The 144,179-nt window shown below is 43.5% G+C and overlaps 3 protein-coding genes across 4 annotated transcripts; all 3 read left to right on the top strand.

The window, feature by feature from the left end:
* The first annotated feature begins 27,760 nt into the window (after positions 1–27,760).
* LOC139458594 (bile salt-activated lipase-like) lies at positions 27,761–28,797 on the top strand. The gene is made up of 3 exons (XM_071240021.1): positions 27,761–27,952; positions 28,100–28,294; positions 28,327–28,797. Exons 1-3 carry the CDS (start codon positions 27,761–27,763, stop codon positions 28,795–28,797), a joined length of 858 nt encoding a protein of 285 aa, XP_071096122.1.
* Positions 28,797–30,198, top strand: LOC139458593 (uncharacterized). The gene is made up of 2 exons (XM_071240020.1): positions 28,797–29,973; positions 30,071–30,198. Exons 1-2 carry the CDS (start codon positions 28,797–28,799, stop codon positions 30,196–30,198), a joined length of 1,305 nt encoding a protein of 434 aa, XP_071096121.1.
* Positions 30,199–56,682: 26,484 nt separating this feature from the next.
* On the top strand, positions 56,683–135,584 carry LOC139459823 (uncharacterized). 2 transcript variants are annotated; one of them, XM_071241520.1, is made up of 9 exons: positions 56,683–56,877; positions 103,500–103,719; positions 114,559–114,691; positions 125,172–125,270; positions 125,621–125,800; positions 127,824–127,990; positions 128,865–129,117; positions 130,007–130,103; positions 132,112–135,584. In XM_071241520.1, exons 1-9 carry the CDS (start codon positions 56,870–56,872, stop codon positions 132,797–132,799), a joined length of 1,845 nt encoding a protein of 614 aa, XP_071097621.1. In that variant the 5' UTR covers positions 56,683–56,869; the 3' UTR covers positions 132,800–135,584. The 2 variants fall into 2 exon arrangements, with proteins under 2 accessions (XP_071097621.1, XP_071097620.1); XM_071241519.1 differs by having other exon boundaries at positions 103,497–103,719.
* The last annotated feature ends 8,595 nt before the right edge of the window (positions 135,585–144,179 follow it).

Genomic DNA, 144,179 nt, shown 5'->3' with positions numbered 1-144,179 from the left:
TATCTTCCATTTTTCTGATCCATGTTACCATAGTAACAGCCAAAACAACAACCATTGTCACAGTAACAGCCATGGGAACAGCAATACTCATAGTCACTGCAAAAGCCAAACCAATAACCAAAGCCATAGTCAACCATATACAAAACTCCATGAGTCAAGATTTAAAGAGGTCCTTTTTTACTGCTCAAAGTTTACTTGGGATCCCCACTTTAAAAGGTAATATGTCATATTGTGTGCATCTTTTGAAAAGACAAAGACAATATTGTGTGAAGACATGTTTAATGATAAAGTCCATTAACCAGCCAGATCACCCGTCAAAATGAGAGTTACTTACCAAAACTGAACAAACAAACAAATTTAAAATGTAAAAAATTCATTGTCCCCCCCCAAAAAATAACTCTCAGTAATATTAAGCTATATGACAGCGGCCTGTAAATAATCGAGTCTGGACAAGACAATCCAGTGGTTGATATCATGAACATCGTTGTACGCTAATGGGATACGATGACATGCATCAACCAAGTCAGCCAGCCTGACCACCCGATCCCGTTAGTCGCCTCTTACGACAAGCATTATCGCCTTATTAATGATGTACACAGATCTATCGGGTACTCTAAGTGTACACGCTATCGGAAGGTGGTGTGGAAGTAGCACAATGTGAATGCAATTATGTAATTTTTACTTTTGTATCATAATTATTATCAGTTTTCCGTTATTAATGTATTGATATGAATAAAGCATCTTTTGTGACAAAATATACTCTGATCGCATCAGAAGATCTGTCTCAAGTTGTTTTCGTGTTTGCAAAATCGCATGAACTTGATACATCAGTCTAGTGTATTTCACACCTTAACGTTTCACACACGTAAAGTTGACGCACGTCTTGTTGACATCGTATATCGCCATTGAGACAAGTTTGAACATGTTATTCTAAGGAGATTGTGTCCTTCAAGTTGAGGTACACAAGACTTCAATCATGTGGCAATATTTATTTATTTATTTATTTGGAAGTGGATACACTGCTCACAAAACATAAATCCTTTTCATTGTTTGTTTGTTATGTCTAATGTATTATTTTATAGTGGCACCAGAATTCCATAACAATACGTAATAATGGATCATTTTCGTTTTTCCTTACAGTCGAAGTTGAAAACATGCAACTGTTGTGCTGACCAGTCGCGTTTTCAAGCGTTGCCTAGGACCAAAACATAACCACAGTATTACATTGTTCAATTGCTTTGACCTAAACTATTTTGTTATTAATATTTAGATAATTTACATGGTATGTAGAGTTGTTATTGGCTGAAACCCGAATCCAACAGGCAGTATTTAAGTTTGACCTTCTTGCAATAACTTCTTCTGTCCCTTTACAGTAAACTACGTGTTTTTTGTCCCAGCCGGTTGCTGTTTATATGCTCATGACGAGCTACAGTTACAACGAACAAAAATGAGTGGTCCCTTTTAGTTCGTTATAACCGTAGCTTACTGTATTTCGATCAATATCCCATCAGTTTCAGGGGGGGGGGGGGGGGGGGGGGGGGGGCAAGGGTGGACCAGTCGTCTAAGGCGCCGCGATTCGCTGTGCAGAGTTGCGTCCCTTGGGCACGCCAGAAACCTATGATTGTAGGTTCGAATCCCGGTTCGCCCCGATTATGTTTATAGGTTTGTCAGCACAATACCCGTGCTCGTGGGTTTCACCAAAGTGGTAAAAGTCTGAGACCTTCATCACTTCGGGCTTTCCTCCCACATTAAGCTGACACGCCGCGATATGACTAGAATAGTGTTTAAATCGGCGTTAAACCCAACTCACTCACTCACGCACTCACAGTAACAGCCATGGGCACAGCAATACTCATAGTCACTGCAAAAGCCAAACCCAAAACAAAAGCCATAGTCAACCATAATCAAAACTCCATGAGTCAAGATTTAAAGAGGTCCTTTTTTACTGCTCAAAGTTTACTGGGGATCCCCACTTTAAAAGGTAATATGTCATATTGTGTGCATCTTTTGAAAAGACAAAGACAATATTGTGTGAAGACATGTTTAATGATAAAGTCCATTAACCAGCCAGATCACCCGTCAAAATGAGAGTTACTTACCAAAACTGAACAAACAAACAAACAAACAAACAAACAATATAAAAAATTCATTGTCCCCCCAAAAAACAGTCTCAGTAGCGCGCATTTGATCCACGTGATGAGATCAGTCTTGCACCGTTGTCTGTCTGGGTTGTTGGCAAGGGAAGATAGTTCCTCTCTCCAGTAAGAGCATTGCCGTGCAGCCTGTTCCACGTGTGTTTGATAGGAATAGGTCTGCGGACAATGGTCTCCTGCTCTTAGTGTTTGGAAGGCGTCGGGTCTTGCGTACACATCCAGAATGTCATCCTTGTTGCGCACACCTGCAACCCTGCCCCTCTGCCGGAAGTGGGGATCGGTTCTTCGTCTCATCCCACCACAAATCAGAATGAGCCTCCTTCCATAGTGGTCAGGAGCGGTCGGATAGCCTAGTGATTAAAGCGTTAGCTCGTCACGCCGAAGACCCGGGTTCGGTTCCCGACATGGGTACAATGTGTGAAGTTTATTTCTGGTCTCCCCCGCCGTGATAGACAGCGTGATATAGCAACTACAGACAGCGATGAGTTCTGGGGCTTTGGTCCTGTCACGTACTGAACCACATGTTATGCACTTTATTATGTCTCCGAAGACAAGTGAATCAGTTCTCTTCTGCAGCGAGTGGGTACCCGGTAGGATGAGATGGTAATGTGAAATCAGCTTCGGTTGTACACTCCACAGGGAACTGAGAATGAACTATAATATTAAATATGTTTGTTTGTTTAACACCGCACTCAGCAATAGTCAGCTATATGACAGCGGCCTGTAAATAATCGAGTCTGGACAAGACAATCCAGTGGTTGATATCATGAACATCGTTGTACGCAAATGGGATACGATGACATGCATCAACCAAGTCAGCCAGCCTGACCACCCAATCCCGTTAGTCGCCTCTTACGACAAGCATTTTCGCCTTATTAATGATGTACACAGATCTATCGGATACTCTAAGTGTACACGCTATCGGAAGGTGGTGTGGAAGTAGCACAATGTGAATGCAATTATGTAATTTTTACTTTGGTATCATAATTATTATCAGTTTTCCCTTATCAATATATTGATATGAATAAAGCATCTTTTGTGACAGAATATACTCTGATCGCATCAGAAGATCTGTCTCAAGTTGTTTTCGTGTTTGCAAAATCGCGTGAGCATCAGTCTAGCGTATTTCTCACCTTAACGTTTCACACATATAAAGTTGACGCACGTCTTGTTGACATCGTATATCGCCATTGAGACAAGTTTAAACACGTTATTCTAAGGAGATTGTGTCCTCCAAGTTGCGGTACACAAGACTTCAATCATGTGGCAAAATTTATTTATTTATTTATTTGGAAGTGGATACACTGCTCACAAAACATAAATCCTTTTCATTGTTTGTATTGTTATATCTAATGTATTATTTTATAGTGGCACCAGAATTCCATAACAATACGTAATAATAGATCATTTTCGTTTTTCCTTACAGTCGAAATAAAAAACATGCAACTGTTGTGCTGACCAGTCGCGTTTTCAAGCGTTGCCTAGGACCAAAACATAACCACAGTATTACATTGTTCAATTGCTTTGACCTTAAATATTGTGTTATTAATATTTAGATAATTTACATGGTATGTAGAGTTGTTATTAGCTGAAACCCGAATCCAACAGGCAGTATTTAAGCTTGACCTTCTTGCAATAACTTCTTCTGTACCTTTACAGTAAACTACGTGTTTTTTTGTCCCAGCCAGTTGCTGTTTATATGCTCATGACGGGCTATAGTTACAACGAACAAAAATGAGTGGTCCCTTTGAGTTCGTTATAACCGTAGCTTACTGTATTTCGATCAATATCCCATCAGTTCCAGGGGGCACGGGTGGCCCAGTCGTCTAAGGCGCCGTGATTCGCTGTGCAGAGTTGCGTCCCTTGGGCACGCCAGAAACCTATAATTGTGGGTTCGAATCCCGGTTCGCCCCGATTATGTTTCTAGGTTTGTCAGCACCATATCCGTGCTCGTGGGTTTCACCGAAGTGGTAAACGTCTGAGACCTGCTTCACTTCGGGCTTTCCTCCCACATTAAGCTGACACGCTGCGATATGACTGGAATACTGTTAAAAGCGGCGTTAAAACCCAACTCACTCACTCACTCACACACACCATTAGTTCCAGCCTTTGGTGTCTACATTTCACAACCTTTGAAGTACAATCGAGCTTGCACTTTCTTTGAACATTTCAAAGAGCTCTTGCTTTTGCTGAAAAGTTGTTTTATCAGGGTTACAACATTCATGGCCCCAGTAAAGCTTTCAAAAAGCTTAATGGTAGATATATGGGTGACATTTCTATATTTGACGCATCAGTGACAAAAATGATGCCCGATGCAATTCCTTATTTGGACTTGTATCATGTGTTTCCGTGTTTTTGTAGGTGAACAATTGACTTGACTTTGCATGTGTTTTGTCCCCTCATATTAGTCAAAGAGGAAAGTAAACATAAAAAAGTTTGTTTTGTTTGCTTGTTTAACGCCGAACTCAGCAATATTTCAGCTATATGACAGCGGTCTTTAAATAATCGTTTCTGGACCAGACAATCCAGTGATTGACATCATGAGCATCGAGCCACGCAATTGGGATACGATGACATGCATCAACCAAGTCAGCGAGCCTGACCACCAGATCCTGTTAGTCGCCTCTTACAAGCTCAGTCGCCTTTTACGGCAAGCATGGGTTGCTGAAGACCTATTCTGCCAAGGATCTTCAAATGATGTGACTCCCCAGGGTACAGGTTTTGGTTGAGTCCACCATCATCAGCACTAAACGATGCCCATTAAAGGTGAAGGATAAAGGTGGCCCGAAACGGAATCGTACCACTCCTATCCCACAAGTATTTCGCCACCGATGTGTCTACACATAATCTACCATACTTTTGCAAGTGATACTTTGGAAGTGGCAATACCAAAACCAAAACTAATACTACCTTTGGTTACTATAACAAAGGCAGAGTCTAACCTTATTTAGCAATGTGAACTGGGTAAATACTAAACTAGACATATCATTGTCAAGTCTCATGTTTTTCATTACCTGCTGAGGGGCAGTCGGGTAGCCTAGTGGTTAAAGCGTTCGCTCGTCACGCCGAAGACCTGGGTTCGATTCCCGACATGGGTACAAAGCCCATTTCCCCCGCCGTGATATTGCTGGAATATTGCTAAAAGCGGCGTACAACCATACTCACTCACTCATTACCTGCTGAAGGTTTTCCCTGTGCCTCGAGATCCATGACAAAATGCTCCAAAGCCTCATGCAACATGCTGACAACCAGTGCGTTTCCTTCATCAGGAAGATGAACACTATCACGTCTGTTTAAGCCAGTTTCTGCCACCTGCCTACTCCTGCTCTATTAAGTCTCTTACGTTACCGTTCCACTATTATGAGGTTGGAGTTCCATGCCAATACAGCCTGGGTAGAACTTCTGTCCAAACTTATACCGTCTTAGATAAAGCTGACTCCAAAACAAGCATGAAATACTCCTATCCCCCGCAAATATGACATGTCCAGTTGTGTGCAAGGCGAGAGATATTGTACGGTCTTCAAGATCTGCTCCGGAAACGAGCACTTCTGCCATTTATATTCTAAGTCAAAATCGTTGCTATGGAAACTCCAAAAATACATTTTTCAAAAATCCCAAACTATCAAAAGGCAAAAGTTTTATTCCACTAGACCTATCTATGTGCCAGGTTTGGTTTAGATATCTCTCCTGTTTTTTTAGTTCTGCTCCGGAAACGACGGACGCACAGACGGATGGAAGAACAGAAGATACGGACAGCACCCATTCCTAGATCCACCTTACACTTCGTGGCGGGGGATAATAAAGAATGCGGTTGACAATCTTTTGTTTTAGCTCACCAATCCGATGGCTTATCAAGTCATCATAACAAAGGTGAATTGTTAGGATTCATTGAGGCGGAATTCTTTGCAGCCGATTCATAGCTCCATCAAGGTTCTTCCATCTCATGTTTCTCCACTACCGGAGCAGTGGATTCGTAGCCCCAAGTTCGTTAGAGCCACTTTAAGCTGAAGTGCCGGTCTGTATGCCCAATATACAGTAAACTACGGTTATAACGAACACGCTTATAACGAACTGACGGATATAACGAGCTTACTTTTTTGGTCCCGAATATTTGCTGTAGTTATTCTGTATATATGCTTATAACGAACTACGGTTATAACGAACTAAAATTAGTAGTCCCCTTGAGTTCGTTATAACCGTACTTTACTGTATCAAGAAAGAATCAACTATCTATACATCTGAAAATAACTGTTCAACATTGACAAATATTACATAAGAACATACAGGTATATAGCCACAAATATATAATTCATTATACATATTATGTAGCTTATAAAAGTCATATTAATTATAATGTAAGAAGCACAACGGGGCGTGAATGTGAAGAAAGCTTAAATATTAAAACACGCTTTTTTAGATTTTAAATTTAGCGTCAAGAGCAATAACACAAACAGGCAGATACGCCATTCAGGATGAAAAGTCTTGTGGCCAAGAATACATTGATAATTAATATTTCATGAATTGAAGAATTAGTTTATTTTTCTGCAATATAGGTTATGTATTTCTAAAACAATTCTGAAGCATCATTAACCTCATTGTATACTACATCTAGGCAGTACCTGGTAGCAGTGTTAACTTCATCAGAATGCAATTGTTGGGACCCGTGAAGATCCGAGGTAGAATAGGTCTTCAGTGACCCATGCTTGCTGAAAAAGGCGACTATGCTTGTCGCTGACTCGCTGACTTGGTTGAAGCATGTCATCGATCCCAATTGCGTGGATCAATGCTCATGATATCAATCACTGGATTGTCCTGTCCATACTCGATTATTTACAGACCGCTGTCATATAGCTGGATTATTGCTGAGTGCGGCGTAAAACAACAAACCAAACCAAACCAAAACCATGTTGCAAGGTTTTTTTAAAGACCGTCAGTCAATGATAATTCTACGGAACTCTGAATATCCTGATAGGATCCATGCTGTGTCTGTATTTTTAAAACATGTCTTTGTGATGAGAAATGTGTAACTTGATTTTAAAATCTAATCATGTACATCATGTGACAAATGTTAAAATCCAATCTGCATTGTACTGTGGGCCTGTATGGCTACATGACTGTATATGTTTGCATAAGTGGTGACTAAATGGCTTGGTCAGTCAGGCCCGAGTGATTGCATTCAGTGGTACCCAAAAGGCCGTGGGTCTTTCTTCATTGTTTTAACCACTGATTTGTATGGTCCAGACTCGACTATTTACAAACCGCGGTGATACAACTGGTCTAGCATAGACTAAGATGTTTTAACAACTAGTCCACAATTCTGCTGTGTTGACATATGGCAATAAGTTTGCTTTTTTATGGATATATAATAACTGATCGCCTGCTGGGTTCTTTACTGGCTGGATTGAAGGCCGACACTGGAAATAGAAGTAATCAGATATTTCAGACTTTAACACCCTCTCAAAACCAAATGGTATATAAAGTCTTATGTCTTCTATCTTTATTTCTGTGAATGCTGTTAAACCACACGAGTGATAGCAACACCCCACGTGCAATAGTACACATTCCATCCAGTGACAAATCCTCATTACTGTCACAAAATGAACGACAAATCTGACAAAAGACAAAAAGTCTCATATTTACCGTGACTACCATAAATGTAGTCCATTATGCGGCGTTTGAAGCGACCGCATAATCCCACAGGTTCATTCCAACAGGTTGCGAGAGGTATCTGTTTGCCAACTTTAATTTTTTTAACATACCAATCAAACACAAAGTGAGACATTATTTCTGCTTGCAAAATATCTTTGTTCTTAGTTTTGGAAGGTGACATATCCTCGTGTATTAACGTTGTTCACAGCATGTTCACAGCACGTGCCACCATGGAAACCACGGATTATCGGAGGTGAGGGTACTTTGTTTTTATTCTCAATTTAGCATTTCACTAGAGAATCATGTAAAGATAAACAATGTTGGACAGGCACAGCGGGTAAATGCGCCCACAGATAGAAGACATTTGAACACTCCCTCGGCTGTACCGACAAACAGATATCTGGAATTGTTTTTTTCAAAGCTTTTAATGATACTTTAATATTTTGGCATTATTCCGTGTGCCTGGAAAGGGCTATGGAATGGTAATTCATACTGTAGTTCCTCACACATATAAGGAGGCATTCCAAGCAAACATTTACCTTCAAAGCAGCTCGTTATTTAATCAATTCCCCATTTTCGAGAAAGCTCCCCAATGATAGCTGTAAGAGGCGAGTACATTGGGCACTGGGGTCAGGAACAATGTTTCTGAGCCCAACACACCACTTTGACATCAAATTCACCCAGACGGGTGGTAGAATGACCCCAGTTCTAGCAAATGGCTGGTCACGCCATACCCCGAGCCTGAAAATCTTGAATGTTGTAATAATTTTGCATAACATGTATTAGCAATTATCATTTGTTCATAATTATCATGCATTTGCCTGGAGTCTTATGCGAATTATTTACCTTCGGGTCCTATTTATCTTCAGATAATTGCAAAGGTCGGAATCACCCTAACTATATTCTGTTTAGCAATATTAGCTGCCAGAGTCTGTATTTCTCGAGTATAGCATCCCTTAGTCTGTCTTACAGACCCTGATACAAATATATATCAAATACAGCCCATGCAAGTCTATAATGTTTGGCAAGTCTAGATCACTGCAGTATCAATAAAAATGAAGAGAGTCACTGGGCTCCTTTTTATTATATTTTTATTAAGATAACTGAACAACTGTTTTTTTATGTACGATATGTTCATTTCAGAGACTATATGTTAGTCTAAGCATCCCTGTAACCCTGCTGTTATGTAGTCGGTTTCCACTACAACAACTCCATTATGACTACCCAACAACTCACTGGTTCTCGTTGCAAATATAAGTGAAGACATGTTGAGACAGATATTGTTTCATCTTCTGATGATGCATCTTCTGAAACCAACATTGACTCGTGGCCACGATTTGTTGTTGTGGAAGGTGGTGACGGACTGCCTCCCAAGATCAAAACTTTTGTAGTATCAAAGACCGCTGAAGAAAAGTGTTGTGACGTACAAAATGACACTCTTCTCAGTTCTGGTTATCTTTTGATAGCATGTGCGCGGAGACAGGAATTCATAGTTTGTTCAAAGCACATCATTTTGCCAATATTGTGTTTGCTGTCTCGGTGCATAAATCAGTGAATTCATACAGGGGCGTTGTCCGAAATCGAGACAAATCTCTCTTAGACGCGTCAGAAGAGATTGCGACGGAACTGAAATCTCAAGGGGTGACAATGTTTCGGTGATGTTTGTGAGTGAGGGAAAACGATTTTGAAGCACAGAATTAAAGAATGACATTATATGATAAAGAGGTTATCACGCTTGTGTGTTTGGGGATGGTAAATATCCTGTATTAGGATAAACACTATGTATTTAGCTCGCCAAGGCTCGCTAGGTACAATGTTTATTCCTAATGCAGGATATTTACCATCCCCAAACACACTCGCGTGATAACCTCTATATATTTGCTCTTTAAAAAGCTTCCATATCCAATAAAAGCTGGTTGTTTTAACATAGGAGATGATGTGAATACACCTAATCCGTTGTTTCAAGTGTTATATTTTTTTACAAGTCAAGACAACTGCAGTATCAGGAAATGAGGAAAACCTCTGTGCTCCTTTTTGTTATATTTTATAACTATAATTTAACAACTGTTTTTTCTGTAAATATGTTCATGTCAGAGACTAGATGTAAGTCTACAGGAACCTGCTTTTTTCTGCCGCACGGGTTCGTTTCATAGGACTCTCGATGTACATTGTGTGGAGTCGAACTCGGAAAACGGGTTAACCTATCGCGTACAGTTTGGACACGGAGCTAATTCCTGTCCTAACTCCGCAGTTTGCTCCCGTTGCAGTAACAATCACGACAGCAGTGATTGTACAGATGGCATCAGGTGTGCAACGGTGAGCATATGTCCTATTCCAAATTATGTTCTGTCCTTGAAAGAGAAACAAAAAAATATTGTCAAATATACCAATAATAATTCATTGATGATCCCGAACCTATAAATCGTTTCTCTGATAAACTTAATAAAATAGCTATGAATGTATTCCGAAGTCCCCTGAAAATCCTCACATGCGTAAACTATGGTTTAATAATGATTGCAAACAAGATAGGAAGGCAAGGAGAAAGGCTCAAAGAGTATTTTCATCGCCATTAAATGGTACATCATCTTCATAAATTTAAGATCGTAAATGCTAAAGCGCGACACACTTTCTTAGCAAAATAAACTTCAATCGTACAAAGTTATATTTCCAGAATTAACTCCCGAAATCCGATGGAACATGGTATGGAACATGATTAAGAAAATTAGAGGTAAGGGTACTAAATCTAGCATTTCAACATCTTAAAAACGGCGATCGATGCAAAAAATGATAAATCGGATATTGCAAATAACCATGGTGAAACTATGGGTAAACATTCTTCATCAAATCACGTATCTTAATTTTTTAAATACCCCACAAACAGCAACAAGAGAATATATTGTTTTTAATTCAGATAATAGACAAGATTATAATGAAATAATTTCCATTCATGAGCTCCATACTGCAACTGGTCAATCATCTTGATACTAGTACAGGATCTGATAATTAGGAGATAAACAAATTGTGTTTTCAATGTAGAGCTAGGTTACCTGTAGATTTAACCCCGCTAAATTGAATTGGGAACCGAACACGCAGCTATGCCAGCGTCTTTACTGGCTGGACTGAAGGTCTACACTCGAAGAAGTAGATGTTTCAGTTTTTCAGACTAAACTAAAAAACCTACAAAAACAGTATGCAAAATATACTGCATTCTGTCGTTTTGTCTGCGTATGTTGTTAATACCACATAACTGCTTGCAACATTCCCCGCGCAACAGTACACATTCATCCAGCGACAAAGCACCATAATCGTGACGGTGAACAAGAATCTGAAAAAAGACTCATGACCGCGACTACCACAAATGTTATCGGGGACGCGGTGTTTGAAGCGATCGTACAATCTCACAGACCACGTCGTTCCAACAGGCTGCGCGTTAAGTGGTCTCTGTTTACCAACTTTAGTTGTCAACAACTATGCCAATCAAATGGCAAAAATTGGCATTAAAATAACATTAAAGGTCCCTGCGAATCAGCGTCCTTCATCGCGTGTGTTACCAAGGAGACCACAGGCCAGGAGAGGAGTTTTTGACACCTCTATCTCGACTGTACCGCCAATAAGTTAATAATAATTATATATTTCATTTGGCAAACAATTTTGTTTGACAATGTTTTTAGTTTTATATCATAGGATTGTCACACCCTATCGCTCCTTCCAATTTACACATGACAGGTTATCTATCCCTGCGAGTCAACGTCGTTCACAGCACGTGTCACCATGGAGACCACAGGCCAGGGAGGGAACATTGTTCTTTTTCTCTCAAATTAGCATTTAGCTACAGAAGCGTGTAAACATAAACAAAGCAGAGGGTAAATGTGCCCACAGATAGGAGACAGTTTTTGACACCTCTATCTCGGCTGTACCGCCAAAAATATATTTGGAATTGTATTTTTTGAAAGCTTTTAATGACACTTTAATATTTTGGCATGATTCCGACTGTCCCGAAAGGGTTCCAAAATGGTTATTCATACTGCATTTAAATCACACTAGTTCTTCACGCATATAAGTAGACAGCTTAAGACAAATATTTACCCTCATATTAGTTCGTGTTATCAAACCATTCTACCATGAATTTGGAATTTAATCGATTCTGATTGGTCAATCAGAGGCTATTAAATCACAATAAACCCCCTCTGATTGAAACAGCTGGTTTGACGGCCGCATCACCGCGGAAGCTTATATTCATAGAGTAGTACTATTTTCAGTCATTGTCGGTATGAATATTTAAATAATGATATCTACAATTACAAGTTACAAAATGCACAGATGCGCTTACTACAATATTCAAAGGATGTTCGTTTGCGTGTTCGGTTCCAAATTCAATTTAGCGCGGTTAAATGTACAGGTAACCTCGCTCTAAATTGAAAACACAGTATGTTTATCTCCTAATTCCGCATTTTCGAGACTCTGATTGATTGCAGTTGCCATTCGTGACCAACACGTGTTATTCCGGAACAAGCCGAATAACGACTCGTGCCCCTCTCATGGCCATTTTGCGACCGGGTTCCGTCTTAGCGCAAACGGGCATACCTAAAACAATTGTCAACTCGTCGCGTTCACATCTATTTCCCCATATATTATATATATATTTCAGATGCAATTTAAAGCACATCGGGACATGCGGAATTGTACAGTATGAATGAACACATTTAACTGTGTTTTGGGTATATTTTAGATGCAAGACATATGTAAAATCAAAAATTATTTCTGAGGGATTCTTTGAAGAAAAACTTGAAATCATACGCGCATTCTGATTGGTTTGTCGTATTTTCGCACATAACATTCATCGACAGGGGGACGAGTCTTCTTGCTGGTTACGGAAAGGGGCGAGTGGTGACGAATGTGCAGTTGCATGCACTCACGTCATTCATGATTTAGAATGTTGGGTTATATAACGGGACTAGTTTTGACTGTGGCGTTAAACAGCAGTCACTCACACATCTAGGTACTGGATTGAACGAGTTTTGGTTGAAAGCTGTTTGATAGACAGAGACGAAGAACTCTGTTTGTTTGTTTGATGTATAACGCCGCACTCAGCAATATTCTAGCTATAGGACGGCGGTCTGTAAATAATCGAGACTGGACCAGACAATTCAGTGATTGATCTTATGAGTATTGTTCTACATAATTGGGATACGATGACATGCATCAACCAAGTCAGCGAGTGTGCCCACCCAATCCCGTTAGTTGCCTCTAACGACAAGTATAGTCGCCTTTTACGACAAGCATGGGTTGCTGAAGACCTATTCTGACACGAATCTTCACGGGTGGAACTCGGTTTGAAAACATTCGTGACCACACGTGGACATACCAAGGTGGACACGAGGCTTGGAATAGAATAATATCTTCATGTTGACATTCGAACGATGCTTTGTTTGTTTGTTTGTTGTTTAACACCGCAATGTTCCAGCTGTATGACGGCGGTCTGTCGATAATTGAGTCTGGGCCAGACAATTCAGTGATTGCATCATAAGCATTGATCTACGCATTTGGGATACGATGACAAGCATCAACCAAGTCAGCGAGCCTGATCCCAAGGTCCCGTTAGTCGCCTCTTACGACAAGCATGGGCTGCTGAAGACCAATTTTAACCCGGATCTTCACGGGGTTCGAGCAATGCTCTTCAGCGAGTCCAGCAACCGCTCTGGCAGCAGTACCATCAACGGCCCTTTTTCTGTTTAAAAGCAACGATTAAACCCAGCGGGAGAGTCTGGAGTCACGGAGCGTGGTCCTTAATTTGGTTATAATGTACGAGTATGTCATGTACATGATGTATCATCTGTGACAAAATGAGGAAGGGACAGGTCACGTTACTCCAAACTTGTCGACATCTGATCATGAAGCCTATTGTCGTTAAGACTGCTCTTTACATCATCGTGGTGTGGGAAAGAAATTTAAATTCTATAATTACCGGAAAAGAGATATCTGCTGAGGTTAATGATTTTTCTTTCTGGTCGAAAAATTGTAAAAGCAAGAAATATGTAATCTGTTTCATACCGATAATATAATGTCTGATATTGTCGCGGTAAGTACAACATCAAAGCAGAAGTGTTTTCCAGACGACTAATCATAATGTGTAGAGTATTAGCGCTATCAGTAGACGGGGAAGGTTCGCTCGCAACGGGGGAGCGGGGAACAGTTTGTAGCAATGGCTTTCTGTAATAGATAAACAGCAGATGAAACAGTCATTGTTGAACGTAACTGATTGACATAGCTTGATATGCACAGTGGGAGACCTTTACTTGCGCACTGCAGGACAAACTTAAATCTGAGAACTCTATTAGCCAAGACATAAGCTACTTTGAGATTTCCTTGAAATTCTGATAACAATAATGTAGTTTCATTGCGTTGTTCATGCGCTGATTTAGAATGATAACTGCGTATAAGGTAATGACCTTTTTTCGAAAACGATGTTCACGTCTTAATCAACTCCATCGCATGTTGCTCCTTGTGTTGTTGAATGTGTGGTCATTAAGATGTTGAATTTATTTCCGAAGTTTTGAAATCGGTGGAAAGAACCGGTATGTATTTTCCTACGATCTTACGTTTCTTGAACCACTGGGGCCGCTCAGTGGTGAACGCGGTCGCTCGTCGCACTGAAGGCCTTCTCATGGTCTCATGAGTGAGTGAGTATGGTTTTACGCCGCTTTCAGCAATATTCCAGCAATGTCCAGAAGACAACAGAAACGGGCTTCACACATTGTACCCATATAGAGGAATCGAACCCGGGTCTTCGGCGTGACGAGCGAACGCTTTAACCACTAGGCTACCCGACCGCCCCAGGTTCCCATGGTGTGCAAGTCATTCAAGTCGTACGTCCCGCTGTTGGTGCATTGAAAGGATAGCGTCCATGGTCAACAGTGCTCGTGTCATATTCAATACCCGTTTTGTCACAACTACCCGTATATGCACCCAGTTAACCAATGTAGGTTACAAATCACATTGACTAAAATCACATCAGTGATCCCGTCACACCGAGCTCTCCCATCACACATACCATGCGATCCCGACACCCCACTCCCCCAGCCCGACTACACCCCATCTTCAGGCATCCCTCAGTACCCTTCATCGACACAGACACGTGAGTCTTTTTAGTAATTATCGTAAGCCGACTTACTGGCGTAAAATTCATATGCAACAAGATTGTCGCAAATCATTTCCGAACACTTTGCTAATTGTGACTTTTGATACAACTGCATGGAATTCAGACCTGACACTACCTGTACCTGTAGCCTAACAGCATTAACTTGTCATTGAGTTAGTGAGTGAGTGAGTGAGTATAGTTTTACGCCGCTTTTAGCAGAAGTATTCTAGCAATATCACGGCGGGGGACACCAGAAATTGGCTTCACACATTGTACCCATGTCGGGAATCGAACCCGGGTCTTCGGCATGACGGGCGAACGCTTTAACCACTAGGCTACCCCGCCGCTCCAACTTGTGATTGAAATGAAGCTGAACTAGCATCCTACTTCTCAATATATAGCCACACAAGATCACTGAACAATTGGTACAAATATATGGCTGCCGCAATACACAATAGCTCCTACATTTCTCCAGTCACGAATGTACAGAAATTGTCCAGGAAACAGTGTTCGAAGCAGGAAATCTGCTTTCCGATAGGCAACACGTCCGCACTGGGCAAGTGGAGAAGCCGCAAGCCTTCGGCTCACTCAATTAAAAAAACACTCTTCTAGAAACTGTAACCTCAGGAAATGTATCGAGCAATCGGTCCAAATCAGCAACAACACATTGGAGTTAACTCCATTTTACAAGGGCGGATTGTGATTTTATGAGCGCCTCCATTTATTTGCCTATAACAATCATCAGAAATACCTTACACTACATTCGGAATAAAGGGGTTTAACTGCACTAATTGTAACTGTCTCCTCATCTGTACCACAACCATTACCAATGACACAACAATATCACTATCACTACCACAACAGCTATCGCGCCTGTGATACTATCACTATCACTACCACAACAGCTATCGCGCCTGTGATACTATCACTATCACAACCACAACAACTACCACACCTGTGATACTATCACTATCACTACCACAACAGCTACCACACCCGTGATACTATCACTATCACTACCACAACAGCTACCACACCTGTGATACTATCACTATCACTACCACAACAGCTACCGCGCCTGTAATACTATCACTATCACTACCACAACAGCTACCACACCCGTGATACTATCACTATCACTACCACAACAGCTACCACACCTGTAATACTATCAATGTCACTACCACAACAGCTACCACACCTGTGATACTATCACTATCACTACCACATTAGCTACCACACCTGTGATACTATCACTATCACTACCACTACAGTAACCGCGCCTGTAATACTATCACTATCACTACCACAACAGCTACCACACCTGTAATACTATCAATGTCACTACCACAACAGCTACCATACCTGTGATACTATCACTATCACTACCACATTAGCTACCACATCTGTGATACTATCACTATCACTACCACAACAGCTATCGCACCTGTAATACTATCACTATCAGTACCACAACAGCTACGACTCCCGAATACTACCACTATCACACCCGTAACGATCCGGGGAAGACTAGGTCTTCAGTTTATCGTAAGAGGCGACTATGCCTGTCGCATGATGCGACTAACCGGATCGGATTTTCAAGCTTGCTGACTTGGTTGATGCATGTCATCGTATCCTAATTGCGTAGATCGATGCTAATGATGTCATGATTGTCTATTCCAGACTCGATTATTTACAGCCTGTCGTCATGTAGCTTGAATATTGCTAAGTTAAAACAAACAAACAAACAAACACAGACTGTTGCGGCTAATTAACATACCTTTGCCATTAGCACTTACACAGTTGCTGTTACCACACCTATGCTGCTACTACTATTATTATAAGTGCTACACCACTTGTACTACTACCACAATCAGTAACACAACTCCTACCACACCTACACTGCTACCACTATCAATGACACAACTCCTACCACACCTACACTGCTACCACTATCAATGACACAACTCCCACCACACCTACACTACTACCACTATCAATGACACAACTCCTACCACACCTATACTACGACCACTATCAATGACACAACTCCCACCACACCTACACTACTACCACTATCAATGACACAACTCCCACCACACCTACACTACTACCACTATCAATGACACAACTCCCACCACACCTACACTACTACCACTATCAATGACACAACTCCTACCACACCTATACTACGACCACTATCAATGACACAACTCCCACCACACCTACACTACTACCACTATCAATGACACAACTCCTACCACACCTATACTACGACCACTATCAATGACACAACTCCCACCACACCTACACTACTACCACTATCAATGACACAACTCCTACCACACCTACACTACTACCACTATCAATGACACAACTCCCACCACACCTACACTACTACCACTATCAATGACACAACTCCTACCACACCTACACTGCTACCACTATCAATGACACAACTCCTACCACACCTATACTACGACCACTATCAATAACACACCTACGACACCTATACCACTACCACTATCAATGACACAACTCCTACCACACCTACACTACTACCACTATCAATGACACAACTACTATCAATAACACTCCTCATACCACACCATGACTACTACCACTATCAATAACACACCTACCACACCTATACCACTACAACTAGCACAACTGCTGTTGCAACACTTACCGCTACCACTACTACTGAAGACGCGAGCTGCGTCGTGTGGTGTAGGTGTATTCCTCCAGACCAGTAATTACCCTCCACTGCTCCCCGGTGAGGGAGAGGATGTTGTAGCAGCAGGTTTACCAGCATAGGGTTATCAACCCAATGCTCGGGTTCACAGTATCAGTTTACAGAGAGTTAGACGTAATCCTAGATTCATAACGTATTTGCCACCCTGAAATGAGCAACTTAACTGCATGGCAGTCGGCTTACGAAGTGGTCCAAGCGGTTTTGAAGCCTCTGTGTTAAACAGCGCAGCTTTACGAGGCCTCGGCAAGCGAATGCGGAGGAACTGAGCTGTGTTATAACACATGGGCCGCCCGACCTACCGGAGTTATTGTCACAGTATACGAGTGTTTCTGTATCACTATAAGCCGTGTGTTTAAATCATTATATGAAATGATGAAACTTGTTTTCTACCTCTCATAAACCTCCAGTGACGTCATCCTATTGTTCTCCAGTTGGGTTAAATCTCATAAATATGGATGTTACAATGTCGCTGGGATTTTATATAATATCCCAGGGATTGTATCAAGACAACTTCCGTTTACATTGTAACATACGCATGTTTCTCGCTAGAAATTTATGTTGCATTTGAACGCAATGTAATGAAATGTAAAATAAAATAACAGTAACTTTCCCTTTATTCCCGCGAATCGAACACGCATCCTTCGAACCTGTAACCCTCATCCTTGGGAAAAAAACTCGGGGCTGTCTCTCCTCGTCTTTATCCCTTGGATTCGGGTTTATAATCTCATAAACACCTTGACGTGTTTTATCCTACACTTATAATTCAGAGACGGGTTCGACCAATGTATAAAAAGAATACCAGGAGAGAATTATATTGTGTAATAACATATTTCTTAGACTGTTTAGGTTAGAGTCTGTGATATGAGAGCACCAGAGGCCGGGCCTTCGCTTGGACCCTGTTACTCTGCTCACTGCCAGGAAGTTCTCTTCGACAAACACAACCCCTACAGGCTGGCTGTGTTTACATGAGGTAGTTAGTTATGTTTGTTGACTGGTGGAATTGAATGAAGTTATAAACACACCAGCAATTAATCACACTGACTACAGCAACAGAGACCCCTCGTTCTGGAAGATTTATAGGGGTGAACTGTCGTCGAGCAAATAGACAGGGTATTCTATGTCTGCCTGTCTGGAGCAGGACATAACAGAGAGAGGAATGTTCGGGTAACTCTCCATTCCTTGAAATTGTGTGTTAATAAAAAAACTTAGCCTACATCTGCTTGAAAAAAGGCCTTAATAAAAAGCATCGACAACAATATGGCCATCCTCATCAATACAGAGTACTTCGAGAGCAAAGCCATAATCTTTGACAGAGAGACACAGTCATGAGACAGTATGCCTGTAACCCTTTTTATTGATAATCATTTCAAATCTTCCATTTCAAGAGGCCATAAGTCATCTGAAACTATCCATTAATGTTAAGATTCTCATCCTGCGACCTCTGCGGTCTTTCGTTGTATACGTCTTCCAGGGCCAGCTGCATTGTCACATCACCGGTTGTCCTTGCAGTTTCAATAACCTTGAAGTCACTTGATGTGCTGAGATCATTAGCAACCAGGTCTTATTCAGTTTCCCGACTTTTTATGTCAACTGCTTGCTATTTGTGCGCTACTGTCCATCTTCCCGACTGCAAGAGTCCAGTTCATGCATGTGGTACATCATCTTCCCGAGGCAAGAGAGTTAACTGACTTTAAAAGTCCCGTTTCCACCCTTGCCGAACTAGGCTGAATGTTGTGGGCTCGATCGTAGCGCCACCAGTGGCTATTACGAGTTATGTCCCTCCTAATTCCCCTCTTGTTGGCCAATCAGGTTCCACCTCTCATATCACTTGCATTTTCTTCAAACAAAATGGCGGCGCCCAGTCAAGACGATCTGATCGATGATAAAGATATACCTTCAGTTGTAATAAAACGGGTCTTACCTCGCGAAATCCATCAGATTACTTTAGCACCTTGATTAAAAACATGAACAGATATGAAAAAGATTTGTCGACGCCCAGTTGACGGTACACATCTTTTGCAAATCCTACAGTCGACCGAAATCTGTACGTTGAAATAAATGTTGTTGACGAACCGGATGTCGATTTTGATTGGACTATGCATAGACTTGTTAGTCCAGCCGAAGTATAACTCCATAATTGCAGCCTAGTTCGAGTATGGCGGAAACTGCACTTTGCCCTGGGAAGATGGCTACTGTCATGTGTACAGAATAAGGCCTGGTTTACAAATTGAACAATTTTCAATCATTCTCAAACATGACACGGCGATACAGAGGTGAACAAATGACGATAGCATGCTTTATGCATGGAACATCCGCAGAGTCGTTGCTTTTGAGTGCGTTCAACCAGGAATGATTCCTCACTGGCGTCCTTAAATGTGACCACCATATGCATGATGTAAACTGTTCCTAATTTTGACTGGGCGGTCGGGTAGCCTAGTGGTTAAAGCGTTCGCTCGTCACGCCGAAGACCCGGGTTTGATTCCCAACATGGGTACAATGTGTGAAGCCCATTTCTGGTGTCCCCCGCCGTGATATTGCTGGAATATTGCTAAAAACGGGCTAAAACGATACTCACTCACTCACTCTTATTCTCGACACATGAACATACTACACTGCCGGACAAAAGAAAGTATACACCCCTGTTTGGTGGTGGCTAAAATGATATATACAAGAAATTGTTACTCGATGGTGATGTATTTAATACGGGTATCACAGCCAATATCACATGTATCATGACGTCTCAAGGAACACGGGGATCGCAATTTCAAATCCAATTTTCAAGAGTATACTGTTATGAGGTTAAAATGCATCTAAAAAATATTAAGAAATTGTAACCAAATTGTAACAGTTGTAGTAATTTTGGTTTTACTCCGCTTTTAGCAATATCCCCGCAATATTCCAGAAATTTCAAGCAGGGGACACCAGAGATGGGCGTCACACATTGTACCCATGTTGGAAATCGAACCCGGGTCGTCGGCGTGACGAGCTGATTTAACGACAAGGCTACCCTAACGCACTGTAACAATTGTAAACCTTTGATAGTTTTACTGATGTAGTTGCATTGAACATAAAGTTCGTGACAGAAACTTGGGTTAGAGAGGACATTTCATATTGATCATCGGATTGTTTCCGATTATCCATTAACGATTATCGTTGATTAGTTAATGAAACAGCAGAGAGGAGAGATATCTTCTCATCTGTAGAATCCGGAGTGAGTCACAAAATCAATAGAGAGATGCTCATTCTGGCACGTAGGCTTCGGTATTTTAACGAATAAAACTGAGGTATTGTGACATGTGAAAGTAAAGGTCAAGACTCGATCACCTTAAAAAGATACCCATACCACTAGCCAAGTAGTGAGGCCTTTCCAGTTGACTGAGGCCCGTGGCCATCAGTGTTTTCCTCCCTGCGAAGAGTCTAGCCTGTTTTGTTTAGAAGTTGTACTTTGAAGATGGACTGGAGCGTTATTAAACGTATATGAGTATAACCCATGTGTTGCGTTAATTCTTTGTATGTATAGGCCGGTACATCGATGCTGATGGAGATAGTTCGGAGTCTGGAGTGATAGACCAATCACTCCGTGGCTTAAATGACCCTTGGCTGACCAGGCGAGTGTAGAGTCATGGCGTACATTGACCATGACGGCACGGGGCGGCAATACGTTAGGTAACTGTGGTAGGGTCCAGTTAACCAAAGGACGCAGTTACGACAATACTTTCTTTTGCCCGGCTGTTCATTTTCCCCATAATTATATAACGTAATTTCCTAGTTGCGTATCTACCAATATCGTAATGCAGTTAAACACTGATGCCACACTGCGATACGCATATCAATCGTAACTCTTCACACAATATATGGTGTTCCTGTTGCCATACTGACGGCCGTTGTGAGAAACGTCATCATACGGGATTGCCTAAAAGTCGGGCCAAGAAAAGTCGGGCCGGGCCGGGCCGGGCCTGCGAGTAACTCGCAATAACTTAATTATGCTGCACGTTTATTGTTTGTGATTGTTCATTTATGTCACGTATGTATGTTGCATCAATACAGTAAACTACGGTTATAACGAACACGCTTATAACGAACTAACGGATATAACGAACTAACTTTTAAGTCCCGACTGTAGGCTGTAGTTATGCTGTATATATGCTTATAACGAATTACGGTTATAACGAACTAAAATTAGTAGTCCCTTTGAGTTCGTTATAACCGTAGTTTACTGTAATATGTTGGCATGGTCGTAATTAATGGAGTAATTAGCGAATAATAACGTTGGCCCGTCTTGGCCCGGCCATCAAACAACGCTCTCATCATACAACACCAAGGACAATATTCTTTACCAATGATTCGTAAATCCGAAAATTCGTTTAATGGGGACAATTTCACTGCGAATGGTGACGGTTTTTCGAGGTTTCACTATTACAGGACCAGGTGCACTAGCCGTATGCGACGAACTGAGATGAACTACGTCCTTGATGGGAAGGATACCCGGCCTAGTGTGAGTGGTTTGTGAGCGGGGTTTACATAAACACCGTCCTGTGTCTGGCTGACAGGGTGAACAGCAACACACCGGTTTATCAAGTTATCTGTTTGTTCAGATTGTTTACGGTACCGCGCGTCTCGGGACCAGCGCAGCTGATAGGGGAATTGTCTCAGACTGAATACATGCAATCCATCAGGGAAGCTGAGATGAGGGTAAATGGCGTCCTTGACCGTGTCTATTTTTCTTTCTCTGGTCCTAAAACACGTGGCCGTTTCCGGAGTGGCTCGTCCCGGTGCATTATAAACTTGTTTGTTTGTTGTGTAACGCCACATTCAGCAATATGACGGCGGTCTGTAAATAATCGAATCTGGACCGGACAATCCAGTGATTGACGTCATGAGCATCGATCCTCCCAATTGGGATACGATGACATGCATCAATCAAGCCAAGCCTGACTACCCGATCCCGTTAGTCAGCTTGAGCTGTTGGAGACCAATTCTAACCCGGATCGTCACGGGTCTCTATTATAAGGGGGCATCGGTCATGAACATGATGTATATTTAACTGTTGCCTGGTAACCGAAATAAATCTGTCTTCATCTGATCAGGAAGTATATATCCGTGTTTCTCTGTGGACAGTTGGTGGGGGCCTAACGCACTGGGTCGTCAGACCGAAGGACCAACTTCTATTCCCCACATGGGTACATTACGTGAAGTCAAATCCTGTGATAAACGTGTACTTCTGAAACCTCACGAAACCTTTACTCACTCACTCACTCACTCACTCACCCAGCCACCCACCCACCCACCCACCCACTCACTCACTCACTCACTCACTCACTCACTCACTCACTCACTCACTCTGTTTTTCGCCAGTGTGATATAATGAAACAAGACTCCCTGAGCTGTAAGGGGAAGCATGTCAGTTTCCTATCTCAGCCATCTTTAATTGCCCTGTGTTTTCATGAAAAGTACACACACTGTCAGTTATCTTTTGAAACGATGAACGGACGTTACACTGTAGATGATGCATGGGTGAGAGACAGCCAAGGGCCACATGCACCAGGAACGTGCTGGTTTCTGAGAGGACGAGTGCTAATCTCAAGGATGGAAGTTTGGAGTGTTGATGTGCCTGCATGTTATCATATGCTCAGATGGAATACAGACTGAACTTGCTTACCCCATTTCTCAGAACATCATCCTCACTCACCTCATTGTCATGTCACAGATCAACAATCTCACTCACCCTATTGTCATGTCACAGATCAACATCAGATTGTGGGTTCGAATCGCGGTTCGCCCCGATTATGTTTCTAGGTTTGTTAGCACCATACCCGTGCTCGTGGGTTTCACCGAAGTGGTAAACGTCTGAGACCTGCATCACTTCGGGCTTTCCTCCCACATTAAGCTGACACGCCGCGATATAACTGGAATACTGTTAAAAGCGGCGATCAACCAAACTCACTCACACACTCACTCACTCACTCATAGATCAACAATCTCACTCACCCCATTTTCATGTCACAGATCAACACCCTCACTCACCCCATTGTAATGTCACAGATCAACAATCTCACTCACCCCATTGTCATGTCGCTGATCAACACCCTCACTCACCCCATTGTCATGTCACAGATCAACACCCTCAGTCACCCCATTGTCATGTCGCAGATCAACACCCTCACTCAATCCATTGTCATGTCACAGATCAACACCCTCACTCACCCCATTGTCATGTCGCAGATCAGCACCCTCACTCACCCTATTGTCATGTCACAGATCAACAATCTCACTCACCCCATTTTCATGTCACAGATCAACACCCTCACTCACCCTATTGTCATGTCACAGATCAACAATCTCACTCACCCCATTGTCATGTCGCTGATCAACACACTCACTCACCCCATCGTCATGTCACAGATCAACAATCTCACTCACCCCATTTTCATGTCACAGATCAACAATCTCACTCACCCCATTGTAATGTCACAGATCAACAATCTCACTCACCCCATTGTAATGTCACAGATCAACAATCTCACTCACCCCATTGTAATGTCACAGATCAACACCCTCACTCACCCCATTGTCATGTCACAGATCAACGTCTTCACTCACCCCATTGTAATGTCACAGATCAACAATCTCACTCACCCCATTGTCATGTCACAGATCAACGTCTTCACTCACCCAATTGTCATGTCACAGATCAACACCCTCACTCACCCCATTGCCATGTCGAAGATCAACACCCTCACTCACCCCATTGTCATGTCGCAGATCAACAATATCACTCACCCCATTGTCATGTCGCAGTCAACACCCTCACTCAATCCATTGTCATGTCACAGATCAACACCCTCACTCACCCCATTGTCATGTCGCAGTAAACACCCTCACTCACCCCATTGTCATGTCACAGATCAACAATCTCACTCACCCCATTGTCATGTCACAGATCAACACCCTCACTCATCCCATTATCATGTCGCAGATCAACACCCTCACTAACCCCATTGTCATGTCGCAGATCAACACCCTCACTCAATTCATTGCCATGTCGAAGATCAACACCCTCACTCATCTCATTGTCATGTCGCTGATCAACACCCTCACTCATCCCATTATCATATCGCAGATCAACACCCTCACTCACCCCATTGTCATGTCGCAGATCAACACCCTCACGCACCCCATTGTCATGTCACAAATCAGTGGGATGGAGGTGTTCTGGTGTTGCTACAGTGGGATGAAGGAAACCGGTTGTTGCTACAGTGGGATGGAGTAGACCGGGTGTTGCTAAAGTGGGATGGAGGTGTTCTGGTGTTGCTACAGTGGGGTGGAGGAGACCGGTTGTTGCTACAGTGGGATGGAGATGTTCTGGTGTTGCTACAGTGGGGTGGGATGGAGGTGTTCTGGTGTTGCTACAGTGGGATGGAGGAGACCGGTTGTTGCTACAGTGGGATGGAAGTGTTCTGGTGTTGCTAAAGTGGGATGGAGGTGTTCTGGTGTCGCTACAGTGGGATGGAGGTGTTCTGGTGTTGCTAAAGTGGGATGGAGGTGTTCTGGTGATGCTACAGTGGGATGGAGGTGTTCTGGTGTTGCTAAAGTGGGATGGAGGTGTTCTGGTGATGCTACAGTGGGATGGAGGTGTTCTGGTGTTGCTACAGTGGGATGGAGGTGTTCTGGTGTTGCTAAAGTGGGATGGAGGTGTTCTGGTGATGCTACAGTGGGATGGAGGTGTTCTGGTGTTGCTAAAGTGGGATGGAGGTGTTCTGGTGATGCTACAGTGGGATGGAGGTGTTCTGGTGTTGCTACAGTGGGATGGAGGTGTTCTGGTGTTGCTACAGTGGGATGGAGGTGTTCTGGTGTTGCTACAGTGGGATGGAGGTGTTCTGGTGTTGCTACAGTGGGATTATGGTGTCGGAGGGCAGGGTGATTGGGGGTGCGGGTTTAGGGAGAGAAAGTCTTCGACTTCACCCGTTCCCCTCGTACTTAATTCAAACAGAGTGGAGCAGTTTTCTTCCAAATAGAGAATTATATCTTTTTATTACTGAGTAATTTGAGCATGGTATATTGGGCGAGGTCGACGTGTCCTGCAGCAGAAGGCGGATTGCTTGCAATTTCGGGAATTTGTCAAAGTGAAGAGTCTGATTTCAGTTGGATTCGTTTTTTCATAAGTCATGCAACTCCTAATGTGTATTTCCCTACTCTGTTGAGAGATTGTAGTAATCAAAGTGTTGATCGTGTATTTGTTAATGGTCAATCTCTATACATTCTGGGCACGAAACACGAGGGAAGAGAGTCAATGTCATCTTTAAACGACGTTCTGTAAATAATCCGACCGCCTCCGTGGTCTGGTGGTAGAGCGTCCGCCCGGAGAGCGCAAAGTCCGGGGTTCGATCCCCGGCCGCGTCATACCAAAAGACGTTAAAAGATGGTACTTGATGCTACCCTGTCTGGCGCTCGGCATTAATGGGGCTAAAACAAGGCCTGGTCAGCTCGGAGTCAGTATACCGTGTCTGAGTAGGGTATTCATGTTAAACTACGGCATGGTATCTCAGTGGGCTAGCACTATAAATCGGCATCAGTCAATTTCACCACACCTCACCTGTAATCAAAATAAAGTTACGTGGATAGATGGATAGATGCAATCATTTTGCTAACACTCCAATAGTTTGAGAATGGGTACTTAATCGTCCCATAGTTTTCCTTGAAAGGTTCCCCTCCCATAGTTAAACAAGAACGGTCACCCTCCCATAGTATAGCATAGTATAGTGAATATCACTTGAAGATTAGTTTGAGGCATTAACTTGATCGAACTTTGTTTTAAGTGGGAGAAAGTCCTCAATCTCCGATTATTTTCGCACGTAAAACTTGTTCCCGGCCTAACGGCCTCGGACAAGCTTCATGTGCGAAAATAATCGCGAGATTTCGGACATTCTCCTATACAAAATCGAATCTCGGCCTGTCAAACAAGTGTTCATTCATGCATGTGGTACATCATTTTCCCGTGGCAAGAGAGTTAACTGACTTTAAAAGTCCAGTTTCCACCCTTGCCGAACTAGGCTGGAATTCCTGGGCTCGATCGTAGCGTCACCAGTGGTTATTACGAGTTATGTCCCTTCTATGCCTCTCCTATGGACCAATCAGATTCCACCTCTCGCACCATTTGCATTTGTTTCAAACAAAATGGCGGCGCCCAGTCAAGACGATCTGATCGATAATCAAGATCTATTTTGCGATAAAACTGGTCTTACATCGCGAAGTGTATCAAATCATGCACCCACCTTGATTAAAAACATGAAAAGATCTGTTGACAACGAGTTAGCAGTGCACATGTTTTGGAAATCCTGCAATCGACCGAAATCTGCACGAAAGTTTACGAACCGGATTTCGATTTCGGTGCGCGATTTTGATTGGACTACGGACAGACTCGTTAGTCCAACCAAAATGTAACTCCATAATACCAGCCGAGTTCGGCAAGGATGGAAACTGGACTTTTATAGTCAGTTAACTCTCTTGCCCCGGAAAGATGGTGGTTCATGAGAGTGTCATTGGGATGGTTATTAAATGACTCTGACATGGTTAAACCTGAACGACGCCGACACTTCAGATTGAGACGCCGTGGTGTCACTTAAAATGTTTCTCAAGGTTGCGTTAACCCAACGGCCTCCAATCCGAAAATCACAACAATAGGTTCGTGGTATCTGAGCGTGTGCCAGAGCTCAGTCATGTATGTGAGTCGAGGTAGAGGTCAGATTTATCACAACAGGAATAAAGGCCGATTTGCATTCTCATATCATTGCAGGACCACTCTGAACTGGCCTTAAAATAACGATTTATAAGTTTGCGTTTTTATTATATCTAAATCCTTCTATTGTTTGTTCTGAGACAGTTGTAAGTGTTTGACTGCCAGAGTGCTCTAGTTGCTTCTCCCCCTCCCGACACAGGTGCTGCTACCCCTCCTGACACAGGTGCTGCTCCCCCTCCTGACACAGGTGCTGGGGACAGAGTTGCTGCTCCCCCTCCCAACAATGGTGATGGGGGACACAGTTGCTGTTCCCCCTCCCTATACAGGTGATGGGGGACAGATTTGCTGCTCCCCCTTCAGACACAGTTGCTGCTCCCCCTTCCGACACAGTTGCTGGGGACACAGTTGCTGCTCCCCCTCCCGACACAGTTGCTGGGGACACAGTTGCTGCTCCCCCTCCCGACACAGTTGCTGGGGACACAGTTGCTGCTCCCCCTCCCGACACAGTTGCTGGGGACACAGTTGCTGCTCCCCCCCCCCCTCCCGACACAGTCCGGGGACACAGTTGCTGCTCCCCCTCCCGACACAGGTGCTGGGGACAGAGTTGCTGCTCCCCCTCCCAACAATGGTGATGGGGGACACAGTTGCTGTTCCCCCTCCCTATACAGGTGATGGGGGACAGATTTGCTGCTCCCCCTTCAGACACAGTTGCTGCTCCCCCTTCCGACACAGTTGCTGGGGACACAGTTGCTGCTCCCCCTCCCGACACAGTTGCTGGGGACACAGTTGCTGCTCCCCCTCCCGACACAGTTGCTGGGGACACAGTTGCTGCTCCCCCTCCCGACACAGTTGCTGGGGACACAGTTGCTGCTCCCCCCCCCCCCTCCCGACACAGTCCGGGGACACAGTTGCTGCTCCCCCTCCCGACACAGTTGCTGGGGACACAGTTGCTGCTCCCCCTCCCGACACAGTTGCTGGGGACACAGTTGCTGCTCCCCCTCCCGACACAGTTGCTGGGGACACAGTTGCTGCTCCCCCTCCCGACACAGTTGCTGGGGACACAGTTGCTGCTACCCCTCCGAACACAGTTGCTGGGGACACAGTTGCTGCTCCCCCTCCCGACACAGTTGCTGGGGACACAGTTGCTGCTCCCCCTCCCGACACAGTTGCTGGGTACACAGTTGCTGCTCCCCCTCCCGACACAGTTGCTGGGGACACAGTTGCTGCTCCCCCTCCCGACACAGGTGCTGGGGACACAGTTGCTGCTCCCCCTCCCGACACAGGTGCTGGGGACACAGTTGCTGCTCCCCCTCCCAACAATGGTGATGGGGGACACAGTTGCTGTTCCCCCTCCCTATACAGGTGATGGGGGACAGATTTGCTGCTCCCCCTTCAGACACAGTTGCTGCTCCCCCTTCCGACACAGTTGCTGGGGACACAGTTGCTGCTCCCCCTCCCGACACAGTTGCTGGGGACACAGTTGCTGCTCCCCCTCCCGACACAGTTGCTGGGGACACAGTTGCTGCTCCCCCTCCCGACACAGTTGCTGGGGACACAGTTGCTGCTCCCCCCCCCCCCCTCCCGACACAGTCCGGGGACACAGTTGCTGCTCCCCCTCCCGACACAGTTGCTGGGGACACAGTTGCTGCTCCCCCTCCCGACACAGTTGCTGGGGACACAGTTGCTGCTCCCCCTCCCGACACAGTTGCTGGGGACACAGTTGCTGCTCCCCCTCCCGACACAGTTGCTGGGGACACAGTTGCTGCTACCCCTCCGAACACAGTTGCTGGGGACACAGTTGCTGCTCCCCCTCCCGACACAGTTGCTGGGGACACAGTTGCTGCTCCCCCTCCCGACACAGTTGCTGGGTACACAGTTGCTGCTCCCCCTCCCGACACAGTTGCTGGGGACACAGTTGCTGCTCCCCCTCCCGACACAGGTGCTGGGGACACAGTTGCTGCTCCCCCTCCCCCCCCCCTCCCGACACAGTCCGGGGACACAGTTGCTGCTCCCCCTCCCGAGACAGTTGCTGCTCCCCCTCCCGACACAGGTGCTGGGGACACAGTTGCTGCTACCCCTCCGAACACAGTTGCTGGGGACACAGTTGCTGCTCCCCCTCCCGACACAGGTGCTGCTCCCCCTCCCGACACAGTTGCTGGGGACACAGTTGCTGCTCCCCCTCCCGACACAGGTGCTGGGGACACAGTTGCTGCTCCCCCTCCCGACACAGGTGCTGGGGACACAGTTGCTGCTCCCCCTCCCGACACAGTTGCTGGGGACACAGTTGCTGCTCCCCCTCCCGACACAGTTGCTGGGGACACAGTTGCTGCTCCCCCTCCCGACACAGTTGCTGGGGACACAGTTGCTGCTACCCCTCCGAACACAGTTGCTGGGGACACAGTTGCTGCTCCCCCTCCCGACACAGTTGCTTGGGACAGAGTTGCTGCTCCCCCTCCCGACACAGTTGCTGGGTACACAGTTGCTGCTCCCCCTCCCGACACAGTTGCTGGGGACACAGTTGCTGCTCCCCCTCCCGACACAGGTGCTGGGGACACAGTTGCTGCTCCCCCTCCCTCCCCCCCCCCCCCCCCTCCCGACACAGTCCGGGGACACAGTTGCTGCTACCCCTCCGAACACAGTTGCTGGGGACACAGTTGCTGCTCCCCCTCCCGACACAGTTGCTGCTCCCCCTCCCGACACAGGTGCTGGGGACACAGTTGCTGCTCCCCCTCCCGACACAGGTGCTGGGGACACAGTTGCTGCTTGACACATCAGATGAACCGCGTCCTCCACTGCATATTATATTTACACAACATAAAGTGTAAAACCCGCAAAAACATGAATGATGTTTTGGAAATCTGTTGAGAAAAACACACGCAAAAACACTTTCTTTAAAGAATCTAGTAAGGTTTTACGATTAAAACCAGTTAACAATCGTCGTAAATAACACTAAAATCTGGCATCCCGACATACTTGCCCTGCCAGAAAGACAGGGAAAACAATTAGTTGGAAACAACACCTCCACAAGCTCCGTAGTCTTTCAGATGCTCTTACATAACTCTTGTTACCAGATCACGCTGTTAAAAGGACGGAAGGCTATATTCATGTGTGTGACAAGGAAACGATTTAAACGTTCCTTTTCGAGAACTCCTGGTATCATCACTAAAAGATAGTTGTTCATAAACACATGATCTTGATATAGTCGGAGTCATACAATGGACTCTTGTAGCAGAGATTTCTTATGAATATGGAAAGGGTTTTGTCGCTTTTATTTATATTCTATTGTTCCTAGTGGAAACCTGCCTGTTTTATGAAAGCCGGTGATAGATATTCATTATAACACGATCCACCTCACTGGGAGTTACTGATAATACTCCCCGACTGATAGCTAAAAGACGGGTTGGCGGACCGACATATTTCAGGACTGTGTGCACGTGTGACGTGGAAATGTGTTCGTTTGCTTTAGTCACAATTACAACACACAGACATCAACATTACCACACACACTACAACTGACATCAACATTACAGCACACACTACAACTGACATCAACATTACAGCACACACTACAACTGACATCAACATTACCACACACACTACAACTGACATTAACATTACAGCACACACTACAACTGACATCAACATTACAGCACACACTACAACTGACATCAACATTACAGCACACACTCCTACTGACATCAACAATACAGCACACACTACAACTGACATCAACATTACCACACACACTACAACTGACATTAACATTACAGCACACACTACAACTGACATCAACATTACAGCACACACTACAACTGACATCAAGATTACAGCAAACACTCCTACTGACATCAACAATATAACACACACTACAACTGACATCAACATTACCACACACACTACAACTGACATCAACATTACCACACACACTACAACTGACACCAACATTACCACACACACTACAACTGACACCAACATTACAACACACACTACAACTGACATCAACATTACCACACACACTACAACTGACACCAACATTACAACACACACTACAACTGACACCAACATTACAACACACACTACAACTGACATCAACATTACCACACACACTACAACTGACATCAACATTACCACACACACTACAACTGACATCAACATTACCACACACACTACAACTGACACCAACATTACAACACACACTACAACTGACATCAACTTTACAGCACACACTACAACTGACATCAACATTACAACACACACTACAACTGACATCAACATTACAACACACACTACAACTGACATTAACTTTACAACACACACTACAACTGACATCAACATTACAGCACACACTACAACTGACATCAACATTACAGCACACACTACAACTGACATCAACATTACAGCACACACTACAACTGACATCAACATTACAACACACACTCCTACTGACATCAACATTACCACACACTACAACTGACATCAACGTTACAACACACACTACAACTGACACCAACATTACCACACACACTACAACTGACACCAACATTACAAAATACACTACAACTGACATCACCATGACAATAGTACTACATCAAAGTACTACTGACAGTTCTTCTAACACGATGTCCCTTATGTATGGACAATATGGCACCGCGGAAACGGAGAGGACACTAAATAGTGCATGTGTTTTCTTAATTGCTTTCTTTGCGAGATTGGATTCGTTCGAATAAGAGATGGTAAAAAAACACCCAGGAGCCGACATTCCAGAGAAACGAGACGTGACATTAGGTTGTGGTTTGTGCTGAACGTCTGAAGTGACGGTCTAAAGAACCTTTACCATAGTATTAAAACACTCTAGTTTAAAAAACACAAAAGACAGACGCATGAAGTAAAATGTGCTGAAAAGATAAAAACCTCAACGAAATCAGCATTTAAAATGGCAGTCATACAGCATCCGATATTGTCCGAATTAAGGTGGGATAGCAAAACAAGCTTTCAACGTAATGGACAAAGGGCACACACATCTAGAATCGCTCAATTTCAATGACACGTCACATTAATATCATGTATGACCACCCCTGTTACAAGACACGCAAAAACTCTCCGGTGCACTGAAAAAGTCAGCCGTCTTCTGACGCCACGTGGGATACGTCGCCATTCTTCTCTGAGAGCCTGATCAGTTCTTGTCTGTTGTCTGGAGGATGTGGTCGCTGTCGAACACACAATCCATGACATCCCAGAGGTGTCCCATTGGGGACATGTCTGGGGAGATTCCGGCCACGGCAGCACGTTGACGTTGTTAGCTGGAAGGAAGTTCTGTACGATTCTGGCTGTATTTTTAGTTTGAACTTATATTTTTTTCAATTTCAATTTTAAAGTGGTAAAATTTCTTTTGGCCGTCAGTTTAGTTGATAAAATTAGATAACTAAACAGATGAGATATTTATTGCGTAAAGTTCCTTGAAGTAACAGTGGCAATTTAATATTCTACACCAACATTATAAATATGCATAGTTGCATAATACAAAACGCAGTTATTTTGTTTTTCAATTTACAAATTGTACCCCACTTTTTTCATGACTAAAGTATATGTGGAAAAATGATTATATTTACATGTGGTACAAATATGTTTTTCTAATGGTGTTGGGGTGGGAGTAGGGGATATCGATCAGTTTTAATTTAAGTTTTGAGAAGTGTGGCCTATGAGCTTTGCTTTTACAAAGATAATTCTTAGATAATGACTTAACCAACCTGTATGTTGTTTTCTTCTGTTCGATATAATATAATATCGCAATGAATGCTTTAACATATCTGTGTACAATGGATTTGTTACAATTATTTATGTTTATTATTTCAAGAGTTCTGTATGATTTTATTAAATTTATTAACCCAGCCAAAGAGAAAGATTAATATTTGCTTCCAAAGCATGCTTACGACGGAACATTTGTTGAGATATCTATATATCACTCATAATCTTTTATTTGTATTATTGGTACTAAAAACGGTATATACCAAGTTCTGACCTTCTGGCACATGTATATGTTTTTTTGCTTACTCGTAGGAACGATTTACGAAACCGAAGCTGTAGTTATCCTGGAAGAAATATATCAATATTTTGAACATTAAACATATTCCACACCACAAACTTCACAATTGTTTAACACTATTAGTGTTTTTGAAGTTGTATTTCTAGATATGTGTACCTGCCAGCTGTGGCTAGTGGTTTCCCTGTGCTATCCATTGAAAAACACTGTTGCTTATACCGTGCTTACCAAAGATATCTACATTGAATTTATCAAGGTTAATCTGTAGATTCTTTATATAGGCACTATTTTTAAAGATTGTTATATAACATTTTTAGTTTATTGGATGAATCAGATAATAACAAGCTTACAATATCATCCGCAAAAAATGAAATGACATATTTTAATGCTATCTGTTATTTTAAGTCCTAGTACTTCTAATTGTAAAACATATGTAGTCACCTATTAAGATACTTAATAGTGTTGGTGGTATTGCGCAGGCTTGTCGAACACTACTGACTGACTGAGTTGGGTTTAACGCCGCTTTTAACATTATTCCAGTTATATCACGGCGTGTCAGCTTAATGTGGGAGGAAAGCCCGAAGTGATGCAGGTCTCAGACGTTTACCCCTTCGGTGAAACCCACGAGCACGGGTATGGTGCTGACAAACCTAGAAACATAATCGGGGCGAACCGGAATTCGAACCCACAATCGTAGGTGTCTGGCGTGCCCAAGGGACGCAACACTGCACAGCAAATCGCGGCGCCTTAGACGACTGGGCCACCCGTTGTCGCACACTAATGTGTGAAACCAACAGCATAGACAACCCTGGTGATATCTATAGCTGGTAGTTTATATTTGAATACAGGGAGCATATGGATTGTAATTGTTAGCCACACATGCCATACTTATTTAGTTAGTCCAGCAATAAATATCTGTCAAGTGTGTCAAATGATTTAACAAGGCTGTTTCTAATGGCAACACCTCTGTAATTATTTGAGTCGTTTTGTTTCTTTTTTATGGAGTGACGCGATAACTGGCGTTGTCCACTGGGAAAGTGGCTTGATTGAAACACATCATTGAATAGTTTGCAGAAGTGATCGAATATTACTGTTGTCTTTTTGTATACGTATATTTGTGAATGGTTGTCTTGTTCTTGAATGGGTACTTGCAATGGTTAATGGGCTGAGTTTAGCAAAGTTTAATTTTGCGGGATTTCGGACACAAGTAATGATTCTAAAGATATCACTGGAACTATTTTTCGTACATGAAGCAATGCGGTTCACAAATTCCAATTCAGCGCGTGCCAGGCGTTGAAGTATAATCGGGAGCTAAAACCCTGTCAGGAGAGAATCATTAAGACGTGGAACAGTTTGTAGTATATGTAACGTCCATGTGTGCAAAGGCGCATGACGTTTTAGGAATTCATTCAACCAATTGCCAGTGCGTTATCTTATCAGCGGAGGAACCTCCGATATGAATACAGGAGTGAAGTCTCATCCGCGCAGTGATCCCTTAAATCGCTGTAATGAACCACCGCGTGTAAAGTACTCTAGATCCGTGTGTAGACATGTGTTCACCATTTATTGGTTTTAACCCCTATAATGGCAGCTTAAAGAGGATGCACCTACCAAGCCCGGTGTCTTGATATCGCGCTCGCTATGAAACTGATGATTATCACGTAAACAACGTAGAGCGACATTCTAATCGCGTTTGAATCAAATACATGCATTGCAAACACTTCCGAGATTTCTTGTTCCTTCGGTATATTTTATGGTAATAGAGGAAAAAATGAACGATAAAGAAATCAAGGGCTTTGTAAACTTAAAGAAGAAATACATTTCCAAGTTCTAAGCTCTGCTGAGTTTGATGTCATGTTTGATGTTTCCCACTGTGGTGAGCTCTGTATTTATAGAGGTACTCGCGAGTGCTACATCACAGCTTGTGTTGGACCAGATCCCCCCCTAGGACCAGATACCCCCCTAGGCAGGATGGGGAGCTTTGTTGTGGGGCAGACAGGACAAATGGCGCCGCCCCGGAACTGAGGAGTTTGTTAGGCCTCATTTACAGTTCATTCCCCTTAATACATCATGTATTACGCTGAAACCTCGTTATACCAAACGCTGAAAGATAACATGAGATAAGATTACATAATATTTATTGGAGAAAGCATTCCATTACGGAACAGATGCAATCTCTTATTGTGTTTTGTTTATTTGTTTATTAACGCCGCACTCAGCAATATTCCAGCTATGTGACGACGGTCTGTAAATAATCCAGTCTGGACCTGACAATCCAGTTATTGACATCATGAGCATCGATCCACGCAATTCGGATACGATGACATGCGGGATCGGGTGGTCAGGCTCGCTGACTTGGTTGATGCATGTCGTCGATTTCAATTGCGTGGATCGATGCTCATGATATTAATCACTGGATTGTCTGGTCCAGACTCGATTATTTACAGACCGCCGTCATATAGCTGGAATATTGCTGAGTGCGGCGTTAATAAACAAACCAAACCAAACCAAACCAAACCAAAACTGTTACATCTGAACCATTAACAGTAAAAAGTAGCAGTGGATTAATATAACTGAATAAAGCATATTAATTGTTTCGCCTCTCAATGTATCGTCTTATCGCATCTTGAGTCCACGCGAAACCTTAGGTGTTATCTCCCTTGGTGTGTGCTTCACTGTCTCGCGAGATCGTAAATACCGACTGACGCCAGATAGAAACAATCAAGCCGACACAGAGGCAATTGATCATAACCGGTGTAGATCGTAACTGACACCCGCAATAAAAGATCCTGTCCGGATAAGTCACATTGCACATCTGCCAACGTCCTGCAATTACTTCTGTAATCAAACAGTCTTCGCTTTCTTCCTGGTATCAAATCACATGCCCTCCAAACCAAGAAAACACTAGCTGACTTACGTGCAGATCCGTACGAACTTAGCATACCGTAGTCGTAAATAACGCGGTGTTTATTGCTACCGCGTCAACAGGTATATGAAGTGATTTGCCCGCCAGGTGGCAGGTCGGTATGTTTTTACGCGTCTACTTCCGGTCAGCGCCAAATAAGGAACTGGTTCCCGCAATCACGGAGAAACGCAATAAGGATAAGAGAAGGTTTGAAGACATGAATACCACTATTACGCAAGTGTATTTTAATAAGATAATTGAGATGTCTTAGTTATTTTACTTTTATCCCACGGGATGGGGAAATACTTCATACCCGGATATTTTGAGACGTAATGGACCAGGCACCGACTTCTTCAATCCCTGGTTAAACACTGATAAACATTTCGATGCATGTCGTCTCTTAACTACTTATCGGGTGAAGCACATGTGATGTAATCTTAAACACGCTCTCATTACCTACCTGGCACTGGCCGCACTTGCGCCAGGCACCTGCTGGCCACGTGACACCGATCGCAACATCTGCAGTTCATGCGGGATCTCAGTTTGATGAACTTTGACAGATGGCGAGACAGAGCGAGTTTAAGATTAAAAACATTCACGTTTATGATACATTTCTAAGAACGTCCGACAAACTCAAATACAATTAAAGAAATGGGCCAATTCCATCAGGAAGGCACTCGGAGGATATTCAGCCTTGTTCAAGGTGCAAGTAGCCTCGAGCCAAGTGAGCTATCAGTCAGTAACACTCGAAACAGATCTTGCACTCTGCCATTGGAATAGGTTGCTATATCTTGATTTGACACACGTGGTGTGTGCAACAGAAACGATCTTTTCCAGTTTATATTGAAATAAAAAACATGAAAGAGGCCTTTATTAGACACGCAGATATAATTATCTTCACGGTGTTGCTATTTTAGCTCTTCAAGTCTATTTAACGGAAACTTGTGCCAAATATAATAACGCACATGTTGATGATGACACAATATTTTTTTTTAAAATCTAAAAAGATATAACACATACATTGTGAATCTCTATGATGATGATCGTGAAGGACTTTTTGTAGCAGTTTTGCCATATGTTTTTCTGTAGTAGTTATGTCGGAAAAGACCAGTGTCTTATGACATGAGTGAGTGAGTGAGTAAGTTGGGTTTAACGCCGCTTTTAACAGTATTCCAGTTATATCGCGGCGTGTCAGCTTAATGTGGGAGGAAAGCCCGAAGTGATGCAGGTCTCAGACGTTTACCACTTCGGTTAAACCCACGAGCACGGGTATGGAGCTGACAAACTTAGAAACATAATCGGGGCGAACCGGTATTCGAACCCACAATCATAGGTTTCTGGCGTGCCCAAGGGACGAAACTCTGCACAGCGAATCGCGGCGCCTTAGACGACTGGGCCACCCGTGCCCCCTCATATGACATGAACGTCAGAGTCACGTACTTGCTATGATTGTAGTGTCAGCTTACGGTGACCTGCTACCATGGTGTGTGTCACCGTCAACACCCACGATTTTGCCGAAAAGATTGTTCAAAATTGCTTGAACAAGAAATAAAGGAGATCGGTGAGACCGCCTCATCTGTTTCATATTTAAATCTGGGGGCAAGGGTGGCCCAGTAGTCTAAGGCGCCGCGATTCGCTGTGCAGAGTTGGGCTGTCCTCCCACATTAAGTTGACACGCCGTGATATAACTGTAATACTGTTACAAGCGGCGTTAAACCCAACTCACTCACTCACCCAATTGTTACCTTCACTCTTACAATGTCGAATAATTAACATCAGTGTATCAACGTAACCTTAATCCATACAGTATCCGACCCGTGAAGATTCCGGGGTAGAATAGGTCTTCAGCAACCCATGCTTGCCGTAAAAGGTGACTCTGCTTGTCGTAAAAGGCGACTAACGGGATCGGGTGGTCAGGCTCGCTGACTTGGTTGATACATGTCATCGATCCCAATTGCGTGGATCGATGCTCATGATGTAATCACTGGATTGTCTGGACCAGACTCGATTAGTTACAGACAGCCGTCACATAGCTGGAATATTGCTGAGTGCGGCGTTAAACAACAAAGCAATCATACAGTTTCCAGCAAGTTAGACACCTGAGCCTCTGTGACAGGGTAGAAGCAATATCTGACATCTGAAAGTGGAACTATCTGCTCCAGGGTCTGGTCTCAGTCTCAGGTCTAGACGATGTAATTAGTGCCTGGCGTGAAACTGAGACAACGTTCCTTACGGTGATCATAAGCTGTTACATTGACATACATTATACAACCGACAGACAAAGTGGTGTTTGAGCACCTTGAATTAAACTAGCTATGATTGCACGATGAACACTGGTTCTCCTAGCTTAACATGTCTGGATAGGAAGCCGGCTTACTCCAGTGTCTGTTTGATCCGCGAAGATCCGGGGTAGTATAGGTCTTCAGCAACCCATGCTTGCCGTAAAAAGTGACTATGCTTGTCATAAAAGGCTCCTAACGGGATTGGGTGTCGGATTGGGTGGTCAGGCTCGCTGACATAATTGATGCGTCATCGTATCCCAATAGCGTGAATCGAAGCTCATGATATCGATCACTGGAATGTCTGGTCTAGACTCTATTATTTACAGACCGCCGCCATATATATATATATATATATATATATATATATATATATATATATATCTGGAATATTGCTGAGTGCAGCTTTAAACAGCAAACAAACAAACAGACAACAGTGCATAATATTATATAATACGCCACATCCGCTTTATAGGTACATGTGGTTTGTTCGATTAGTGGCTACAGAGTTCGCTCGTCACGCCTAAGGCCCGGGTTCGATGTTTCACAAGTGTACAGTGGGTTGCACCCATTTCTGGTGTCCCCCGCCATGTCATTGCTTGAGTGTTGCTGAAAGCGGCGTCAAACCACCATCCCTCCCTACCTACGACAGTGAAGAATGATTGTCGAAAACTGTCGGACCTTACAACGATCTTGAAGAAGTACAGGTAAACATGGGACATTGTGGGCCAGGGCAGTCGGGGACATAGCTGTAGGGTTTGTATGTTTGATTGTTTGTTTGTTATTTAACGCGCTGCACTCAGCCATATTTCAGCTATATGACGGCGGTCTGTAAATAATCGAGTCTGGGACAGACAATCCAGTGATTGATGTCATGAGCTTAAATTTACGCCATTGGGAAAAGATGACATGCATCAACAAAGTCAGCGAGTCTGACCATACGATCCCGTAGCCGCCCCTCACAACAAGTATAGTCACTTTTTACGGCAAGCATGGGTTGCTGAAGGCCTATCCTACTCCATGCATTCAACCAAGTCAGCGAGCCTGACCACCCGATCCCGTTAGTCGCCTCTTACAACAAGCATAATCACTTTTTACGGCAAGCATGGGTTGCTGAAAATCTATTTTACTCCATGCATCAACCAAGTCAGCGAGCCTGACCACCCGATCCCGTTAGTCGCCTCTTACAACAAGCATAATCAATTTTTACGGCAAACATGGGTTGCTGAAAATCTATTCTACCCCGGATCATTACGTTTAGAATAGCTGCAGGGGGCTTGACTGGTGTTGTAGTGTGGAGTAATAAGACGAGAAGCATTGACATGTATAAACTAATTGCATATTCATACAGAACGGCTGTTTCAAACAGGAATATGCATGGGCTCCTTAATGCAGACATAATTGCGTTACACCCTGAATATTCCTCGCCTCGGTCACTGAAACCTATCTACGCATGCGTCAAATTCTGGAATGAATGGTCTATTAAACAGATGAATATTCCACGCTCAGCTTCCGGACTGGACTAAAGTGAGATAATCCAGCTTCGTCAATTACCACTAATGGCTAATCGTGGTAGTGAGATGCAGATATGAGATGTATTCTTCTTGTATTGACACGAATGTACAGTGAACCAGAGAAGCAACTGAATGCATGACCAGGTTGGCAAGAGGGCTACAATACCTGGAGCATTGATCAACAGCAGGAGGTGGAGAAAGAAATTGTGAGAGAGGGGTGGTAGATTAGGAGTGGAGAGGTGTTGGGATGGGGGAGCTTAATGGATGTTAAAACATGCACCTTAAAAACAGATATCATGTATAATTAAGTGCCGATAAAAACCTAATTCCTTTTAAAACGTTCTCCATGTCCTAAACTTAATACTGTAGACTTGACAGACGCCATATCTTTATAGCTTAACACATTTGTGTTTTTAGAATGGTATGTCAGAGAGATATCACAGTAAGTGTTTTCTTGATGATAATGGAGTCGGTGTCGGTAAGAGGAATGTCTTATTCTCCTGTTAGGTATTATTATATGGCAGTCTTGTCGGAACCCAGTCTGATTAGCCTCTGTGTCTTCTGTAACAGACACATACAGACAGTGTAACTCTTTCACCATGCCACTTCATCCTGGTGGCGCTTGAGTTGATCAGGACAAGGATTTCCTTCAGCGTGGTGTTATCTACTGGACAACACACATGCCATGCTATATCTTGATGTACACGGACCAACAGGTACAAAGACACGTGCATGTCTGATTGTCAGACTGACGTTATCGGATTGTGTTGGAGTCTGGGCAACAATATACAACTTAAAAAGACATGCCGTTAGTTTCCATGGCGCCAGGGGTGGGCGGGGTTTATTAAACTGGATCACTATCTGTGTTGAACACATAGGAAGGTTGTAACCTTGGTTTGTTCTGCAAGCATAAAATAATCACTTGGAACTTACATGTATATTGCTATTTTTAACAATTTTTTCAATCTTTTCTTTGTTGATTGTCTTCTCGATTAAGGGATAGATACTGCAGTTTGTATTGTAGGCTACAGGCTGAGTCAAGTCAGAATCTCTGTCGGGTCGTGGAACAGATGTTGATGTGATAGATGTTCCTTGTGGTGGCGCGCTGATGGTGGCCCCGGTGATGAAGAAGGTGGTGCATGTATCGCGGCTATCCGTCAGTGGAGGGACAATGAAGATGTCTGTATTGTCTGGTGTGTGTGTGTGTTTGTGTGTGTGTTTGTGTGTGTGTTTGTGTGTGTGTGTGTGTGTGTGTGTGTGTGTGTGTGTGTGTGTTGGGGGGGGGGGGGGGGGGTGGAGCAGAGGGGTTGTTAATGTCTTATCAGATGATATTATATTTCTGGTCATTTCATACTATGTTTACGACACGAGTGTGACATGAACACTGATATATAGAGGTTATCACGCGAGTGTGTTAAGAATAAACATTGTATTTAGCGAGCCTTGGCGAGCTAAATACATAGTGTTTTTTCCCTAATACAGGATATTTACCATCCCCAAACACACAGGCGTGATAACCTCTTTATCATATAATGTCATTCTTTAATTCTGTGCTTTAAAATCGCTTTCCCTCTCTCACAAACATTACCGAAACATTGCGAATTTTCCTGGAATGCGCGCATTAATATTTATTACGTCACAGGGTAAGTGATGTGTCAGTCGGACAGTGACAGTAGCCAATATAGTTCCAACTGAAAACTGTTTCTTATACAGTGGCGAAGCAGCATATACGCAAAACAACAATTGTTTTTAATTGCCTGGTCGCGGCAATCCTTCGGTCTGTCCGCTAGAGTAACTGCCCTTTGTCAAAGGAAAGCTACTCTAACCCTAGTCTATGAGACGTCACGGACACGGTCAGACGTTGTTGACAGTCGGTCTGTCCTGTCATAACGTTAAGACGTGTAGTCAGATGTACACACAGCGACAAAACAAAACAAGGTTACAATTCAAACATATTTGGCCAAATCCAACTATTTTAGTTTGTGGAGAAGGTTTCATGCCCCAGAGGCACAGATATGGCTACTGATCCCGCTTGGCTAGGCCTCGTGCCCTCGCAAAATTGTTTCGAAATTTATATCTCCAAAGTTTCCAAAACTTATATAATGCCTTGGCTACGTCACAGTTAGACACTGATTTTCAGTATATTAGACTGTTCTTTTGATAATGATAGCAATTATCCCTGTATTTTATCCAGATTCCCGATGGTTAATTCCGACTCGATCGCCGAATGACGAGGGCGACGCCATGTTTGTTTATAAACAGTGAAAGTAGTCCTACTTGACCTTTGATATTTGCATCCCTATCCGCATATGACCCCACGGATGTCGTTTTTATCCGTTGGCTTTATCCTGTCGAGAAACCTACCCATTATGTGATAAATATAGAATACTAAACGAGCTCCCGTGTAATACCAATTTTATGAAACGAGTGAATAGTTGTGGTATCTGACGAGCGAAAGCGAGTTAGATACCACAACTATTCACGAGTTTCATAAAATTGGTTTTACACGAGAGCGAGTTTAGTATTTTATTTATTACTTGCAATTTATAACGTTTTTTTAATTATACTGTGGAGTAGGAATAGGCTGACACCTACATGATCCACGACATAGTCCAATTGAGTTTAACAGAATAATACTTCAAACACGTCAAAAGTTGAAACGTATGAATTTCATACCATACAACGGGTCTACCTTTAGAATTCACAAAATTATCGTAGGGCTGAGACTTTCGCATCTCACATACTTTAACTTAGACCAACGACTGTCGTTGCGCTACAATACGATCGCCTTGTGGAACGGGCCTTGCACCTTCAAAGTTTTCAATAACGTCACAATACCAGATGACGTAATTTGTGGAATTTTGTTGCAAGATCCATCGGCCAAACAATGCCATGTGACGTCAGCCTAGCAACAAGGTTGCTGGGGTCATCGAGTGTGCATAAGCTCCTCTCAGTGATCTATCAACTCCACACGCAATGTCGTTGAATAAGCCAAAGGATTTTGAGAGCTTTCAATATTTGTTCGTGAAACGTGTTCCGAGAGTACATAAGCACGCGTTTTGGTATTACACAATGTGTAATAAAGCTGTATGTTTATTAAACGGGTGATCTCTTCACGGGCAAGTAATAAAATGTTCTATTTATTATCTAGGGCAAACATATCGGGGTTTATAAAAATCATATGTGCCCTAGGGTCAAATCGCGTCACGAGAGAACCGTGTATTGTTTCCGTCATCCGTACAGCATTGTTGACGTCATTTGAATCTCAATGTGACGTGAGGTCGGAATGACGTCACACTAGAAACGACGTCATAGCTGAATAGTTGACAAATTGTGGTTCCCCTGCTGTTGCGACTTGCTGTCCTCTCTCTTTATGTTAAAGGAGAACTGGCAGAACTATGTTTTCTTTCTCGCTCGGGAAATACCAGAATTTACACATTCGTGTCCTGAACATTGTATGACATGAACACTCACATAATATCCCCTATGTGCATGTAGGATTGCGGAGGGAGGAAAGAGGGAGTTTGGGAGTATACATGTAGATAGGTATGTGCCTGGGTCTGGGACTGGGAGACTAGGACCTCGTGATGATTGTTTGTTTGTTTGTTTCTTGTTTAACGCCGCACTCAGCAATGTTCCAGCTATATGACGGCGGTCCCTCGTGATGAAGCTGCTGTCAGAGTCAATGTGAAGGTCATCAATATCTAGTGACATGTTCGTTACAAATGCTTTCCCTCTCAGCCCTGTCACATAACCCTCGGTGTTGACATTCTAACATTCTATAGCAGAGAGCAGTTCCATCGAATTGTGCTTCACAGCGTGTCGCAGGATCGAAGACGGAACAATTGTTCTCGCGTATCGAATACATGGGAAGGCTCTACCGCGATGAGGTGGCACTCGGGATCATTACAGGGCTTTGTACAGATACTCGTTATCAATTACCAGCATACGATTATTTTCTACAGAAATGGAAGCAAGCATAATCCACTTCCTAGGAGAACTGCAGATATAGTTACAGTATTTCATTACGCTGACGTCAGGGCGTGTCTCTCACGATAGCGTTAAGGTATTCCTCTTACGATAACGCGCTATTATGTTACGCTGTGGATATCACGGCAACATTGCGGTATGTGTGTCAGGATACCATGACGACATCGAAAACAAAACGTGGAAGATAACTTTGCGGTATGCAGTAAAGGTAACACCACTGAATGTCTCTCACGTTAACGTTACGAAATGCGTGTGACGATAATTGCAAATTTCAGCTACACCTGCAAAATATGATATTTTTTAATTAAACAATAATAAAATATATATATATATATATATATTATTGTTTAATTAAATATATATATATATATATATATATATATATATATATATATATATATATATATATATATATATAAACAACTTGCAACAGTGTACTCTTGGCAGACAATTATATATTATTATTGTTTAATTAAATATATATATATATATATATATATATATATATATATATATATATATATATATATATATTTATATATATATATATATATAAACAACTTGCAACAGTGTACTCTTGGCAGACAAATACGATTTTTCGCGCACGCACGCACGCACGCACGCACGCACGCACAGACACAGAATATCACATTGTCGGTCCCTTATCTTATATCTCCGACGGTAACGTTACAGCATCTTGCGAAGACGTCATGTACGCATGTCACAATGACGCCACGTAATGCGTGTTACGATAAAGTCACTGTATGTCTGCAACCGTAACGTGTGTTATGTCGACGATACATTCAGTGAGATCACAAATACACTTGGAGGACACTTTAAATTCTTATATGTGGCACCGAGAATGCCTGGTTACTACTAATAGACTTACCTACCTAAAGTTCAGTTCTGTTACAACGGACCAGTTTGAGTAAGGGTCTTAGAGTTAGGATGAAACGGTAACTTCATGCATGTTATGGTAAAGTTACGGTATGTCTCACTGCTACGATAACGTTACGATATGTGACATAGGTTATCATAGCACACATACTGTAACGCTGTCGTAACACGCATACCATGTGTTAACATAAGTCCACGATAGGTCCACACTGTGCGTCTTACTGTAACGTTAAGTGAGTGAGTGAGTGAGTATGGTTTTACGCCGGTTTTAGCAATATTCCAGCAATATCATGGCGGGGGACACCAGAAATGGGCTTCACACATTGTACCCATGTCGGGAATCGAACCCGGGTCTTCGGCGTGACGAGCGAACGCTTTAACCACGAGGCTACCCGACCGCCCCTGTAACGTTAAGGCAACCTTGTTACGCTAACGTTTCGATGTAGATGTGACATTCATCTTGGGGACTGGTCAATTTACTATAGGGAGGGGGTCTGATGAGATAAGGTGGGGTGTGGGTGTGGGTGCGGGGTGTGGATGTTGGTGTGGGGGGAAGGGTGTGTGGGTGTGGGGTGGGGGTGGGGTGTGGTGTGGGGATGGGTGTTGGTGTGGATGTGGGTGTGTGGGTGTGGGTGTGGATGCGGGGTGTGGATGTTGGTGTGGGGTGAAGGGTGTGTAGGGGTGGGGTGTGGGGATGGGTGTTGGTGTGGATGTGGGTGTGGGTGCTGGGTGTGGATGTTGGTATGGGGTGAAGGGTGTGTGGGGTTCGGGGTGGGTACTGGTGTGGATGTGGGTGTTGGGTGTGGGGTGTGGGGTGTGGGATGTGGATAGGGGTGTGTCGCGGGGTGGGTGGGGATGGTTGGTGGTGCTCATGAACATATGACACAATGAAGGAAAGGGTCGCCAAATCTGTGTTAAAATATAAAAATATATATTTTACAGTCCAAACACCAATCACGACCCCTACCCCAGCTCTATGATCATGCCAAGGTCTCGCATTGTTTCTGCTTGTTCTGTATATCCTTGCACTATTGCTGAACTCTCAAGTAATCTTCAACACCATCACAGGATCCGTGGTTTCAGATTGTTCTGTTTTATCAGTAGAACATCGTTAGAGTATCAAACTCTGGGGAGTCTGACTTCTGAACAATCCTAGTGTCACAGCCGTCTTCATTCTTGTCTTATCTTACCCTAGTCACATAGTAGGGTCACTGTATAAACCGACGGCAAGAACAGTCGGTAGCTTTGTCTTGACATCCTCGCTATACGGTGTGACACATCACTCGACTGCGCTCTGTAACAAAACAAATACACTGCCTGAAATTCTGTCTTCAATATCTGATACAATAAACTGATATTGTATTGACACAGGGTTGTGTATAAATTCCTGCAAACAAAAAGATAGGCTATAGCATCAACAATGGTTGCAATACACACACTTATTGATGAAGCCATATAGAGTTAAGTGGCCCACATCATTCCGGGAAATACTTAAGTGTCTTCTTAATCAATATCAGGGACAGAAGCACTTGCTTTAAATGATGTAAATTATGCCTATTTCTTATATCAAACAAAAAACTTATCTATAATTATAAGCAGCGTTAAATCCAACTTAATCATCTCTGTAATAATTATGAAGCATTATATTCCTATTCTCAGTATTTAATCTTCTTCCACGTATCCCTTAATGCTACATCGAAGAATGAGTGAGTGAGTGAGTTGGGTTTAATGTCGCCTTTAAACATTACATTGGGTTTAAACGCCGCACCAGCAATATTCCAGCTATATGTCAGCGGTCTGTAAATAATCGAGTCTGGACAGACATTCCAGTGATTGACATCATGAGCATCGATCTACACAATGAACCAAGACAGCGAGCCTTATCACCAAATCCCGTTAGTCGCACATTTAAGTGAGTGAGTGAGTAAGTGAGTAAGTTGGGTTTAACGTCGCTTTTAAACATTACCCCAGTTATATCACGGTGTGTCAGCTTAATGTGGGAGGAAAGCCCAAAGTGATGCAGGTCTCAGACGATTACCGCTTCAGTGAAACCAACGAGCACGGGTATGGTGTTGACAAACCTAGAAACATAATCGTGGCGAACCAGGATTCGACCCTACAATCATAGGTTTCTGACGTGCCCAATGGACGCAACTCTGCACAGCGAATCGCGGCGCCTTAGACGACAGGGCCACTCCTCTACATCTAGGAAAAATACCTTTGCAATATAGTGCATTCATATTACATAAAGTAAAGGTTCAAATTTTCCAAAATTAAAACATATAAGATAATTTGTTATTGCGGAGACACTCATGGGTCAGAGTACACATTTTGTACCAACTGCTATCAACAAGAAAAGATATATTACATTTGGCTAGAGACAGTGATAAGCAAACAGGGCATGTAGTATGCAAAATATCAGTTTGAATTCAATAGAGAGGAGAGGTCTGTTTTGGAAGTTACAGATACAGGGTTGGCATTCGGGTTTATTAGTATCTTCAGATTTTTTATATAATTATTTTGGCCATTAATAAACGGGAAAATAATTTGTGTTTCTGTTTTGTATAAGGGAAGTGTTGTAGGATGTGCACTGTGGTGGTGGTGGTGGTGGGGTTGCACGAGGGGCCAAGTCGTGTAAGGCGCCGCAATTCGCTGTGCGGAGTTGCGTCCCTTGGCCACGCCAGAAACCTATGATGTGTATTCGAACCCCGGTTCACCACGATTATGTTTCCAGGTTTATCAATACCGTCCCCGTGCTCGTGGGTTTCACTAATGTAGTAAATGCCTTAGGCCTGTATCACTTCGGGCTTTCCTCCTACATCAAGCAGACACGCTGTGATATAACTGGAATACTGTTGCAAGCGGAGTCAAACGTCACTCACCCACTCGTGTTGGGTATTGGAGAAAGGCAGATTTCTTAAAGTGAGCTACAGAGCATCTGTCCTCTGTAACTTCCTTTCAATGAAATCCAAATTTCATGTAGGAAAGTCCTACATTAATATCAACGGGTTTTTTTTATAAATGAAACAAAGGCAACACGGACAGTTTTGCTCATGCTTGGTTTCCTGGTAGTCTTTCATACAGACCCTGAAATAAATATCTCCAATACAGCCCATGCAAGTCTATACTACGTAAGTCTATACTGTATTTTGCAAGTCTAGATTACTGCAGTATTAGGAAGAAAGTCTCTTGGCTCCTTTTGTTTATATTTTATAACAACTGTTTTCTGTGTAAAATATGTTCACTTCAGTGAAAGGATGTTAGTGTAGTCTCCTAGCTGGAGAAGCGTCACGTGATACAGACCACTCCATTTGGACCCAGACTGTGTACACTTTGTTGAACATGGGGCAAACCCTGTGCCATGTCGACAAAGTGCTATTGTTTGTTTATAAATGTTTTACGCCGCACTCAGCAATATTCCAACTATATGACGACGGTCTGTAAATAATCGAGTATGGTCCAGACAATCCAGTGATTACATCATGATCATCGATCATGATTTTACGGCAAGCATGGGTTGCTGAAGACCTATTTTACCCGTTATGAGACAGGCCCGGGGGAGGCCTCACACCACACACACACACTTCATTCCCTGCCTCCTGCCGCCAAGACACTCACGGGGAGCTGTCGAAATGAACTTCACTGATAACGCGAAGCTACTCAAAATGCGATGACTCTTTGTGAGAATACAGAGCTCTTGCAAACAATGCAAAGACTGATGTGTATTTAAACACCCTACCACTTTTGTGAACGTCAAGTGTTGAAAGATTATGTCATTTGCTTTTAAACAAGTTATGTCGTTTGGTGAATGATTCTGACAGATGGGACACTTCATGGTTGTGGTATTTTGTTATAATGCAGCTGTGGGTTCCGGGAGCATTCCGACGAGTATACTTTCCTGGTCTACATCTTTGACGATCAAAGAGTTGATCCCCTGGCCAAAATGTCTGCCGCATCCAGACTGCTGATTATGCCAAAATGGCTGCCGCATCCAGACTGTTCATCCATGGCCAACATGGCTGACGAATAGGTGAGTGAGTGAACTATTGTTTATCGCCGCTTTTAGCAATATTCCAGCAATATCGCGGCGGGGACACCAGAAATGGGTTTCACACATTGTACCCATGTGGGGAATCGAACCCGGGCCTTCGGCGTGACAATAAGGCGACCCCACCGCCCTTGAGGAATGAGATTAGATGGGTAAGCCTCTAGACGAAACAGCTCTCTGTACTGAGGTCTAGCTGATTATGTGTGTTACCTCATCGGAAATAGAGCGACAAAGCCACTTCATCATATGCGTTTATGAATCACTATAAAATAGTGATGACACCAGGTGTTCGCGAAAAGGTGAGCGTATCCTGCCCCAGACGTTCACATGACATCCATCATAAACACATACAAAGGCAAGTCAATTTGTTCACCTGAAAAAACCACACGGGAACATTATGGTTCGTGCAAGTCAAAATAGGGAATTGTCTCGGATATCACTTTGGTCATTGATGCCTCAAATTTGAAAATGTCCGCCACGCATTTGCAATAAAACCTATTGAGAAGTTTACCAACGCCTTGATGGTTGACACCTTGATCCAACAACTTTTGTATGCTTGTGGTAAGAGCCGACTGACGGGATCGGGTGGCCAGGCTCGCTGACTTGGTTGATGCATGTCATGAATCCAAATTACGTGGATCGATGCTCATGATGTCAATCACTGGATTGTCTAGTCCAGACTCGATTATTTACAGACCGTCGCCATATAGCTTGAATATTGCTGAGTGCGGCGTTAAACAATAAACCAACCAACCAACAACTTTTGAGCAAGATTCGTGTGACACGCTTTAAAAATCCTTGTTGATATTAACAGCATGCTAACTCGACTCTACGTCAAAAGCTGTGAAATGTTGACACGAAAGACTGGAGCTGCTAAGATATTGCTCGACATAAAGGGAAAGTGGACTATTGGAAAGTTAATGTCTTTGGGATAGATTTTTGTCTCTATGAATCTTAATACATAAATCTAAATATGAAAGAAATGAGGTGGTTTCATTAGTCTCTTTTATTTCTAGTTCAGGTGGGTAAATCATTGGTTGAAATTGGTTATTGGGGAACTGATTCGAATCCCACAGCTATAGCTTTTGGTGAGTTTGCTCCAACCCTGTTCACAAGCAATGTTAAGAACACATGCCAGTTCAAGGTAGATACAAGGTACAGGGTATTCTATTGTGCAAACCGCCCTCATGAGGCAGGGTACAAATTCAATACTACAAATTAGCAATATTCCAGCAATATCACGGCGGAGGACACCAGAAATGGGCTTCACACATTGTACCCATGTCGATATGTATGTACTCAATATTGCATGACTTACACAAATACACACAGTAAAGGGATTAATAACAACATGTAAAAGAATTACGTGGCAACAATTATGTGTTAAAGAAAGCAGATCTTCCAAAGAACATATACATAATGTCAGAAACATTGGGCAGTGTCATGCATGGGGGGCGGTCGGGTAGCCTAGTGGTTAAAGCGTTCGCTCGTCACGTCGAAGACCCAGGTTCGATTCCCGACATGGGTACAATGTGTGAAGCCCATTTCTGGTGTCCCCCGCCGTGATATTGCTGGGATATTGCTAAAAGCGGCGTAAAACCATACACACTCACTCACTCATGCATGGGATTAAGTATCTGTCCATGTGAATTGACTTTTACGATTAATTTTCTGTATCAATAATTGTCTTTAAGAAAGGTGGAGTGAAAGTAGAAGTACAGAGGAAAGAGGATTTCATCTTCATTTTTGTTGCAGAGGTGACATTATCATTGTTTAGCATAAGTTTTCCGTGTCTGCCACTTTCAGTGTGGAGATTATGGCAACTATGGTCAATGCAGGTTATTGATTGAATGTGAGGTTTGAGTTTAAATTCATATTAAATTCAGTTTCAAATTCTAATTTCTCAACGTGTCATTCGATCCTTGCGTGCCCTTACAATACCTCGCCATTTCCCCAGTACTCCGTCGCACAGCCGGAGAAGTTAACAATACCATTTCGTACCTAAATGATATCTCGCTTGGCGTTGATAAGTATTTTTTCGCCAGATTTACTTGATTAGGTCGCCAAGTAAGATAAAAAAGCCAACGGAAACGCGTGTTTATGTTGGGACATGATTCGTTCATGCACCCAATCAGTCCCGTACATATGTCTTCGAGAGCTGATGACATCGCACACTTACTGGAATAAACGTCATCAACAGCGTAATGACTACACTTTTTTAACCAGGATTTTCTTTCTGAAAAACATCTGCACGTTGTGACAAGAAAATTGCATTTGTTCAAGCGAGGAAAAGAGGGGCGTAATATTGTCTCAAATGTTGGCTCCCTCTGCATATGCAAACAAAGAACATTATAACTATTGTTATGAACATTTCATTTTGGATTAGGCACAACAATCCCATTCTTTTTTGCCAAGCTAAATATACTACTTGTAACAAATATTAATTAAATTGCATAATTAATATTTCACTTCATTAGTCCTTGGGCGTAATGAGGGAACACCACTACACCGTGCAGAACATGAATGGCCTTCCCAGTATCACTTAAACATTCCCATTGAGATCTACATTTCAATGCATTGAGGGTGTATTGATGCCCGCGTGTATGAGCAATACACACATGCTAATAATAATGTGGCATTACGTGGAGCTGCAACAACGGTTGGTGTAAACTGTGACTTTATACATGTGCCTTTACATCCAACTGCAACAACGACCGATGTAAACTTACTTTTGGCACGTGGCATTATGTCGAGCTGCAACAACGGTTCATGTAAACCGTGACCATTGTATGGCATTACATCGAGCTACATCCACGATCTCTGTAAACTGTGACTTTATGCACGTGGCATTGCATTGGGCTACATCAACGATCTATGTAAACGGTGACTTTATGCACGTGGCATTGCATTGAGCTACATCAACGATCTATGTAAACTGTGACTTTATGCACGTGGCATTGCATTGAGCTACATCAACGATCTCTGTAAACTGTGACGTTTTGCATGTGACATTGCATCGATCTGCAACAACGGTAACAATGCAAAGGACACTGATACTTGATATTTGATACTGAAAGCTGTCACAAATCCTCGTCACAAGACCAAATATGTTTGACGCCTGAAATATAAATCAGGAAAGGAAACCTGTAGGCACCGTCAATATTTTCACATATTCCCATCTGTGCTTTGTAACAGATCTAATTTTGAACACATGTCTAAAATACCACCGATACCTGCTGAAACGTTGGTACAAGAACACACTGTTTCTCCGGAAGGTCGCGAATATCATAATCAGGACAAATTGAACAAAGGAGCAGAGGAAACAATTGAAATATCTGTAACATGAGTGGATATCACTTGGTGCGGAAACTCCACAAACGCAATATCTAAGCGGCATTAAGCAATAATATGTTACAAGATTAAAGTTAAAGTTTACACGATAGGCGGCTTTTCCATTGGAAGAGAGTCCGGTCACATGACCGAGAAACCAACGACACAATTTGTTTTTGTTTGTTGTTTAACGCCGCACTTAGCAATACTCCAGCTATTTGACCGTGGTCTGTAAATAATCGAGCCTGGACCAGACAATCCAGTGACTGACATCATGAGCATCGGTCCACGCAAATGGGATACGATGACATGCATCAACCAGGTAAGCGAGCCTGACCACCCAATCCCGTTAGTCGCCTCTTACGACAAACATAGTCGCCCACGACACAGTTTGAACATACATACGCTCGTGTCACCTCTCTTTATGGGGAACTATTTTATTCCACGATACAGCTGGTTGTTGTATGGCCGTCAGTGTAAAGATGAAGAAATACGTATAGATCTAGCGCTACAATACTTGCAGTATAAAACAGTGATATATAAATTCCGACGTTCGTACAGTTTGGCCCACCATGCCCCAACCCGGGTTAGGTTAAAACAAGAATTGCAGTTAGATCCGCTATCCGTCATAGATCTCCTAAAGCCAAGAGATGCAATAGCGAAGGCCAAACTAACTCTATTTCTGAGAGATGGACAGTTACTCGAACGTATATAAACAGAGCAGCCAAGGATAAAAATGAAATCATATCAATATAAGAAAATAGAAATCATATCAATAAAAAAACAGAAATTGTGTGAACACCAAACTCACAATAGATATGTGTACCCTACTCACACACAGGAGTCCCAAAAAGGGACAGGTCACTTCTTTAATACTGTAAGTTGTTATCCATAAAAATTGTGTCTATCTTGTCAACCGCCAACTTCTAAGTAATGCCTATCAAACAAGGGACAGGTCAGCCGAAATTGCCTAGGCAGAAGGCGACTTCTTAAACACTTAATGCAACAACAACAGTTTGGCCCTCACTCTATGAAGGTTCATGCTCCAATGAAGTCACCCAAAGTGAAGGTCAATTCTTAATTAACTCGCTAAATGTAGCTAACAATCACCGATCAATTCTGATTCGGCGTCAGTCAGTGCGGTCGGTGGTAGCAACCACCCATGGCAGCGATATCCATGCCAGACACATCTCCGGGTACTCATAGTGATCAGGATACAGTCTTCTAATTCTACATCCTGTGTTTGTTTGTTGTTTAACGACGCACTCAGCAATAGCCGCACTATATGAGACTGTCTGTAAATAATCGAGTCTGGACCAGACAGTCCAGTGATTGACATCATGAGCATCGATCCACGCAATTCTATTTGTATCTATGTCTATCCTCTAACTTAAACGTGCAAAGTTTACTTCCGTGTTATACAAGCAACCGGTCAGTTCTTCATATCAAACGTCACACGACCCAGATGGGAATCACACATTGTTACCACGTGGAGAGTCATAAACTTTCTTAGATTGCTTAAGAAATCTTAAGCAAAGTCTGTCATTAAAGCAGGTTACCAACGGAGATGCCGCTTTTCAAAATACCACTCTACACCCTGTCATATCGTGCTTAAATGAAACATTAATGTCTAAAATCCGAATTTGTCCCCATTTTATGACTTCTGCGATTCGTTGTTGCATCCCCTGGGCATGTCAGAAACCTGTGGTCGTTGGTTCGCATCACGGTTTGCCCCGATTATGTTTCTAGGTTTGTCAGCAGCTTACTCGTGCTCGTGGGTTTCACCGAAGTGGTAGACTAACATCTAGTCTCTGAAATGCACATATCGTACAGAAAAAAACAGTTGTTCAGTTATCTTAATAAAAATATAATAAAAGGGAGCCCAGTGACTCTCTTCATTTCCTGATACTGCAGTAATCTAGACTTGCCAAACATTATAGACTTGCATGGGCTGTATTTGATATATATTTGTATCAGGGTCTGTAAGACAGACTACCGAAGTGGTAAACGTTTGAGTCATGAATCACTTCGGGTTTCTTCCAAAGTAAGCTGGCACGCCGTGCTATTACTGGAAAAACTGTTAAAAGCAGCGTTAAACCAAACTCACTCACTCCTTTGTCTTTGATTGAAAAATGACCATTCTACTTTAGACATAACCGCCTAGTGGAAGTTGTTTATTGAACAATAAAACACTGCAGGGAGAATAAACCAAGGGTGCGCAGCCCTACGTGCTTTATTCTCCTCTGCAGTATTATATTATACTGATAACAACTTCCACTTGTCGGTTATTTCTTATATGAGATACCAGCATTTTGTACAGCCTCTTTAAGGATGTTAATACAAATACAAGCTTTAAAAATGTTTGGCCTAATTTTACTTATGATGACCTACATATAATCCAACCTCGGCAATGTCGGACAAGTCCATTCTATAAACAGGGGAATACAGTTTCGTATTTCCCGCATACGAGGGCTGGTCAAAAAGTTATGTCTAACAAACAAAACCAACAATTATAGTGAAAGTATTTTTAATTTTATTTTTCAACACAATCTCCGTCCGTTTCAATACACTTCTCATATCAATAGTGAAGCTTTTCAATTTCAGTCAGGAAGAAGTTTGTTTAAGCCACCAAGAAAACCCCATTCACGGCAGCTTTAAGGGCATCGTCGTCGTTACTAATCTATTTTATTTAATTTGACGAAATCCTCAACTATCTCTAAATTTTCTCTGGCAATGTCAGTTTTTTCCCTTAAGATCAGAATGTAGAAACTTTGGCACCCAACGAGAAGATATTCATCTGTTCATGGACAATAGTTTCAATGGATCCATGGCTTAGACCTGTGTCTTCCTCAAGTTCAGCAATGGTTATACGTATATCTGACACTATAAGTTTTTTATCTCCTTAATTGAATCTTCATTGATGGAAGTTGAGGGGCGTCCAGACCTAGAGTCATCATCAAGGTTTGTTTTCCCAGCCTCAGATATAGCAGCCAAACTGTGGAATAGCTAGGGCACTTATCCACATACACTTGGGGATATGAATTTCTTGGGGAGTACTTTTCTCTAAAGTAAGAAACTTGATGACTGCTCGGTACTCGTTCTTTTCCAGTTCTGTGTCCATTTGGACCCCTATCACGTCCAGCTGGCTGTCACTCATATACAAACGGCTTCAACAGACCAAACGCACTTGCAATGAACAACTTTGTGACTAGCCCACGTATTCTCAGAATTCTCACGTCGATTATTGTAACGTTTCTCCCAATACCGATTGCCATATCTCGCCCACTTTTGCATGTTATCTTTCGACCACTTGCGTTGTTAGGGAACAACTTACTTCCCCTCTCAAAAATAATGTCGTCCAATATATCGTCATCAAGTTGCGAGCGTATGTACGAATCTCCAGAAATGACGTCATGATTAAACAATGTTTTATCGTGGCATTAACCACACTTCGTTCTTCATTGTTATTTGCGATTTGTGTTTTTATATGACCTAGGTAATACCTGTCACCGGTGTTTCTAAGATATTCATTGTATTTTTTTATGTTATTGGCTATGAACAATCACAAAATTGTCAAAATTAGCAAACATTAGAGCAGCGGGGAAGCCACATCATAAGTTATATTCTTTTGAACACCAATGATATGTTCCCATCATAGTCAAAGAGTACTAATATTGCTATACTGAGAACAGGATTGACATCAGATACGGAAGACAGTCCCTTTAAGAGCTTCTCTCCGCGCTTTACTTTGCTCTTAGGTAAAAGTTACTCTTATAGCTACTATAACTACACTCTCAGCTAACAACTTTCTAAGCGACATTCTTAAGGATTCTCTTAGAAACTTTGTGAATACGGCCCCACGGCTTCGGTGAGAGGAGCTTTACTATGTTACCTCACCGCGTTCAGAGATGACAGGGTTTTATGTGTATCATAATCATAAACATGAGCTACCTCTTGTATCAGATTGTATTCAAAATATTCTTCGCAAAAGGATGGCTTCGTGACTCAATTTCTGAAAAGTCTTTTACTCATTAATTGAAACTGCAAACGAAATCCCGTCTGAAGGAAGACGACTTCGATACCATGAGTCAAGCTGTTGTGGTCTGAAATAAGCTGCTGCCTGCTGCCCTACTCCTGCCCGCGTCTTGATCACTGTGCAGCCGGAGTAACGTCATTGATCGTCTTGGGCGTGGGAGCCGCGCACAGTCTAGATTGAGGGCTGCATGTAGTCGGCGGCGGAGCGGGTCTTCCCAGTGCCTTTTGCCGGCAGCAACACTTCAGCACGCGACTCGCTCCTCGCTCGTGCTACTCTCTATCTCCACGCGCTCACGTGCAGGGCTACAACAGCGAGCGTGCTGCACGAGCGTCTCGACCGGTGTGTGTATGTGTGTGTGCGGACGAAGCTGTGTGGATATACCAGACGACCAGCACCACCATGAGCAGGTAGGTGGAATTAGCTTCTCTCTGGTCTGTAGTCGCTGCAGTATCCAAGCTCAGGCCTACTTCCTTCTCTCACTCGCAACACACACCAACCTCCTTCTTTCACTTCTTGATTGACGAACCGGTATATTTGTGTCCGGATCTCTCTACATCCTTTTGTCCTCCCAATCATCACGACTGCCGATGACAAATGTCAACGCTTTTCCAGATACTCACACACTCCTCTCATCTTTCTTTCTCCTCTCCGTTCTTCTCTCTATCATCGCTTGGAGCAGTAACACAAATCAATATTCTATTACCTCGTTCGCCTTTATCAGCTTGTAACACCAGTGAGCACTATTACCGTATTTGTGTTGGAAATACTACAATCTTCTCTCTATCATGTCCCCGATCACATCGGAGTCTTGTCAGCTGTACGGTCGTGCGTCTTTTAGACATATTCGCTGACCGAACTGCAAAGGACACACCAGGAAATTGGATTTGACCAAATAATTACAAACGTTATCAAACCGTTACGAGGCTGAAAACTGTCGCCGAAACCCTGCAAAACAAATGTCCAAAACACATATAACCGTATCAAATTAATCACTCCCGAATAACCTTTTCTTGTTTGTTTTGTTTTAACCACCATCAAACATGGGTGTATATTTTATTCTGCCTTTCAGTTTAATTCTGTCAAGCTCATATTAATTATTGTTCCTGTTAGGGCGACCCGTGGAGATGCAGGTTAGAATATGTCACTCTCTTGGGATTCAGGGGATATTTTGTTTCATAAATAAGAGACAACACTACATAATTTCATCTGTGGGAAAATGTCCAGAAGTCAATCATCATGATTTGTTTCCTTGTACCGCGTTCTCGCATGTCGCACATGGTTAAAGGTTATGCAATATAAATTGAAATGTTTTTTGTTATACGTAACCGCACTGAACAGGACAAAGTGACACTAAATGAGTGCAATTTGAGTTTTGAAGAATGACATGTCGACGTGAATGCTAAGTTTCAGGCGCTCAAACTGCAATCCTTGGTGTATTCGCAAGGGGGCTGAAAATTATGTTTGAACGCATGCTGATCGGTTGGTCGGGAAATAGAATACCATCCTCGGAGCGCTGCACTACTTTCATGATTATTCCATGATAAACATGATTTCCTTTTGGAGACATTTTCAAGGAATGTGCCTTGATGACAGTCATCGTTACTGTAAGGGGCGACGGTGTCGTTACTATGAGAACATATTTTTTTCTCTTTAAACCGAAGAGCCGAACAATTTTTTTCCACTAAATTATTTTTCAGTACATTTTGGGAGAAAACCTGAGGCAGATTATTTTCTTCATATTTGTTAAAACACCAGTCAAACACCTCTAAAACTCACTGAAAACACTACTGAAGATATTCAAGTACGCTGAAGATACTACGTGATGTCGTTTAATATATTTACCCTAGGATCCCTGTATAATAAAAGTTATTTAACCATTTCCATAATCGTAAGAAATCCCTACTAAAAGCAGAGTCCATTGTACGATTCTGACTACATCATAATCATGTGTTTATGAATCACTATCAAATAGTGATGACAACAGGTATTCTTGAAAAACCAAACCGCGCCAAGGACGTAAGAAAATATCGAATGTGGACTTGCTTATCTCTAAGTATGTATATTACCAGAAAATCGACATTGAAGGATCGCAACGAAGCCTTCTCTAACGAAACCTTTACTAATCTCATCTTGTATTATGGTGTTGTAAAATAGGAATTACTTGATAGCTTGAGGAAAATACACAAATAACTCCTATCGTGAGGTTTAACGTCAAATATGAACCTGTTGATAGCTTGAGGAATATACTCAAATAACTCCTATCGTGAAGTTTAACGTCAAAAATGAACTTGTTGATAACCGAAATGGAAAGAGCTCAAGCACAGTACGTGTATGACCTTGCTTCTCCTGGATCTGGCGCGAGAACCCGGGAAACATCACTGCAGTTGTGGCGATATCTCATAGATTGATTCTTATCACGTCTTTCAGTCACTTTATTAATCTCACTCAATAGTGGATTTTATAGAGCCATTAACATGTTCTTCACCTGTCGACGATCAGGACAAAGGGCAGCACAACATTGGAAATACAGACACTAACAGTAAACTCACGTCAAATCTCGTGAGGATTCGCCATGGGAGGAAAATTCGTATCCTGTCATATCATTCATTCTAATAATCTGTCTCAATTACGTAGAGATTTTCCGATCCCCTGACGACTGACGGGCGAAGCTATGGGTGTCCGAGGAATCTCGTGTACGTGGAATAATACGTGAGGATGGGATGGCGCGGCTGGATGAGTGTGTAGATTTAACAGAACCATGTGGAGTGTGTGGTGTTATCAGTTTATCGCAAACCTACTACCAGCTTTCACATGATAGGAACGTTCGCCAGTTTTATCATCCCGTAAATAAAAGCGACAAAAACCGTATCCATGTTCATAAGAAAGTCGATTGTACGATCCCGACTATATCGTGAGCATGATTATGTTTATGAATCATTATCAAATACTGATGATACCAGGTATCGCGAAGAGGTGAGTTCATGCCCCACCGGTGGCACCCGTCACAAACACATGCAAAGGCAAGTCAATTGTTCACCTAAAAAAACCGGGAACATAAGGTGCAAGTCAAAATAGGGAATTGCATCGGACATTATTTTTGTCACTTCTGCGTCAAATTTGGAATTGTCCTCCACATTTCTACCATAAAACATTTTGAAAGCTTTACTGAGGCCTTGGATGTTGTAACCTTGATCCAGCAACCTCTGAGCAAGAATCGCATGACGCTGTTTGAAATCTTGATAGAAAGAGCGTTCTCGATTGTATCTCAAAAGTTGTGAAATGTGAATACCAAAGGCGGGAGCTTCTGGAATATTGCTCGAAATGAAGGGCAAGTTGACTTTTGGAAAGTTGAAGTCATCCCCCTTGTCTTACAGTCTTGTGGAGATTGTTTTGTCACTCTGAATCTTCATGCATAGATGAGGCGGTCCAACTGCATGGCATCTTTTATTTCTAGTTCAGTCGGGTAAATCAGTGGAAGGGAATTGGCTATTTGATGGTTATTGGACGGTATCAGATCATCTATATAACTGAACTTCATGACCAAATTACCTTGTTCTGACTTTGCCAATTCAAACAGAAAATGGGCGGTTGGGTAGCCTAGTGGTTAAAGCGTTCGTTCGACATGGGTACAATGTGTGAAGCCCATTTCTGGTGTCCCCCGCCGTGATTTTGCTTGAATATTGCTAAAAGCCGCGTAAAATGAAACTCACTCACTCACTCAAACAGAAATTCCGATACATGTGCGTAAAGAAGGGGATCACAATTTGTGCCCATGGGGATCCCTACTTCTTGCCTGAATGTCTAACCCCCCAAGTTTACATAGCATCTGATATTATCAACGAGGAAGCTCAGCATTTTACATATTGTTTTCTCAGTATGGCATTTGCTTTCATTTTTGACAAATTGTTCTGAACCTCTGAATACATACTGAGTCAAATTAAAAACTTCACATTTTTAAAAGTAATCCCATATATGATATACAACGGACAAATGTATCAGAGAAGGTAATTTTTAATCATTAATGTCCAAAGAAGGATTTTAATTAACGGTGGTAACCATAATTTGTTCCAAGCACCTACGGTATTCAGTAATAACATCAACAGTTTAAATCATAAATCCCCAGCACGAGAATCTGATGGTACACAAGTTCAGTAGCGTGTACGGCCACAATGTGCGTTGACAACTGCCACACAACGCCTCCGCATGGACTTTGTGATGCTTGTGAACCCATGATTGGGACGACGACGCCAAAATGGTGCCAAGATCTTGCAAATTCTGTGGTTGGTTCTGGAGAGTGCGCAGACTTCTGCCAAGAGCATCCCAGACGTGTTCGATGGGATTGAGGTCGGGAGACCTTGACGGCCAGTCCATGACGTTGACTCCCGCACTCTGGAGGAAATTCTCCTTGTCAAAATTGCTGTGTGGGGTCTGGCATTGTCGTGTTGGAAGATCAAACCGGGTGCATGTGCTGCCATAAAAGGCAGAAGTTCTGGTGCCAGTACCTGGTCGCGGTAAGCAGCAGCGTTGAGGTTGCCACGGATGACAAGAAGCCTTGAACGTGCATTGCCACAGAAAGCACCCCACACCAAAACACTTTCGCCTCCAAATCTGTCCCCCGCCTTCTTGTACACACCACTGGGCGTAACGTTCATGACGGCGCCTCCACATCCTCGCCCTACCATCAGCAAATCGAAGATTAAATCGGGATTCAACACTGAAGACGACTTGATTCCAATTCCTCTGAGTCCATCGTAAGTGTCGGCCCGCAGTATGGCCGTCGTGCTTGAAGGTGAGCAGTTCTCAGACGGTTTCGAACAGTTTGCGCACTCACTCTACCCCTAAACAGTTCATTTCTGGTTGATGTAGAGGTAACAAATCTGAAGACAATACGTGGCCATTACTGTTTAAATACACAATAAGGGCCCACAATGATAACTGGTCAAAATGTTAAAGTTTTAGGATTGTGAAGTTTTAAATTTGGTTCAGTATAGATACGTAACTCTATCTGTGTTCTTCACGTTTTAAAACAAAAGCCCAATGGATCAAGGAATGAAGTTTTCCCTTAGGTATGTCATGTGAGATAATGCTGTGAAAAGTTGAAAAGTCAAGTGTTTTGACAGAATGGAACTTGGTTCTTTTCGGGGATTGCAAAAAAAGTCAAGCAAATCTTTTGAGTTTTTTAGAATTCACATGGTATTAAATCCACCTGTCACAAATACTTTTTGTGAAAGTAAAGAAATTCTTGCCTTTATTGTATTAAGGAGTATAGTTAGTCTTTGACATAGGGATTTGGTGGTACATTTGTTGGACGCAGCAATATATCTTTCTTCGTACGGATTTTTATGGAGCTTTGGAATCCTGTACAATAGATGAGTGGACGTCTTCAGGTTTTAGAGTCAAGTCAAAAGCTGATAGGACTGATCCATGGTTTGGCAGATTTCTTCCTCAGTTACCATTCTGACCTAATATGTGGCATTGTTTAATATGTCATTTATACCAAGATCTTTGATCAAACAATTGATGTAGTGATGCTTACATATAGGCTATGCTATCTGAGCCCTTGTCAGTGGGAACAACTGCAAAATTTTCATGTAGGGCAGCCAGACTTTGGATGACAATTGGCTGTGACAGAATGGGTTAAAACGCTCTCCGATGGGATGAGTGAATGTTATTTTATAACATACCGCAAACAATATTCAAGCTTCACACATAATGCCTCGGAATCCCAACGTGGACACGAGCATCGGATCCTGGGAACTTTTCTACACCGAAATCTAAATCAGGAAACAAGCATCGGCTACGAAGGAAGTCTTCTGCCCCGGAATGACCAAAGGGAGGTAAGCATTGGCTACTAGGGAAGACTGCGTCTCCGGAATGACCAAAGGGAGGCAAGCATTGTCTACTAGGGAAGACTTCTGACACAAAATGACCAATCGAAGGCAACCATCGGGTACGAGGGAAGTCTTCTGCCCAAGAATTACGACAGGGAGACAAGTATCGGCTTCTAGAGAATCTTCCGCCATGGATTAGCAATTTTAAAGTGAGACAAGCATGGGCTACAAGAGAAGAATTCCGTCCTGGATTACCAAAGAAAGACAAGCACCGGCTACTAGGGAATACCTTTGCCCGGAATTACCTAAGGGAGACATGCATCGGCTTCAAGGGAAGTTTTCTGGGCGTGGAGTTACCAAAGGGAAACAAGCTTGAACTATTTGCGACCTATTCGACACAGGAATCCATTTAGCTTGATAAAAACGTTCGTATTCTTCACCTCTGCGTTGATTAACTTTGTTTTAACTTATGGACGCTAAGAGTATATTTAGAGCCGAGCTTAGTTAGTGATAAAATAAATATCTGAAAGCAAAGTGATTTCTCTCAACCTTTGCTAATTTGATCCACGCTAAAGGGTAGCGCCGCATATCTGTCAGCCGTCGTACACATGCGGGAGTACTTCCTGGCAAAGTTAATAGTGAAATTACCCCCATAAAGGAATAGCTTCGACAGGTAGCGTCTGTCTGTACAAATGTGGTGCCCTCTAACAATAGGCGAGTGCTCACTGAACCCACAACAAAGATTAAATAGGAGCACTTATGGTGCTGTGATGACTTGATAGGTTTGAAGAGGTACTTGTATTTCATTCCAATGGTGAGTTAGCTCATTGCCATGGTTTTCAATCATAATCAAAGGTCTGCGTTCGACTCCCGGCCCTTGTGATGGGCTTGGAACATTGACTATATGACTAGGTAAATCGCCTCCCGCGATTCCGTTTTGCTCCCTTTACAAAAAACGCCTATCATATGTGTTAGTTGGAAATGTGATTAACTTTTTCGTTTTTTTGGAAGACGGAGAAAAAAAGATAGCAATACGATCCCGATTCATCGTTCCGCGATGAAAGAAGGGTTTGAATGTTTTACAACCACACTTGCCTGTGAAGTCGACAGAGGCCTCGACGGCTACAGGTGTCTCACTAGAGCTAGACGCGATGTTGGGAAAGTTGGCATTCCGGGGATGGCAGCGACACTGAGGTTACAGCTAGGTGTTGGAGCATGAGAACGTAACGCGCTATAACAACACGTGGTGTATGTTTAACCCATGTTCGAGCAGCTGGCGTAATGCTACCCCACGCGCACAGTGAACTGTCACATAGCTACTCCCTGGAACTCCACACAGCGACTCTCTCTCTCTCTCTCTCTCTCTCTCTCTCTCTCTCTCTCTCTCTCTCTCTCTCTTTCTCTCACTCTGGTGGGACATATTCGATGCTATTGACAATCGCTGGATATATCTCTATCTTGGGACTTATGATTGAGTTGGAACAGGTTCCAAGCAACCACACAAAACAGATCTGTTGGAACGATTCCTCCATTCCATTTATAACTGACCGCTCCGTGATCTTGTGGATAGATCGTCTACACGTAGCGCGGAGTGAGTGAGTGAGTTTGGTTTTACGCCGCTTTTAGCACTATTCCAGCAATATCACGGCGGTGGACACCAGAAATGGGCTTCACACATTGTACCCATGTCGGGAATCGAACCCGGGTCTTCGGCGTGACGAGCGAACGCTTTAACCACTAGGCTACCCGACCGCCCCCCGTAGCGCGGAAGGTCGGTTGTTCGATCCCAGGCCGTGTCATACAGAAAGACATCAAAATATGGTACTTGTTGTCTCCCTGCCTGGCGCTCGGCATGAAGTACTGGTCGACTCCTATGGTATACTGTCTGTGAGTGGGCGGCATGGAGATACATGGAAGTTCTTGATGTGTGTGTATGTTTTTGTGCTACGAGGAAGCCGACATTAAACATCAGTCCAGAATATACGTGCTGAAATGGGAGCATACGTCCCGTGAAGATTCCGGGCTAGGTTTGGTCTTCACTGACCCATGCTTGTCGTAAGAGGCGACTAAAGGGACCGGGTAGTCAGGTTCACTGACTTGGCTGATGCATGTCATCGTATCCCAATTGCGTGGATCGATGCTCATGATGTCAATCCCTGTATTGTCTGGTCCAGACTCGATTATTTACGGGCCGCCGTCATATAGCTGGAATATTACTGAGAACGGCGTTAAACAACAAGTAAATGTAGGATGCCAGTGACGTAATGTTGGGATAGGTTGATTAAATGACATAACGACATCTTAATCTTCTGTCTGGGGCAATTCGATATGTAGAGGAGCGTCCCTTAAGTGTTTCAGAAGCCTGTGATTGTGGGTTGATTCGCTCTGAATATGTTTCTAGATAAACTTTGTCAGCACCGTGCCCATCCCCACGGGTTTCACCAAAGGGGTTAACGTCCAAAACGTGCATCACGTCAGGCTCTCCCCCTACATAAAAGTGACACGCCGTGATAACACTGAAATACTGTTAAAAGTCATACACAACTCACTCCTTCACTAAGCCACTGTACCTGTAACTGCGCATTTAGACAGGTCACCGCGATTTACGCGGAAGTGCATCAGTTGAATGGATCAAGACCAGGACCCACTTGCACAAAGCGATCTTAGCGCTAAGATGATCGTAACTCCCATACTTTAACATAGGCTTACAATAGGTGTAGTGCTAAGATCGCTTTGTGCAAGTGGGCCCAGGACCCACTTGCACAAAGCGATCTTAGCGCAAAGATGATCGTAACTCCCAAACTTTAACATAGGCTTACTATTGTCTTTTCGCTAGGATCGCTTTGTGCAAGTGGGCCCTGTAACTTTAATTCAACCCTTGTCTGTGTTTTTTAAAATTCTCGATAACTCCAATACGGCCTCTTCTCCTTTTAGAAATAAATGAGAACGCTTTGCTCGCGTGCTACAAACTACTGGATAGGAGACTTCCGATGAAGATAATGAGTGAGCTGGGCTTAAAACAGTCGAACAGAATTACACGACGTGTCAAGCCCATAAAGTGACATAGCTTTCCACCTTGATTAACCCCGTATATTGAGGATAAAACATCATCAATAACAAATCCACGAAAAGCAGATGCTGAAGCCTATTCAAACTTTGGGCCTCCGTCCTACACACGCTGCATCTATAATTACACAGAAACACGACTGTTGGATTTGATTATTGTGCGCTGGACTGATAACGCGAGCACGTGACATCAGGCCGCACAAAAAGAAGACAAGACAGACATTTTGTTGATTAACCGAGTATATTAGTGCAGTCAATTAAAGAGAAACCTAAAGTGACAGCAATCCCTTTAGATAAACGCATCCATGAAGATTCGGGTTTGGTCTTCAGCAACCCATGCTTGCCGTAAAAGACGACTAACGGGATCGGGTGGTCAGGTTCCCTGACTTTGTTGATGCATGCCATCGTATCTTAATTGCGTGGATCGATGCTCACGATGTCGATCACTGGATTGTCTGGTCCATATCCGATTATTTACAGGAATGTATTAACTGGAATATTGCTTAGTGCGGCCTTAAACAACAAACAAACACAGATGATTAGTGAGTGAGTGAGTATGGTTTTACGCCGCTTTTAGCAATATTCCAGCAATATCACGGCGGGGGACACCAGAAATGGGCTTCACACATTGTACCCATGTCGGGAATCGAACCCGGGTTTTCGGCATGACGAGCTTACGCTTTAACCACTAGGCTACCCGACCGCCCCCAAACAAAGATAAAAACAATATGCTTTTTTATGAAATTGTTCATTAAGTCAAGTTGTTGCAAGTAGAGGATAATTTTAAGTGTTCAGGAACGTTGTTTGTTACAGTTTGTTTATATTCCGACCGGCGTAACTTTAATAAATTGTTCCTTGATTTGAGGCGCCAATGGAATTTAGAACGCAGTCGTGTTAGCTTGATATTCTATCACGCATTACCTCCTTAATCATTGTAGGGTGGTTGGCCTTGTTTTCTTTCGACTTATAATTCTGAGTTTTTAGTGTTTCATTGTGCAAAGATACATTTCAAGGCTATCAATATACACAGCGCATGCTGTACAGGGGACGTGGTGTTTACGTTGTACATGATTTCATCCAACCTGGAGACGTGCTGCTAGTGGGATACTGTTACACATTCCGAGCTGCTGATGCTGATGCTGATTCAGACTCAGGTTGAGGAATATTAAAAAATTAAGTGTCAATGGAAGCCGAGATTCCTCAATCGATATCAAAGCGGCGGATTGAGACCCCTGTGAGTCAATATGTCGTTTGATAGACTGCGTTATTGTCAAATATTGACTTAGGAAGGACAGCAAATGAGGCAACCATGCTGGAATATCAAATCAATGATATCAAGTAGACAAGTGATACGTAGATTACATAATAATTTAAAAAAAATCTACAACACCAAATTAATCTCAAACTTGTTACACGTTCCACTCCTGTTGGCTGGTTGTTCGTTGTTTAACGCCGCACTCAGCAATATTACAGCTATATGACGGCGGTCTGTAAATAATCAAGTCTGGACCAGAAATCCAGTGATTAATATCATGAGCATCGATCCACGCAATTGGGATCGATGACGTATCAACCAAGTCAGCGAGCCTGACCACCCGATCCCGTTAGTCGCCTTTTACGACAAGCGTAGTCGCCTTTTACGGCAAGTATGGGTTGCTGAAGACCTATTCCAACCCGGATCCCAGTCCTATTGCATCTAGACGTGTTTGCTCGGTTGAGGAGCACAGTAGGAAGTGCTCTTGCCCTTTAGCCTCATTGAGGGTTCAGTGCCTCACATAGTTACAGTTTGTCCATTATCGGATAAAGGGCACTGGCATTGTTAATAACACGAACTCGGTACATACCAATGCCTATAAAACAAGACACATACATGTGAGTACTAAGATCAAAGCGCCTCAGTTAACCTAAACGTGTGTCGACACATGCACAGCTCTGGTAGGTGGTCCATCACTCGGCGAGGATGAAAGCTAAAGTCCTGTCACGATTACCGTCATGAACATGGTGTTTTGGTTTACGTACACATAATTGTCATACCGGAGTTACCTCGTTTCGATATATCGGTTGTGTTTACGGCGTGTCCAGTTAGCACACTCCTTCCACCTGTCTCACGACGTACGGTCAATTTAACACGCCATTCCTCTTTCGGTATTTCCAGCAGGGGAAACCATTAGAAGCCGCTCCCCCATGTGTTAGAAGCAGCGTTACCGCCATCTCCAGAAACCCACGTTCCCCCTACCGATACCCAATACTGGGAATAACGGCAAGGTCAGGTCCCTAGGGTATAACATTCTATACCAGCACAGAAAGTGGGAAATATAATCTATATCCTCGACCCAGCTTCAGTATGTTCGTGTTGACGTATTCAAGACGTTATTTCTCTGTCAGTCTGTCTGACTGATCACAAGATGTACGTTGAGACGTGAAGCTGTTATAGTGTAGAACTTTGAGTGAGTGGGAGTCTTATATCCACATGGTCAGTATTAACATTCGGAGCAGCAGTGAGCGAAAATCGTAGATATTTTACAATTGTATTTTTGGTGAACCTACACAGTTGTTGTTTTGAGAACCAACAATGGTATTGGTTTGGGACCGAGTTCCCATGGTACATGTTTGTTTGTTAGTTTGTTTGAATGTTTGGTTGTGTTAAACGGCACACTCAGCAATATTCCAGCTATATGACGGTGGTTTGTAAATAATCGAGTCTGGTCAAGACAATCCAGTGATTGACATCATGAGCTTCGATCCACGCAATTAGGATACGATAACATGCGTCATCCAAGACAGCAAGCCTATCCAGCCGATCCCGTTTGTCGCCTCTTTCGACAAGCATGGGTTGCTGAAGACCTATTCTACCCCGGATCTTCCACGGGTTGGCACATGTCACTTGTACGTCTTGGCCCCGTTCCACAAGGGATCTTACGGCGTCGACAATCATAAGCCTATGTTAGATTTTGGGAATTACAATCACCTAAGCGCAAGATAAGTTTGTGGACCAGGACTGGATTATCCCGTGGATTAGGCAGCGGTGATATGGCTGGATGACTGCTTACTGCATTGTTGAAGAACATTCACTAACTCAATGCACAAGCATTTATTGTGCGCCACCAAGATAATACTAATACCCTGCTTACTTATCCAGTCACTCAGTTACTCACTCACACATCTACTCACCTACTTGTCCGCCTTCAGATCCACCTGCATTCACGCACTCGCCCATCTATTCAACCACTCATCCACCTACTCATGACTCGCCCATCCGCCCACCCACTTCCTACAGACCACCAATTCGCTCGCTCAGTCTCTCAGGAAGGTACCGTTGCTTGTTTCAAAATCTATATGATTATGTAAGGTTCCTGATATATATTATGTAATCTTGAATGACTGAAATGTCTACAAAATTATGACATATTTGGCTTCTCTGATGATTCATATATGCTGGGATTATGTAGTTAGGGAAGGCATTTTACCATTTCGGAGTTTTGCAGTTATCTTAGGTGTAACCAATGGAACCCCCTTACTCCTTTATCTCGAGGGCACGAGTGGCCCATTCGACTAAGGCGCCGCAATTTGCTGTGCGGAGTTATGTCCCTTGGGCACGCCAAAAACCTTTGCTCGTGGGTTCCAATCCTGGTCTGCCCCGGATATGTTTCTAGGTTTGTCAGCATCGAACTCGAACTCATGGGTTTCACCAAAGTGGTAAACGTCTGAGACCTGCATCACTTTCCTCTCACATTCAGCTGACACGCCGTGATATAATTGGAATTGTGTTTAAACTGGAGTTAAACCTAACTGACGCACTCGTAACTCCTATAACTGGTCATTTCCCGTGTGTATACCTGACTCGGCAGAACCCCACGACAACCCTGTACTCCGTAATTTGTAGAAATAGCGGAACGAATCGTGTATACATAATAATACCTGGCTAGATGATAACGTCCCTGCCTGTGGGGGCGTCAAGGGCCGACCACCGGTCAAGTATTACCCTCACAGTATGTGCCTGGCCAGCCGCTGGGGCTGGTATTTATCTTATTGCCTGTTATTAAGGTACATTTGTTCACTATCGGTACATTATCTCTCTTCCAGCACATCGTCACTCTTAGCGGATAAATAATTCAGTCTCCGACTTCTCTTGGTACATTTGTGTCTGAACTCAGCGTTCTGAAGAACACGAGGAAGGGATGCCGTATGAGAGAGTTGTAGACTGTTGCCAGTCGCTGTCAATAGCGAAAGCCAAAAGGTGCAAAGAGTTCAGAATTGACAACGTAGGCTTGATTATGATTACATTACATACATTAGATATATAACAGAAGGTATCTTGTTATAATGGACACGAGAAGATTCGGGTTGGAACAGGTCTTCAGCAACCCATGCTTGCCGTAAAAAGGCGACTATGCGTGTCGTTAGAGGCGAGTGAGGAGATCGGGTGGTCAGGCTCGCATTGGGTAGATCGATGCTCACGATACCAATTACTGGATTGTCTGGTCCAGATTTCATTTACAGACCACAGTCATATATCTGGAATATTGCCGAGTGCGGCGTTACACAACAAACAAACAAAACCTTGTTATAATGGCCACATTATAATATACGATTGGTAACTCTGTAATATTTATAAAAGCCCACGAACCATTATTTATTATATTGTTTATTACATATCTGTACTTTTACATACGCCTTGGCCGAAAATACTGAGATCGCAACTCGCTGTCCAGATGTATATGTTCACAGCTCTTTAAACGTCCTCTTGTCTCATTCCATTCGTTTGAGTAGAGGGAGGTAATGGCTATTGTAAACAGGTGCCCGTTCCTCTGAACCAATATTTAACAATGCTTTGACATTTATTATCTGTCAAGAAAGTATTATTCTGGAAAGGAATGTTATGGCCAGCACAGACCCTCCCAGACACGTGTTTCGAGGAATAAACAACATGCCAGAAACTTATCTATTCAGGAACATGATGTCCATCTCTGCAATGCCCCATTCACTGCCTCAAATGTGTCCAGATCTCTGAATGGCCTTGCCATCTTAAAGATGACCAGCGACCAGTGACTGCTATAGACGCAGTCACCATCCATCATGTGCCAAGACTCAACAGAGAGAGTAGAATGCATGTCAGCATGCATCAGATGCAATCAAAGCACGGGTCATAATGAAGAACCGTCGTGGATACGAAGGTGATATTTATGCCTTGCGCAGCTGCGGCTAAAGATATAATGGGTGTGTTTACATATTCAAGAGTTCGCAGATTTTTTTCTAGGAAATGTAATGCGCTATTTACAAATCCTATATACAGCGCACATGTATGCGCCATTACCTTGTGAGTTTGCCTGCTCTTTCTGGTTGTCTGCTTGGCATTCGCTGAACGAATGGAACTTTTATCTTCATACATCAATACACAGGTGCCCAGTATACAGCAGAGAATGCTAAACGCCCTGGATCATCAGTCATTGATGCCTACTCCCACAACAACTTCATCTGTCCTCACAGGGACGTAGCTCGCCGTGTGTGCCCTCACAGAGAATACAGTCTGATTCTCAGTTCATCTGTCCTCACAGGGATGTAGCTCGCCGTGTGTTTCCTCACAGAGAATACAGTCTGACTCTCAGTTCATCTGTCCTCCCAGGGACGTAGCTCGCCGTGTGTGCCCGCACAGAGAATACAGTCTGACTCTCAGTCCATCTGTCCTCACAGGGACGTAGCTCGCCGTGTGTGCCCGCACAGAGAATACAGTCTGACTCTCAGTTCACCTGTCCTCCCAGGGACGTAGCTCGCCGTGTGTGCCCGCACAGAGAATACAGTCTGACTCTCAGTTCATATGTCCTCATCAGTCCTCACAGGGACGTAGCTCGCCGTGTGTGCCCTCACAGAGAATACAGTCTGACTCTCAGTTCATATGTCCTCATCAGTCCTCACAGGCACGTAGCTCGCCGTGTGTGCCCTCACAGAGAATACAGTCTGACTCTCAGTTCATATGTCCTCATCAGTCCTCCCAGGGACGTAGCTCGCCGTGTGTTCCCTCACAGAGAATACAGTCTGACTCTCAGTTCATCTGTCCTCACAGGGACGTAGCTCGCCGTGTATGCCCGCACAGAGAATACAGTCTGACTCTCAGTTCATCTGTCCTCACAGGGACGTAGCTCGCCGTGTGTGCCCTCACAGAGAATACAGTCTGACTCTCAGTTCATATGTCCTCATCAGTCCTCACAGGGACGTAGCTCGCCGTGTGTTCCCTCACAGAGAATACAGTCTGATTCTCAGTCCATCTGTCCTCCCAGGGACGTAGCTCGCCGTGTGTTCCCTCACAGAGAATACAGTCTGACTCTCAGTTCATCTGTCCTTACAGGGACGTAGCTCGCCGTGTGTGCCCGCACAGAGAATACAGTCTGATTCTCAGTTCATCAGTCCTCCCAGGGACGTAGCTCGCCGTGTGTGCCCTCACAGAGAATACAGTCTGACTCTCAGTCCATCTGTCCTCACAGGGACGTAGCTCGCCGTGTGTGCCCGCACAGAGAATATAGTCTGACTCTTAGTCCATCTGTCCTCACAGGGACGTAGCCCGCCGTGTGTTCCCGCACAGAGAATATAGTCTGACTCTCAGTCCATCTGTCCTCACAGGGACGTAGCTCGCCGTGTCTGTCCTCCCATTCACACAACAATTCATTTGTCCTCTCAGTACAGTGCGTGTGTCTACACTGGAACGTAACACAGTTATTTGTCCTCATAGTGACGTAACACAGGTATGTGTCCTCAGTGACATAACAGTTAATCTGTTCTCACAGTGACGTAACAGTTAATCTGTTCGCACAGTGACGTAACAATTAATCTGTTCTCACAGTGACGTAAAACAGTTATTTGTCATGGCAGTGACGTGACATGGTTCGTATGTCCTCACTGCAACGTAACAGATATTTGTTCTCACAGTGACGTAACACAGTTATGTGTCCTCAGTGACGTAACAGTTAATCTGTTCTCACAGTGACGTAAAACAGTTATTTGTCCTCACAGTAACGTGACAGCAATTTCTCCTCACTCAGTGACGTAGCACAGTTATTTGTCCTCATAGTGACGTAACAGGTAATCTTTTCTCACAGTCACGTAACAGTAATTTGACGTAACACAGTTATGTGTCCCCACAGTGACGTGACACAGTTATTTGTCCTCACAGTGACGTAACAGTTATTTATTATCACAGTGGCGTATACCAGTTACTTTCCTCACATAGACGTAACACAGTTCATCTGTCTAAATGCATTCCGGGAGGAGTATGAGGGTGTACATAACAGACAAAGTAGACACAATCAATGGATAACAACTTCTTTATTATACTATATAGCGACGTTTCGGTAGACCCTGATATCGTAATCTCAGGATCCGTAATCCGTCTTCAAAGGAATGCCTATCAAACGGTACAATATTAATGGCATGGACACATCTACTCACTCACTCTATCATTACCGCATGGTGATATACCATGTGACATCACGGATAAATAAAGTGTTCTTTCAATAAATCAATTTCAGTACTAATAATCCGAAAAAAACCAACTCGTTGCAGGCAGTGAAGGTCGTATTCCAGTAACTCGCGTCGCACGTTGAAGGAAGCCTAACCCACCTTCCTCAACACAGCCACTCACTCCGCTATAAACCTGCCTATCTGATCAGTAATTGAGGAACTTCAGCACATTGATTCCAGCACACGCTTCACCTCTAACATTCAACCCTTGACCTTGCAGCTCACGCGGAATAATCACATGAGGCCTTATCACGCACGCAGGACGTTTAGGCTTCCGCTGATGCGTTAGATCGAACGTGACTATTACAAAGCGAAGGTCCGTCTTAGTTACTTTATTGATGAGCTGATATGGATGATACAACGCCAATCTCGCTCATGGATGCCGTTACAGGGCGCTCGGGGGATTGAATTGCACGATCAATATCAATTACTGTTGCTACTGGAGGGATGGGTACCCGGTATGCATGATTCCATCATTATATGCACCCGGTGATGTGTACCTTGAATACCTGACTGTATCGTGATGTGTACCTTGAATACCTGACTGTATAATAAAGTGTACCTAGAATACCTGACTGTACCGTGAGGTATACCCTGGATACCTAACTGTATCGTGATGTGTACCTTGAATACCTGTGTCGTGATGTGTACCTTGAATACCTGACTGTATCATGATGTGTACCTTGAATACCTGACTTTATCGTGATGTGTACCTAGAATACCTGACTGTATCGTGATGTGTACCTTGAATACCTGACAGTGTCGTGATGTGTACCTTGAATACCTGACTGTATAGTGATGTGTACTTAGAATACCTGACTGTATCGTGATGTGTACCTTGAATACCTGACTGTATCGTGATGTGTACCTTGAATACCTGGGTCGTGATGTGTACCTTGAATACCTGACTGTATCATGATGTGTACCTTGAATACCTGACTTTATCGTGATGTGTACCTAGAATACCTGACTGTATCGTGATGTGTACCTTGAATACCTGACAGTGTCGTGATGTGTACCTTGAATACCTGACTGTATAGTGATGTGTACTTAGAATACCTGACTGTATCGTGATGTGTACCTTGAATACCTGACTGTATCGTGAGGTATACCTTGGATACCTGACCTTTGTCGTGATGTGTACCTTGAATACCTGACTGTATCGTAATATGTACCTAGAATACCTGACTGTATCGTGTTGTGTACCTTGAATACCTGGGTCGTGATGTGTACCTTGAATACCTGACTGTATAGTAATGTGTACCTAGAATACCTGACTGTATTGTGTTGTGTACCTTGAATACCTGTATTCGTGTTGTGTACCTTGATTATCTGACTGTATCGTGATGTGTACCTTGAATACCTGACTGTATCGTGATGTGTATCTGGAATACTTGAAACCCCACAACACAGAACCCGTGAAGATCAAGGTTGGGTCTTCGGAAACCCATGCTTGTCGTTAAAGGCGACTAACGGGATCGGGGATCAGGCTCGTTGATTTAGTCGAGGCATTTCAATAGCCTAAATCGATGCTCATGATGTCAATCACTGGATTGTCTGATCTAGACTCGATCATTTACATACCTCCTTCATATAGCTGGAACATTACTGAGTGCGGCGTTAAACAATTAATAAACAAACAAACCCACTTCACAGCGTACACTACAACACACCCACTCGAAGTAGACTACACAAGCTACAACGCTCCCGCTCACTACAGTTTATGCTTCTCGACGTCAAGAAGAACGCTGTTATCAACACGGAGGACCTACACCATGACGGAAATACCACGTGCACATTCCGCCTCATTACTGTCTGAAAGCGCGTAGTGTTTTTGCTCGTTGATTGTGTGATATTATAGGTGTTTGAAGAGCACTGCTGTTTCCAGGTTAACGTCGATATGCCATTCATCTTCTGGTTTACATTGTTGTTGGTTGAGATTGGACGCTTCTGTTCATTTCCCGCTTGAGTGCTGAGTTCATATTTGAAGTTAATTCGGCTGCTGACGAAAGTGAACGTGTGTAGCACAAGCTAGCTGTGAGGGTTGTTGTAACAGTCGCATGCAAAGCAACTCATTATTGTCACTGCATTTGTAAAACGAAAAATACATACATTTAACAGACAAATAGAACAGGAAACACCCATACTGCGTGAATCGAGGGCTACGTAGATAGTCACGTGACCTCCACAGCTGCCATATTGAGAAAACTATTTTTGGTAATTATTCGGTCATTTTTTGTTCACAATCTAATACATGTATATAAATTGATACACGTGTATTCAGTAGTGAGTCACCACTTATGTATTCCGTTTTAAGCGATTTTTTTATTTGTTGACCTGGATATGTCCTTTGCACATCGACCATACTGAAAGATGAAACTTCTTTTGGCAATTACTCAGATAGTCTTCTTCAAGATTGAATTAACTTCGGTATACGTGGTACTGTGGGGCTTTTGCGCAATATTTTAAATTTTAACTGTTGATATGTCCTTGCACTTTGACCAAGGGGTACTACGCTCCTATTTTGACGCTACATGTGCTCCGTAATGCTACTATATGGGGAAGTCCCCTTTACTTGCACTTTCGTCACAATAATGGCGGGAGTGAGCGAGTGCGGCTCATGGCATGGTCACACAGAATGTTTTGTTTGTTGTTTAACGCCGCACTCAGCGTCTTTCCGGCTATATGACGGCGGCTTGCAAATAATTCAGTTTGGAGCAGACAATCCAGTGATTGATATCGTGAACAACTATCCACAACATCGGGGTACAATGACACGCGGACAACCAAATCACCGTGCCTTGTCCATTCAACCGATCCAGTTAGTCGCCTCTCACGACCAGCATAGATAGATGGAGATCTATTTTAAACCGGCATCTCAACGGAGTTGACAGGATGTAAATATGACCAATAAGCGAATCAAGCTACGAGGGTTGGATGACAAGTTCTGAGCATATGAAGCAAACTCAGCTGAAACCCGGCTGGCCCAGATGTCCGAGCGACGCAGTTCGCTATGAAGAGTTGCTCCCCTTAAGTGTGTCAGAATTCTATGATCTTGTGTTTGCCCTGGTATTGATTCCTATTTTGTCAGGACTACAAAACCGTCCTCGTGGGTTTGATCAAATTGGCAAATGTCGTTGACCTGAATCACTTCTGCCTTAACTCACACATAAAGTTACATTCCATGACTGAAAATATACTGTTCAAATTGGCGTTAAACTCAACTCACTTACTCGACTACGAATGATCTATAATACTCCCTTAAAATATGCATGTATCGAGTTCAAAACTTTCCATGCTTACTGCCTGCATTTGAAACAAATGCAGGCAGCATAGTTCTGCAGTCATCAAAGTAACAAGGTATTCACAGGAAGAACATCAATTACCACCTAATACATGATTTGATTATGGATGATAGAGGACTCACCAAAATACTAGTACAGAAGGCATCTCTCATGAGAGATGAGATAAATTCTGAGGAATGGACTGGGCATCACAAAGGTTTCAGCACGCAGGATCCCAAGGTGCCCGACTCCTGATCAGAAAGTCTCCAGCCTCATCATCTGCCGGGAGAATCTACGTCACTGTTAAGCAGATCTAGCTGATTTTCTTGAGCGAATTATAGCCATGAATGGGTCTTGGGTTTACCTCTACCAGCCAGATCCCAAACAACAGTCAAGTGAGTGTACCCATCTGACTATGCCTCTGCCGAAGAAGGCACAAAGAATTTCATCAGATGGCAATGTAATAGCTTCGGTTTTCCGGAATTGTAAAGGAATCCTACCGGTGAACTACCTTCCGCAAGATCAGACCATAAATGACCAATATTACATCAATTACAGGCAGCTGCGTGAGACTATCAAGGCTTAACATACATTTCTTCTGTTGTACCCTGACAATTAACGTGTTCACAAGTTTGTTGTTGCCATGGACATATGCGAAACAACATTTACTGACTGAATCTGAACATTCCAGTTCTAGAACATATCCTTTCTAAGACGGATCCAGTATATTGAAAAAATAAACCCCAATGGCTCAGCGGAAACCTAAATCATTATTTTTAGGCAAAACGATATCATACCCGCCTCCAAACCGAAATGGCCCCCGTGGTCGTCTGGATAGAGCGTCTGCCAGAGCTGCAAAGGGTCGATGGTTCGATCCCCGGCCGCGTCATACCAAAAGACGTAAAAAGATGGTACTTGTTGTTGCCCTGTCTGGCCGTTGGCATTGGGGAGATAAAACAAGGACTAGTCGGCTCAGAGTAGGTATACTGTGTTTGAGAGGAGTATCCATGATAAACTGCGGCATCGTATCTCACCTCTTAGTCCCTGAGACCATGTATAGATACATATCGACATAAGTAGGTGTACTTTAATGGCATGGCGTATTCTAGTTTTCTCCGTTGTATCTAAAGGTCACAAGATGTCCATAAATAACTCTGCTTCAGTACCATATTTCCAATGTGCTTTTATCTCGGATCTACTAATCAGCGCCATTACACCTCAACCCTGGTGATGGCGGGCGCCTCACAAAACATCAAAAGACCTTATCCTGCGTTACCTGGACAACCTGACGAGGTTGTAATAACTTTATGCACCGAACCACTATCGCGGTAACTCAGTGACACCCTTCTGGTCTTTTTTCTGGACGAGCCTAATGTGTCTGTACGTCGAAAACACTGAACTCCCTACTGTGTGTGGAAGACGGTGAATCGATAGTGACACTCTACTATGGATAGTGGGGAGGCTGGAGTGACACCCTACTATGTCAGTAAGGTGGGAAAACTTGAATGACACCCTTCTATGTATGGGTTGTGGGGAGACTTAAAGATAGCCTATGTCTGGATGGAAGGGATCGAAACTGGTGTGACAACCTAGTATGGAGGGACAACCTAGTATGTATGGACTGTAAGGAGACTGGAGTGACACCCTACTGTGTATGGACTATAAGGAAACTGGAGTGACACCCTACTGTGTATGGACTATAAGGAAACTGGTGTGACACCCTACTATGTCAGTAAGGTGGGAAAACTTGAATGACACCCTTCTATGTATGGGTTGTGGGGAGACTTAAAGATAGCCTATGTCTGGATGGAAGGGATCGAAACTGGTGTGACAACCTAGTATGGAGGGACAACCTAGTATGTATGGACTGTAAGGAGACTGGAGTGACACCCTACTGTGTATGGACTATAAGGAAACTGGAGTGACACCCTACTGTGTATGGACTATAAGGAAACTGGTGTGACACCCTACTATATCTGGATGGTGGGGAGATTGGAGGGACACCCTTCTATGTATGGGTTGTGGGGAGACTTAAAGATACCCTATGTCTGGATGGAAGGGATCGAAACTGGTGTGACAACCTAGTATGGAGGGACAACCTAGTATGTATGGACTGTAAGGAGACTGGAGTGACACCTTACTGTGTATGGACTATAAGGAAACTGGAGTGACACCCTACTGTGTATGGACTATAAGGAAACTGGTGTGACACCCTACTATATCTGGATGGTGGGGAGATTGGAGGGACACCCTTCTATCTATGGGTTGTGGGGAGACTTAAAGACACCCTATGTCTGGATGGTAGGGATCGAAACTGGTGTGACACTCTACTATATCTGGATGGTGGGGAGATTGGAGGGACACCCTACTATGTATGGGTTGTGGGGAGACTTAAAGACACCCTATGTCTGGATGGTAGGGATCGAAACTGGTGTGACAACCTAGTATGGAGGGACAACCTAGTATGTATGGACTGTAAGGAGACTGGAGTGACACCCTACTGTGTATGGACTATAGGGAAACTGGAGTGACACCCTACAATGTATACATGGACTGTAGAGAGACTGGAGTGACACACTACAATGTATGGACTGTAGGGAGACTGGAGTGGCACCCTACTGTGTATGGACTGTAATGTGACTGGAGTGACACCCTACTGTGTATGGACTATAATGAAACTGGAGTGACACCCTACAATGTATACATGGACTGTAGGGAGACTGGAGTGACACGCTACAATGTATGGACTGTAGGGAGACTGGAGTGGCACCCTACTGTGTATGGACTGTAAAGAGACTGGAGTGGCACCCTACTGTGTATGGACTGTAAAGAGACTGGAGTGGCACCCTACTGTGTATTGACTGTAAAGAGACTGGAGTGACACCCTACTGTGTATTGACTGTGGGGTGATAAAAAGATACCCTATGTCTGAATGGTGGGGAAGCTGGAGATACACCCTACTATGTATGGACTGTAGGGAGACTGGAGATACACCCTACTATGTATGGACTGTAGGGAGACTGGAGTGACACCCTTCTGTATGGACTGTGGGAGGATACCCTATGTATCGATGGTTGGGAGACTGAATTCCCTAATTTGTCTTGACATTGAGGAGCCAGAATCTTATTAGGATATTTGTAAGATTTTCAGGACCTGAAATATTTCTTACTTGTTGCTCTAGACCACAATACTGAATACTGATATCTGACCCCACAGATATATCATCGTCATTGCCGGTTACAGACCGCGGTGATTAAGGCTCTATTCAACCGGCTGCAGACTGACGAGATATGTATACTTTCAATATTCGCGACTCCACATCACCGTGATACAAACTGGTTACCGTCGACTGCCTTGATGTATAAAATACATCCTATTGCAGACAGCTGATTTATGTTCGATGCTTACGTGGTTTGGGATGAAATACTTTCTTTCCACTCGCGTGTTCCCTCATGTAGCCCACTGATGCTCAATGACCGGATGCTATGAGGTCTTCTATCTGCGCACGAAGGCGGGAGAAGAAGGTAATCAATTCAAGTAGCAATATCGTCCTTCAAATTAGTAGAGTCATAATTTAGGCAGCAGTTAAGGTAAATGAGGAATATTGTGATCACTATTTTCTTTCCCGATGTGGACGGCCTGTGTTGCCGATGATGTAGTGTGTGGTCGTGTGCGTAATGGCTTGTTGTGTGATCACTGACTGTGATATTGCTTGTAAGTTACATGAATAGAGATAGTTTTTTCTGTTCAAACTCAATTAACTTTAATGTCACTCCACAATTAGACTTTCATCCCGTACGCATTTCATGTAACAAGTTTCTTTTTTTGTAAATTTGATTTCATCCGACGTAAGAAGGAAACGTTTAAATATGGCAGTTTTCTCCCCGTACAATTATTCACGTGATTAGCTTCAGTGATTAATGGCCAAGCTGGCGGTATCTGAGTGTGCAGTCGTCACAATTGCCTGGTAATTGTTAATGATCGCGTTTACAGAAGGCTTTCTCCTCACTTGACCCGCGTTAAAAGTTGAGTCGTTGACGGCTTCGCGGCATCACGGGGACGATCGATGACAGAGTTCCAAACATGAACATTGTTTTACAGCAGAACACGTATGTATCCGCTGCTCGCTTGACATTAAGCAGATCGATGCGTGCACATCACCGGAAGTGGTTAACGTGATAGTGCTCCACATCTCCTCGAAAACCAATATTGACATTTGATAACGGAAGTCACATGACACATGCATGAGGCATCGCCACAAAGCGACCAACTGGCGTGACATCTCGCGAGATCCCGCTGGGAAACATGGAATTCGTCTCTTTTATTAGCTTTTATTTGTTTCGAGGCCATTCAGTTAACAGATGGAAAGGATAATGTAACTGAAATGCTCATTATTTAGGAAAAAAGTTGTTAGGCTGTATGGTGTGTTGAGCGTATGGATTATATCAATGTTTCACACATGCAGGCTATATTAATTGTATATCCCCTCAGTCAACACGAGCTGGCGGACGGGATGGCAAATGGTTCAGGGCATGTAGGTTTATCGGGAGGGACATTACTCCTTCACAGTTGCAAAGGACTCATTTATCCCCGCAACACTCTACGCTCGTCACTTGGTTTTTACAATCTAAATATTTCAAAAAAATGCATTTGCAAAAACTTTATGAGACACAGCCCGACACGATAACATGCCCATCTCCACATAACTCACTCTTGGGAGACAATTCCGCTATCACTTATGTAACTATTCTCACAGAAGACATAAAGAAAGTGATAGAAGGTTGCGGATAAGAGACTTTATGGGTGTCTCCCGTCCAGCAGCTGTGATATACAGGTGGATTGGAGTAGATAGATGGGCGTTCATTCAGCACGTCTCGTGGCAGCTACCATTGGGAGTGCACAGGTTTCTCTGTGTTCTGCATGGGTCCGCCATTAGCATGGTCTGTTTATTGTCGGGATGAGAACCATCAATACTTTAACAACTACTGAAGCCGTGTTTCAGTGGTGGTGTCGGTTGTAAAGTGACGTTCACGATACGGTCTCATATAGGTCTGATATTGTCCTTAATGAATCAAGTCTAGATCAAGTCTTGGTTCAGAAACTCCCATCTCACTGGGTCTCCTTTTCAATTTAAAGTAGTTGCTTAAATTGTTTCTGTCACGATTATATATTTTCAGAGACCCTGGGTTTGTCTCGTTCTCATGATGCATGGATAGAACTATAACTTTAGGCCACACATACAGACGTTTACGCGTGCCTCGTGGAATAGAAGGGTACTGACAAGAACGGTACTTTTGATCCGTCATCGAACTCGGTGAACCTACTATTTTCAAGGAGATTGATAATACCCATTTAAATCACTTAGTGTTTTTTTGTGAATCTTCCTGCGCATTTTGCACGTTCATTTCATTTCCCATGTGTTTGTCCAGTTTGTATTGTTGTTGAACAAATGTAAGTTTTTAGTGTGCTCCTCAGGCACCGGGATCTCATTTTATCCGTGTCATTACGCTTTGAACCGCGAATGAAGCTATCACTACCATTACTGTCACCCTGTTTCAGGAGCTAGGGCGAACCTGTAGAAAGCCATCACTGCGACTGTGGTAAATATGTGTTTAAAGTTAGGGCTTACCTGCACACTGCGAACTCTTCGACTGTTGTAAATCTATGTTACGAGCTAGGACCCACTTGCACGAAGAAATAACGTCGGCTCATTATAACTGTAAGGTCCAGTATAGGATACAGTATATGTTGTTCGTGCATGGCCTAGCTCAGGCTCCGGATCGTTTGTTTGTCGTTTGTTGTTTAACGCCGCACCAGCAATATTCCAGCTATATGACAGCGGTCTGTAAATAATCGAGTCTGGACAGACAATCCAGTGATTGACATCATGTGCATCGACCTACGCAATGAACAAAGTCAGCGAGCCTTATCACCAAATCCCGTTGGTCGCCTCTTACGACAAGCATAGTTATGTGATGATACAGTAACATAGGTTCGTTCACTGGACTCAGTCTCAGCAACATTGATGAAGCTCAAATAAAGATCCGGGGTAGAATAGGTCTTCAGCAACCCATGCTTGCTGTAAAAGGCGACTATGCTTGCCGTAAGAGGCGACTAACGGGATCGGGTGGTCAGGCTCGCTGACTTGGTTGATGCATGTCATCGTATTCCAATTGCGTCGATCGATGATCATGATGTCAATCACTGGGTTGTCTGGTCCAGACTCGATTATTTATAGACCACCGTCATACGGCGTTAAACAACAAACCAACCAACCAACCAACCAAAGCATACGATACTCCATATGGCATCAACATCCTTAACGTTCTGAAAGTAGATACGTGGCGGTTATCTGGCAGCTATTAACCTGAGTTAGTCTTATCTTTAATCAGCCGTGCCAATTCTCACATAAGTTGATCGTGGCTTGACGAATTTGTTCGAACGTTTCCGGTAAGCTGCAGCTAGGTTGCATCGCATGTAGAATCTTCCAAAGAGCCTGTTCGCGGTTAGAAGAGAATATTTCCGAAAACAGTTCAATCAGCCCTGCGTTACCCCATTTGTGTTTATTTGTATTCACTACTGGAGAGTGATGATTACCCAACTGTGTTGTGTATTCGTTGGTAATATTGTGGAAAATGATACTAAACCAACAAAAGCGAAGTTCATATCCAAAGTGCGTCAGTTTGTTTTCAGTAAGAAGTTCAACTTTATGGTAATATTACCGAGACTACACAAATATTTATTAACATAACTGAGTAATTCGTCCAAAAGTACACTGAGTATTGTAAGAAATTATCTGGAAATAAATAAAAGCTACAAAATCCTTTCCATAATATAAACACGTCTCTACTAAAATCTGAATCCATTGTACTAGTCCTACTGTAGCCTAAGCATGTGCTTATGAATCACTAAGAAATAATGAAAACACTTGGTTTTATCGAAAACGTAAAAATAGTCTGATGGCATCTGTCACTAGCACATACAAAGGCAAGTCAAGTGTTTACCTGTAAAAACTCGGGAACATATGGTACAAGTCAAAATAAGGAGTCGCATCAGACATCAGTTTGGTCACTGGTGCGTCAAATTGGGGGAAACTCCACATGTCTACCATGAGGCTTTTTATAGATCTGCTAAGGCCTTTGACGCTGATCAAAGAACTTTCCAGCAAGAGTCGCTTGATGGTCTTTTTAATGTTTGAAAAAGCATGCTCGATTGTACGTAAAAAGTTATGAAGTATAGACATCAAAGCCTGGAGCTGCTGGACTATTGATGAACGTATAGGGAAAGTTGAATAGGAGAAAGCTGGTGTCATTCCTCACGTCGCACAGTCTTGTAGACGGTTTGGTGTGACTCTGAATCGTTATGCATAGATCTTGATATCAAACACTTGAGGCGGGTTCTCTTTCACGTCTAACTCTGGCGTGTGTATCAATGGGACTTGGTTGTTTGACCAATGTTGAATGATATCAGATCATAGATGTACCTGAAGCATTCGTCACCACTCGCCCCTTTCCGTAACCTTTTTGTCCCGGAATAACACGAGTTGGTCACGAATGGTACCTGAAGGTACCTGGCCAAATTTCGAGTTTTGATTTTGCCAATCCGAGCTGCAATTCCTATTCCTATTTATAAGGAAACAGATCAACAGGAAGGGGAGCACAGATGGTGCCCATGGGGATGCCAACCTTTAGCCGAAGTGTCCTTTTCCTAAACGTCAGTTGGTGTTGTCTTATCAGGAAGTCCATCATTGATTTTGTTTTCTCGGGAAATGTTCTATGACATTTTCATTTTGACAAACTGTCCTGAATCTTTGAAGATATAAATATCTAAGTATGGTAACCAATTACCCCATGGATAAAGTCATAAAATGTTTCCTTAATTTTTTTCGTGAAGGAATAATGGGGTACATAAGTTAAAAGAAAATCACATTTGTTTCTTTTTCTTCATTGCAAACGGTTTGAGAATCTACACAGTATTAACTCCACTTGTTTCAAATACTGTTAATACAAAAGAAAATAGTATTGAGGATTATGGTTAATTTTTGAGACATTGAGGATTATGTTAATCTTTGAGACATGGTGTTAGTGGTGCATTTACGAGATTCTGTTTTGGAGTCATTAGTCATAAGTTGTCATTAAAGGCCTCAATGTGTTATATGTGCAGCTTGTTGCAGAGAAGATATTTACGACGTTTAATGTATTTGCATACACAAGAATATCATGAAGATCTTGAGGACAAGAAAAGTTGAGTTTCCGTTGAGGGGAAAATTTGAGACTATAGTCCAGACTGGAGTTATGATATGAAATGCGATAATGGTCTGAAATCACGTTAAAATGCCATCCCATATCATCGTGTTAATTTTATTTGGAGTTGACTTAAAATACAGTCCAACCTTGCATTCACATTCATAGGAAATAATGTTTTCTTAACACTAATGCTGAAAGCGTCGTTCTATTGACATAAAGTGCGATTACATTCACTGAATGTTTTGAGTGTAGAGGCCGGAGTGATGGTAAATGCCTCGCTAACTATCAACATGTGCAGATCCATTGCAGAGCTAAGTTTGTGGTGTCACATAAAAAGAAAACTGAGAGATTGGTGTAAATTATGCCTTTCACAGACACCAAAACGGTGCTGTTAGACACGTACCCCATGTGTAGAAGACAGGTTAATACCCGGATGATGATCGGTATACGAGGGGAGAGATCACGTGACTGGGGACATCTGGTCGTTATGAGCACTATTGCACGGTTTGTTGTTTACACAAATACACAGCAGCATATCGCTGGAGAGGGAACGTGAACTGCTTCTGCATACACCATCGCAACCACAGCTAATGGGAAACAGCGGGCCATGTGAGACCCTCAAATGAAATAAAAATGAAAATTAGTTTTAACACTTTCTGAATTCCACCTCTCTAACATCCTATTGATTTTCGCGACAACTTCCTCATTCGTTTTTTCTGTCTTGTGAAGTCGTAACTATCTACGTGCTGGTTTTACAGCGGGAAATGTCGCTGGCATATCTATGCCATTGTATCATGATTGTCACACTTTTTGATGCAGATACCCAACATCTTAGTTCATGAAACACATATGTTCAGCCAAACCCCCTAAAACCGAACGGTTCCATCCCAGTGAAAATGTTCGGATTAACAAATTATCTGTGTTAAGAATTATTAAAATTTATGTCCGTAACCAACACTAATCGTCCTTAAAGGCGGGGTTTTCGGCCAAACGGGGTTCGTAATTATTGATCCACCCGATTCAATGTTACAATAATCGCCACTTTCGACCACCAGTGATCTAGTAGGAGTCTCTTCTAATCTGGGTTCCCAGGGGGCAGACCCGTGAAGATCCGGGGTAGAACAGGTCTTCAGTAACCCATGCTTGTCGTAAGAGGCGGCTAACGGGATCGGGTGGTCAGACTCGCTGACTTGGTTGAAGCATGTCATCGATCCCAATTGCGTGGATCGATTCTCATGATGTCGATCACTGGATTTTCTGCTCCGGCGTAGAACAGTGCGGCGTAAAACAACAAACCAACCAACCAACCAGTCCCACGGGGCACCTGCAAATAAGTGTAACAGATAATGCGAATGACACTCTTCCGGTGATTGAAGGTGAACCAGGGCGGTAGTTAGAGCGCTGAACATTTGTCTCAGCAAATATATAGTCATGTTCAGTTTATCTTGTATCATACTGACTTGCACAATGCCAGTATGCCAAATCTTACGCATGTCGGGAATCGAACCGGGCTCTTCAGCGTGACGAGCGAACGCTTTGACCATCAGAAATGTGCTTTACACATTGTATCCACGTGGCAAATCGAACCCGGGTCTCTGGCGTGACTACCCCGCCGCCCCTGATATCTAAGAAGCAAATGAAAGAAATTGAATATAACATCAGACACAACCTATGAAACAACGGTTGTAATAAAAGTGTACAATTATGAACAAAATATATATTCTATATTTTCCACGTTTTCATTTCCTTAATTAAAGCCAGCTCCATAGATTGATCTAGACATCCCTTGTATAATCATTTGCTCAATCTCAGCTGAACTTAAAATACGGCTAACCCAACCGTCTGAGTTCGCTGTGAAGAGTTTCTTCCCTTATGCGTATCAGAATCCTATGATCGTGTGTGCCCCCTGATAATACTTCTTGCTTGTGAGTTTCATCAGCTTGGCAAATGTCTAAGACCCGCATCAATTCTACCTGTGCTCCCACATAATGTAACATGTTATCACTGATAATGTACTGTTAAAATTGGGTATACTCAACTCCCTCACTTCATCGGTTACATAACGTTTTTGACAAGGGGTGAGTCTAACTATGGAGGATAGAGATCTATTTGCATGTATAAAGTACAGCACTTTCCATGCTTTCAGGCTGCATTTTAACCAAATTCACAACCAGGCAGCATATCACTGCAGGCATCAAAGTAACTACATGTAGGTATTCTCTGTTGTTGAAAAGGACAAAATTGGCTACCCAGCTGTCATTAAGTATCCTCAACTGAAAGGGCTCATTGCAACAGCCATCCGCATGGTCATGGTGTTAAAGTAACGTATGAGGCTCTATATATTGCCACTGTTTAAGCGTGGGCAATGAAGTTCAAGAGGTGAATCGAGAGCCAAGAAGATGTTTCAAGATCAGAAAGATCTTCACTTGCCACGACTAAGGAAAATGTTGATAAACTACATCATATGATTATGCATGATCGACGACTCACCACACAACCAGTACAGTAAGCATCTCCCTTGAGAGCCGAGAACATTTTTGGGAATAACTGGGCTTGACAAAGGAGTCAGCATATTCGTTCCAAGGCTTCCGATCCCTTATCAGAAACGCTTCAGGTTCATCATCGCTCGGGAGAGTTTACATCGTTTTGAAGCAGACCAAGCTACTCATGTTGAGCGATTTGTAACCATGGATAAGTCATACCAAATACAGTAGGCAATGCTCATCAGAGAATTGAGAACATTCCGAGGAAGGGACAGGGCATGATTAGGGTAACAGCACGCTGGGTTCAAAGGATCCTGATCGGAAACACTCCAGGTTCATCATCTCCAAAGAATTTCTATTGGACGGACCATCTCCCCAAACTTCAGGTCATTGATAGCCAACATAATGGTCATCTGCATAGGCAACTGCGTGAGAATATCAAGGCTTAATGTGGTGGAGAATTTAGTAAAGGTGGGTTGTTCCACCAGGAAATTGCTCCCCTGAACAAGTCCGTTGTCGCCATGGCTGCAATGCATGATTGCCACTTTGAATTCATTGATCACCCGTCAGAGCAAAGAGCAAGCAGTATGCAAATGGTTGCATCTTTAAACCTGGGAAGGAATTATGCTAAAACATAATTAGCGACCAACGCCATCAACGCAATTTGTCGCAGTTAGGCTCAGAACTCAGCCACCGTTAGTGCCTGTTTGTGTCATAATAGACTCGACAGGTGCATGTTACGTGGTGGGCACATCACCGCTTTCCGTTCGCGTGACAGCCAGACACGTCAATGCTTACTGTTTCACCAGTAGGTGGCGTGGTTGACACGTCAGTTGTTACTGGTAGACACGCTCCTGTTTTGTGTTGTGCGGCAGACGCGTCACTCCTTCTGTTACACCTGCACGTGGCATGGAAGACGCGTCACTCCTGTTACACCTGTTCCTGGCGTGGTGGACACGTCACTCCTTCTGTTACACCTGTTCCTGGCGTGGTGGACACGTCACTCCTTCTGTTACACCTGTACGTGACGTGGAAGACGCGTCACTCCTTCAGTTACACCTGTATGTGGCGGAGTAGACGCGTCACTCCTTCTGTTACACCTGTTCTTGGCGTGGTGGACACGTCACTCCTTCTGTTACACCTGTTCTTGGCGTGGTGGACACGTCACTCCTTCTGTTACACCTGTTCTTGGCGTGGTAGACGCGTCACTACTTCAGTTACACCTGTTCTTGGCGTGGTAGACGCGGCACTCCTTCAGATACACCTGTACGTGGCGTGGTGGACACTTCACTCCACCTGTATGCAGCATGGTAGACGCGTCACTCTTTCTGTTACACCTGTATGCGGCATGGTACACGCGGCACTCCTTCTGTTACACCTGTACGTGGCATGGTAGACGCGTCACTCCTTCAGTTACACCTGTACGTGACATGGTTGGCGCGTCACTCTTTCTGTTTCAACTGTGTGTATACTATCTTTGCAGTCAGTGGAAAGTGTGCAGGTTCACCCACAACATGTGCAAAATGTGCAGCGAGAGACGCAGTGTGAGGTGTGCGGCAGATAACGAGTGTGAACTGACTGCGGAGGGTGGTTCAAGGCACATACGCGAAACATTAATGATAGGAACTAATTACTCCACATAACCCCCGCCCAGATTAAGGAGGAACCGTATTCGACGTAATAAGCGCCCACGGCGATATTTGCTAACATATTGGCTCGTGAACAATTCCACTGAGCACCCACCCCTTCCGATTGATCAATGTACACAAGACTTTATTTATCCGCGTATAATACGCACTCTGTGTTATATGCACCCTTAATTATGGTCAATTAAATTCTGGAAAAATATATCTCTCGTATATAAACATTTCAGGCTGTCAGCATAAACCACGAAATTTATATTTCAACTCTGTTTTTTCCCCACCAAAATAATATTTTAATAAGAGCCCACTATTTCTAATTTTGAGAGCGCCATGGGCGCTTTCTACGTCGAATACGGTAATTCAGTGTCTGGCATTATCTGTTCAGGTCGTGTTTTTTGTATAATTATTATCATATTTGTTAATGAGTATAAGCAGTGCATGTCGTTGAGGTGCGTTTGCTCTTCCGGTCTGATTTCGACTATCAACACCTCATCACTTGAAACCCTGTTACGGTGAAACTATGAGAGTCCATCACGAGTGTTTACATGTGCCTAGGCACAGTTATAAAGTCTCAGGGCTCTTTTCGTCCTTGGTCCCAGATTAGTCCCAATCTGGAGTGGGCGAGCCGTCTAGGGCCTCAGGTTCTGAGATCCCGCTAGAGTGACCAGGCTGTTATTTATCCTCTTGAACCAACATTGGTGATGTCAATTGTATACAAGTGTCAAAACGTGTGGTGTCACCCGCGCCATGTGACCGAGCACGCGATAGTTGAGCTTCAAAGCAGTTTTAAACGCAATCACTCTAGCTATGGCGGAGTGAGTTAGGTTAAAACGCCGCTTTGTAAAATATCTCCGTCTTATGACGTTATATTTGTCAGCATGATGTGGGAGTAAAACCGGAAGTCATGCAGGTCGTAGACGGTTACCACTTTGATGAAACACACGAGTACAGGTATTCAGGGCTGATCTTGGATTCAAACCCACAATCATTGGCTTCTTGGACGACTGTGCCAGCTATGCCCCGGCTTTTGAGAAGATTATGATACTTGTCGCATGTCGGCCGTTTGCATTCGTGACCAACTCGTGTTATTCCGGGACAAGCTGAATAGCGACTCGTGCCCCTCTCGTGTCCATGTTTGCGACCGGGTTCCGTCTTAGCGCAAACGGGCATACCTTTGTCAATTCAATTCAATTGTCAACTCGTTGCGTAATGGTTCACATATATTTCCCAATATCTTATGTATACTTCAGATGCAATTTAAAACACATCTGGACATGCGGAATTATACAGTATGATTGAACATATATGTGTCTTGGGTATATTTTTAAATGCAAGACATGTGTAAAATCGAAAATTATTTCTGAGGGATTCTTTGACGAAGAACTTCAAATCTTACGCGCATTCTGATTGGTTTGTCGTATTTTCGCACATAACATTCATCGATAGGGGGACGAGTCTTCTTGCAGGTTACGGAAAGGGGCGGGTGGTGACGAATGGGCCGTTTGGTTGCAAACTGTTTTTTTGTGTTCCGTTATTGCGCCACGGCTAGGGTCGTCTCTCATTCTTTCAACATCTGTTTAGTCGGCATGGTTTCGACTCGATTATTTACAGGTAGCTTTGATACAGCTTGAGTGTTGGTGACTGTAGTGTATAACGACATCCACTCACTCTTCGGCTGCACAGCTTTAGTCTAATGTAGGTCGCGGGGAACGTAATAAATACATTCTATATCAGTTGAGGGACCGAAAAAATCCTTACATTTAATTTTCTCTGGAATATTATAACATTGATGTGCTTTTTTATTATCGCGTTTTTTGTATTAATCTATTTGGGTTACACCACACGGGATGGTAACTGTGGTAACAGAATACTTCCCCACGTGACGGACAGACAAACTACCACTCCTTCTCCACTCCTTCAAACAGTTTATGTCGTCCGCCGCTAATGTCGTCGTCTGCTGCTGCAGACTTTGACGTCTGCTGATTAGCTGTTAATCTGACACGGACTGTAATCTCGCCGCCATGTTGCACGTGTGATATGAGGGTGGCCCACGAGCTACCAGTGATTGGAACATCTGCAACTGACGGCAGCCAAATGACGATTAAAATACAGGCTTGTTTCTTGTGGTAACACAGCCCATACACTGAAGCAACACTTGGACGGGACTGTGAGAGACTCCAGACTCTCAGCTTGCTCTCATTATCCCAACATTAGAACCCTGATTAACATTGAGGATAATAACAATCTTCTGGCGAAATTGGCAAATTTAAATACCGCTATGACTCCTTTAAGCTATTGGTCTCTCATTGTCACATATTCACATATCGATTTCCACGTTTCCTTGGTGTATTTCAAGGCTCCAGATACTTTTTTGAGCCGTTGCCTATTTACTCTCAAATTATGATTCACACTGGGTACTGATAGTTTCTTTAGATATTTGGCATATTCTCATGCCCTTCGATGCAGTTTAGGGGGTATTATTGCATCAATGAGTAGACACTTTTTAACTAATTCTGCTTAAATGCTGTTTCGGGTGACTTCTAATTTGTGTCTGGGCGTGTGCTACCCCAAGTATGTTACATGGCGCATAAAATCACGAAAGCGATATACAAGTCTGATCAACAAGCAAGACGTTGCGCCTTGTTTATGCATTATTCACAGCAGTAGACTTGAGTTCCTGTATATGTGATGCCTGCACTCAATCAGAAAATAAAGATCTGTGAAGAAATACAAGCACGCAAGTTGAAAAGGATACACTGGGTAGTGTTGTTATACTGTTTGTGTGCAATCAGCCAACATTAATTGGGAAATGGTGCATTATTTTGCGTATTTGACGCAAATACGCAGCTCGTCTGGACTATATCTTCTGCAACTCCCAGCTCCTCAGTTCACAGCTCCAAGTATCTGAATCTAGAGGATGACTCCAAAGTGAGGGGGCGATTCAAGGCTTGAGAGTGTCGGCATCGTGACTGGCGAGGTTGACGTTGTCAACAACAACTCAAAAAATATCCGAACCACAACTTCAGAACACACATGTCCAGACAATGATTTTTTGTGTGTAAATCTGAGGGCGAATTCTATTTACGGTAAATATGGGACATACCTCAGAGTGGCGCAGACCTAATCCTGTAACCCCCTAGGACTCCCCCCCCCCCCTCCCCCCCAACACACACCCCCCCCCCCCCCCCCCCCCCACACACACACACACTCATACACACACACAAACCTCCCCCGCACGCACACCCAACCACACCCTCCTCCGAGAATACCAAATGCCCGGCTCCTAACCTGATGGGTAATTCACTGATGATGTCTTACTAACCGTACATTTAACTGTCACAATTTTGAATAAAAATGAGTGTACATGGCTGCAAGAGTCACTGTTAAGGAATGGGAGGGTGTCATGCCTGGATATACCCCATAGGTAGTCTAGTGGTTCAAGCGTTCACTCGTCACGCCGAAGTCCCGGGGTCGATTTCCCAAATGGGTACATTGTGTGGTTTGAATCCCATCACAGGCCGCTCCGTAGGCATTACCGCTAGCAGTCCTGGCTAGGCCAGCTGTACAGACTCACAGTCACAATGGCGGGATCTAATTGCGTGGTTGTGCTGTAACAACGCTGTGATGGAGTATACTCGTCGAGGAGGGTGGACGTGGAGAGTGTGGGGGACCATATTGATTGCAACCTCTCCCGAGGCTTCATCGTCCTCGGCTGACAATAACATACTAACATAATACTTTACAGTGGGAGAATACCGAGGATTCATGCATTGTGGTGATGCACAGTGCTCCCTTGAATCAATGCCCAGCCTCTAACGTATTAGCTCTGTATAATACATGGCCATCATGAAGATTTACGTCTATGACAGTAATATGAGAGATACATCACGGAGGCATGCAGTAATATAACAATTATATCACAGCAACGTGTAGTCAGTAATATTATATATATATATCACAATGACGAATTGTGTCAGTAATATTACATATATATCACAGAGACATGTTTTCTTTGTTGTTTAACGTCGCACTAAACAATATTCTAGCTATATGACGGCGGTCTGTAAATAATCGAGTCTGGACCAGACGATTCAGTGGTTGACATCATGAGCACCGATCGACGCAATTGGGATACGATGCATGCATCAACCAAGTCAGCGAACCCGACCACCCGTTCCTGTTAGACGCCTTTTACGACAAGCATAGCCGCCTTTTACGCCAAGCATAGTCGCCTTTTACGACAAGCATAGTCGCTTTTTACGACAACCATAGTCGCCTTTTACGACATCCATAGTCGCCTTTTACAACAACCATAGTCGCCTTTTACGACAAGCATAGTCGCCTTTTACGAATGGCATAGTCGCCTTTCACGACAAGCATAGTCGCCTTTTACGACAAGCATAGTCGCCTTTTACGACAACCATAGTCGCCTTTTACGACAACCATAGTCGCTTTTTACGGCAATGCAGATAAATGATACCTTGAACAGTACGAGGTGCCTCCTTACTCTATATCAAATAACGATCACCCTTCATTGCCTCAATGTACATGCTCTGTGATCGATAAGATGAGTAAATACCAAAGTGATAGGGTCTTCACGCAATAGCTCCTGAATGACAGAGATTAATTATTTCTTAATGGTTGTGCTGTGACGACACACACAGTAAGGTCTCTGTACAATACACATTCGATTCTTGCCATGCTAGTCAATACATTCCGTCATCATATATATTGAATATAAGCCCTCCAGAATATGTTAAGCTTAGTTAATCAATGACCACGTGGCTGAAGATCTATTGATTCTAGGAAGAAAGGTGTTTTTACTTTATATTTTCAATCAAGTTCACATGTCACACATACTAGTAGTGAGCCATTCATACAGTTGTATCGTTTTCCACTGATACAAAAACCGACTCCGTGGTCTAGTGGTAGAGCGTCCGCCCGGATAGCGGAAGGTCCGGGGTTCGATCCCCGGCCGCGACACACACACACACACACACACACACGTGCATGCAAGTCTCTATATAAGTTCAATAATATTGGACGCAACGTTAAACTCCATTTCACCTCACCTAGTTGATAAATAGTGGTTATCACGCTTTTGTGTTTGGGGATGGTAAATATCCTGCATTAGGAATAAACATTGTATTTAGCGAGCCTTTGCGAGCTAAATACATAGTGTTTATTCCTAATACAGGATATTTACCATCCCCAAACACAAAAGCGTGATAACCTCTTTATCATATAATGTCATTCTTTAATTCTGTGCTTTAAAATCGCTTTCCCTCTCTCACAAACATTACCAAAACATTGCGAGTTTTCCTGGAATGCGCGCATTAATATTTATTACGTCACAGGGTAAGTGAGGTGTCAGTCGGACAGTGACAGTAGCCAATATAGTTCCAACTGAAATCCGTTTCTTGTACAGTGGCGAAGCAACATATACGCAAAACAACAGTTGTTTTTAATTGCCTTTCGCGGCAATCCATCGGTCTGTCCGCTAGAGTAACTGCTCTTTGTCAAAGGGAAGCTACTCTAACCCTAGTCTATGAGACGTCACGGCCACGGTTAGATGTTGTTGACAGTCGGTCTGTCCTGTCATAACGTTAAGAAGTGTAGCCAGACGTACACACAGCGACAAAACAAAACAAGGTTACAATTCAAACATATTTCGGCCAAATCCAACTATTTTAATTTGCGGAGAAGGTTTCAAGCCCCAGAGGTCTACAAGCACAGATATGGCTACTGATCCCGCTTGGCTAGGCCTCGTGCCCTCGCAAAATTGTTTCGAAATTTATATCTCCAAAGTTGCCAAAACTTATAAAATGCCTTAGCTACGTCACAGTTAGACACTGATTTTCAGTATATTAGACTGTTCTTTTGATAATGATAGCAATTATCCCTGTAGTTTATCCAGATTCCCGATGGTTAATTCTGACTCGATCGCCGAATGACGAGGGCGACGCCATGTTTGTTTATAAACAGCGAAAGTAGTTCTACTTGACCTTTGATATTTGCATCTCTATCCGAATATGACCCCAAAGGATATCGTTTTTATCCGTTGGCTTTATCCTGCCGAGAAACCTACCCATTATATGATGAAAGACTTCACGACACAACAGTCGTGTATTCATCATTTCACAACAGCCTCATAGACGAACCCTAAGTCTCTGAAAATATTAGAATTTGAGATCAAAACAATATCATACAGAACTACAGTAAACTACGGTTATAACGAACTCGCTTATAACGAACTGGCGAATATAACGAACTTACTTTTTTGGTCCCGACTATTTGCTGTAGTTATGCTGTAGTTATGATGTATATATGCTTATAACGAACTACGGTTATAACAAACTAAAATTAGTAGTCCCTTTGAGTTCGTTATAACCGTAGTTAACTGTATGACCTTGCTAGATTTTCTTGAATGCGTCTTCCGATATGAATCCTGTCTGCTTTGTGATATGCATATGACAATCAATCAGAAAGTCAAAGGCGCAACGCTTTAGTCTTTATTTAGTCAGACACGCTCTGCAAAGACATGGTGATTCGGTGATGTCCGTTTATCAAAGATGTCATTACTGATAATTTCCACAGATATTCTTTCCAAGCAGGAAAAGTCATTATCCCAAATTCAATGAAATCCAGTTAGAATGGTATCGTCTGCTTCATCTGCTCCCAAAAATCGATCGATATGGCCGAGAACGCATCCACAGTTGAAAGGGAATGTTCGCTCGATTCAAGTGAACGCTACTTCTATAAATCTCGATTTAAGCACGGCATGGTGCAGCCCCGGCAGCATGCATACTCACTGAGGGGCAGAGAGCGTGAATAATTCACCCATTGACGGTCGCTAGGGGGCGCCACCAGAACCGTTTGGTTGCTCTCTGTCATCTTTGCGCGCACGCGAATAGACTTGCTTCAGTTCTCTGCATGACTGTTATATGCTTATATCTAAATATAGGCTCACCCACGTCGTTAATGTGCACGTTCCGTTTCTTCCCCTCACATTCTTTTTACAGATGCTCATTCATCAACTTTTTACGAAGCCATAAATGTTTACTTCAATGCAGCAATTTTTTTCATGGCTGTTCCCGTCCAATACAAGCACTTGTGTGTGAACGCATTTGTTCGAACGTGTATCAGTAGACGAGCTGTAGCCAAAAGGTCCAAAACACTACTGTGATACCTGTATAAAATACATGTCTTGTCTGTTTCATTTTTAGCCCACCCGTGAAGATCCGGGTGACAATAGGTCTTCTGCAACCCATGCTTACCGCAAAAGATGACTAAAAGATGAAAAGGCGACTGACGGGATCGGATGGTCGGGCCCGCTGACTTGGTTGATGCATGTCATCGTATTCCAGTTGCGTCGATCGATGATCATGATGTCAAGCACTGGATTATCTGGTCCAGGCTCGATTATTTACAGATCGCCGTCATATAGCTGGAATATTGCTGAGTGCGGCTTTAAACGGCAATCAATATCAACATCAACATCATTTTTAGCCACCATAAAACATACATATATTCTTTCATTAGCCTAGCAGTATAGATTGCGTCACAAATGATTGAGAAACACGTGAAAACCTCATTAGAACGTGTTCCACCTTCAAATGTTATTAACTTTATTCCCTTGAAGTTCGTAATTATTAATCAAAATATAGCATTGCGAACGCGGGACGAGAGATGTTGTGACTGCATGGTTTACCGATCTGCCGGATCATTTTACAAATGAGGAATACAGTCATAATTTTCCAATCATCTCTCTGTTATCTGCATTTGGTAATGATTTTTGTGTGTTTATTGTTTAAGAATGAGTGGGTTAGTTTTGGTGGGGAAGTAACGGGTCATGCTTCATTCAAAACAACACTTTTAATGGAAAAAGATTCTCATGCCACTCGCCGTAATATTGCAAAAATATGTAATTACTAAACGCGGCCTAAACACCTGACGTTTAAAGGAGGCCTTTCGTACCCGTATGTACGGCCGCTATATGTATACCATGACAGCTGAATGTCTGAAATGTATTTGAAAACACTCTGGGCGATAAGTAACACAAGTCAATCTTTAAAAAATATAGACAGAGTAATTGATTGTATAATAAAAGAGTTCATAGACCATATGTTAGTTTAAAACAGTCACTACATTGTTCGTCTTTTCGTCAGACTTGGGTTATATCGAGCGCTGGAGTCTATCCTGGGTCCATCCTTGGACGGCGGACTGAAATAACCTCAGATGACGACCAAATGTCTTCTGTGCGAACTCGACTAAACAATTCCCATTGAATGATATATATATATATCAGCAAACTCGGTGATGTATTCTTGCTGAAGACGATGAATCAGCTTGTGTATACTGACAGCGCAGCTCCACCAACTTCCAACACTGTGAGATGATTGTAGTTGCGTAGAGTCTCGGAATTCACAGACTCTTTAATGCTATTGTAACTTTCAGTGGTGTACTTCCCCCGACAACATCCTCCTGTTCGTAAATAGCTCCTTTAATGTAAGATCTGTTTGTTTTGAGCTTACGCAGAGCAGCCTCCCTGAAGCCGTACCAACCCAAGGGGGGCCACTTGTGAGAGCAACCTTTGATTGAAACAGACCAAGCATCTTTAATACAGATTACATACAACAGGATAACGTCTTTGTGTCGTGGAGGAGTAAAGCTTGTTTCACGTCGCACTGTTTTCAGTCAACAAGGACGTAGTGTAATGATGTGTCCAGTGAGTGAGGAGGGATGGATGGGCATGGTTCTGGGGTTTATCAGATGGCACCTACTTGTGTCCTGGTATAGAGAAGGGTTATCAGTGTTACTGGATACACCTCGTGTTGAGAGTAGGGAACTTACACTACACTTCCTGTAAACAACGGTTACATCCGGAATAACTCCAGCGCTTTGTCTTGCTGAGCTGTAAAGGTCAACTGGCTAATGCGATGTTTGTGGCAGCAACGGTATCTAATGTGCCAGAATATATAATCAGGATTAAAATAGTCTTTAACCAAGTACTGATATGTATTGAAGTGTATATATTTATATATTCATGTAGAGGGGCGTGGCTAAAAAGATGTAGGTGTATCCTGTCACTGTCTATGTGAGACAGGGCGTGGCCAGGGATCTGTGGCTCTATCCTATCACTGTTTATGTGAGACAGGGTGTGGCCAGGGATCTGTGGCTCTATCCTATCACTGTTTATGTGAGACAGGGTGTGGCCAGGGATCTGTGGCTCTATCCTATCACTGTCTATGTGAGACAGGGCGTGGCCAGGGATCTGTGGCTATATCCTATCACTGTCTATGTGAGACATAGCATGGCCAGGGATCTATCGGTGTATCCTGTCACTGTGTACATGAGATAGGGCGTGGTCATATATTTGTGGGTAAATCCTGTAAATTTCTATGTGCAATAGGGCGTGGTAATGTGTTTGTGGGCAAGTCCTTTCATATGTGAGAAAGAGAGTGGCCATGCATTTGTGGGTAAATTCTGTCACTTTCTATGTGCGACAAGGACCGGCCAAGCATCTACGGGTTTATCCTGTCAGTGTCTATGTGAGATCGTGCGTGGCCATGAACATGTGGGTAAATCCTGTCACTGTCTGTGTTAGGCAGTGAATTTCCTGGGTTCTACGGGTATATTCTGTCGGTGCCCATGTGCGGTAGGGCATGGCCATTCCATTGTGGGTAAATCATGTCACTTCTCTATTTGAGACAGGGTGTGACCAGGGATCTATGGGTGAATCCTGTCACTGTCTATGTGAGACAGGGAGTGGCCAGGGATATGTTGGTATCTCCTGTCAGTGTCTGTGAGATATAGGGCATGCAAATGTTGGTAAATCCTGTCATATTTGAGGCGGGGCGTGGCCAGAGATCTGTGGGTGTATCTTGTCAATGTGAGCTATTGCTGGGTTATGCATCTGTGGGTGTATTCTGTTACTCACAAGGCGATATCGGACGTTCAAATTGGCATGTATGTGTATACTTTCACTCTAAGTATGAGTTAGGGCTGATACATAGCTCAGACCAATATTGTGCCTCGTTCACTGAACAGTACGGTGAGCGAGGCACAAAGGCAGCCCCGCCCCGCCCCGCCCCGCCCCAGTTATGTAGCTCAACCAGTAAACATCGCAATGTTTTACCATCGCCTTCTCGCAGTTAAACAGCTATAATTAATACTACCACACTTTGCTTGCTAACTTGAACGCTTCTCTGGCGTGTGGGTACTGTTTCCCCACTGGTCAAGTCAGTACATCCTCTCCATCAGGCACACTGCAGCAACACGTGAAAAACACGCAAGGGAGGAAACACGCAGAAGCTGAGAGAGGGGTTAATTAGTGGACGGTTTGCCATCTCGCCCATATCCGACTTCATCAACATCTTGGTCTGGCAGCAGCAGCTGTGTACAGCACAACCCAGGTCTCACACATTCAGATGCCTCATATGCACTGTATGGATGTTCTAGACTTGGTACCAGTCACACGACAGGTAGATGTTCTAGACTTGGTACCAGCCACATAACAGGTAGATGCTCTAGACTTGGTACCAGTCACACGACAGGTAGATGCTCTAGACTTGGTACCAGTCACACGGCAGGTAGATGCTGTAGACTTGGTACCAGCCACATAACAGGTAGATGTTCTAGACTTGGTACCAGCCACATAACAGGTAGATGTTCTAGACTTGGTACCAGCCACATAACAGGTAGATGCTCTAGACTTGGTACCAGTCACACGGCAGGTAGATGCTCTAGACTTGGTACCAGTCACACGACAGGTAGATGTTCTAGACTTGGTACCAGCCACATAACAGGTAGATGTTCTAGACTTGGTACCAGCCACATAACAGGTAGATGTTCTAGACTTGGTACCAGCCACATAACAGGTAGATGCTCTAGACTTGGTACCAGTCACACGACAGGTAGATGTTCTAGACTTGGTACCAGCCACATAACAGGTAGATGTTCTAGACTTGGTACCAGCCACATAACAGGTAGATGCTCTAGACTTGGTACCAGTCACACGACAGGTAGATGCTCTAGACTTGGTACCAGTCACATAACAGGTAGATGTTCTAGACTTGGTACCAGCCACATAACAGGTAGATGCTCTAGACTTGGTACCAGCCACATAACAGGTAGATGTTCTAGACTTGGTACCAGTCACACGACAGGTAGATGTTCTAGACTTGGTACCAGCCACATAACAGGTAGATGTTCTAAACTTGGTACCAGCCACATAACAGGTAGATGCTCTAGACTTGGTACCTGTCACACGACAGGTAGATGTTCTAGACTTGGTACCAGCCACATAACAGGTAGATGCTCTAGACTTGGTACCAGTCACACGGCAGGTTGATGTTCTAGACTTGGTACCAGCCACATAACAGGTAGATGCTCTAGACTTGGTACCAGTCACATAAAAGGTAGATGTTCTAGACTTGGTACCAGCCACATAACAGGTAGATGCTCTAGACTTGGTACCAGCGACATAACAGGTAGATGCTCTAGACTTGGTACCAGTCACATAACAGGTAGATGTTCTAGACTTGGTACCAGCCACATAACAGGTAGATGCTCTAGACTTGGTACCAGCGACATAACAGGTAGGTGCTCTAGACTTGGTATCAGCGACATAACAGGTAGATGCTCTAGACTTGGTACCAGTCACACGACAGGTAGATGTTCTAGACTTGGTACCAGCGACATAACAGGTAGATGCTCTAGACTTGGTACCAGTCACACGACAGGTAGATGTTCTAGACTTGGTACCAGCGACATAACAGGTAGATGCTCTAGACTTGGTACCTGTCACACGACAGGTAGATGTTCTAGACTTGGTACCAGCGACATAACAGGTAGATGCTCTAGACTTGGTACCAGCCACACTACAGGTAGATGCTCTAGACTTGGTACCAGTCACATAACAGGTAGATGCTCTAGACTTGGTACCAGTCACACGACAGGTAGATGTTCTAGACTTGGTACTAGTCACATAACAGGTAGATGCTCTAGACTTGGTACCAGCCACATAACAGGTAGATGTTCTAGACTTGGTACCAGTCACATAACAGGTAGATGCTCTAGACTTGGTACCAGCCACACTACAGGTAGATGCTCTAGACTTGGTACCAGCGACATAACAGGTAGATGCTCTAGACTTGGTACCAGTCACACTACAGGTAGATGCTCTAGACTTGGTACCAGTCACACGGCAGGTAGATGCTCTAGACTTGGTACCAGCCACATAACAGGTAGATGCTCTAGACTTGGTACCAGTCACACGACAGGTAGATGTTCTAGACTTGGTACCAGCGACATAACAGGTAGATGTTCTAGACTTGGTACCAGCGACATAACAGGTAGATGCTCTAGACTTGGTACCAGTCACACGACAGGTAGATGTTCTAGACTTGGTACCAGTCACACGACAGGTAGATGCTCTAGACTTGGTACCAGCCACATAACAGGTAGATGCTCTAGACTTGGTACCAGCCACATAACGGGCAGATGTTCTAGACTTGGTACCAGTTACACGACAGGTAGATGCTCTAGACTTGGTGCCATCCACATCACATATAGATGTTCTAAACTTGGTACCAGTCACACGACAGGTAAATGTTCTAAACTTGGTACCAGCCACACGACAGGTAAATGTTCTAAACTTGGTACCAGCGACACAACAGATAGATGTTCTAAACTTGGTAGCAGCCACACGACAGGTAAATGCTCTAAACTTGGTACCAGCGACACAACATGTAAATATTCTTAATTTGGTACCAGCCACACGACTGGTAAATGTTCTAAACTTGGTACCAGTCAAATGGCTGGTAGATACTCTTGGCTAGTTGCAATCCACTGAGTCTTTGGATTGGGGGCACCTGTTCTACCACAGACGACAAGTTGATTATTCGTGCCAGATATATATGTTCTGTCGTAAATAGCACAGGGAAAGCTTGAGGTCCCTGCACCTGTTTTTCAGCATGCTCCAAGTTAACGACCCACGGTGTAGATTATGTATTCTGTCGTTAATAGACCGTGACCTGTGTGGGGCGAGAGGGCTAACTGTTCCACAACATGTAGCCAACGTTGTGACAACCGTACATTATCAGTGAACTGCCGTGGCACGGGTGGCCCAGTCGTCTAAAGCGCCGCAATTAGCTGTGCAGAGTTGCGTCCCTTAGTCGATCATGGATCCGAATCCCAAATTCGTCACAGTCATGTATCTAGCTTTTCCAGCACCATATCCGTATTTGGAATTTTTACCACAGTAGAAAGGTCAAGCTGGCACGCCGTGACATAATTTAAATTAATATAACTAAAATCAGCAACTATAAGCTCCCCCGCTTGCTTATCAAAGGAATATTTGAACCACCCTACCCCTGGCGGAATCCGAGGAAAGGAGCTGCAGCACACATGGACTGAACAGTTTCGTCTTGATTTGCAAACTCAGCACAAAACGATCTTATCTATAAACGTAATTCATATCACCCTGTGACAATAATGTGAATATAATAACGGAAGAATATGATGTAATATTGAACTATTTCCCTGTCACGTACGCATGTAGCCAGCTGATCAAAGCCACATGGCGTAGGGACGGGACAGGGATATGGGCGTGACACATTGCAGTTGGAGTGGAAATTGTGAAGATTATTGGTATTCTTTATGAGACCTTTTTCGACAAACCCAGGGAACTGTCAACCATTTGGAACGTTGGAAACATCCTGCAAAATGGCTGACATTTGCTGGCAACATATATTGCGACACCAGGTCTGTTTACTTTGGCGGATAGGCGGCAGAGAGAGAGAGAGCAGTGTGTTTGCTCTCAACGCAGGTCAAGTTCGACTCTCAAAAGGGACACACCCGCATTTGACTTTGATGATATGTTTTACTGAAAATAGGACTTAGGACTTAGACTTAAACAGGCACTTAGACACCAAACAGACTGAATGGAACTGTTTTTTGTTTTTTTAACGCCGCACTCTGAATTATGGATGAAACTGTTACGAATATGGTATATGTAGGTGCGCTGACAGAATCGTTTCGTTATATAAGTGGAATGCGACACATATGACCTCAAACAGGCTCAGGTTACAAGCGCATAAGTAATTTTAAGATAGGAATGAAAAACTGGTGATTGATAACGGCCGTGCTATATGTCGTTTCTCGATCTTGATAGCCTGGGGCAGAATACAGGTCCCCAATTATGCACGTTCAGTGTCGTGTTGACACCCAAATGTCCAAACAACAACTCGCCTTCCCTTTAATGTCATCTTGGGGGCCACGAGCGTCCCAACTGTCTGAGCGACAGGTGGCGCTATGCAGAGTTGCGCCCCTTAGGCGCGGCAGAAATCTATGATCGTGGGTACAAACTGATTATGTTTCTAGATTTGTCAGGATTAACCACATTGATAAATGTCTACGGTAGGTATCATCGTGAGATTTCCTCTCACAAAAAGCTGACACACCATGATATTACTAAAGTAATGTTAAAAGCAATGTTACACATAACTCACCCAGTCGACAACAACATGGCACAATCATCCAGGGTTTGTCTGCTCCAGATTCTATTTTAATACCATCATGATTCCATATCATTGCTGACTGGCGTGGATCGATCGATGCTCATGATATCAATCACTGGATTATCTGGTCCAGACTCGATTATTTACAGACCGCCGTCATATAGCTGGAATATTGCTGAGTACGGCGTAAAACAACAAACCAACCAACCATAACGCCCTGTATGTGCTTACTGTCGTTGTATAACCATATTTCATCATTGCTCTCCATCACTGCTGACAGACTGATAATGCCCTACATTTGCCGACTGACATCCTGTAACCATCACCACTGACTGCTGCTATCCATCATTGCTGCATCCTTCATTTAAAAAGCCGAATGTAGTAATTTTAATTTTTATTGATGTTTCTATCCATTTAAGTCTTACCTCTGTACTTTCAGCAGGAAGTGCCTACGTGAACGTGTGATACACCACGTGACAGTCACGTGCCTGGTATTACAGCTTACGACTGCGTTCAAGATGTTCCAGGAGCGACTACCTAACGGCGACCGAGTGCCCAACCCGTGCAGCCACGGCGATGTATGGGGTGGGGTGGGTCACCTTGTCCCTGGGGGGCAAGGGAGTCGGAATCCATTTGGAGAGGATTTTCACAAAGAGGGAAAGGTAAGCCGATGACGAAACATTTGACGTTGGGTTTAACGCCGCTTTTAACAGTATTCCAGTTATAACACGGCGTGTCAGCTTACTGTGGGAGGAAAGCCCGAAGTGATGCAGGTCTCAGACGTTTACCACTTCGGTGAAACCCACGAGCACGGGTATGGTGCTGACAAACCTAGAAACATAATCGGGGCGAACCGGGATTCGAACCCACAATCATAGGTTTCTGGCATGCCTAAGGGACGCAACTCTGCACAGCGAATCGCGGCGCCTTAGACGTCTGGGCTCCCCGTGACCCCTTTGAACCAAGATTTGGAAGGAAGGTTTGTTGTCTGGAGAACAATCCCGAAATTTGTTTCTTTTACAACGACAAATATACCGCGCTCGCTTGAGGACATTGAGTATGCAGGAGATGATAGGAATGCTTTGGTCAGGAAAAAAAGAAAACGCTGTTAACAAATGCTCTTTCATTCCAATAACTAGCACATGTTTAACACAGGTCATTTAGGATTAGTACAGTAAATGCAAAATTTACAACAATTTGATTATAACGACGTGGAAGGGAAGTTATTTTTTGGAATATATTTGGATATTTACTGTGGGCATATGGTAATATATCATTAAATGATGAAGTACAATACAAAGTAAGGCATTCCCAAAGTTAATGATCTATGTGTTTAAATCCTTACACTAATATAGTCCCTTCTTCGCAATAAAGAAATCAATACAAAGCAACACATAACCAGTTTTAATGAAATATGTAACATGATTTTCAGGACAATTAGTTTATTTTTTGAGTGAGTGAGGGAGTGAGTGAGTATGGTTTTACGCCACTTTTAGCATCATTCCAGCAATACCACGGCGGAGGACACCAGAAATGGGCTTCACACATTGTACCCATGTCGGGATTCGAACCCGGGTTTTCGGCGTGACGAGCGAACGCTTTAACCACTAGGCTACCCGACCGCCCTTATTTTTTGAAGCAGTATATTATTTCGCGTGATGTTGTGTTCGTTTCGTGTTGCTTCCATACTTTCAATGATACAATGTGGTCGTGTGTTACAATTGTCGAATAATTCTGGCATTTTGTTATGGCAATGTTTCGTTCGTCTTTTATTGAGGTGCGGAGGGGAGGGGGTCGCTAAAACCTGCGGCAAACTTCATATTTTCCCCAATATAATCCTTGGGACGTATTACTATTTTCCCAGAAAATCAATGGTCGGTGTCTTGAGAATGTCTCAGACGACACGCACGGTAATCTCGCAGCAAAATGTTTCAAAAACAGTTTAATCATCTTTTCCAATTTTACGTGACAATATGACATTTTCAGAAAGTTTTGACACCAAATGCAAACATGTGACATTGTGTGGCTTCAAATCTTCGATAAGATCAGTATTTTTGTTGCCGGCTTCCACAAGCCTTGAAATGCTTCCCGTATCGTGAGTCCAATCTAAGAACGCACAGCTGTAATCTTAAGATATATCGTCACGCCTCAACGTGGAGGACACCGACCATGGCGATGGGAGGACATAAAGTGAAGAGGACGTCGACCATGAAGAGGACGTAAACTGTTCAGGACGCCGGCTATGTGAGGACATAAAGTGTGGAGGAAGTCGTCCCTTTTAGGACATCAATGTGGAGCATAGAGAAGACACTAAGGCGTACAGGACGCCGACCATGGGAGGACATCAATGTGGAGGAAGGCGACCATAGAGAGGACATAAGGCGTACAGGACGCCGACCATAAGAGGACATCAATGTGGAGGAAGGCGACCACGTAAGGACATCACTGCAGAGGACGCCGACCATAAGATGACATCAATGTGGAGGGAGGCGATCACGTAAGGACATCACTGCAGAGGACGCCGACCATAAGAGGACATCAGTGTGGAAGAAGGCGACCATAGAGAGGACATAAGGTGTACAGGACGCCGACCATAAGAGGACATCAGTGTGAAGGAAGGCGACCATAGAGAGGACATAAGGCGTTCAGGACGCCGACCATGGGAGGACATCAATGTGGAGGAAGGCGACCATAAGAGGACATCACTGCGGAGGACGCCGACCATAAGAGGACATCAATGTGGAGGAAGGCGATCATAGAGAGGACAAAAGGCGTTCAGGACGCCGACCATGGGAGGACATCAATGTGGAGGAAGGCGACCATAAGAGGACATCACTGCGGAGGACGCCGACCATAAGAGGACATCACTGCGGAGGACGCCGACCATTAGAGGACATCACTGCGGAGGAAGGCGACCATAGAGAGGACATCAATGTTGAAGAAGGCGACCATAGAGAGGACATCACTGTGGAGGACGCCGACCATAAGAGGACATCAGTGTCGAGGAAGGCGACCCTAGAGAGGACATCAATGTGGAGGAAGGCGACCATAGAGAGGACATCACTGCGGAGGACGCCGACCATAAGAGGACATCAATGCGGAGGAAGGCGACCATAGAGAGGACATCACTGCAGAGGACGCCGACCATGCGAGGACATCAGTGTGGAGGAAGGCGACCATAGAGAGGACATAAGGTGTACAGGACGCCGACCATGGGAGAACATCAATGTGGAGGAAGGGGACCATAGAGAGGACATAAGGTGTACAGGACGCCGACCATGGGAGGACATCAATGTGGAGGAAGGGGACCATAGAGAGGACATAAGGCGTACAGGACGCCGACCATAGAGAGGACATCAATGTGGAGGAAGGCGACCATAGAGAGGACATCACTGCGGAGGACGCCGACCATGGGAGGACATCAGTGTGGAGGAAGGCGACCATAGAGAGGAAATAAGGTGTACAGGACGCCGACCATGGGAGGACATCAATGTGGAGGAAGGGGACCATAGAGAGGACATAAGGTGTACAGGACGCCGACCATGGGAGGACATCAATGTGGAGGAAGGGGACCATAGAGAGGACATAAGGCGTACAGGACGCCGACCATAGAGAGGACATCAATGTGGAGGAAGGCGACCATAGAGAGGACATCACTGCGGAGGACGCCGACCATGGGAGGACATCAGTGTGGAGGAAGGCGACCATAGAGAGGACATAAGGTGTACAGGACGCCGACCATGGGAGGACATCAATGTGGAGGAAGGGGACCATAGAGAGGACATAAGGTGTACAGGACGCCGACCATGGGAGGACATCAATGTGGAGGAAGGGGACCATAGAGAGGACATAAGGTGTACAGGACGCCGACCATGGGAGGACATCAATGTGGAGGAAGGGGACCATAGAGAGGACATAAGGTGTACAGGACGCCGACCATAAGAGGACATCAATGTGGAGGAAGGCGACCATAGAGAGGACAGCAATGTGGAGGAAGGCGACCATAAGAGGACATCAATGTGGAGGAAGGCGACCATAGAGAGGACATCAATGTGGAGGAAGGCGATCACGTAAGAACATCAGTGCGGAGGACGCCGACCATAGAGAGGACATCAATGTGGAGGAAGGCGACCATAGAGAGGACATCAATGTGGAGGAAGGCGACCATAGAGAGGACATAAGGCGTACAGGACGCCGACCATAAGAGGACATCAATTTGGAGGAAGGCGACCATAGAGAGGACATAAGACGTACAGGACGCCGACCATGGGAGGACATCACTGTAGAGGACGCCGACCATTAGAGGACATCAATGTGGAGGAAGGCGACCATAGAGAGGACATAAGTTGTACAGGACGCCGACCATGGGAGGACATAAAATGTAGTGTTGAGGACGTCAACCAGGTGTAGTACATGGACATATTTAGAGGGCTGCCAACATGGCCGTTGTTTGGAAGAAACTGATGTGGACGACAAAGCCGCGGTTTAGAAGATGCCAATCATGATGGGGATATAGCCGAGGTGTTGTGGACGCCAACCTAGGGAGACAAGGCGGCAGAGAAGAAGACGCCAACCACGACGGGGACATCACCATGGTCTTGAAGACACCGATCACGAAAAGCACACAGCCGAGGACTGAGGACCGAGGGAGGACATACCCACGTTTTGGAGGGCGACGTTTATGAGGACGCCGCCCTAGGGGGGACGTAACGTGGAAGACGACACCTCAAGTTAAACCCTTGGTCCATGTTACGTTGGTAGAGTTGTATGCATACAGAAGTCCAGAACAGATCTCTGAACTTATTTCAGAACAAAAACTGTTCAACTGCGTAACGGCAGACTCGCAGTCTACTGATAGAGACAGAATCTCGTGATAACGAAACATTCTTATCGTTTTAGATTAGGACGTTGGAAGAGAGAAAACACTGAATAATTCTGTTACAGAATAAAATGCAGCGTACGCATTTAAAAGGCGGGCCAGATTATGTGAGAATAGCATTAGATAAGTTTGCATTCATATATTCAAGCACATATGGTAATTTATTACCCACAGGGTTAGAAATAACCGAGTTAATAAACATCGCATGTGCACTCGTGCCAACGGCACTTCCCGCGCACCAGCGTGACAACAAGGCGGCATTGTTGGCGTCATTCAAAAATTATGGTGACGTGTGGTCGGAATGACGTCACGCCCGAAATGACGTATTAGCTGAAGATTGTTGACATCATTCGACAATTGCGGTTTCCTGAGACGGCGGTCTTGATCAGTGCATTTGTCTAAGGGAGAGCTCAAAGGATTAAGAAATAATTTGCAATAAGGAATTTATTACACTTAAATGTGTGTCATAGTGATTTGTGTATTTGTGTTGGGACTGATGTGTTACACTTGCTCTGGCTCGGGAAATGAAGGAATTCTCACACTCGTTTCGTAAGAACAACATAATGCACATGTTTGTATAATAATCTATACATGCAGAATGTCTCTTTCGTAAGGATAGTCAAAATAAAGAGCTATACTAACACAGTTGCCTTGCCTCCTTGACTGGGTTTTAAAGATTTCATTTATTGTTTTCGCCGTGAAGCCTGCTTGCACGGTGTGAAGAGATAAGCCTTGATTGCAGCAGCCATTATCGGCAAGTTATACACCATGCATTCGGGCTGAACAGGCGCGGGCTGCTGATTGGCTGCCTCTAACAACAGGTGTTACTCCATGGGCGCCACTTTACAGTGGAAGAGACACACAAGACATTGTGTTGTCCCGTACACGTTTATGCAACAGTTATGTATTTTCCGAATAATTATTAATAAGCATTCGACTGCTATTTCTTAACATGTGTACATGATGACCTTATTACTCGTTAAATCACAAAATAGTGCTTGAATTCCATTCGCTGGTTCTGTGTAAAACACAGAACTATATTTCTGCACCAAATTGCTACATGCCTATTTGAAATATATGGGTTCATTCACAAGCTTCAGTACTATATGGGGCGGTCGGGTAGCTTAGTGGTTAAAGCGTTCGCTCGTCATGCCGAAGACCCGGGTTCGATTCCCGACATGGGTACAATGTGTGAAGCCCATTTCTGGTGTCCCCCGCCGTGATATTGCTGGAATATTGCTAAAAGCGGGCTAAAACCATACTCACTCACTCACTCAGAACTATATATTGACCATGTTCAATTTACATACAGTTACAAACAATTTAATTTTCGTTGTGTTTATTGTAATTCCTGCATTCTGATTAGTGAATTGGTCACGTGATAATGCATTCATTTCCCAATAAGCCACGCCTCCTAAGCGGACTATTTTCACCACTACGGAATGTCTGGGAATCCCATATTACAGGCCAGGGAATTCCCTTTCTGTTCACGTGTATCGTCAAAGACAGGACTTTTTTTAGCGAAATACATGCGTCTTCATCGTCCAAACCACCCTTTGAAACCAAGGAGAAGGAATGAAAAAAGAAACTGTGCAGGCTCGCTCGCCTATTTTCTTTCGCTCGCCTCGGTTCCACAAATTTTATGACTTCGGGTTTACTTCCAACTCGCATTTCCAACTGTGTCTTACTGTGGGATATCTTTGCACTAATGTTTGACTCTGACGGTTACTGACCATGTCATTTGAAACCGCCGCCTTCTCCCTGCTATATTTGTTGGAATTCGTTACAGTCTAATTTATGCAGTTCTTCTCCCCTCCGACCTTAATTGACAGGTCTAGTGAACTTTGTTTCATGCTACTCTCCGTTGATTGGCTGCTGAGTTTGTAGGCGTGTCAAGATATGTGCATAAATTAAACAATCCACTGATTCATGTCACACCACAGTATGAATTCCTACGCCTGGAATGTTCGCCCTTTCGTCTGCTTTGATTAACATAATTTTCTTTTATCAAGCTATCGTAGATAAACATGTTTTCGTTCTAATGATAAGGATTGACTGTGTATTTATTTCGGTTATTGAGGTATGAATCGAAAAACCGATATGCAAACTTTTGTAAGAATCCGCTATCCGGATTCATGAAGTTTGCACAACTGGTTCTGATTTGGTGCGTGGCACCATTAGTTGGTAGGGGAGGTTATGTGGTGTTTGATTCCTTCAGTTCCGCACCCTGTTGCTGTCATATCGTATACCAAAATAGGCGGACGCAGAATTCTCGGGGCCACGATTATCGATACACCATAAGCCATATCTATGCCATACGATAGCTTGTGGCTTTGAGACATCACTCCGTTGTCGCACAAAAGTCTTAAGAATTTCAAATAAGTATATCTATTTCCGTCCATAAACGTCACTTGTAAGCGAATTTAGAGCTTAGAGCATGATATATATATGCGCTCTGCGGTAATACGTTTGACCTCTATCTCGTTATTCCATGTTTTCTGACAATTCTGTATGGGTAATTTAAAACTTATTTCTAGTTCATGCAGATGTTAATATCCGATTCCCTTTGAAAACGTTTAGATTAACTCCTGCAAGTAGTGTATTAAAACGCATTATCGGGGCCAGATGCGGGGTGAGAAGCGGGGTCGTGATATCACTCCAACTGCTACTTAAAGCCATTTATTGACAATTACACACAATGTGGAGATTACAAAGCTCCTCAGGTGTCAGTGAGGTTGGCCAAAAGGCGCAGCAGGTCGCTGTGCTGGGTCACGTCCTTTATTTGTCAGGAGGAGTGAGTGAGTGAGTTGGGTTTAACGCCGCTTTAAACATTATTCCAGTTATATCACGGCTTGTCAGCTTAATGTGGGGGGAAAGCCCGAAGTGATGCAGGTCTCTGACGTTTACCACTTCGGTGAAACCCACGCGCACGGGTATAGTGCTGACAAACCTAGAGACATAATCGGGGCGAACCGGGATTCGAACCCACAATCATAGGTTTCTGGCGTGCAAGGGACGCAACTTAGCACAGCGAATTGCGGCGACTTAGACGACTGGGCCAACCGTGCTCCCTGTCAGGAGGAGAGTTCGAATCTGAATATGCCCCGCTAAAGAGCCTTTCTTGGGGGGAGGTCGGTGTTAGAGTTTTATTTGTTTCGGAAAATACTGTAATACCCCCACACACACACACTCCCACACATTCTGTGGGGTCAACTCGTCCACGATGTAGTCTGGATCACGTAAACAAGTACCAAACGAGCACGAGGAGAAGGGGAGGGGTAAATAGATACGAGATCAAATGAGAAAAGAAAGAAAATGGACGCATGAGAGCGATCGTCCACCGTATGGTACGTTTCAAGACAATCAAATTTCCTCCAGGTGAGACCCACAGTGCATTTTCACACACTGCAAATAGGTCAAATACACCTCACTGTGGTCAGTTTGATGGCCGTAATAATGGCACGAGGTTACCGAAGGAACCAGACCCCAGACAGGGAGTACAGACCATGCAGCCCTCCAGCCGGCTGTCATGGAGCTATCAGCTGATCTCTGAGGCCCGACATGACGCCTCTGACCTTCACGGAATTCGGAGAAAATGTCGGCTATTCCCTGATACAAGGTTGTTACACACGCTTGCCCTGGTGTAGCGAGATAGTGTCGCGTGACACGGAGTTCAATTATTGCCCTAATCGTGGCCATCCCTGTCTTGTCTGATACTGGAGATGTTACGCAGCAAGAAGCACCAGCGTGCCTGATCAATTGTCGGATAAACAACCGATACATTGCCAGGAACCGGCATAATCGACATGCCGACTGGCCTAATGTCGCGAGAGAATTCCGGCCATTTTTTGGAATAGATGTCATGCAGCTCAATGACCTACGTGACCCAGCGTCTCGTTTGGTAGATGAAGTCTGAATGCATTGGGGTTATACAAGCATGTGTGTGTCATACTGATTGTAGGATACGAGTGTCTGATTTTGTTTGTATTTCCCGAGCGAGAGCGAAAGTAATACATGAATTCTTACACGTAAAATCTGTGTAACACATATATGAGTATAATATTTTCGATTTTCTATATTACCCATTATTTCTTAATTCTTTTTATTACTTGCCCGGGAAGAGATCACCCGTTTAATAAACATACAGCTGTATTACATATTGTGTAATACCAAAACGCGTGCTTATGTACTCTCGGAACACGTTTCACGAACAAATATTGAAAGCTCTCAACATCCCTTGGCTTATTCAACGACATTGCGTGTGGAGTTGATAGATCACTTAGAGGAGCTTATGCACACTCGATGACGCCAGCAACCTTGTTGCTAGGCTGACGTCACATGATATTGTTTCACCGATGGATCTTGCAACAAAATTCCTCAAACACGTCATCGGGTATTGTGACGTTATTGTAAACTTTGAGGTGCAAGGCCCGTTTCACAAGGCGATCGTATTGTAGCGCAACGACAGTCGTTAGTCTCAGTTAAAGTATGTGAGTTGCGATAGTCTTAGCCCTACGATAATTTTGTGAATTCCAAAGGAGGACCGTTGTATGGTATCACATTCATACGTTTCAACTTTCGACGTGTTTGAAGTATTATTCTGTTAAACTCTGCTGTGGATCGTGTAGGTGTCAGCCTATTCATACTCAACAATATAATTCTAAAAACGTTACAAATGGCAAGTAATAAATAAAATACTTAACTCGCTCCCGTGTAAAACCAGTTTTATGAAACTCGTGAATAGTTTTAGTATACCACAACTATTCACTCGTTTCATAAAATTGGTATTACACGGGAGCGAGTTTAGTATTCTATATTGAGCTCCCACTGCAACAAGAAATCAATGCACTGATCACGACTGCCGTCTTAGAAAGCCATAATTGTCGAATGACGTCAACAGTATTCAGATATGACGTCGTTTCTAGTGTGACGTCATTCCGACCTTACGTCACAAAAAGTTTTGAATTACGTCAACAATGCAGTTCACATGACGTAAACAATACACTGGTGCGCGTGAAGTATTATTTGCACATGCGGTTTTTATTAACTCGGTTATTTCTAACCTCATGGGTCATATCTTGTGTTTACAGTAGTCAGAGCCTCGTATAGTTTATCATACATATCTGGAAACAAAAATATCCTGAAACTCGAAACAAGTGAAATCTTGAAATTTTCATTTAAGGGACTAATTGCTGCTCGAGGCCCTTTCTTACAGTGTGATCTTAGCGCTAGCGGTTTAAAACATTAATGCCCAAACATCCTGTCTGAATTTCCAGACGTGATCTGAACTTCTTAACACCAAGTGTAATGGATTCCTTCTTTTATTTATCAGAGCACAGAGTAGGATTATGGAGTAACAGAGATTGGCCAGACACAGTCTAGGCAGCACGAGTGACATAATGGGTTATCATTGCAAGCCTAGTCACGTACAATACATACTCGACCTTGCACAATAAGTAACAGTCGTATGTGTGTGACTCCCCCTGTTAAGCTTAGAACAGGTGCCCTTTGACCTAATGCAGCTCAACCCCTGTCAGGATTCGGTGATTGTGGCCTGTAGTTCACCTATTCGTCTCAGTCATGACCCGCGGTTCGTCTCTTCAAGGCAATGCTAAAGGGGGCGTTCGGGTAGCCTAGTGGTTAAAGCGTTCGCTCGTCACGCTCAAGACCCAGGTTCGATTCCCGACATGGGTACAGTGTGTGAAGCCCATTTCTGGTGTCCCCCGCCGTGATATTGCTGGAATATTGCTAAAAGCGGCGTAAAACCTTACTCACTCATTCGCAAGGCTAAAGCGACCATATGTTGTAAGCATCACACCAATATGTCTAATTCTTTTTGATTACATATAACAAATGTTACATTTGGGATAACACTTCCTTAGTATAATACACATTTAATTTCTTTTTTGGGTTGAATCCCATCCGGGATTCCAACCCGCACTCTCAGAATAAGGCACCAAATAGCGAGCTCACAAAATCAGCGATCTAACCCACTCAGCCACCGAGGCTTTCACAAAATGGAACTTGCTAGTACGTTATTAAAATGCTGAAAAGCCCGACACGAAGGAGAGCTCTGTTGGAACAGTTGAGACCGCCTCCGTGGTCTAGTAGTAGAGCGTCCCCCCGGAGAGCGGAAGGTCCGGGGTTGGATCCCCGGCCGCGTCATACTAAAAGACGTTAAAAGATGGTATTTGTTGTTACCCTGTTTGGCGCTCGGCATTAAAGGGGTAAAACAAGGACTGGTCGGCTCGGAGTCAGTATACTGTGTCTGAGTGGGGTATTCATGTTAAAACTGGGGCAGGGTATCTCAGTGTGCTGGCACCATAAATCGGCATCAGTCCGGACTAGTACAGTCGGCATCAGTCCGGACTAGCGCGCACACACACACACACACACACACACACACACACACACACACACACACACACACACACACACACACACACACACACACACACACACACACACACACACACACACACACACACACACGTTGGAACAGTCCCGTACAAACTAACTTCAAGACACATCCACTCAGTCTTTAGGCTTGGAACCGTACCTTTATGCATACACATACTGGCTACTGGCTAATTATGCATACAAGTTATTGCTTTTGTTCCAGAACTGGACTCAGCCGTTGTGTCTCATGGATTCTGATGGCGATGGGCGGACGAACGGCGAGGAGCTGGGAGACCCAAAGTGTGTGTGGAACTTCGGGGGCCAGCCACAAAGGACAACTAACATCACACATCCGGGTAAGTATATTCTACCATCTACCATCTACCATGCACATAACCAGGGCGCGCCAAATTCGCTGAGGCGTCTCATGCCAGCAGTATGGCCATTAATCTTTTCATTGCTGTAATATTTCTTTTCTTTTTTTTTTGAGGTTTCGATTCGTCATAAACGTTTCTATGGTAAGATTCGACCCTCCGCTTTTCAATGTCTTGTACACTGCGTTCGCGGCTGACGGTCTTCTCCTGAGTGAATTGTAGGTCTTTTGGCGTCCGTGGAACGTTTTCGATGTCCTCGATTGAATTGTCGGTCGTATCATGTGTATAGAACGTTGCCTGTGCAGTTGAACGAATTGTCGGCCGTCCCACGACTTTGGAGAGTTGTCGATGTAGTCGAGTGTCTTGTCTGGCGTCTGTGGAGAGTTGTCGATGGAGCCGGGTGTCGGGTCTCTGACACCGATATAGCACATTGCCGGCCGTCTGGTATTTGTTACGAGTGATACGGGCTGTCTGTGCCATGGTCGATGTAGTTGTCGTTAGTCTGACGTCTGTGGAGCGTTGTCAGTGTAGCCGAATGTGTTGCCGGCCGTCTCGCGTCTGTAAAACGTGTCGATGTTGCCGAGTGTATTGCTGGTTGTCTGGCGTCATTGGAGTGACGTCGGCGTAGTTGAAAGTGTTGTTGGTCGTTTGAACGTGTTGTGGATCGTCGTCGATGTAGTCGAGTATGTTGTCGGCGCGGTAGGTGCTGCTTGCACAATGCCGCCACTGTTATGTGTGTGTATACAACACGGGAGGTTGTTTGTTATCTCAGACACGAAATCGAGTTCACGGCAGTTTGATAAGTCGGAAATGTCTTAGATATGCAGTTATTTACATTCGCGATGGTAAAACATGAAGCACAGCCGATGATAACTTTGCTGGAACACCTGCTCTCTCCTCCCCTTCTGATCTGAATCCTCAAGACTCCGTCCAACCTTCCCCCCTCCACCCCCCCCCCTCCACACACACACACACACACACACACATCGGGTCCCCCCCCCCCCCCTTGACCGAGTAAATACCATTCCCCCGACCCCGACCCCGTCCGCCAGCCCCGACCCCGTCTCTCATCAACCACCCCATCCCTCCGCATTAGCCGGGCTAATCTGAATTACCCCCACCCCTCTAATCATAACTATGAATACACAGGTGTTCCTGATTTGGCCTAAAGCCATTGATATAAACAACTGAAAATCGGGACGAATAAAAAATACTCAAAACTCAATTGAAATAAGGTTGACGTCATTAACACAATTATTGATGTACGTCAATATGTTATTGTGCCAGGTATACCGACAGATACCATACACTATCACGTATGCAAAATGTCTCGTGAGTTCCCTGTGAATTCCTCGCGCCAGGTGCGCGTCAGTCAGCTTGCCAGTAGGGCCCGAGGGTGGCGGTCTGGGTAAAGTGAGGGTGTTGGCGGCAGAATGCATGGAATTACGATGATGTTGGTATTAAGGCGAAGACAGGCTATTGAACTAATTGTACTCCCAGTTGTCTACAGTACCTGTCATAGACAGGTGGTTCTATCATAGTTTCCTGTTTATTACGACAGACAATGTGTTTTCTTCGGAAGCTTAACTTCTTCTGACAATATATTGATTTGGGTTTCTAAATGAAGCAAACCTATTTTTCTCGTTTTTCTCGGCGTCGGTTGTTTTATGACCTGGATGTGTAGCGAGGTGTATGATTAAAACTGATAATAACTTCGTACTCTTGAGTGAGTGAACTCAGTTGGACTAACAGCCACTTTGAACAGTACGTATACAAGATATGAACAGTACGTACACAAGATATGAACAGTACGTGTACAAGGTATGAACAGTACGTATACGAGGTTTGAACAGTACGTATACGAGGTTTGAACAGTACGTGTACAAGGTATGAACAGTACGCATACAAGGTATGAACAGTACGTGTCCAGGTATGAACAGTACGCATACAAGGTATGAACAGTACGTGTCCAGGTATGAACAGTACGTATACAAGGTATAAACAGTACGTATACAAGGTATGAACAGTACGTATACAAGGTATGAACAGTACGTATACAAGGTATAAACAGTACGTATACAAGGTATGAACAGTACGTATACAAGGTATGAACAGTACGTATACAAGGTATGAACAGTACGTATACAAGGTATAAACAGTACGTATACAAGGTATGAACAGTTCGTATATAAGTTATGAACACTATGTATATTAGGTATGAACAATACGTATATAAGGTATGAACAGTACGCATACAAGGTATGAACAGTACGTATACCAGGTATGAACAGTACGTTTACAAGGTATGAACAGTACGTATACAAGGTATAAACAGTACGTATACAAGGTATGAAGAGTACGTATATAAGGTATGAACAGTACGCATACAAGGTATGAACAGTACGTATACAAGATATGAACAGTACGTGTACAAGGTATGAACAGTACGTGTACAGCTTGATGTGTGAGGAAAGCCCGAAGTTATGCAGGTCTCCAACGAGCTAGGATATGGTCTTGGCAAACCTTGGATCACGATTGAGCCGAATCTTGGAACAGAACCCTCGGATCTGGTGTGCGAGCGTGCGTGTGCGTGTGCATGTGTGTGTGCGTGTGCGTATGTGTGTGCGGGTGCGGGTGCGTATCCGTCGCAAGAATTCCAAAATGTAAGAGATGTAAACAGTTATTTATCTTATTGTGTCAGCATGTCTACAACAAGCGAACAATCACAGAATAAGTGTCATTGAAAAGGTTTGTGTTCGATGAAGATCCGGGAGACAATAGGTCTTCAGCAACCCATGTTTGCCGTAAGAGGCGACTATGATATGCTTGTGGTAAGAGGCGACTAACGGGATCGAATGCTCAGGATCGGTGACTTGGTTGTTGCATGTCATCGTATCCCAATTGAGTAGATCGATGCTAATGATGCCAAGCACTGGATCGCCTGGTCCAGACCACCGACATAGAGCTGGAATATTGCTGACTGGGCGTTAAACAACAAACAAACAAACAAACAAAAAGGTTTGCACACCGGTTCCCATACTCACATCCACAGCTCACAAACATAACAATCCAAGTTTCCCCAAAAGCGAAATGGCCGGTCGCCTTCTGAAAGAGGGCCACAAGTACTGCCACCACCCGCCCCATTCGGGACCAACTCGTATTATTCCGGGACAAGCCGAATAGCGACTCGTGCCCCTCTCGTGGCCATTTTTGCGCCCGGGTTCCGTTTAAGCGCAAACGGGCATACCTAAAACAATTGTCAACTCGTTGCGTAATGTTTCACATATATTTCCCCATATATATATAACAGATGCAATTAAAAGCACATCGGGACATGCAGATTTATACAGTATGATTGAACACATTTAACTGTGTCTTGGATATAGTTTTAGATGCAAGACATATGTAAAATCAAAAATTGTTTCTGAGGGATTCTTGGAGAACTTGAAATCATACGCTCATTCTGATTGGTTTGTAGTATTTTCGCACATCACATTCATCGATAGAGGGACGAGTCTTCTTGCAGTTTACGGAAAGGGGCGACTGGCGACAAATGCCGCCCAACTGTGTTCAGTGCTGGAATTAAACGATAAATCAAGAACTTATTCTCTCATTGCACATGGTGGCAATCAGCATATTAATAGCTTGAGGCGAAGGTAATTATAAGATCATATCCTCCCAGCGACATACCTACATAGTATATCTGATTATACACGCCTCACTTATCCCTCATTCAGCGCTTCATGTTACACTCAGTTACATCTCGCAGTGTTCGGGCGTATGCCCATCAGCCCCAGGACCGCCGATGACGTCATAACAAGATCAGCACCGCTTTTCTAAATATTATGTTACCTTGATAATTAAACAGTTTACTAATACTAATATTAATTAACGTACACGTGTTTCGGGGTGCAGTTATGGGGTAATTACGTCCAACGGGACCCCAGCCTACAGATGCCAGTCCCGCCTCTCTGTCATCTTGTTGATTCTTCCAATAATTTATATACATCTAATTTCACTTCTCTGAGATCGTGTTTCGAGGGCTGGTAAATACATCAGTCAGTAATGTTCACAAGAGGCCGTGTGTAATGTTTAATTGCCCTCTGCAGATGCCTGGCGACCTGGGACTGCAGTATGTCTTCATATAAATACACCGGTACCCCTGTTGTACGTGGATCTCTCTTTACAACACTGGGTGGTTCTGCTTTCATACACAGCTAATACAGAGAGCTATCCTTCCTGAAGTTTTCAAATGACCCATTGGCCGCATATCAAGTGCTGCATGAAGAGAAGCAATTTGTTCTTTCATCTTTTTGGGCATATAACATGTTCCAGTTTTTACTGATAGAATTCTAGTAAATAGACAAGATTGTCTGATTCATCGTCTGTATGCCCTATTTTTTTATCTCCCATTGTTCGTCGAAGGAACATACAGGATAGCCTGATACACCGTCAATACGTACATTTCTGCATCTCACAGTGTTACTTGAACAGACAAAGAATTGACGTACATTTCTGCATCTCACAGTGTTACTTGAACTGACAAAGATAGCCTGATACGCCGTTAATATGTACATCTCTTCATCTTATAAAGTTAGTCGGACGAATAGACGGGATATTATTGAACAATTGTGTATCTTCCACTGTTTGTGATTGATCAAGGCAGTTCTTTGTCCTCCAAAGATTGGAATGAAGTAATTGCACATATAAAAGAAAACAGCATAGGCAGTGAGACGTTAAGCCTGCATGACTGACCAGTGTGACGTTAAGCCTGTTTGACTGACCAGTGTGACGTTAAGCCTGTATGACTGACCAGTGTGACGTTAAGCCTGAATGACTGACCAGTGTGACGTTAAGCCTTTATAACTGACCAGTGTGACGTTGAGCCTTTATAACTGACCAGTGTGACATTAAGCCTTTATAACTGACCAGTGTGACGTTAAGCCTTTATAACTGACCAGTGTGACATCAAGCCTTAATAACTGACCAGTGTGACGTTAAGCCTTTATAACTGACCAGTGTGACGTTAAGCCTTTATAACTGACCAGTGTGACGTTAAGCCTGTATGACTGATCAGCCTGACGTTAAGCCTGTATGACTGACCAGTATGACGTTAAACCTGTATGACTGACCAGCTGTGTGACGTTATGACCGATCTAAGTACCGTAAGCCGGTGTGATCAGTGTGACGTTGCACGCACTGCTGGCTCCTTTATCGCCACATCAGCAACATCATCAACAGATATCTTCCCTCCAACGACATGTACTGATTTATCCACATCTCTCAGCTGTGACCTGCCGGAATCGCTATATAATCTGTGCACTTACAGGCCTTTGTCAACAATCCTGCCAAGGTGGCACATTTAGACCGGAAGTAGTCCCCGCTTCCAAAATATTATTTAAGACAAATCCTAATTACATTTTATCGGCCGTTAAAGCTGTGAATGCATTTAAACCTGGTGAAACTTCTATACCCTTTTGAAAACAACTCAACTCATTTCTTTACATTGTTTAGAAATATGTTTGTTTGTTTTTTTATTAACGCCGCACTCCCCAGCCATAATGTGATTGGATCGCTGTGTAAATAACCACAGCAAGGTTCAGGACAATTTGTCGAAAGTGAAAGCAAATGTCCTCTGAAGTTTACCGAGAAACAATATGGGAACTATAGGACTTCCTCAAAGAAAACATCTATGCGACATTTGGGGATATGTATGACATTTAGGAAAGAAGTAGGCATCATCATGGGCACAAGTTGTGCTCCACTCCTGGCAGATATGTTTCTTCATACAAATGAATCGGGATTTCTGTTCGGATTGGAAAAATATAATGCGGGAATTAGGCCAAGACGTTTCACTTAAACTTCAGGTATATCAGATGCTCTAGTATCTTTTAAATAATTGTGAAATGGTCAATTCAATTCCACAAATTTATACACCTGAACATGAAACAAAACAAGACCAGTGAAACCACCTCATCGGTTTCATATCTAGATATATGTATAAAGTTTAGTGACGAAATACTTCTCACAAGAGTGTATGACAAGACGGATCATGACTTCCAACTTTCAAAAAGTTAAATTGCCCTTATGTCGAGGAATATTCCAGCAGCTCTAGCATTTGGTATCAACAGTATACATATACAACTTTCAAAAACTATCATGAGTGAGGTGTTGAGGATTATGTCTAATTTGACGCATCCGAGACCAAAATGATATCCGATGCCATTCCCTATTTTGACTTGTACGATATGTTACCGTTTTTTTATCAGGTTATCAGATGACTTGCCTTTGCATGTTTTTGTGACGGTTGCCACCGGTGGGACAGGATACGCTCACCCATTTGAGAACACCTGGTATCATGATTATATAATTGTGATTCATACGTACCTGCTAAGGGATGCTAACACATGCGTTATGTGACAGACGTAACAGGTTTTGAAATATGTGACAAGTAACGGGATGGTTGTGTGTGTGGTGGTTGGTGACAGAAGTAACGAGCTGGTTGTGTGTGTGGTGGTAGGGGACAAAGGTAATGTGTAGGTTGTGTGTTGTGGTAGGTGACAGAAGTAACGAGCTGGTTGTGTGTGTGGTGGTATAGGTGACAGAAGTAAGGGGTTGATTGTGTGTGTGGTGGTAGGTGACAGAAGTAACGGGTTGGTTGTGTGTGTGGTGGTAGGTGACAGAAGTAACGGGTTGGTTGTGTGTGGTGGTAGGTGACAGAAGTAACGAGCTGGTTGTGTGTGGTGGTATAGGTGACAGAAGTAAGGGGTTGATTGTGTGTGTGGTGGTAGGTGACAGAAGTAACGAGCTGGTTGTGTGTGTGGTGGTATAGGTGACAGAAGTAAGGGGTTGATTGTGTGTGTGGTGGTTGGTGACAGAAGTAACGGGTTGGTTGTGTGTGGTGGTAGGTGACAGAAGTAACGGGTTTGTGTGTGGTGGTAGGTGACAGAAGTAACGAGCTGGTTGTGTGTGGTGGTAGGTGACAGAAGTAACGAGCTGGTTGTGTGTGTGGTGGTAGGTGACAGAAGTAACGAGCTGGTTGTGTGTGGTGGTAGGTGACAGAAGTAACGAGCTGGTTGTGTGTGTGGTGGTAGGTGACAGAAGTAAGGGGTTGGTTGTGTGTGTGGTGGTAGGTGACAGAAGTAACGGGTTGGTTGTGTGTGGTGGTAGGTGACAGAAGTAACGAGCTGGTTGTGTGTGTGGTGGTAGGTGACAGAAGTAACGAGCTGGTTGTGTGTGGTGGTAGGTGACAGAAGTAACGGGTTGGTTGTGTGTGGTGGTAGGTGACAGAAGTAACGGGTTGGTTGTGTGTGGTGGTAGGTGACAGAAGTAACGGGTTGGTTGTGTGTGGTGGTAGGCGACAGAAGTAACGGGTTGGTTGTGTGTGTGGTGGTAGGTGACAGAAGTAACGAGCTGGTTGTGTGTGGTGGTAGGTGACAGAAGTAACGAGCTGGTTGTGTGTGTGGTGGTAGGTGACAGAAGTAACGGGTTGGTTGTGTGTGTGGTGGTAGGTGACAGAAGTAACGGGTTGGTTGTGTGTGGTGGTATAGGTGACAGAAGTAACGAGCTGGTTGTGTGTGGTGGTAGGTGACAGAAGTAACGAGCTGGTTGTGTGTGTGGTGGTAGGTGACAGAAGTAACGAGCTGGTTGTGTGTGTGGTGGTAGGTGACAGAAGTAACGAGCTGGTTGTGTGTGGTGGTAGGTGACAGAAGTAACGAGCTGGTTGTGTGTGTGGTGGTAGGTGACAGAAGTAACGAGCTGGTTGTGTGTGGTGGTAGGTGACAGAAGTAACGAGCTGGTTGTGTGTGTGGTGGTAGGTGACAGAAGTAAGGGGTTGGTTGTGTGTGTGGTGGTAGGTGACAGAAGTAACGGGTTGGTTGTGTGTGGTGGTAGGTGACAGAAGTAACGAGCTGGTTGTGTGTGTGGTGGTAGGTGACAGAAGTAACGAGCTGGTTTTGTGTGGTGGTATAGGTGACAGAAGTAACGGGTTGGTTGTGTGTGGTGGTAGGTGACAGAAGTAACGAGCTGGTTGTGTGTGGTGGTAGGTGACAGAAGTAACGGGTTGGTTGTGTGTGGTGGTAGGCGACAGAAGTAACGGGTTGGTTGTGTGTGTGGTGGTAGGTGACAGAAGTAACGAGCTGGTTGTGTGTGGTGGTAGGTGACAGAAGTAACGAGCTGGTTGTGTGTGTGGTGGTAGGTGACAGAAGTAACGGGTTGGTTGTGTGTGTGGTGGTAGGTGACAGAAGTAACGGGTTGGTTGTGTGTGGTGGTATAGGTGACAGAAGTAACGAGCTGGTTGTGTGTGTGGTGGTAGGTGACAGAAGTAACGGGTTGGTTGTGTGTGTGGTGGTAGGTGACAGAAGTAACGGGTTGGTTGTGTGTGGTGGTATAGGTGACAGAAGTAACGAGCTGGTTGTGTGTGGTGGTAGGTGACAGAAGTAACGAGCTGGTTGTGTGTGTGGTGGTAGGTGACAGAAGTAACGAGCTGGTTATGTGTGTGGTGGTAGGTGACAGAAGTAACGAGCTGGTTGTGTGTGGTGGTAGGTGACAGAAGTAACGAGCTGGTTGTGTGTGTGGTGGTTGGTGACAGAAGTAACGAGCTGGTTGTGTGTGTGGTGGTAGGTGACAGAAGTAACGGGTTGGTTGTGTGTGGTGGTTGGTGACAGAAGTAACGGGTTGGTTGTGTGTGTGGTGGTAGGTGACAGAAGTAGCGAGCTAGTTGTGCGTGTGGTGGTATAGGTGACAGAAGTAACGAGCTGGTTGTGTGTGTGGTGGTAGGTGACAGAAGTAGCGAGCTGGTTGTGTGTGTGGTGGTATAGGTGACAGAAGTAAGGGGTTGATTTTCTGTGTGGCGTTACTATCCTAACTAGTCGAAGAACAGTACAGAGCTTGTACATTGTTTGATTTCTGGACAGTATCTTTGAATTTTGAAAATTGGCATTTGAATGATCCCCCATAAAAAGTTATATTCTCTGATCAGCTAAGTATGTAAATGTTAAGTAATTGTAGCTGCCAATATATTACAGTAATTTATTGATTTTTAAGGAAACTAATTGCTCAAAAGTCGTCAGATGACGAGAGTAAATATCTGCTGAGGCTGACGTCTACAAGAACTTATATACTTCTATAACCAACCAAGTTGATCAGAGGTAACAAAGTTGAAGAACATGACAATGACTGTTAATACGTACCCTTGGTTCGTTGCTTTACGGACATCAACGGATAGTGGCCACATTGTGGAATGGATAGACCCACGGGAACGGCAGGTCAGAGTCCAGGAAAACAAAGCCATTTGGCAAACACTTTCCAAACCTGAATAGCCTGCAAGTCGAATTAAGTTAACTCCGCTTTTTTATATTGCCGAAATATTTATGTTGAAATCAATTCAAACCGGTTTTTGATCTTCGGTTGCCAGGCATGAGTCCTTGGAATTGGTTTCTTAATTATAATGTGAACTTAAGAAAATCGTATTTAAAATTGTTTCAACTTGTCACCAGATAAAATATTTAAAGTCAGGTCGAATTCAAAACCCAGGTAATTGCTTAGACTTGTGGTTGTCAGTAAGAGCCACAGACCGTAAGTTGAGCAGAAAAAAAAACAGACTGAGAACTTCTACTCGGAGATGTGTGATTTTATGACGCTTCCGTAGGATCCTCACAGGGATGGTACCTCACACACATCCATGAAGTTACCGAAAGCGGTAACTCTATACACCGACACGAATCTATCAATAACTCAAAACGAGTGAGTAAATTAAAATATAACATCGCATCAGCATTATTCCAGCCATATAGCGACTAACTCAAAAAGAAATAATTGTGATACTTGTCAAGCCTAGGTGTCTTGGGTCCCCTGACGTTTTCAACGAATATTCAGGTAAAAGCAAGTATAATTCTGAAACAAGATTCGAAATCCGGTACACGTTGGATACAAAACTCTACTGAACATTAAACAGAATGTATGTAGAACAGTAATAATATTTTTAGTAATTTAATGTTGAAATTTGTTTAAATTAACACCAAATATTTAAATTTGTGAAAACGTAAGAGGCACATACGAGGGGCGTTCACTAAGTTTTGCAACTTCAATATAAGACCAAGTCGCCGAATATCTTTTGCACTTTTATTTTTCAATATAATCTCCATTCACTTATTCCATTTGTTCTTCAAGCTTTTGATACCACTTTTATAGAAATCCGCAGATTGGAGGTATGGTTAGAGGGTCAATCTGCGGATTTCTAAAAAAGTGGTATTAAAAGCTTGAAGGACAAATGGAATAAGTGTATTGAGATGAATGGAGATTCGATTGAAAAATAAAAGTGCCAAAGATATTCTGCGACTTATATTGAAGTTGCAAAACTTATTCGTATGCAAGCCAGAACCGTTGGTATCTTCACAAATATACCGAGGGGAAGTATGTATAAGTTATCCTGTACAACTACATGTTTGTCTGTGGTCCGCAGGTGTCTGTGACCCCTGGAACTCCGTGCAGTGCCAGGCCAGGAACGGTTGGCTCAAGTGCGGCAGCCATGAACTCCACTGCCCGGTCATCAAGAAACAATGTGAGTTATACCGTCCCTGCAAGGACTCTGGACTGACGTGTCCGTTCCAAGTGAAACCTGCCGAGCTAACGAGTATATATATGAAAATTATTAAATGTTTAATTCTGTTTAACTATTTGTTTCGAGATAGCGGACATAATATACATCTATTTTATTAATTTACGATACAATATGTAACACACCACTCTAGGTTTGCATGAACCAAAGTGGTAATGCATAGCATTTCATCGTTTTCTTTAAATCTTTTTAAAGAAACCGAAGAAAAGCTGGTTGCTATCCACATACTTGTCTGACGATGTTGATCAGCGCCACCAGGTTCTTTGTTTCAAAAAGCTTCTTGTCTCTTCCAGCTACACGAAACCTGTCCTTCACCTTCCCAGAGACACGGGTTCCGGCAAGGGAGACAACCTACTTCTGCCAACTGTTTGACCTTCCGGTAGATGATGACTACCATCTAGTGGCCACGGAGCCTATACTGGTCAACAAGGAAACTGTCCATCACATACTCTTATTTGGCTGTGACCCGACAGGTGGGCGAACAATTGTTTCAGAAAAAGCGAGCAATAAAGAATATACTTGGAGCTCACAATGCATGTCGTAGAAGCGGCCCCGGTGTCCAGTAGCCACCATTGCTACACAATTAGCTGACCTGTAGAATATTCATGTGGCTTTCAATGCAAGCGGGCAGTGTATGTTTAGTATGACGTGTTAATGCAGTTGTTCATATATCTGTTTATATTAGTGGGGGCGGTCGGGTAGCCTGGTGGTTTAAGCGTCACGCCGAAGACCCGGGTTCGATTCCCGACATGGGTACAATGTGTGAAGCCCATTTCTGGTGTCCCCCGCCGTGATATTGCTGGAATATTGCTAAAAGCGGCGTAAAACCATACTCACTCACTTATATTAGTGCGGCATACACCTTTAAATGTAACCAGCTTATTGAACAGGGCAGCTGAAGCATGCAAAGCACATCAGTCAATGGATAGATTATATAATTATTAACCAGGTTACTCTCAAGAGTTAAACAGTCCAGTTTGTGTGTTTGTGGTACAACGCCGCACTATACATCAATATTCCAGCGTTATGACGGTGGTCTGTAAATGCTCGAATCTGGACCGTACAATACAGTGATGGGTATCAAAAGCAACGATCCACGCCGACGGGGTACCAGGACATGCTATCAACTAAGTCACTGAGCCTGACCACAAGTTCGAATAATTATAATCGAGTCTAGACCAGACAATCCAGCGATTGACATCATGAGCATTGATCCATACAATGCCCCCCAGTCCAGTCCCAAACAGTCCAGTTTGTGTGTTTGTGGTACAACGCAATACAGTGATGGGTATCAAAAGCAACGATCCACGCCGACGGGGTACCAGGACATGCTATCAACTAAGTCACTGAGCCTGACCACAAGTTCGAATAATTATAATCGAGTCTAGACCAGACAATCCAGCGATTGACATCATGAGCATCTATCCATACAATGCCCCCCAGTCCAGTCCCAAACAGTCCAGTTTGTGTGTTTGTGGTACAACGCAATACAGTGATGGGTATCAAAAGCAACGATCCACGCCGACGGGGTACCAGGACATGCTATCAACTAAGTCACTGAGCCTGACCACAAGTTCGAATAATTATTATCGAGTCTAGACCAGACAATCCAGCGATTGACATCATGAGCATTGATCCATACAATGCCCCCCAGTCCAGTCCCAAACAGTCCAGTTTGTGTGTTTGTGGTACAACGCAATACAGTGATGGGTATCAAAAGCAACGATCCACGCCGACGGGGTACCAGGACATGCTATCAACTAATTATAATCGAGTGTAGACCAGACAATCCAGCGATTGACATCATGAGCATTGATCCATACATTGCCCCCCCCCCCCCCCCCCCCCTGGATATTTTATGGAAAACAGTTTTATTTGAACCATGTTAATACAAATACAAGTTGGGGGCAAGTGATAGTTGTACTACGGCTTTGATGAGTGACTTGATCGTGTGAACCTGGGTTTGTGGTTTTGACACAGAAGTCATCCATGGTACGACCCAGAATATGTAGAGGGCGTCATGAAAAATGATAAATACAACATTCTTTGGAATAGGCCCGTATGCAGCCGCTGACATATCCAGGCCAACAAACCAGATCTTGTCCTTTTTGAGTTTTCTGTCCCTTTTAACACTAATGTCATTGGAAAGATTCAAGAAAACAAGACAAATATGCAGAACTCGCGATCGCTTTTGAAATGTCACGCATCCCAAGTCCCAAGTTGTCGGACTCCATCTTGTTTCGGTGCCTTAGGTTTGGTACCTCCCAGTCTGTTAACAGTGGGGGAGTACCCGGGTTTGCTGCCAGGAATACAGCCCTTCTGACCATATGGGTAATGCAGAGGGCTGCAGTGTTGGGGAGTTTTCACATTCTCCTAAACGTTCTGGTAGGGTTTGACAAGGCAATAATAATAAGAAGAAAGAAGGTAGAAATAACACACTGCATAATCAAAGGTGGTATGAAGGGTGTCGCCTCATGTTTGATTTTGTTCTCACAGATAGTGAAGTCGAAGCCACTCCGGAACCGTTCATGTGTGCCATGTTGGCGCACCGTAGTTGCCTGGACATCATAGGCACGTGGACAGTTGGTAGTCAAGGAGACTGTCTCCATAACAACGTGGGTTTCAGCATTGGAAAGACGGGCTACAGGAAGGCTGCTCTACAGGTGAGGATGTCGTCTTATTTCTTCATGGCGTGTCATATGGCAAATATTGATACAATGGAACCTGTCAAAAACGGACAGATGAACATCACATCCTTAATGCTCAGACCTGTGTTTTGCAAGTTTGATCATTCCCTGTACAATTTTAATATATATGTATGTGTAGACTTATTTTTACATGTCAGGTGAAATGGGGTTTAACCTTGCGTCAAAGATTCCATTTAAAAATAGCGACGTGCATGTACATGTGTGTGTGTGTGTGTGTGGTTGGGGGCGGGGGGGCAGCTTGTAATCGTCTGGACTAATGCGTGGATCGATGCTCATCATGTCAATCACAGGATTGTCTGGCCCAGCCTCCATATAGCTGACATATTGCTGAGTGCGGCGATGGACAATAAACAAACAAACAAGGCTTAATACCGAGCGCCAGGCAGGGTAGAAAGTTATTTACAAAACGATGTTAAGGCTATGAATCATACACACAGGTGTCACAGGATGCGATTAAATGTTTGTTGGACCCGTGAAGATCCGGGGTAGAATAGGTCTTCAGCAACCCATGCTTGTCGTAAAAGGCAACTATGCTTGTCGTAAAAGGCGACTAACGGGATCGGGTGATCAGACTCGCTGACTTGGTTGATGCATGTCATCGTATCCCAATTGCGTGGATCGATGCTCATGATGTCAATCACTGGATTGTCTGTTCCAGACTCGATTATTTACAGATCGCCGTCATATAACTTGAATATTGCTGAGTGCGATGTTAAACAACAACCAAACAAAGAAAACAAACAAAATTAATGTTTGTTGGACCTTTGTAGTCCATTGTTGCCAAATCATCATTCTCCATGCACTACCTGTAACATGATTGCAATCTCAGATCCACTGGAACAACCCCAGGTTGCTAGCAAACGCGACAGATGCATCTGGGCTCAAGATGTACTTCACACCCTCACGGCGAAGTTACGACGCAGGGATGTTGCTGGTTGGCCAGGAGTACTTGGAGATCACCCCACAGCCTGCCCCCTCACCACTAGTCACTTTCTCACAGTCCTGCCCCGGGCGATGTACCCGAGAGATGCTGACGGAGCCCATCTTCATCACTGCCACTATCAACCACATGCACTATCGGGGTAGGTAGCAGGGTGCACGGATGGGAATCCTCATTCATCACTGCAACTGTCACGCATGCACTATCGGGGTAGGTAGCAGGGTGCACGGATGGGAATCATCACTGTACACTGCAACTGTCACGCATGCACTATCGGGGTAGGTAGCAGGGTGCACGGATGGAAATCCTCATTCAACACTGCAACTGTCACGCATGCACTATCGGGGTAGGTAGCAGCGTGCAGGGATGGGAATCATCACTGTACACTGCAACTGTCACGCATGCACTATCGGGGTAGGTAGCAGGGTGCACGGATGGAAATCCTCATTCAACACTGCAACTGTCACGCATGCACTATCGGGGTAGGTAGCAGCGTGCAGGGATGGGAATCATCACTGTACACTGCAACTGTCACGCATGCACTATCGGGGTAGGTAGCAGGGTGCACGGATGGAAATCCTCATTCAACACTGCAACTGTCACGCATGCACTTTCGGGGTAGGTAGCAGGTTGCACGGATGGGAATCCTCGTTCATCACTGCAACTGTCACGCATGCACTTTCGGGGTAGGTAGCAGGGTGCACGGAGGGGAATCCTCATTCATCACTGCAACCGTCACGCAGTAGGTAACCGGATACATATTAGATGTGAAATATTAACAATGAAAGAACCATCATTACATGCAAATACGATGTAAGTTATTTTGTGCTACTTTATAATGGGGATTATTCTTAACTCTCTTACGCACTCTTTCCGCAGTTCTTAATTTTTCTATGCCTACGTAACGATTTCTTTTAAACAAAACATCACTCTCTACTCTCATCATGCGCATGTGATAGAAGATATTTATTTACATGCCTTTTGAGGAAACTTATCTTTTAGAACTAAATTGTTAAATATTGTTGCTGCAGGTGTGAGTCAGAGGATTGAGCTCTACCGGAACGGCAGCAAGGTGCGCGACATTACATACGACAGGTTCTACCACTACGACAACCCAGTCATCTACTCGTGAGTTCTTATAACATTTTAATAGAAAATTGTAGCCGTATTGATCGCAGATGACACAAGCTCCACAGTATTCGAAGTGTCTGGATGTAGATCACACTGGATACTGAGAACTGCTGGCCAAAAAACGTACGATGACGTTGCTTTATAACAAAAATGCACACGAAACGGTTCCCCCACATTTTATACGCTTCTCAAGTTCAACCTGAAGCAGAAGCCTTAAGAACACTTTGTGAACTTTGTAACCTATTATTTTGAACTCATGACGTCCAGTGTTTTATGAGACTCCATTGAGGCTGATAGAGCAAGGCTGGTCTACAGCGCTACATGTCACTGAGCAGAGTTGCGCCCCTCAGTCGTTTCAGGATGTCGCTGCTGTAGTTTCGAATCAGACTCGTTCTACTCATGATCCATGGCCTGTTAGCGCCATACCCGTGTTCGTGGGATTGACCAAAATGACAGGCGTCTGATTATAAGATTATAAGATTATATGACAGTGACTCGTAACTGTTCAGTACTCAATGGTTAATAAAGCTGATTAGCTTTATCAATGGGTTATTCTACATGCACAGCTATCAGGATATTTGTAAAAATATAACCCCGGTGGGATTTAGATATGCACACGTGTATATTTAGTTAAATTAATATTGGGACTCTAACCCCGATTGTCGAACACGTGGCGGAAACGCACAATTACATTGTCATATGACGCCGTTTAAATTATGTCTTCGGGCTGATGTGATTTCATCAAGGTGATATTTATGATTTATTTTTGTGGTTCTGGACTGTTTACCTGTCTAAGCCCGTAGTATCATGCTATCCAAACCATGGGGCATCCAGCAGGCAGTGTTATATACGGCCACTCGCCGTTAGTGCTGAGTCAAGTGACAGTCATCAATGTTTGTTGAGCTAAAAACTCCGTGGTGGACCTGTTGCGTCAGTCTCTCTCAAGTAGTTAGACAGTCCAGTTGGTTTGTTTGTAGTTTAACGCCATACTTAGCAATATTTCAGCTATATGACCGCGGTCCTTAGATAATCGAGTATGGACAACCAAATCCAGTGACTTACATCATGAACATCTATCTACGCAACCGGGATACGATGACATGTATCGACCACGTCTTCTAGTCTGGCCAACCTATCTCACTCGTCGCCTCTTAGGCTATAATCAGACTTAAAATATAACGGCTTCCAACTGGCGCTTTTTCGTTTTATAACACGGTGATCTGGTATGACTAGACAATGTTTTAATATTTATTGGTCAGTTGTTGGATCATGAACAATTAACTTTGCATACGACACTTGTTTTTTTCTTATTGTGCAAATGTTATAATTATATTTTTGGTTAATCCGATCTGCTTAAATTTGGGCTGTGAGTATTTATCACTCCTGCCTATAACTCATCGAGTCTGGGCCAGGCTATCAACGGTCGATAGCGTGAGCAAAGTCGATTCGTTAGGGAACAAAGGCACACAATCAGTACATTGGATTATTCCGTTTTGTTTGTTGTTTAACGCCGCACTCAGCAATATTCCAGCTATATGACGGCGGTTGATTGACATCATGAGCATCGATCCGCCCAATTGGGATACGATGACATACATCAACCAAGTCATAGAACCTGACCACACGATCCCATTAGTCGCATCTTACGACACGTATAGGCGCCTACGCTGCTCTTGGATACCAGGAGGGTCGATTGGGTACCATAGTGGTTTTAGATTTCGATCGTCACGCCGAAGACCCGGATTCGACTCCCTAAGTGGGTACATTGTGTAAGCCCATTTCTGGTGTCCCCTGTCGGGATGTTGGTGGAATATTGCCAAAAGCGGCGTAAAACCACATTCCCTCCCCACACAGTTTGATATCAGCAGGAATGATTTTATGCAATATTCCCTCACTACAAAGAAGACCCCTTTTCAAGATGACTGTAGGATTGATCCTATTGGCATCGAAATGGTTTGTAAACATTACGTCCTGGTATTTATGTGTTTATTTTTCTACCCCTCAGGTTCAATCCTCCCGTCGAGGTACGTCCCGGCGACGAGATACGGACAACCTGTGTTTACAAAACACCAACGTCTGGGAACCCGATGTGTTTTGGCGATGGAACACAGGACGAGATGTGTTACGGATTCATAACGTATTACCCAAAACAAAATCTTCCCATCCCATGGTGCACCGCGAGGAAGTCGGTCCAAAAGTGTGACCGATACCTTCCCAAGTTCCGGAATAACTCCATCGACGGCTGTTTTTGGCTGGCCTTCCTCCAAGCAACCAATCAAGATACCATAAACATATTCACGTCAGTGCTCGGTCATTGCTTTGACATCGCAACAGGAGAAAACAGATGCACGGATAGTTGTTTAAGTGCCATAGAAGCAGCTCGGAAACACCCCTGTCTGTCGGGAGATATCGGCAGCTATATCATATCAAAGTTTCGCCACACATCGATTGGATTTAAGTTCCTGAATGCACTGTTTACGTGTGATTGTGAGGGCAGGTTTGACAATGGCTACTGCGACAAACGGTACAGAGGGGGCATTCTGGGTGAAGGTGCACAGAAGATGTGCGCAGCTCGATACACATCGATCAAAACGGTATCGCCTTATAACGGGGCTCAACCTTTGACTTCATCGACAATCCTTTTTTTTGTTTCTATGTCAATAATATCCGTGTTGCTTGAAACACCTTCTTGATAGACAAGACACTGGAATCAATGAATCAGAATGAATCAATTTGCTCACAACTCATGACGTCCATCCTGTGACTGCCCTCTGGCGGTGCTGTCTGTGAGGGATCACAGCCGCATGGCCAGAGGGTCAGCTAAATGACATGTCGAGGGTCTGACTGCTGACATGTCGAAAATGATACCAAACATTACTATGCAACACACCATACAAGGCCATTGTTATCAAACGTCGTTTTCATTTTTGCAACGAAATAATGTTTTTCTTTTCTTGAGATGAATGATGTGTCTTCTTACACATGAAGTAAGGAAAAGTAGGGGAAAATAGTACACGCAGTTCACATTCCCACTACACTGATTCACATAAATGAATGTCATTTTCGAATGGCTACTGACCACGTGACTGACTGATCACACGTCATTCTAGCAGCACGTGCAATTATTGTGGGATGTTCATGTTCATAATGTACTCGTTATCCCCGGTCAAAGGGTCAAAGGGTCAGGAGGTCAAGGGGTTTAGGCAACTTTAAGATATCCAAATCTTGAAGTTGGGATTTTTGGATTGTTCTTGGATATCAAGCACCACGTGTGGTGTCCGATGAATACAAGTGATTTCACACTCCATTTCTCGAACCCCTGTTTTCCCGACAGTTATGTTAATAACGCTAACATGTTAATATATATAAGGGTATTTAGGAATTGACTTCAAAATGTTTTGCGTTTATGGAGGCATACACGTTAACACCAGTGTGTACCCTTGATAAATATTGAAGTGAATTTATTTTTAATAAACAAGTTAGCAAAAGGAACTTCACAGGCTGCTTCTTTAATCATTAACACAAACAGTAAACAACAACACGAAATCAATGACATCTCCACGCTCCATGTATGACTTCAGGGCTACTCTATGATGCATCGGTTCCCTTTGTGTATAACTTAGCACCCATCAATGCTGTATCCATCCATATTTAGGTTTATTACCCTTTGGGTGAGAAACAAACGAGGTCTTAAACATCGTATGTGCACCAACGCAAATACCACTTCTCGCGCACCAGTGTATTGCTTCAGTCAGCTAAACGACATTGTTGACGTCATTCGAATCTTATTGTGACGTAAGGTCGGAATGACGTCACACTAGAAATGACGTCATAGCTGAATATTGATGACGTGTTTTCTGTTGTGTTTTTCTAGGAGAGCAGTGGTGATCGGTGTATTTTTTTCTAAAGGGGAGCTCAAAATGATTAAGAAATAATAGGTAATAAAGAAATTATGACTCATATGTGTGTCATACTGATTTTACGACACTGTATCAATGTTCAGTTTTTGCTTGTCGTTAGGGTCCGTTGATATGAGTTCCCTTGCTTCTCGATGTGCCTTTTGTGTTCCGTTGTAATCTTTATGAGGTTTTGGACTGCTGTTTATTATACTTGTCTGTTCTTGTGAAATCATCAATGATGTCAATGACAAAATCATAACTGTCTATGACGATTATATCACAGTGTTGTTGATGAATAATGCAATTCCACCCGTGAAGATCCGGGGTAGAATAGGTCTTCAGCAACTCATTCTTGCTGTAAAAGGCGACTATGCTTGTCGTAAGAGGCGTGGTCAGTCTCGCTGACTTGGTTGATGCATGTCATCGATCCCAATTACGTCGATCGATTCTCATGATGTCAATCACTGGATTGTCTAGTCCAGACATGATTATTTACAGACCGCCATCATATAGCTGGAATATTGCTGAGTGCGGCGTAAAATAAAAAAACAAACAAAGACAAACAAAAACTAAAGCAATTCACCACTGTCTGCGATGACTAACTGACCACTGACTAAATCACCAATGATTTAATCCATTAATCCATATTGCATATAGGTTAGCAACGGCTCATCACGACAAAGTTTGAACAAACTGTTGCATAGGCCATATACGCTGTTGCTTGTGGAGGTGAAAACGTGTTTTAGGAGGGAGAGACTGTACCCGTTGTTAAAAACAAACAACAGTCTGCCACTCGTGTATATTGAGTTGGTGTATTTAGTAAAATATTGAGTTCTGAGAATGACCGGGAGCTTAGGACGACCTTCTGATATTCTGTGAGAGGCCGGGAAGGGGTAGGACCATTTTGAAATACTGAAAAAAAATAATAATGAAAAGGTTATTGGCTGAAAATGCTTCATGTCCGAACATAGCGTGTTGTGAAAGGAAAGGTTTATAAAATTGTAAGTTTTGAAGCAGTCACACCAAAAGTATTTTGTCTCTGACAGAATATCACTTGCCTGCCCCGAGAATACTAAATGGTCGATGCCTAATGTCCATAGCAGGATCACGCGCCGTCATAGAGCTGGTATAGTGACTAGAACAGACATGCTCATAATGATGAAGGCGTGGTGGTGTAGCCAGTGTAGTTTTGCCTTACGTTTGCTTGCCACGCCGACAAACTGGGTTCGATTCCCAACGCGGTTTGTATTGTGTGAAAACCATTCCTGGTGTCCCCCGCCCTTATATGGTTGAACTGTTGTTAAAATCGGCGTTGAACGACATTCACCAACTCACCCTCTCATTCATAATCACGAGCCAGGAATGGACGTGTTTTAACTGATTATCTCCATCAGCTGCATCACGTGTCTCTGTGTCACTGAGCAATGTACATATTGTCCCACATCCCACCTTGTGTGATGACCATATAACGGCGATATACCTCCGGCTTGACGTCAAGTACCTGGACGTTATAGTATAGACTAGAGGAGTGGTGGCGTTACTTGTGCTGACACCATCACCTGTTCTGATGTATGAAGTATTTGTGAAAATGTACTATTTCAGATAAAAAATATACTTTTCCAAATGTTGTTTTTTTGTAGACTGTCATTAACCCGATTTGACCAACTACATCCAGGCTTCACAAAGCGATCATATTTTGACAACGCCGTGTTCTTTATCCCGACATGGGTGGGCGTGTGCGGTAGACACCGAATTATCTGGTTCTGCGAAATTAAATCCTTAAAACACACTTTCATTACACTCAGGTCTCTATGAGCGCTATAAGTGTTACATGGGTGTAATAACGCATGCATTTATAATAGGTGTGTATATGTGTGATAATGTGTGAATTAATAATGCGTCAAATTTAAAGCATGCTCAGTGCGCTACCTTATTACAATCAACCAGTGTGCACTGGACATTCATTGTCGACTCCAATGGGAGTATATAACAGTACAAGCTGCCTTACGAGGCGCTAAATGGTTAATAGCCAATTTCTATAGAATCTGATCTTTTATTCCGATACGATACCTCTCTACATGAAGATGTGAGCACACCTCCAGAAGGAGGTCGCGTCAGGTGAACTTTCGAATCGGCCAATCCGTGTCGAGGTTTCAAAATTGTTTTTACGAGGGAGCGAAGGTTTCAGACTCACATAACTTAGTGTATCTCGAACATGAATTTAAATCGGCCTGTTCCTAATGTAACTGATAAAGGCCGCGTCAATATATTATTGTGGTATTTATTCTTTTCATTCCAGTGCACCTCAACAGAAACTAGATTACCATCTAAGGTTTATTTTTGTTTTGTGTGGGTTTTCTTTTGTTAAAGAGATATGTCCGAATCCAGGTAGTAAAGAAATGAACCAAATGGGTTTTCCGACTTTGATGCGGATAGGTATCGTGTCTGAGTAAAATATCTGATTTTTATTATATTGGTTCACCGTCACATCACCATGTCATCATATCCTCTGCTGGGCATATTTCGAATAGTCACTTGCCTACGGAGACAGCACATGCAAAACGTGTTTCAGTGTGTCATCATATCCACTGCTGGGCATATTTCGAATAAGTCACTTGCCTACGGAGACAGCACATGCAAAAGGTGTTTCAGGGTGTCAGCACATCCTCTGCTGGGCATATTTCGAATAGTCACTTGCCTACGGAGAAAGCACATGCAAAAAGTGTTTCAGTGTGTCATCACATCCTCTGCTGGGCATGTTTCGAATAATCACTTGCCTACGGAGACAGCACATGCAAAAAGTGTTTCAGTGTGGGGCAGGACCGAACCCCTAGAAACATTCCGTTTATATTTTCGTGGACAAGGTTATACATCTGAAGAATTTTTTCACCTTTGTAATAGTCGGATGAGAGATATTTGCGTCTATTACAAATACGGGGCACATAAAAAATAGTGGAATTCATCTCCAATGTCGCCTCTTTCACAAAGATTGCACATTACACAATGGTTCAGAGCAAACTGGAAACACACTAGGGATTCACCCTTCATGTGTTTGGTGAGTTGATTGACACATCCATTAAGGGAAAGTGTTGTAGAAATAAACACAAGTATCCAAACAAACAGCTCCCCTTGACATAATTGGCCAGACTGTTTTGAAAGATACATCAACACCATTCACCGAGGTCATGTCAACATGAGTATGTATTGATTATAGGAAATGACATATACCACCACCTGCTTCATCAATCTCACTTCGACGAAACATTCCCCAAATCTGAACGATGTGGTAGTTATATTTACAAGTGCTTCCATCAAAATGCCTGTCTGATCTGTACTTAATAAGCAGGTTTGTAAGGTTTCCTTGGGATAAATACCGAATACTACACTCATTCTCGTTAGATACCATTTTAAAAAAACGAGTGGACTTTCTATGGAATCTGACCAAACAAAAGCGAGGTCAAATCCATAGAAAGCTCACGAGTTGTCCAATCAAAACGGTCACGTTTATCCAATCAAAACGAATAGAACGAGGTCAACCTTGAACGACACAGGTGTGACGTATTGATTTAGTATCTTACCACCTGTATCTGCACCACGAGGGTAATGAAATAAGTTTTCTAAACGTTAATACAGGACAAGCAAACTGATTACAGCCCCAATCGTCATATTTTGTACTCTGAAATGTACACCATAACTATTGTAGATAACACGAAATGAAATAGAACAAATATTGTCCGTGCGTAGTTGTGTTGACGTTGCTACAAATCAGTGACAATGTGAGGCCACGGGCCAAATGCACGTAATATAAAGGATACAAGATGTATTCACAGGAGCAATCAAAGCCATGAAATGTGCACAGGAGAGCATGCTGGGTAAATTCAAAACGTCAAAGCCGTCAACGCCAGAGAAGAATTAATCTCGAATATCTGCCGTAACATTATTTTTTTATTAACGCCGCACTCGCCAATATTCCAGCTATTTGACGGCGGTCTGTAAATAATCGAGTCTGGATCAGACAATCCAATGATTGACATCATGAGCATCGATCCACGCAATTGGGATACGATGACATGCATAAAAGAAGTCCGCGTGCATGACCACACGATCCCGTTAGTCGTCCCACGACAAACCTAGCCGTTTTTCACGGCAAGCATGGGTTGCTGAAGACCTATTCTACCCCGGATCTGCCATGGGTTTCTGTCGTAACAGATTACAAAGCGAGTACAAGGAAAGGTAGTGATCATGATATTATATTTGCATTTCTTGTTTAACGCCGCACGCAGCAATATTCCTGCAATGTGACGATGGTCGAGTCTGGACAATACAACACAGTTATGGATCCAAGCCGACGGGTTACAAGAACATGCTGTCAATCAACTCACTGAGCCTGACCACATGATCCAGTTTGTCACTTCTTGTGACGGCAAAGGCTGCTGGGGAAAAATTCGAACTCGGATTCCCGGGATGGGTAAAGGATGATTAACACATTTGCTGACGTGGCGTCGTACAGTAGTCGAGATGCTCAGTCAGGAGTGTAGGTTGACAGAGTCACGCACACTTGAACGAAGGCGGTAACTCTTAGTATTACATCATAATTCACACCAAGCATACGCATTAGTTTAAACACATTTCATATATACAGAACACTAAACCCACGTCACACATTTTTACCTATTGTGCTATATGGTGCGGAAATGTGGCGTGCAGTGTGAATGACAACTCAAGCATCTTCTCTAAAACTTCTGTTAAAACTAACTTAATATCTAAATAATTTTCCTTGTAGCATTATGAATATTCCATCATGCATCTTTACATGCAACAAATGACACAGCTCCATATCTTCAAAAAAGTTCAGATTTGGAACTTCCAAAGCAGTGGCAATTGAAGCGCTCGGTCAATCACGATGTGCCTAAGTATGTTATCTGTTCATCTGTAATATTGGACTCATGACAAGGCAATACAAATAAATTGTGTTCTGTTTTATACAAAAGATGTCAACCTCTCTTTTATCCAACAAAATTGAAATACATTCTTTCTGAGAATTTTTTTGTGCTTATTTATGCAAAATGTATTTCCCACACATACTTTGAATATTGTACTGATTGCAATTAAGTAGCATATAATTGTAGATATAATTATTACTGAATGCCTACCGACCATGACTGAAAAAGAAGTACCCTTCTAAAAATATCAGCTTCCTCGATGATGCGGTCGGCATCTCGGCTGTTGCAATCAGAGTGGGTTTAGTGTGATTTGATAACATCTGATTGACCAATGAGAATCGAGTACTTTCCTAATTCATGGTCGAGTAGAGTAAAACAAACGTTGTTATTAAGATATTGTTTCAGCTTGTACCAATTCGCTGAGTTGCAGTCATGCTGCAGTTTAATATGGCGAGCCCACACATTATTCTGTCTCCGAGCCGACCAGTCCTAGGCCTTATCACCTTAATGCCCTTTAACGTGTTTTGGTTTGACGAGGGCAAGGGATCGAACCACCGACATTCCGCTTTCTGGGCAGACGCCTTATCTATCACGGAGTCGCTCGCGTAGACACACGAAGGACTACACCATACTGGACCCAGTTTTTTGTTCCACTTCTCGTGCAGCAAATATGCCTCGAAAATGCTTGGGATCTGAACCGTTGTTCCACTACATGAGCAGGACGGACACCTGGAACCTAGATCTTTGTTACACTACACGAGTGGGACGGACACCTGGGACCTAGATCGTTGTTACACTACACGAGTAGGACGGACACCTGGGACCTGGCAATGCTTCTGCCTCTTTTCTGCCTCCTTTGGGCTCCCTGTAGTTCCTCCTCAGCCTGCCTATAAATATAGGGCTTGTACCTGCAGTGGTTCATTGTGGTTGCAGACGTTGAACAACCCGAGCAGTTACTGCTGAACAACTGCTGGAGCAGTTACATGGAAACATGATTTTCTGGGTTTAGGCGACCATTGAGCGTCCTGGCCAGTTTTTGATCGCTCGAAGGTGGCACAAAGGTCGCAGCCCTGTGTAATGGGGTTTTTATGTTATTCATCACAGTTGTGTATGAATTGGAGGCAACAGGCTGAGAGGCGTTAGTTAGGTTTGGAGGTTCGGATTCGGAGCAAGTTGTTTCAACCTCGATTTCAATATAATATTATCCATTCTATCGTGATTAATAGCCTGGAAACATTCACCACTAGGCTCGTTTCGGAAGTGAGGTCCACATCTTCATGTCTACAATAATTAACTTAGCACAGAATTTGGCTCGCTCATGCAAGTAATTTGGTTGGTCGGCTACTTATTGTGGTGAATGGTGAATATCATCATAATATAATGGAGATGTAATGCCCTGGATGCTCGAGGATGTTGTTTGTCGTGTTATTATCCTTTCCTGTGGAAGGCGTTTTCTTTGGAAGACGTCGGTTTATTCTTTTCCACTGCCTTAGTGTAGAAAGGTATTTACACCTGGAAATATGTTTATGTTGTAGTTCAGTACAGACTATCTTCAGATCAAGACCAGATGATTCAGAGCTTGGCGGTTCTTCCAGTACTATCCCAGTGATTACACTATCGATTGGCGCATCAGAGTTCAAGGATAGGTAATAAAAAAACATTAAGCAAAAATATTTAGCTATTAATACTTCATTGTCAAAATATGAAGACACTGAGGCAGCGCGTGGTATACTTCTTGGAAACAGATTCTTGTTCCTCTATGTGTGGGATAATGAATCTACCCAGGTGGGGAATGGTGATCTCATATCAGAGCTGTGTAAGCATTTTACCTACTCTTCACCCAGAATTGACAGACTTATACTATATCATTCCCGGGTTCGTCTTTCCAGCATTTTTACACATCACGCACACGCGTGGGTGATATGTATTCACTGTGGTACGGCTATAGTTAAGCTCATACTTGATGTGTTGGGCTGGCCCAGTGGTCTAATGTCAATTCACTGCTCAGAGTTGAGCCTAGACTAACATCTAGTCTCTGTAATGAACATATCGTACAGAATAAAATAGTTGTTATATTATCTTAATAATAATTTGATAAAAAGGAGCCCAGAGACTCTCTTCATTTTCAGACACTGAAATCTAGACTTGCCAATCATTATAGACTTGCATGGGCTGTATTAGATATATTTGTATCGGGGTATGTATGAGAGGCTAAGTTGATCCCTTACGCCACAGAAAGTGTGGGGTTTGTGCTAGGATTGGAATCCCAGGTTTGTCACTATCACACCCGTTGGCGTTGTTCTCCAAAGTAATAAACGCTCACAACTTGCTTCACTTTATGCTTACTTCCAGCATGAACACTCTGGTCACACTGTGCATTCTAGTTCGCCAGATGGATAGCATTGTAAACATCACTAAACTTTGTGTATGGTTTCACTCGCTTGCTTCACAATATTCGATTGATGGCAGCCAATAGTGTTGCTCAATGTGTAAAAGCTGGAACTAGAAAGCGACATATAAGAATATATCATGATCCTAAATTCTAAGATATGTAGCCTCTTGTACTCGAATGAATTACAAGACAAACATTTTGTGTTTTCCGATGTGCGGGTGTTATTGAGTATTTGATACCTGGGACTATGGCGTTGTCACTATACAATGGATGACGGCATATGCTTCGTTTACCAGCTTGAATACCAAGTGCGTGGATACAAAACAACTAAATCGAAGTTGCGCAGACAAATATTGATACATTTAATAACTGATTATTACAATCATCCATTTCACCAAGCCAAATGCAAACGTTTCAGATTTCTAATTATAAATATAGCACTCTCATACAAGAGGTCTTGTGGACACAATACTAGCAGTGGAGTTTCTGCTCTCCTCAAGTGCGAGAACCACTTTAAATATGGCGCCAATCCTACCATGCATTCAACGCGTTCTCACAAAGAAAACAAGTGAAACAATTTGAACATTTATTATCAGAGACTATGCTGCTTTTTCAGTGAATGACTGTATGACAAGAGGGATGACTTCAACTTTTCAATAATCAACTTTCCCTTCATGTCGAGCAATATTCCAGCAGCTCCAGTATAATTTATACATTTGACAAATTTAGTTACAATCAGGCATGAAGATTTCAAAGAGCGGCTCTAACGTTGTTTTGCAAAAAGCTTTTGATCAGGGTTTACAACATTCAAGGCCTCAGTAAACATTTAACAAAAGTTCAGGTTAACATGTAGAGGACATTTCCAAATTTGACGCGTCAGTGACAAAAAATGATGTTTTATGCAATTCCCTATTTTGACTTGTATCATATGTTTCCGTGAATTTCCGGTTGACAGTTGACTTGCCTTTGCATGTGTTTGTGATGTGTGCCGCCGGTGGGACAGGATACGCTCACCTCTACGAAAACACCTGGTACCACCTTCACTATTTCATAGTGATGCATGAACATTATCTTGTCAGAATCGAACCATCGACTCTTTATTGGCAGATAGTTCCTTCAGTAATGCCAATGGAAAGGGTTTTGTGGTTTTTATTTACGTCTATGTCTCTATGTCTCGTTGTTGTTACAATGCAATGCTTGTGACAAACAGATATTTAGACTCATTAAAACAAATATCCAGTCTCCATACAAAATTTAACAAGCAATGAGCGTGTGATTAACGATGTCTCAATATGGCACTTTGTTGTTATCAGTTGAATCGCCGGAAGCACATCAGGGACCGACCATTGATATTCTGGGGGTTGGGGTTGTGGGGTTGGGATGGTGTTTTTTGTGTCTGTCACAAAAATTACAATGCAATGCTTTTGACAAAACAATATTTAGACTCATTTGAACAAATATCTAGTCAATGAGCTTGTGATTAACAACGTGTAATCTACGAAGTATTGTATAGTTACTGTGCTGTGCGTGAGTGAGTTTGGTTTAACGCCACTTTTAACAGTATTCAAGTTATATCACGGCGTTTCAGCTTAATGTGGGAGGAAAGCCCGAACTGATGCAGGTCTCAGACGTTTACCACTTCGGTGAAACCCACGATATGGTGCTGACACACCTAGAAACATAATCGGGATTCGAACCCACAATCATAGGTTTCTGGTGTACCCACGGGACGCAACTCTGCACAGCGAATCGCGGCGCCTTAGACGACTGGGCCACCCGTGTCCCCTTCTTTCTCGTATACAATCCGCCCCCGAGTGTGCTGTGACTGTCTTGTGATTGTCCATTGAGCGTACTGTAAAACCCTTGCTAAGATCAGGGTTACAGTTGATCTTCTGCAACATGTGCTTGACATAAGAGGCGGCGAACGGGATCGTGTGGTCAGTCTCGGTGAAATCGTTCATGCATATCACCGTATCCCTATTGCGTAGATCGATGGTCATAATATCAATTCCTTTTTTATCTGGTCCAGATTCTATTTTTACAGTCACATTGCTGAATTATTGCTGAGTACGACGTTAAACAACACAAATGAGCATAACCTTAAAGCTAGATCTATGTAGAGGCAGTAACGACAATCCCAAACCTAGGCAACTAGTATTCTTCTACCCCCGCCATATAAAGGATATAAAGAAAGAAGTGACATTTCAACTTTATTACAAGAAATAATAAACGAATACTCGTAAACATTCATACATGAAAATCACATAAGAAGGAGGATGTGTTAGTTCTAGTTGCAATCAACAAGAAATCGAAAGTAATGTTCATGAAATTATAGCTCACGAATAGAGTTGCGGGATCGACCTAAAAAATACAATTGAGAAAGTCGCATTGACTCAACACCAGGATTGCAGTAACCTTGAGATTATTTATTCAAGGAGCAATCAAATTAGCGCTTGTTTGGCGTAACTATAACGTAAGAGATACCGTTAACCCAACGTCTGAGTGCTAGCTGTGCTACCACAGACATAACACAATTACATTTTTGGATGTTTGTTAATAAATATTTGATGTGCCGTTGAGTTTACGAATTAGAACATGACTATAGAGATAAAGCACGTTAGACAACAGCTATGAGTACCTAATCCAGCGGACATCATTCAGTATCCAACATATGTTTCTCATGTACGGATACTTGACATATTTATAACTACGTGGTAGTAATGATGAATAGTGCAATCATTTAAAAATGGCGTGCATATAAGTGCAGAGCAGAGGAGTGCTTGTCCGACAAGGTCATGACATAAGGAGACGCACTGAGACATGTGTCACATTGTTACAA

Source organism: Haliotis cracherodii, unplaced genomic scaffold (assembly GCF_022045235.1).
Source record: "Haliotis cracherodii isolate W230 unplaced genomic scaffold, xgHalCrac1.p SCAF_13, whole genome shotgun sequence".
Classification (NCBI taxonomy): domain Eukaryota; kingdom Metazoa; phylum Mollusca; class Gastropoda; order Lepetellida; family Haliotidae; genus Haliotis; species Haliotis cracherodii.
The sequence above is the reverse complement of the archived record's forward strand: the minus strand, read 5'-3'. Positions and strand labels throughout refer to the sequence as shown.

What these genes read in the sequence shown, in the direction of transcription:
- LOC139458594 (XM_071240021.1), top strand. Translation starts at nt 27,761, where the DNA reads ATGGGGGACAGATTTGCTGCTCCCCCTTCAGACACAGTTGCTGCTCCC. An exon ending in ACACAGTTGCTGGGGACACA is followed by an intron (nt 27,953 to 28,099) that starts GTTGCTGCTCCC and finishes CTCCCTATACAG; the next exon opens with GTGATGGGGGACAGATTTGC. An exon ending in ACACAGTTGCTGGGGACACA is followed by an intron (nt 28,295 to 28,326) that starts GTTGCTGCTCCC and finishes CTCCCGACACAG; the next exon opens with TCCGGGGACACAGTTGCTGC.
- LOC139458593 (XM_071240020.1), top strand. Translation starts at nt 28,797, where the DNA reads ATGGGGGACAGATTTGCTGCTCCCCCTTCAGACACAGTTGCTGCTCCC. An exon ending in TGCTCCCCCTCCCGACACAG is followed by an intron (nt 29,974 to 30,070) that starts GTGCTGGGGACA and finishes CTCCGAACACAG; the next exon opens with TTGCTGGGGACACAGTTGCT.
- LOC139459823 (XM_071241519.1), top strand. An exon ending in ATTTTCACAAAGAGGGAAAG is followed by an intron (nt 103,720 to 114,558) that starts GTAAGCCGATGA and finishes CTTTTGTTCCAG; the next exon opens with AACTGGACTCAGCCGTTGTG. An exon ending in CAACCACATGCACTATCGGG is followed by an intron (nt 129,118 to 130,006) that starts GTAGGTAGCAGG and finishes TTGTTGCTGCAG; the next exon opens with GTGTGAGTCAGAGGATTGAG.